This window comes from Zophobas morio, unplaced genomic scaffold, assembly GCF_036711695.1.
Source record: "Zophobas morio isolate AGI-343-1 ecotype UQ-CSIRO unplaced genomic scaffold, CSIRO_AGI_Zmor_V1 ptg000018l, whole genome shotgun sequence".
In the NCBI taxonomy this organism is placed as follows: domain Eukaryota; kingdom Metazoa; phylum Arthropoda; class Insecta; order Coleoptera; family Tenebrionidae; genus Zophobas; species Zophobas morio.
The window spans coordinates 1537365-1671588 of NW_026972123.1; the positions used below are offsets into that span (position 1 = coordinate 1537365).

At 28.3% G+C, this 134224-nt stretch overlaps 3 protein-coding genes and 1 long non-coding RNA gene across 6 annotated transcripts; 1 reads left to right on the plus strand and 3 right to left on the minus strand.

Moving 5' to 3' along the window:
* Positions 1-7544: 7544 nt before the first annotated feature.
* Pak (p21-activated kinase) lies at positions 7545-54153 on the minus strand. Its single transcript, XM_064058547.1, has 10 exons — positions 53959-54153; positions 53597-53861; positions 24439-24607; positions 24213-24382; positions 15967-16259; positions 15691-15868; positions 8849-9050; positions 8683-8798; positions 8409-8627; positions 7545-8352 (listed from the first exon to the last, which is right to left on the minus strand). Exons 2-10 carry the CDS (start codon positions 53858-53860, stop codon positions 8269-8271), a joined length of 1695 nt encoding a protein of 564 aa, XP_063914617.1. The 5' UTR covers position 53861; positions 53959-54153; the 3' UTR covers positions 7545-8268.
* On the minus strand, positions 26183-31635 carry LOC135131032 (uncharacterized). The gene is made up of 2 exons (XR_010280863.1): positions 28626-31635; positions 26183-27600 (listed from the first exon to the last, which is right to left on the minus strand). It is a non-coding gene; the product is annotated as an uncharacterized LOC135131032 (long non-coding RNA).
* Positions 54154-54221: 68 nt separating the features above from the next.
* On the plus strand, positions 54222-64416 carry LOC135131031 (ras-related GTP-binding protein A). The gene is made up of 3 exons (XM_064058548.1): positions 54222-54501; positions 63182-63281; positions 63328-64416. Exons 1-3 carry the CDS (start codon positions 54490-54492, stop codon positions 64137-64139), a joined length of 924 nt encoding a protein of 307 aa, XP_063914618.1. The 5' UTR covers positions 54222-54489; the 3' UTR covers positions 64140-64416.
* Positions 64417-77604: 13188 nt separating this feature from the next.
* On the minus strand, positions 77605-127776 carry LOC135131029 (MYND-type zinc finger-containing chromatin reader ZMYND8). Of its 3 annotated transcripts, XM_064058545.1 has the most exons (12): positions 127622-127775; positions 127143-127552; positions 126811-126968; positions 103653-103825; positions 103497-103581; positions 103260-103440; positions 95531-96235; positions 86661-88492; positions 86334-86611; positions 78289-78490; positions 78182-78238; positions 77605-78125 (listed from the first exon to the last, which is right to left on the minus strand). In XM_064058545.1, the coding sequence occupies exons 2-12, from the start codon at positions 127357-127359 to the stop codon at positions 77877-77879; spliced, it is 4137 nt and encodes a 1378-aa protein (XP_063914615.1). In that variant the 5' UTR covers positions 127360-127552; positions 127622-127775; the 3' UTR covers positions 77605-77876. The 3 variants fall into 3 exon arrangements, with proteins under 3 accessions (XP_063914615.1, XP_063914614.1, XP_063914613.1); XM_064058544.1 differs by having other exon boundaries at positions 95531-96226; positions 126811-127552; positions 127622-127776; XM_064058543.1 differs by having other exon boundaries at positions 126811-127552; positions 127622-127776.
* Between the last annotated feature and the right edge of the window lie 6448 nt (positions 127777-134224).

The following is a 134224-nucleotide window of genomic DNA, read 5'->3' on the forward strand; positions in this document are numbered from 1 at the left end:
CTGGAATTTTCGGATTTTGCAATTTTTCAATTTGGTTTTTTATTTTCTTTATTTTCGGTTTGAGTTTCCCAAGTTTCAATTCGAAACTTTCCAGTTTTTCGATTTTACATTTTTTTATTTTTTCACTTGAATTTTACAATTTTTTGTTTTTTTTTCGATTTGCAATTTTTCGAGTTTTTAGTTTAATTTTTTCAGTTTCTAATTTTTTGCTCTCCATTTGTCGAGTTTTCAATTTTCTTTGTTTCTTCAGTTTTCGCCTTTATAATTTTTTGTTTTTTCAATTTTTCACTTCCTCGATTTTTTATTTGAATTTTTTAAATGTTTTGATTTTTTTCTTTAATTTTACGGTGTGCAACTGTATTTTCCATTTCTTCAGATCAGTTTTTCTGTTTTTCAATGTTCTAATTTTATAATTTTTCTTTTTTCAATGGTCAATTTTTGGGTTTTTGGATTTTCCAATTTTTCACTTTCGCGTTTTTCCTTTTACCAATCTTTTGGATTTGAAATTTTTGTCCGATTTTGAGTTTCTGGTTTTTGGTTTTTCAGTGTTTCAATTTTTCGTTTCTTTCTTTCTTCGATTTTCTGGTTCGTTTGTCAGTCTTTAGATTACCAATTTTTTCGGATTATTCAGTTTTTGGATTTCCTATTTAAATTTTCTATTCCTTTTATTTTCTTAATTTTTTCAATTTTTAACTTTTTCGATTTGCTATGTTTCGATTCGGGTTTTTATTTTCTTAATTTTTTCAATTTCATCATTGTTTTTTAACTGAATTTTTCAATTTTTTTATCTATTTTGTTTCTCAAGTTTTTCGATTTGGAATTTTTCGACTTTTTACTTAAAATTTTTCAGTTTTTCAATTTTCCAACTGGATTTTTTTAATTTTTAGATTTTGTAATTTTTTGTTTTTTCAATTTTTCGCTTGTTTAATTTTTTTATTTTTTCCTTTTCTTGAATTTTACGGTATACAACTCTTCATTTTTCATTTCTTCAGAGTTTCGGTTTTTGGATGTTCTGGATTTATTTTTCTTTTTTCAGTATGAAATCTTTCATTTTTTGGCTTCTACAATTTTTCACTTTCGTGTTTTTCCTTTTTCCCATTTTTTGGATTTATAAATTTTTTCGAATTTGGAGTTGCTCGTTTTTGTTTTTTCAAAGTTTCAATTTTTCGTTTCTTCATTTTTTCGATTTACAACTTCTCGATTTTTTCGTTTTTTAGTTTTTGGATTTCTAATTTTTCTATTTAACTCAATTTTTCAATTAGTTTTATTTTGTTAATTTTTTTAATTTTTCATTTTTACAGTTTTTAGTTTTTCAATTTGTTTCTATTTTCGAATTTTTCAATATTTTAAATTTTATAATTTTTTCATTTTCCAAATTTTTCGAATTTTCATTTTTAAATTTATCAGTTTTTCGATTTGCAATTTCAGGAGTTTTCAATTTTTAATTTTTCATTTTTCCAAATTACAATTTTTTGGTTTTCAATTTTTCGTTTCGGTATTTTATTTTCTTTATTTTATTCAATTGTTCAGTTTTTCATGTTGTGACTAGATCATTTTTCTTTTTTTTTTACTATAAATTTTTTTAGTTTTCCACTTTTCAATTTTAAATTTTCAAATTTCTGGATTTTTCAATTTTTTGTTTCTTCAATATTTTTCATTTTTTCATTTTGGAGTTTTTAAAGTTTTGACGATTCTATAATTTTTTAATGTTTGAATTTTTGTTTTTTTCAGTACCTCGATTTTCAATTTTTTGGATTTTCAATTTTTCTGTTTATTCAATTTTATTTTATTGTAATTTCTTAATTTGTTCTATTTTTAATTTTTTCGATTTGCAATTTTTGGACTCGGTTTTTATTTTCTTTATTTTTTCAAAGTCATCATTTTTAGTTTTTAAGTGAATTTTTCAGTTTTTTATCTTTTTTATTTCTTCAGTTTTTGGATTTGCAATTTTTAGTTTTTTGAAGTTACACTGTTAGTTTTTCAATTTTCCAACGTCCGAATTTGGCAGTTTTTCGATTTCATATTTTTTAATTTTTTACTTGAACTTTTCAATTTTTCATTTTTTTTTGTTTCTTAAGATTTTCGATTTCCTATTTTTCGAGTTTTTAGTTTAAATTTTTCAGTTTTTTAATTTTCCAACTGGATTTTTTTAATTTTTAGGTTGTGCAATTTTTCGATTGGGTTTTTTATTTTCTGGTTTTTTAGTTTTGTGATTTTATATTTTTTGTTTATTCAATTTGTCGCTTCTTCGATGTTTTTAATTTTTTTATTTCTTTTCTTGAATTTTACTCTTGATTTTTCATTTCTTCAGAGCTTCGTTTTTTCGATGTTCTGATTTTATTTTTCCTTTTTCAGTATGAAATCTTTCAATTTTTGAATTTATAATTTTTTTCCATTTTGAAGTTATGTACTCGTTTTTTTTTTTGGCAATGTTTCAGTTTTTCGTGATTCTTCGATTTGCAACTTTTTGATTTTTCCGTTCGTTTTTTCAGTTTTTCGAATTTCCAATTTTTCTAATTTTTCAATTCGTTTTGTTTTCTTAATTTTTTTATTTTTTCTTTTTTTTTTGTTTTTTCAATTAAGATATATGCGAGTTTTCTTTTTAAAATTTTTTAGTTTTTCAATTTTTTCCTATTTTCGAATTTTTCAATTTTTCTAGTTATCATTCTTCAAATATTTGATTTTAAAACTTTCATTTATATTTTTTTGATTTTTCAGTTTTTGCATTTTTAATTTTACAATTTTTTAATCTGTAAATGTTAAGTTTTTTGATTTTACAGTTTTGACGATTCTATAATTTTTTCGGATTTTTCAGTTTTTGGATTTCCAATTTTTCTGTTTATTCAATTTTTCGATTCGTTTTATTTTCTTAATTTGTTCAATTTTTAATTTTTTCGATTTGCAATGTTTGGACTCGGTTTTTATTTTCTCTACTTTTTCAGTCATAATTTTTTTTGGTTTTTAAGTGAATTTTTCAATTTTTAATCTTTTTTATTTCTTCAGTTTTTGGATTTGCAACTTTTTGAGATTTTTGAAGTTACACTGTTAGTTTTTCAATTTTCCAGCGTCCGAATTTTTCAGTTTTTCGATTTGAGTTTTCTTAATTTTTTAGTTTTTCGATTTCATATTTTCTAGTTTTTTACTTGAATTTTTCAATTTTTCATTTTTTTTTGTTTTTTAAGTTTTTCGATTTCCAATTTTTCGAGTTTTTAGTCATTTTCTAATTTTCCAACTGGATTTTTTAAATTTTTAGATTGTGCAATTTTTCGATTCGGTTTTTTATTTTCTGTTTTTTCAGTTTTGCGATGTTATATTTTTTGTTTTTTCAATATTTCGCTTCTTCAATTTTTCTAATTTTTTCATTTTCTTGAATTTTACTCTTGAATTTTCATTTCTTCGGAGTTTCGATTTTTCGACGTTCTGATTTTATTTTTCCTTTTTCAGTATGAAATCTATTTTTTTTTCGATTTTGGAGTTACTCGTTTTTTTTTGGCAATCAATTTTTCTTTCTTCATTTCTTCGAATTACAACTTCTTGATTTTCCAGTTCGATTTTTTAGTTTTTCGATTTCATATTTTTCAATTTTTATTTTTTTTTGTTTCTCAAGTTTTTCGATTTCCAATTTTTCGAGTTTTTAGTTAAAATTTTTCAGTTTTTTAATTTTCCAACTGGATTTTTTTAATTTTTAGATTTTGCAATTTTTTGATTGGGTTTTAATTTTCTGTTTTTTCAGTTTTGCGATTTTATATTTTTTGTTTTTTCAATTTTTCGCTTCTTCAATTTTTCTAATTTTTTCATTTCCTTTTCTTGAATTTTACTCTTGATTTTTCATTTCTTCAGAGTTTCGGTTTTTGGATGTTCTGATTTTATTTTTCCTTTTTCAGTATAAAATCTTTCATTTTTTGGCTTCTACAATTTTTCACTTTCGCGTTTTTCCTTTTTCCCATTTTTTAGAATTATGATTTTTTTCGATTTTGGAGTTGCTCGTTTTTGTTTTTTCAAAGCTTCAATTTTTCGTTTCTTCATTTCTTCGATTTACAACTTCTCGATTTTCCAGTTCGGTTTTTCGGATCTCGGACATTTTTTATTTTTTAGTTTTTGGATTTCTAATTTTTCTATTTAACTCAATTTTTCAATCCGTTTCATTTTGTTAGTTTTTTTAATTCTTCAATTTGTTTCTATTTTCGAATTTTTCAATATTTCAATTTTATAATTTTTTCATTTTCCAAATTTTTCGAATTTTCATTTTTAAATTTATCAGTTTTTCGATTTGCAATTTCAGGAGTTTTTAATTTTTCATTTTTCCAAATTACAATTTTTTGGTTTTCAATTTTTCGTTTCGGTATTTTGTTTTCTTTATTTTTTCAATTGTTCAGTTTTTCATGTTGTGTCTAGATCATTTTCCTTTTTTTTTAGTCACTACAAAATTTGTCAAGCTTTGGACTTTTTAGTTTTCCAATTTTCAATTTTAAATTTCCAAATTTCTCGATTTTTAAATTTTCTATTTCTTCAATATTTTTCATTTTTGAGTTTTTACATTTTTAATTTAACAATTTTTCAATTTTTTGATACAGTTTTTCGATTTTACAGTTTTGACGATTCTATAATTTTTTAATGTTTCAATTTTTCTTTTTCAGTTCTTCGATTTTAAATTTTTTCGGATTTTTCAGTTTTTCTGTTTATTCAATTTTGTTTTATTTTCTTAATTTGTTCTATTTTTAATTTTTTCGATTTTCAATTTTTGGGCTCGGTTTTTATTTTTTTTATTTTTTCAAAGTTATAATTTTTTAGTTTTTAAGTGAATTTTTCAATTTTTTATCTTTTTTATTTCTTCAGTTTTTGGATTTGCAATTTTTAGAGATTTTTGAAGTTTACATTTTTAGTTTTTCAATCTGAGTTTCCCAAGTTTCGATTCTTAATTTTTCATTTTTTTTTGTTTCTCAAGTTTTTCGATTTCCAATTTTTCGAGTTTTTAGTTTAAATTTTTCAGTGTTTTAATTTCCAACTGGATTTTTTTAATTATTAGATTTTGCAATTTTATATTTTTTATTTTTTCAATTTGTCGCTTCTTCAATTTTTCTAATTTTTTCATTTCCTTTTCTTGAATTTTACTCTTGATTTTTCATTTCTTCAGTTTCGATTTTGCGATGTTCTGATTTTATTTTTCCTTTTTCAATATGAATTCTTTCAATTTTTTAATTTATAATTTTTTTCGATTTTGGAGTTACTGGTTTTTTTTTTGCAATGTTTCAGTTTTTCGTTTCTTCATTTCTTCGATTTGCAACTTCTTGATTTTTCCGTTCGTTTTTTCAGTTTTTAGAATTTCCAATTTATCTAAATTTTCAATTCATTTTGTTTTCTTAATGTTTTTAATTTTTTTGTTTTTTCACTTAAGATATGCAACGCTACGAGTTTTCATTTTTAAAATTTTTAGTTTTTTAATTTTTTCCTATTTTCGAATTTTTCAATTTTTCGTTTCTTCAATATTTGATTTGCAATTTTTCTAGCTATCATTCTTCAAATATTGGATTTTAAAACTTTTTCATTTATATTTATTTGATTTTTCAGTTTTTGCATTTTTAATTTTACAATTTTTCAATTTTTTGATCTGTAAATGTTAAGTTTTTTGATTTTACAGTTTTGACGATTTAATAATTTTTCTTTTTTTCAGTTCTTCGATTTTCAATTTTTTCAGATTTTTTAGTTTTTGGATTTACAATTTTTCCGGATTTTTCAGTTTTTGTATTTCCAATTTTTCTGTTTATTCAATTTTTCGATTCGTTTTATTTTCTTAATTTGTTCTATTTTTAATTTTTTCGATTTGCAATTTTTGGACTCTGTTTTTATTTTCTTTATTTTTTCAGTCATCATTTTTTGGTTTTTAAGTGAATTTTTCAGTTTTTTATCTTTTTTATTTTTTGGATTTGCGATTTTTGAGATTTTTGAAGATTATATTTTTAGATTTGCAATTTTCCAACGTCAGAATTTTTCAGTTTTTTGAGTTGAGTTTTCGTAATTTTTCAATTTCATATTTTTTAATTTTTTACTTGAATTTTTCAATTTTTCATTTTTTTTTCTCAAGCTATTCGATTTCCAATTTTTCGAGTTTTTAGTTTAAATTTTTCAGTTTTTTAATTTTCCAACTGGATTTTTTTATATATGTAGATTTTGCAATTTTATCTTTTTTATTTTTTCAATTTGTCGCTTCTTCAATTTTTCTAATTTCTTTTCTTGAATTTACTCTTGTTTTTCATTTCTTTGGAGTTCCGATTTTTTGATGTTCTGATTTTATTTTTCCTTTTTCAGTATGAAATCTATTTTTTTTCGATTTTGTAGTTACTCGTTTCCAGTTCGATTTTTTAGTTTTTAGAATTTCCAATTTTTTCTAATCTTTCAATTCGTTGTTTTCTTAATTTTCTAAATTTTTCAATTTTTAGGTTTTGTCATTTTCCATTTCAGTTTCCCAAATTTTTAATTTTTCAATATTTCGATTTTATAATTTTTTCTATTAAAAATTGTTCGATTTACATCTTTCGTTTCGTTTGTTTTTTGGGTTTTTTCAATTTACAATTTTTGGTTATTTTTTCGGTTTTTCAACTTTTACATTTTTTAACTTTAGATTTTAAAGTTTCTCAATTTTTCGATTCGGATTTTTATTTTCTTGTATTTTTTCCACTGTAAAATGTTTCAATTTTTGGAGTTTTCAATTTTTCGTTTCTTTAAAATTTGGTTTGCAATTTTAAAACTTTTTCATTTATTATGTATTTGATTTTCCAGTTTTTGCATTTTTAATTTTACAATTTTTTGACTTTCCACTTTTTCGTTTGTTGTAAAAATTGTAAAATCCAAAAATTAAAAATGAAAAAGTATAAGACGAAAATTTTGAAAAATCTAAAAAGTGGAAATCAAGAACTTTGAAAAATTGAAGAACTGAAAAAATGAAAAATCGATTGATTTAAAAATTGAGAAATTTTAAAATCGAAAAAGTGCAAAATTGAAAAATCCAAAAACCCCAAATTGAATAAACGAAAAATTGTGATATAAAATCGAGAAAATCCCAAATTTTGGTTAAAATGGAGTGAGTCTTCTTGATTTAATCAATACAGTAAACATCCTCATTCATTAATTTTTTTGAGTCACCTGTATCAGTAATACTGAAAATAGCGTCATAATATTTTGGAGATGATTTATTAGGCTGACGTCATCAATTTTTTGGGAGGGGATAAACGAATAAAAAACGTATAAACATCTTCAACGACGGCCCAGAGGTTCTGCATCAACTTGGCGTCACTGAATTTCCTGCCTGACAAGAAGGACGGAGGGGATAGCTAAGGACTGACCTGACTTAAGTAATAACCGGACCATTAATATAAATCGAGTGACGTTATTAACAAATTGGAGCCAAGTGGAGCGATTTTTTACCACATTGTTTTTTTTCTTGTTTGCTTGTTTTGTGTGTTGTGCATATCAGTAATCTTTCGAGGCTTTACATTTTGTGAATAAATTTTTTAAAAAATGACGAGTTTTATTCAAGTGAAAAGTGGTAATTATAAAATGATTTATTAATTACCATACACATCTTTCATTGGCAACAATATGCCTTCCAATATACCTTGGCAATCACAATATGAATTTTTCTTTCATAAATACTAGTGCAAAAATACTATAACTAGTTAAATCATCCAGACTAACACGCATTCTTCATCTATAGACCTTCGACAGGCGTTTTACAATATAGTTTCTTTTCCTAATATTTCTTTACAAGTTTTCTCTTAACAAAATATATAACTAAACATAACGAACGTATTAGCTAGATAGAAATAATAAATAAATTTCGAATCAGTAATAGTAAATATAATAAAAAAATGCTACCCCGACGTTAATACAAATCTGGTCGTAAAAACTTTATATAAAAAATCGATAAAATAGGGACTACCGTAGCTACGTAAATCCACTTCAGTCAACCAAGCACTTAAAGCATAAAAAAAGCAACAGAACGAAATCAGCCGCAGCGTTATTGTAGTGAAATTAGGCACACGTCTCCTGTCACTTATACAAACATCAGACCTCTATTAAATGCTTACGTCCCTAATAAAATACGACCCATATAACTAGAACTGCAAGCAAAATCATAAAATATACGATTATATTACATTATTGTTAAAAAAATCGAATGCATTTCTAGTAACATGGGATATAGTCTGTCACGTATATATAATACAAAATAAAAGTCAAAGAACCAACAGGACAATAGCCTGGAGCCTATCGCTAGTGTTGCTTAGCTGCCTCCTTCGCCGCCAGGATGAGCGGCGTCAAGCTAGCCAACGGTCGCGCCAGCTTCAGGAAAGGGTGCTAGAAAAAATCTCGTTACAATGCGGTGCGAAAAAGACGCCCTTCGAGCCGCTCACTTTGAGTAAGTCCCGCGCTGACGACCGTTTGTCGACTTCCACGGCCAGACACTGGTCCAGAAAATCTTGGAAGGCGGGCGATAACTTTTCTTTGTCTTTAATGTCGGGCTTGCCGTTGGTCGCGATGAGATACAGCGCCCTCAAGGGATTCTCGTTCAGGTAAGGCGGCTCGCCCTCGATCATCTCTATGGCCATTATACCCAAGGACCAAACGTCGACCTGCAGACATTTTTGTTTTTTTTTAGAAAACTAGTTGAATGATAGAATTAATTACCTTGGGTCCGTACTGTTTTCGCGTGACGACCTCAGGCGCCATCCAGTACGGGGTTCCGACCATCGTGGTTCGCTTCGATTGTTCGGGACTTATTTGAGCACAAAAACCGAAATCAGCTGTGGACAGAAAAGTTGTGTGATTGTTTTAAATGGGATCGAGGGCGTACTCAGTTTTACGGAGCCGTCGAGTCCGAGTAGAATGTTGTCGGATTTGATGTCCCTGTGGATGACTTGGTTTGAGTGGAGGAAGTCGAGGGCTTGGAGGACTTCTCGACACACAGCCGCTATTTGCCCTTCGTCCATGCACGTTTCTGTTACTACGTCAGTCAGTGAACCGCCTGGTAAATATTCCATCACAACCCAGAGTTCCTGGAAGAACGTACAGTGAGAAGAGAAAAATCTTTTGGGTTATACATTGGTACACAACCAATTATTAAATTAAATTTTATACTCCTCACAGATTTAAAGTACTTAAATACATACTCTTTTGGGTTATACATTGGTATACAACCAATTATTAAATTAATTTTTATACTCCTCACAGATTTAAAGTACTTAAATCCTTCGAAATAAATACATTGCATACATTAAACGTGAAGTGAGATCGTGTTTGTACACTTACTGATAAGAATGTGTACAGGAAGCTGTGATAAAAAAAAACAAGCGCATTCTATATCCTTACTTTCCCTCAATGTTATCGCTTTGTTTAAAATTTCTAGAATTTCTGAGTAATTTCTTTTATATTTTCGTATAAAATTTAAAATTTTCAAATACAATTTTGATTTAATGAAAAAAATAAAGGATCATGTTTTACGAAAATTAATATAATTTTTGCAAACCCAAAACACAATCTTGAACTATTTAGACAGAAATTATCCGTTCCGTAGCCTCTGATGCATTTTAATTTAAACATTTTACGTAGGATTTATTCAGCAAATTTTTGGCGAAACGTCATCAAAATTTCGGTCGGGATGGATTGACGAAATTTATCAAGTTTGCAGGCAAATGATGGACAATTTTCCATTTCAGTGTTGGGATTTTTCAATTTTTGGATTTTTTCATTTTTTAATTTCTCAATTTTCCCATGTTTCGGTTTCACGATTTTTCAATTTTTTGAGATCTCAATTAATTGATTTTTCGACTTTTCGATTTTTCTGTTTTTGATTCTTCAATTTTTCATTTTCCGATATCCCCATTTTTCAATTTTTCGGTACTTTTCTTTCATTTTTCAAATTTCTATTTTTTGATTTACGGAGATTTGCATGTTTTGATTTTTTGGTTCTTCAATTTCTCGATTTTCCAGTTTTTCAATTTTTTACTTCTCGACTTTTCGCCTTTTCGATTTACTAATGTTCGATTTTCCAATATTTCATTTTAATTTAAAAATTTTTCAATTTTTCAGTTTTTTATTTTTCAATTTTTGCGATAATTAAAATTTTAGATTTTCGATTTCTCGAGTTTTAAACTTTCTGATTTCCCGATTTTTCAGTTCTTCGATAATTCTACTTTTCTATTTTTAAATTATTTTTAATTTCAGATCTTTCAATTTTTTAATTTTTTGATTTTTCAATTTTCTATTTTTATTTATTTTTTTTCAATTCAGCTCCTCGATTTTGGCACAGTTTTTCGATTTTTGCGATATTTTAAACGGAGTTTTGATTTTTCGAGTTTTAAATTTTATATTTTGAATTTTTCAATTTTTTCATGATTCTATTCCTTGATTTTTCAGTTCTTCGATATTCTTACTTTTCGATTTTTTAATTTTTACATTTGTCGATGTTTCTAACTTGGCATTTTTCAATATTTCAATGTTTCCATCTTTCGATTTCTCAATTTTTTAGATATTTTTAAATATTAGATTTTTTTTAATTTTACGATTTCTCGATTTTCGATTTTTCAATTTTTCGAATTTTACATTTGAATTTTCAGGTTTTTGATGTTTTTTTTTTTTCGATTTCTCAATTTTCCATTTCCCGATTTATGGAGATTTCCATGTTTCGATTTTTTGATTGTTAAATTTTCCGATTTTTCAGTTTTTCAATTCGTCGATTTTTTGGTTTTTCAATTCTTTGATTTTTCGATTTTTCAATTTTGTATTTGTCGATATCGAGGTTTCCATGTTTAGATTTTTTTTTATTCAATTGCTCGATTTTTTAGTTTTCGAATTTTTAATCTTGGATTTTTCAGTTCTTTGATGTTTCTTTTTCGATTTCTCAATTTTCCATTTCCCGATTTATGGAGATTTCCATGTTTCGATTTTTTGATTGTTAAATTTTCCGATTTTTCAGTTTTTCAATTTGTCAATTTTTTTTTTAATTAAATTTTTCAACTTGAAAATTCTTCTCTACTTTTTAATTCCTCGATCTTTTGATGTTCCGACTTTTTTGTTTTTAATTTTTTTTGACTTTTCGTTTTCGCAATTTTTCGTCATTTTAGTTTTGGACTTTTTCAAATTCTCAGTTTTTTATTTTTCAATTTTTGCGATACATATCTTAAATTTTGGAATTTCTCATTTTTTCGATTCTCAATGTTGGATAATTTTTTAAATTTTAGATTTTCCGATGCCTCGATTTTTCAGTTCTTCGATATTTCTACTTTTCGATTTTTAAATTTTTACGTCTTTCGATGTTTCAATCTTGGCATTTTTCAATATTTCTAATTTTCAATGTTTCCATTTTTCGATATCTCGATTTTTAATTTTTTTCTTAATTTTTGATTTTCCAATTTTTCGTTTTTTTTTAATTTCAATTTCTCGATTTTTCAATTTTCTATTTCTTCATTTATTGAGATTCCCATGTTTCGATTTTTTTTACATTCAAATTTTTAGATTTTTAACTTCTCGATTAGGGCCTAACTCGATTTACCAATTTTTCTACTTCTCGATTTTCCAATTTCTGGTTTTTATTTTTCAATTTTTGCGATATCTGAAATTTTGGATTTTCAATTTTGTGATGTTTCTATTGCTCGATTCTTCAATTTTTCAATGTTAGATATTTTAATTTTTCAATGTTTTAAATTATAAATTTTCTTATTCCTCGATTTTTCAGTTCTTCGATATTTCTACTTTTCGATTTTTTAATTTTTACATTTTACCATGTTTCAATCTTGGCATTTTTCAATGTTTCCATTTTTCGAGATCTCTATTTTTTTTTCAATTTTTCGATTTTTGATTTATTAATTTTCTATTTCTCGATTTATCGACATTCGCCTGTTTCGATTTTTTTTTAATTCAAATTTTTCAGTTTTTAACTTCTCGATTTTGGTCCAATTCGATTTTTCAATTTCTCGATTTTTTGATTGTTCAATTTCTCGATTTTTCAGTTTTTCAATTTATCGATTTTTTTTTAATTTAAATTTTTCAATTTCTCAACTTTCTAATTTCGCCGTTTTTAATTTTTTGACCTTCAGCCTTTTCGAGTCCCAATTTTTGGTCATTTTAGTTTTGGATTTTTTCAATTTTTGAGTTTTTTAATTTTTTGATTTTTCAATTTTTGCGATATTTGAAATTTTGGATTTTCGATTTCTCGGTTTTTCGAGTTTTCAATGTTTCTATTCCTCGATTCTTCAATGTTAGATATTTTAGTTTTTCAATTTTTAGAATTATAAATTTTCCGATTCCTCCATTTTTTTTTAATTTTTGATTTTCCAATTTTTTAAATTTCGATTTTTCTATTTTTCGATTTTTTAATTTTTACATTTTTCGATATATCGATCTTTTGTTTTTTTTTATTTTTGATTTTTCAATTTTTCGTTTTTTTGAAAATTCTATTTCTAGATTTTTCAATTTTTTGATATTTTCTGTTTGATTTTTCAATTTTTAACTTCTCAATTTTAGCCCAATTCAATTCCACAATTTTTCGGTTTTCGATTTTTCAATTTTTCGAATTTTAAAATTTTGGATTTTTCAGTTTTTGGATGTTTCAATTTCTCGTTCTTTCGATTTTTCGACTTCTCGGTTTTAGATATTTTGGGGTTTTGTTTTTTTTTAATTGTTCAATTTCTCGATTTTTCAGTTTTTATTTAAATTTTTCAAATTTTTTCGAATTTGGCATAATTCGATTTTTCAGTTTTCGACTTCTCGACTTTTTAGTTTTTTGACTTTTCGTCTTTTCAATCCCTAATTTTTTGTTTTCTATTGTTCAATTTTTGCGATATTTTAAATTTTGGAGTTTCGATTTCTCTCTTTTTAGAGTTTTAAATTTTTTAATTTTTCGGCAATGTTTGATATTTTAATTTTTCATTTTTTTTTTTAATTTTAAATATTCCAATTCCTCTATTTTTCAGTTCTTCGATATTTCTACTTTTCGATTTTTTAATTTTTACATTTTTCGATTTCAATCTTGGCATTTTTCAATGCTCCATTTGTCGATTCAACGATTTTTGCTTTTTTTTTTAATTTTAAATTTATCAGTTTTTCCTTTTTTTGATATTTCGATTTTCAAAATTTTCGATTTCTCGATCTTTCGATACCTAGGTTTTTGATTTTTCGATTTTTCAATTTTCTATTTCTCGATTTACCGAGACTTCCATGTTTCGATTTTTTGATTATTCAATTTCTCCATTTTTCAATTTTTAACTTCTCCAGCTTTTGATGTTTCGATTTCGCAACTTTTCGTCATTTTAGTTTTGGAATTTTTCAATTTCTCGCTTTTTCGAGTTTTAAATTTTTCAATTTTTCCATGTTTCTATTCTTCGATTCTTCAATTTTTTATTCTTCAATGTTCGATTTTTTAATTTTTATATTTTTCGATATATCGATCTTTTGTTTTTTTTATTTTTGGTTTTTCAATTTTTCGTTTTTTTTTTGAAAATTCGATTTCTAGATTTTTCAATTTTTTGATATTTTCTCTGTTTGATTTTTCAATTTGTCGATTTATTAATTTTCTATTTCTCGATTTATCGAGACTTCCATGTTTCGATTATTTTTTAGTTCAAATTTTTCAATTTTTGACTTCGATTATGGGCTAATTCGATTTCGAAGTTTTTCGTCATTTTAGTTTTGGGATTTTTGAATTTTTCAGTTTTTATTTTTCAATTTGCGATATTTGAGCTTTTGGATTTTTCGATTTTTTGATGTTTCTATTCCTCGATTCTTCAATGTTAGATATATTAGTTTTTCAATTTTTGATTTTTTGATTTTTCGATTTTTTAATTTTCTATTTCTTGATTTACTGAGATTGCCAAGTTCCGATTTTTTTTTCATTCAAATTTTAATTCTCCGTTTATGGCCTAATTCGATTTCGCAATTTTTCGTCATTTTAGTTTTGAAATTTTTCATTTTTCAATTTTTGCGATATTTTAAATTTTGGATTTTCGATTTCTCGGTTTTTCGAGTTTTAAATTTTTCAATTTTTCCGTCTTTCTATTCTTCGATTTTTCAATTTTTTTATTTTTCAATGCTCGATATTTTAATTTTTCGATTTTTAAAATTTTCCGATTCCACGATTTTTCAGTTCTTCGATATCTCGATCTTCGTTTTTTTATTTTTGATTTTTCAATTTTTCGTTTTTTTGAAAATTCGATTTCTAGATTTTTCGATTTATTAATTTTCTATTTCTCGATTTAAATCAAATTTTTCAATTTTTAACTTCTCAATTTTGGCCCCATTCGATTTCTCAATTTTTCAGTTTTTGGATGTTTCGATTTCTCGTTCTCGGTTTTAGATTTTTTAGGTTTTTCGATTTTTTTGATTGTTCAATTTCCCGATTTTTCAGTTTTAATTTGAATTTGGCATAATTCGATTTCTCAGTTTTTCGACTTCTCGACTTTTCAATTTTTTGACTTTTCGCCTTTCAACCCATAATTTTTTGTTTTCAATTGTCCAATTTTTGCGATATTTAAAATTTTGGAGTTTCTATTTCTCGGTTTTTCGAGTTTTAAATTTTTCGATTTTTTTGATGTCTTCACTCCTCGATTCTTCAATTTTTCGATTCTCCAATGTTTGATATTTAAATGTTTTTTTTTTTTATTTTAAATATATCAATTCCTCTATTTTTCAGTTCTTCGAAATTTCTACTTTTCGATTTTTTAATTTTTACATTTTTCGATGTTTCAATCTTGGCAGTTTTCAAATATTTCTATTTTTCAATGCTTCTATTTGTCGATTCAACGATTTTTAGTTTTTTTTTAAGATTTTAAATTTGTCGTTTTTTTAATACCTATTTCGATTTTTCATTTTTTTGATATTTAACTGTTCGATTTTCAAAATTTTAGAATTTTCGTTTCCTCGATGTTTCAGTTCTTCGATTTTTCAATTTTCTATGTCTCGATTTATCGATTTTTTTTTATTACAATTTTTCAATTTTTAACTTCTCGATCTTTTGATGTTTCGATTTCTTGGTTTTTAATTTTTTCACCTTTCGCCTTTTCGAATTTCTAAGTTTCGATTCCCAATTTTTCATTTTAATTTTGGAATTTTTCAGTTTTTTAATTTTTCGATTTTTCAATTTTTGCAATTTTTCGATATCCCGATTTTTATTTATTTTTTAATTCTTGATTTTTCTTTTTTTTACATTTATAAAGTTTTCGATTTTCAAAATTTTAGAATTTTTAAATTTTAGATTTTTCGACTTCTCGGTTTTAGATTTTCAATTTTTCTATTTCTCGATTTATCAAGATTTCGCTGTTGTGATTTCTTTATTGTTCAATTTCTCGGTTTATTCAATTTTTCGATGTTTGGATTTCCCAATTTTTCAATTTTTTAAATTTTAGACTCTCATCAAAAGGTAAAATAATGGCGGATTCATAAACCACACGAATAGAAGCATATCATTTTATGAAATTTAAACAGAATTTAAGTTTCGTTTAACACTGTTTGGACAACGATGGCGTAAATTTAAATTTAGCTGCGTAGAAAATGGAAAACCCAACACTATACACATCCAGCAATTTGTTTTGCAAATATTTTCCCATACGTATTCATGCATCAACCTACACAGTAAAATCAAATATTTGCTATTTTGATATTTACGTAAAAATCCCCCCAAAAAACTAAACCTTATCCACTTACCTCGTTCACAAGATAACTGTCTAGATAATTCACTACGTTCCCGTGCTTATTTTCTCGCATGACTAGAATCTCATTAATAATCAGTTCTTTCTTAGGCTGCTGTGATAAGTTCATTTGTTTGATGGCGACTTCGACACCTGTTGACGTCTCCATCGCCGTGTACACCGTCCCCGACGCACTGCACGCAACAACCAAATGAATAAAAAATAAAAATAAATAAATAAATAAATAAATAAATAAATAAAAATCATCCTGAGGCCGCCCCTGGCCACTCACCCCTGTCCGATTTTGTCTATCTTCGTGTACTTCCGCACCGGGTCCCCGACCGACACGATGCTCCTCAGCTTCTCCAGTATCTCCTCGTCGCTCATCTTTTTCTTCCGCTTCTCCGACGCCGCCCTCGACATCTCGGGGGCCGCTTGGTTCTTGTTCCTGTCGAGGATGGGCGCCGGCGGCGTCGAATTGGCATTGGCGGCATGCGTCGGTGTTGTATGGGCCGGACTTAGGCTGTGAGTAGGCGTCCCGACGCTGTTGTTCGTTATTTGCACGTCTTCTATCGGTTTCGTGTACTGGCGGGAATCAAGCAAGAGTTAGTGGGGGCGGAAGCCGGTAGGAAGAACGGTGGGAGGAGGGTGGGGAATTCGGGGGGTTTAATCCCGCAGTCCTCCCACTGCGCTCAAAATTGGGAAGACCAAGTTTATGAACTTTTTGTTAAAAAAAAATTAAAAACAAAACAAGTTTTTTTTAATGGTAAAAGTTAACAGGCTAAGTTTGGAGCAGGATCTATATAAAAAAATGATCGAAGAACTTTCCTCGCTCCTTTGAAAAATTATTTATTTCCTTTATTTTTTGAATTTATTGATTGGTCGACTTCTAATTTTTTTATTTTCCGTTTTTTTCAATATTAGCTTTGCAATTTTTCTAGTTTTCGTTTTAAATAGGAGTATGTAATAATAATTATAATCATTTTAAAACTATTTCACTTTTGTAATTTTTACAATGTTAGAATTTTTACACTTTGCAATTATTGGATTTTAAAACTTTTCTGTTTATTTATATTCAACTTTTTTCAATTTTTCGATTTTTCAGTGTTCCTATTTCATATACATGACAATTTTTCAATTCCAATTTCTTAAATTTTTTGTTTGATTCTTCAATTTTATGACCTGCAATTCATCGAGTTTTCATTGTTAGATTTCTCAGTTTTTCGATTTTCCACCTTTTTAGACGTTTCAGTTTTTAGATTTTGGAATTTTCGATTTCCAATTTTTCCATTTTTCAATTACAGAGTTTAAAACTTTTTAATTTATTCTACTTTTCAATTTTTTGTGTCAGATTTTTATTTTTTTTATTTTTACAATCTTTCGATTTTTCAGTGTTTCTATTATATATATTTTTTTTCAACTCTAATTTCCTCGATTTTTTGTTTCCTCCATTTTTCGATTTGCAACTTTTCAATGCTTCATTTTTTTTGTTTATTCAAGTTTATGACCTGCAATTAATCAAGTTTTCATTGTTAAATTTTTCAGTTTTTGAATTATACAATTTTCGGTTTTCAAGCTTCAATTTTTTGATTTGCAATTTTTCGAGCTTTTATTTTAAATTTGTAATAGGAGTAATAGTTTTTAAAATATTTCACATTTGAATTTTTCGTTTCTCGTTTATTAAATTTCCGTTTTTCAGTTTTTCGTTTCTTTAGTTTTTCCATGTACAACTTTTCTAGTTTTCGATGTTACAATGTTTCAAATTTTCAATTATTAATTTTTCAATTTCTCGATTTTTATTTTTTTAATTTTACGGTTTTTAAAATTGTTCCATTTATTCGACTTTTCAGTTTCTCGTTTCAGCTTTATATTTTTACAATCTTTCGACTTTTCAATGTCTTTATTTTATTTTTTCAATTAAAATTTCCTCAATTTTTTGTTTCTTCAATTTTATGACCTCCAACTGTTTGAGTTTTTATTTTAAAATGTTTCAGTTTTTGGATTTTGCAATTTTTCTAGTTTTCATTTTAAATATGCAATAATAATTATAATAAATTTTAAACTATTTCAAATTTGCAATTTTTCATAAATTTCTCGTTTTTTAAATTTTTGTTTTTCACTTTTTTGTTTCTTTCATGTTTCCATATGCAGCTTTTTTAGTTTTCCATGTTTCAATTTCGCGATTTTTCATTTTTTAATTTCCATTTTCCGATTATTAATTTTAAAACCTTTTCATTTATTCGACTTTTCAATTTTTCGATTTTTAATTTTTAGTTTCAGCTGTTTATTTTTACAACATTTCGATTTTTCAATGTTCCAATTTTATATCATTTTTTTCAGTTTCAATTTCCTCAATTTTTTTTTTCGGTTTGCAACTTTTCAATTTTTCATTTTTAAATTTTTCAGTCTTTCGATTTTTCGCTTTTTGGATATTTCAGTTTTTAGATTTTGATTTTTTTACTTGCAATTTTCTTAGCTTTCATTTTAAATATGTAATAATAATTATGATATTTTAAAAAATATTTCACATTTGCAATTTTTTATTTATCGTTTTTTAATATTCGTTTTTCGCAGTTTTCTAGTTTTCGATGTTTTAGTTTTTTAGATTTTCAATTAATAGATTTTAAAAGTTTTCCATTTCTTCGGTTTTTCAATTTTTCGTTTCACCTTTTTATTTTATTTTTTTAATTTTTACAACCTTTCTATTTTTCAATGTTTCTGTTTTGTTTTTTTTTCAATTCCAATTTTTTCAATTTTTCTTTTTCTTTTGTTTCTTCAATTTGATGACCTTCATTTCTTCGAGTATTCATTTTTAAAATTTTCAGTTTTTCGATTTTCCGCCTTTTGAGGTTTCACTTTTTAGATTTTGCAATTTTTCGGTTTTCAATTTTTCAACTTTTATTTTTTTTAGTTGCAAGTTTTCTAGTTTTCATTTTAAATATGTATGTAATAATAATTATAATATTTTTTAAAATATTTCACATTTGCAATTTTTCATTTCTCGATTTTTAAACTTTCGTTTCTTTTATTTTTCTATGTACAGGTTTTTTTATTCTAAATTTTGCATGTTTCGATTTCTCGATTTTTCAGTTCTTCGATATTTCTATTTTTCGCTTTTTTGATATTTTAATTGCTCGATTTTTAAAATTTTGGAATTTTGGATTTCTCGATTTTTACGTTGGATTTTTCAATTTTTCCAATTTTTAAATTTTATATTTTTCAGGTTTTTGATATTTCGATTTCTCGAGCTTTCGATTTTTCAGCTTTTTGGTTTTAGATTGTCCGCTTTTTCAATTTTTTGATTTTAAAAATTTTTCAGTTTTGATTTTTAGATTGTTCAATTTCTCGATTTTTCAATTTTTTTGTTTTAATTTTTCAATTTTTAACGTTTTGACTTTCGATTTCCAAATTTTACGTCATTTTCCGATTTTAAACTTTAGATTTCTCGATTTTTAACATTTACGATTTTTAAATGTTCGGTCTTTCAGTTTTTTGATATTCTAATCTTTCAATTTCCTATTTCTAGATTTATCGAGATTTCCATGTTTCGATTTTTTTTAATTTAAAATTTTTACTTCTCGATTTTGGCCTAATTCGTTTTCTCAATTTTTCCATTTCTTCATTTTATAAATTTAAAATTTTTCATTTTTTTTGTTTCTTCAATTTATGACATGCAACTTCGAGCGTTAATTTTTAAAATGTTTCAGTTTTTTAATTTTCCAACTTCTGAATGTTTCAATTTTTCATTTTTTTCGGTTTTCCGATGTTCTGATTCTATATTTTTTGATTTTTTCTTTTTTTTTTCAAAGTGAAATTTATCAATTTTAGATTTTTCAATTTTTCGTTTCCTCAACTTTTGATTTGCAATTTCTCCACTTTTCAGTTATTGGATTTTGGAATTTTTCCATTTATTAGACTTCATTTTTTTTAATTTTTTGATTTGCAACTTTTCGTTCCGGTTTTATTTTCTTTATTTTTTGAATTTTTCGATTTTTCATTGTTCCACTTTTATAATTTTTCTTTTCTTTTTCAATGTGAAATTTTTCAATTTTTCGATTTTTAATTTTTCGTTTCAGATTTTTTTTTTGTATGTCTACAATGTTATGATTTTTCAACGTTCCTAGTTTTTTTTTTCAATTCCGATTTCCTCAATTTTTTGTTTCGTCAATTTTTATTTTTTTTGTTTCTTCAATTTTATGACCTCCAACTCTGAGTTTTAATTTTTTAATTTTTCAGTTTTTCGATTTTCCACTTATTGAATGTTTCAGTTTTTAGATTTTGCAATTTTTCGGTTTTTTAATCGTTAATCTTTTGATTTGCAATTTTTCATTTCTCGTTTTTTAAACTTTTGTTTTTTAGTTTTTCGTTTCTTTCATTTTTCCATGTGCAGTTTTTTTAGTCTTCGATGTTTCAATTTTTCAAATTTTCAATTATTAGATTTTAAGTTTTCCATTTATTCGAATTTTCAATTTTTTATTTTTCCTATTTCATAGTTTGTTTTTTCAATTTCACAAATTTTTATTTTTTTATTTTTTTTTTGTTTCTGCAATTTATGACAATCAATTTTGCATTTTTTTCATTTTTCGGTTTTTCGATGTTCTGATTCTATATATATATATATTTTTTCAAAGTGAAATTTATCAATTTTAGATTTTTCAATTTTTCGTTTCAACTTTTGATTTGCAATTTTTCTAGTTTTCATTTTAAATATGTAATAATAATTATAGTTAAAAAAAATCCCTTTTTCTGTTTTATGATTTTAGAATTTTCCACTTTTCAGTTATCGGATTTTAGAACTTTTCTTTTTCGATTTTTCAATTTTTCGTCATTTCAGTTTTGGAATTTTGTAAATTCTCAATTTTTCAGTTTTTTTTTTCAATTTTTCGATTCATCAATGTTGGATTTCTCGATTTTTCAGTTCTTCGATATTTCTATTTTTCAGTTTTTTAATTATTATATTTTTCGATTTTTCAATTTTTCGCTTTTTTGATATTTTAATTGCTCGATTTTTAAAATTTTAGAATTTTGGATTTCTCGATTTTTCCGTTCTTAGATTTTTCAATTTTTCCAATTTTTTTTATTTTATATTTTTTAGGTTTTTGATATTTCGATTTCTCGGTTTTAGATTGTCCGGTTTTTCAATTTTTTTAATTTTAAAATTTTTCAATATTTTGATTTTTAGATTGTTCAATTTCTCGATTTTTCGATATTTTTTTTGAAATTTTTCAATTTTTAACTTTTTAACTTTCGATTTCCCAATTTTATATCATTTGATTTTTTCAATTTTCCGATTTTAAATTTTAGATTTCTCGATTTTTTACATTTACGATTTTTAAATGTTCGTTCTTTCAGTTTTATGATATTCTAATCTTTCAATTTTTAAATTTAAGAATTTCGATTTTTCAATTTCCTGTTTCTAGATTTACCGAGATTTCCATGTTTCGATTTTTTTTAATTTAAAATTTTTACTTCTCGATTTTGGCCTAATTCGTTTTCTCAATTTTTCCATTTCTTCATTTTATAAATTTAAAATTTTTCTTTTTTTTTGTTTCTTCAATTTATGACATGCAACTTCGAGCCTTAATTTTTAAAATGTTTCAGTTTTTCAATTTTCCAACATCTGAATGTTTCAATTTTTCAATTTTTTCGGTTTTTCGATGTTCTGATTCTATATTTTTTCTTTTTTTTTTCAAAGTGAAATTTATCAATTTTAGATTTTTCAATTTTTCGTTTCTTCAACTTTTGATTTGCAATTTCTCCACTTTCCAGTTATTGGATTTTAGAATTTTTCCATTTATTAGACTTCATTTTTTTAAATTTTTTGATTTGTAACTTTTCGTTCCGGTTTGTATTTTCTTTATTTTTTGAATTTTTCGATTTTTCATTGTTCCACTTTTATAATTTTTCTTTTCTTTTTCAATGTGAAATTCTTCAATTTTTAATTTTTCGTTTCAGATTTTTTTTTGTATTTTTACAATGTTGTGATTTTTCAACGTTCCTACTTTATTTTTTTTTTCAATTCCGATTTCCTCAATTTTTTTTTCGTCAATTTTAATTTTTTTGTTTCTTCAATTTTATGACCTCCAACTTCGAGTTTTAATTTTTTAATTTTTCAGTTTTTCGATTTTCCTCTTATTGAATGTTTCAGTTTTTAGATTTTGCAATTTTTCATTTCTCGTTTTTTAAACTTTTGTTTTTTAGTGTTTCGTATCTTTCATTTTTCCATGTGCAGTTCTTTTAGTCTTCGATGTTTCAACTTTTAATTTTTCCTATTTCATAGTTTGTTTTTTCAATATCACAAATTTAATTTTTTTTATTTTTTTGTTGTTTCTGCAATTTATGACAATCAATTTTGCATTTTTTTCATTTTTCGGTTTTTCTATGTTCTGATTCTATATATTTTTTTTTTCAAATTGAAATTTATCAATTTTAGATTTTTCAATTTTTCGTTTCAACTTTTGATTTGCAATTTTTCTAGTTTTCATTTTAAATTTGTAATAATAATTATAGTTAAAAAAATTCCCTTTTTCTGTTATGATTTTAGAATTTTCCACTTTTAAGTTATCGGATTTTAGAACTTTTCTTTTTCAATTTTTCGTCATTTCAGTTTTGGAATTTTGTAAATTCTCAATTTTTCAGTTTTTTATTTTTCAATTTTTTAAATTTTCGATGTTCCGATTTCTCGATTTTTCAGTTCTTCGATATTTCTATTTTTCGGTTTTTTTAATTATTATATTTCTCGATTTTTCAATTTTTCGCTTTTTTGATATTTTAATTGCTCGATTTTTAAAATTTTAGAATTTTGGATTTCTCAATTTTTCCGTTCTTGGATTTTTCAATTTTTCCAATTTTTATTTTATGTTTTTCGGGTTTTTGATATTTCGATTTCTCGGTTTTAGATTGTTCAATTTCTCGATTTTTCGATTTTTTTTTTAATTTTTCAATTTTTAACTTTTTGGCTTTCGATTTCCCAATTTTATATCATTTGATTTTTCAATTTTCCGATTTTAAATTTTAGATTTCTCGATTTATTACATTTAAGATCTTTAAATGTTCGGTCTTTCAGTTTTTTTAATTCTAATTTTTTAATTTTTAAATTTAACAATTTCGATTTTTCAATTTCCTATTTCTAGATTTACCGAGATTTCCATGTTTCGATTTTTTTTAATTTAAAATTTTTAACTTCTCGATTTTGGCCTAATTCAATTTTCCACTTCATTTTATAGATTTTAAATGTTTCATTTTTTTTTTCCTTCAATTTATGACAGGCAATTTCGAGCCTTAATTTTTAAAAGGTTTCAGTTTTTCAATTTTACAACTTCTGAATGTTTCAATTTTTCATTTTTTTCAAAGTGAAATCGATCAATTTTTCGTTTCTTCAACTTTTGATTTGCAATTTTTCTAGTTTTCATTTTAAATATGTAATAATAATCATAGTTTTTAAAATATTGCCCTTTTTCTCTTCTACGATTTCAAAATTTTCCACTTTTCAATTATTAGAGTTTAGAACTTTTCCATTTATTAGACTTCAATTTTTCATTTCTTCAAATTTTCCATTTGCAATTTCATGAGTTTTGAATTTTTCACTTCTTTAATTTTTCGATTTTCAACTGTTCTTTCGGGTTTTTATTTTCTTTATTTTTTGAATTTTTCGATTTTTCATTGTTCTGCTTTTATAGTTTTTCTTTTCTTTTTCAATGTGAAAATTTTAATTTTTTCAATTTTACGATTTTATAATTTTTCAATTTTTTCAATTCTTACGGAATTTTAAAACTTTTTCATTCATTAGATTTTTCGGTCTTCCAATTTTTCAATTCATCAACTTTTTTCGATTTTCCAATGTTTCAATTTTTCCCGATATTTTAGTAACCGATTTTTCAATTTTTCGATCTTCCAACTTTTCTAATCAAAAAATGGAAAAATTGCCAAACTGGAAAACTGAAACATCAAAATTAAACAAACGAAAAGATTGAAAAATCGAAAGAAACAATAACATAAAGGAAATGAAAGAACAAAAAATTGTAATATAAAATCGAGAAAATGAAAATTAAAAATAAAAATCAAGAACTTGAAACGAAAAATTGAAAAGTTTGAAAGTCGAGAAATTGAAAAAATGGAAAAAATTAAAGTTGAAAAAACGAAAAATTATGAAATGGAAATATTGAGAAATTAAAGAAAACGAAAAATTGTAATATGTTAGCTTACGCTCAGGAAGTGAAAAAGTTGAGGCTACTTTTTTGTTTTTAATTTTTTTTTTCAATATTTGCAAAGTGGTGCTTGCTCTAAGATTAAAGGTGCCACCTTTTGAGTAAAATTCATTAACTTGGGGTTGCCAACTTGACGGACCCTTCAAAATCAAACAGATTATAGCAATCTTACTATATTACTATGTTTAACCACGCCCCCAAAATCGACCAATCACGGCCGAGTACACCCAACAAGTTAAGTTACAAATGTGGCTTGGACGATCACGCCCTCGCTCCATCTATTCGGTGAACGCCCAACCCACTAAAACAAAAACCCAAAACCTGTACTCACGATGCTCTTGGTGCGTTCGGGACGACTGGCGATAGGCGGGGGCGGCGCTTCGTCTTCGATTTCGGAACTGGCGGCGTGCGCTGGGCTGTGGTACGACTGCGGCCCGCCCTCGGCCTCCGTCGGCGTCGTGCTGCTCGGACTCGAACTGGAAACGCGACTCAGCGACGAACCTTCAACACCCCCAAGTTCAAACCCACCACACCCATCAAACACACCAACCACCAACCTGAATGGGTCGCCGTCGTCGTCTTCGTCATGTACTTCGTATTCGGCGGCTCCTTGGTCGTGTTGTCGTACCAGTTCAGCACGTCAAGGACAGCCTGGGGGTTGTTCTTCTGCTCCTGCTTGCTGATGTTGGAGCTCATCAGCAGACGCGACCACGCCTCCGGCATTCCCTATCGACAAAAGAAGACACTTCAGAGTTTGCATGTTGTCGAAACGGTGGAGAGTTCTAATGGAAAACGCTTGCGTTTTCCGAAAAATAAATTAACGAGACGGAGCCGAGGAAAAAGAGTAAACGAGAGGAGAAAATCGTGCGGTATGTACACGTGTTCGATTACACGGAGATGCCGGAATTGAAAGATGTGCAGCGTACATTCATGTGTGAAATCTAATAGGTACACAGATTTTGTGGACACGGGGTGCGGAAATTTCGACGGGATGAGATTGAGAGATTGGTTTAGAGGACGATATGACGACCAACCGAAATTTATTACTTACGAAGACACAAAATGATATTTTCTAAATTATGGCCAACTCTAAACCAGAATGTTTTCGATTGCACGCCAAAAAAAAATCTATAAGTGTAATTTTTTTAATTATTTATTTCGAGGTTATCCTCTATGTTCGAGTTCGTCTGATTTCAATTTATTTGAGTGGCACCGGTTGCACAAATAACAGGAAAAATATGTGTATAACAATCAATGATTCAATGTGCTTAGAAATACGCTCAAATAAACCCGAGTGAGATAAAATCGTGCCAATCACTTTAAAACGTAAGTGAGAATTTTTTACTTTTTACGTCCTGAGGAAGTATTGTAATCTAGTCCATCATGTTTTCTCGACGTTTCGTGACCCCTAGAGTACGAAAAAATAGGTCCTCGTTTTCGTCTGTTCATGTCTCTGTCTATCTGTCCTCGCTCCGGATTTTTAGTAGTTAGGAATATCATGTAGATAAATTTTACAAGAAAATGTTATTTAAATTTTATAAAATAACGTATTCTTCCATTTCTGGTTTATGAATCAGATTTTTGGGGAAAAAATCAAAATTGTAAAAATCTAGTGCCTCGAATTGATGATGTCATAGCACAATTTTGTCGAATAAATGTTAAAAACTAACATGGTCCTGAACTTGTGGTTCGAATTTTCAGCTTTCCGATTTCTCGATTTTCCAACTTTGGATTTATAGTTTTTTTTTGATTTTTCATTTTTTCGATGTTTTAAATTTTACTTTTTTCAATTTTTCTATTTTTTAATATTTTAGTATTTGGGATTTTTCAGTTTTTTTTATTATTCAATTTTTCAATTTCTCTATTCTCCAAATTTTCGATTTCTCAATTTCGATTAATTGATTTTCTCATTTCTCGATTTCTTGACCTTTCGATGTGTCGACTTTTCAGTTCTTCGATTTTTAAAATTTTTCAATTTTTGGATATTTTAATTTTTCGATTTTTTTTGGGTGTTCGATTTTAATTTTTCGGGTTTTGACTATTCAGTTTTTCAGTTTTTCAATATTTCGGCATTTGAATTTTTCAAACTTTAAGTTTTATATATTTTAGTTTTTGCTTTTCTCATTTCTCTATTTCTTGGCTTTTCAATGTTTTGACTTTTCAGTTTTTCGATTCTTCAATTTTTCGATTTCCACATTTATTTTTTCAAATTTTCGACTTTTCGATTCCTCGTCTTTTAGATTTCACGATTTTTTGATTTCTCGTCTTTTCAAGTTTTTTATTTCTCAATTTTTCAAAATTTCAATTTCTGTATTTTTCAATTATTGGATATTTTAATTTTTCGATTTTTTTTTTTGGATTGTTCGATTTTAATTTTTCGGGTTTTGAATTATCGGTTTTTCAATTTTTCGATATTTTGATTTTGCAATTTTTTAACTTCAGAGTTGCGATTTGTCGATTTTTTTCAAATTTTTAAGTTTTAGATTTTTCAGTTTTTGTTTTTCTCATTTCTCGATTTTCACGTTTATTTTTTCAAATTTTCGACCCTTCGATTCCTCGTCTTTTAGATTTAATTCTATGATGTTTTAATTTTTCAATTTATAAAGTTTTTGTTTTCGATTTTTCAGTTCTTCGATTTTTCAATTTTTGGAATTTTCAGTTTTCGATTTTTAAAATTTACATTTTTCGATTTCTCATTTTTCAAGTTTTCGATTTCTTAATTTTTCAAGTTTTCTATTCCTCAATTCTTCAAAATTGCAATTTCTAGATTCTTCAATTTTTGGATATGTTAGTTTTTCTTTTTTTTTGGGTTGTTCGATTTTAATTTTTCGGGTTTTGACTTTTCAATTTTTTTAATTTTAGATTTTTACGTTTTTCTTTTTTTTTTTGATTTACAATTTTCCAATATTTTAATTTTTCAGTTTTTAAATTTTACATTTTTCGACTTCCCAATGTTTCCATATTTTAGTTTTTTGGGATATTTCATTTTTTTTTTATTCAATTTTTCAATTTCTCTTATACTCAATTCTCAATTTCTCTATTCTCCAAATTTTCGTATTGTCGATTTTTTTTTATTTTTGATTTCTCAATTTTACGATATTTCTGTTATGCGATATTTCAATTTTTCGATGCACTGATTTTTTGATTTTTTTATTTCTCGATTTCTTGGACTTTTAATGTTTCAACTTTTCAGTTTTTCAATACTTCAATTTTTCGATTTCCACGTTTATTTTTTCAGATTTTCGACTTTTTGATTTCACAATTTTTCAATTTATCCGTTCTTAAATCTTTTCGAATTTTTGATTTCTCGACTTTTCAAGTTTTTTGTTTTCTCAATTTTTCAAGTTTTCGATTTCCCAATTTTTCAAAATTTCAATTTGTTATGTAATTTCTAGTTTTTTCAATTTTTGGATATTTTAATTTTTCAAATTTTTCAATTTGTGTTTTTTCATGTTTTTTATTTTTCAATTTTTTGATTTTTAATATTCTACATTTTTCGATTTTTTGATGTTTCGATTGCTTGACATCTCGGCTATTCGATTTTTACAATTCTGCGAATTTTGGAAACTTTTGAATTCATGGTTTTTTCAATTTTTGGATATTTTAATTTTTCTATTTTTTGGGTTGTTCGATTCTAATTTTTCAGATTTTGACTTTTGGGTGTTTTTTCGATATTTTAATTTTCAATTTCTTAAATTTTGGATTGTTCGATTTCTCGGCTTTACATTTTTTTTTTTTTTGATTTTTTGATCTTTTCTATTTCTCAATTTTTCAAAATTCCAAATTATGGATTTTTCAATTTTTGGATATTTTAATTTTTCGATTTTTTTGAGTTCGATTTTGAATTCTCGGGTTTTGCCTTTCCGGTTTTCTAATTTTTTCGATATTTTAATTTTTCAGTTTTTGACATTTTGATTTCATGATCTTTAGACTTCTTGGTTTTAGATTTTTCGGTTTTTCTCTGTTCTCCAAATATTCGATTTGTCGATTTTTTTTATTTTTGATTTCTCAATTTTACGATATTTCAGTTATGCGATATTTCAATTTTTCGATTAAACGATTTTTTGATTTTCTCATTTCTCAATTTCTTGGACTTCAATTTTTCGATTTTCACGTTTATTTTTTCAAATTTTCGACTTTTTGATTTCACAATTTTTCAATTTATAAAATTTTCGATTTTTCAATCCCTTCATTCTTCAATTTTTCTAAATTTCAATTTATCGGTTTTTAAATTTTAGATTTTTCAGTTTTTTGTTTTTTCAATTTTTCGATTTTTTAAATTTTACACTTTTCGATTTCTCAATTTTTCAAAATTTCAATTTGTAATGTAATTTCTGTTTTTTTTCAATTTTTGGATATTTTAATTTTTCAATTTTCTAAATTTTAGACTTTTCGGATTTTTAATGTTTGATTTCTCGACCTTTAGACTTCTCGGTTTTAGATTTTTTGGTTTTTCTTTTTTCGATATTTTAATTTTTCAAATTTTTAAATTTGTGATTTTTCAGTTTTTTTATTTTTACCATTTTGCGACTTTTCTATTTTTCAACTTTTCGACTTCTCAATTTTTTAACATTCCAATTTTAGGAACTTTCGAATTTACGGTTTTTTCAATTTTTTGATATTGAAATATCGATTTTTTGGGTTCGATTATAATTTTTCGGATTTTGACTTTTGGGTTTTTGAATTTTTCGATTTTTCATTTTCTCAATGTTGCGATTTCTCGATTTCGACTTCTCGGTTTTACATTTTTCTTTTTTTTTTTTAGATTTTGGCCGATTCGATTTTTCAATTTTTCGATTTTTTTTTTAAATTTAAGATTTTTTTGATATTTAAATGTTTGATTTTTTGATTACTCGATTTTTCAGTTTTAGATTTCTTGATTTCGATTACTGTTTTTTTCTCTTGATTTTTAAAATTTTATATTTTTCGATTATTCAAATTTTAATTTTTTTTTTCAAGTTTCGTTTTCTCAATTTTTCAAGTTTTCGATTTCAATACAGTTTCTGTTTTTTTAAATTTTTGGATATTTTAATTTTTCGATTTTTTGGGTTGTTCGATTTTAATTAATCAATTTTTAAAATTTTTAGTTTTTCAATGTAGCGATTTCTCGATTTTCCAATTTTTCGATTTTCTGAGTGTTCAATTTCTTGATTTACCGATTTTTTATTCTAAATTTTGATGTTTTCGATTTTGGTCGATTCGATTTTTCAATTTTTAATTTTTTTTTAATTTAAGATTTCGACGTCCCGGTTTTACATTTTTCTTTTTTTCAATTTTAAAATTATTGATTTTTTGATTTTTCAGTCTTTCGGTTCTTCAATTTTTCGTTTTTTTTTAATTCAAGATTTTTCGATTTCTCGATTTCGAATTTTCGGTTTTTCTTTTCTTGATTTTTAAAATTTTTTGTTTTATTTTTCGATTTTGAATTTCGATTCAATTTGTCAATTTTTCGTCTTTGCAGTTTTGGAAAATTTTCAATTTTCAGATTTTTAATTTTTCAATTGTTCGATTTCTTGATTTTTCGATTCTTGAATTTTTCTAATTTTTAATTTTTTGATTTTTTTAATTTTACATTTTCAATTTGTTTGGGTTGTTCGATTTTAATTTTTCGAGTTTTGACTTTTCCGTTTTCAATTTTTCGATATTTTAATTTTAGAGTTTCGATTTGTCAATTTTTCAAATTTTTAAATTGTAGATTTTTAAAGTTTTTGTTGTTTCAATTTCTCGATCTTAAGAGTTCCCGGTTTTTCATTTTTCGGTTTTTCTTTTTTCAATTTCTCCAATTTCTTTAATTTTGATTTCTCAATTTTACGATATTTCAGTTATGCGATATCTCAATTTTTCGATTAATTAATTTTTTGATTTTCTCATTTCTCGATTTCTTTACCTTTCAATGTTTCGACTTTTCAGGTTTTTTATTTTTCAAATTTTCGAATTTTTTCTCTTCCTCGACTTTTAAATTTCTCGACTTTTTAGATTTTTCAGTTCTTCGATTCTTCAATTTTTCAGTTTTTAAATTTTAGATTTTTCAGTTTTTTGTTTTTTCAATTGTTCGAACTTTTCAAATTTCAGTTTTTAATGTAATGTGATTTCTGGTTCTTTCGATTTTTGGATATTTTAATTTTTCGATTTTTTGAGTTGTTCGATTTTAATTTTTCGGATTTTGATTGTTGAGTTTTGAATTTTTCGATACTTTAATTTTTCAGTTTTTTAAATTTTAGATTTTTCAGTTTTTTAATGTTTGATTTATCGATCTTTAGACTTCTCGTTTTTTTTTAAATTTTTTGATATTTTAATTTTTCAATTTTTCGAATTTTTAAATTTGTGATTTTTCAGTCATTATTTTTCTATTTTTCGATTTTTTAAATTTCACATATTTCGATTTTTTGATGTTTAGATTTCTTGACATCTCTCTTATTCGATTTATACAATTTTGCGACTTTTCTATTTGTCAACTTTTCGATTTCTCAATTTTTCAACATTTCAATTTTGGAAACTTTTCAATTTTTCGATTTTTTGGGTTGCTTAATTTTAATTTTTCAAATTCTGACTTTTGGGTGTTTCAATTTTTCGATTTTTCAATTTTTTACTGTTGCGATTTCTCAATTTCGACTTCTCGCTTTTACATTTTTCTTTTTTTGATTTTTCAGTTTTTCGGTTTTCCAATTTTTCGTTTTATTGATTGTTTAATTCCCTGATTTATCGATTTTTTATTTAAAATTTTTCAATTTTGATATTCGATTTTTTTTAATTTAAAATTTTCGATTACTCGATTTTTCAGTTTTTTAATGTTGCGATCTCTCTATTTTGACTTCTAGGTTTTACATTATTATTTTTTTGATTTATAAAGTTATGGATTTTTTATTTTTCAGTTTTCCAAGTTTTCGATTTTTTTGATTGTTCAATTTCTTGATTTATCGTCTTTTTTATTTTATATTTTTCAGTTTTGAACTTTTCGATTTGGGCCGATTCGATTTTTCATTTTCGAGGTTTTTCGATCGAATTTTTCGATGTTTTGATGTTTCCATTTCTTATTTTTCAATTTTTCGAATTTATAAAATTTACATTTTTCTCGACTTTTTAAATTTGTAATTTTTGAGCTTTTTTATATTTAAATTTTTCGATTTTTTAACATTTCAATTTTGGGAATTTTTCAATTTTTGGATAGTTTAATTTTTCGAAAAGCAATTTTTCCCGTTGGGTATCTGGAGTACCCGGTGAATTAGGTCGTTTCCAACGTTTTTCCACATTTAAATTTTGGTTACCTTTTCAATTTCTGGATCTTTTGATTTTTGGATATTTCAATTTTTCGATTTTTTCACTTTTCGGACTTCAATTTTTTGATTTTAAAAATTTTTTGTTTTCTTTATTTCCCGGTTCATTGATATTCGGATGTTTCAATTTCGAACATGAACTGAAACTTGGCAAATGTAATCAGAATAAGACAACTGCTACTAACGCCAAAAATATTTTGGTTTAGAGTTGACTCTTTAAGTTGTTTACATAACCTTCTCAAAAAATCTTTTTTTGTTCCTATTAGTGTGAAACTTATTGTTATACCATATATTCACTAGAATTTTCACTAGATATTCAAAACAGGTAGTAGCTACTATTAATTTAACATTAATATATTATGTAGCACTCGAGACGGCTACGTAAACTCAGATGACACTTCTACTAGCACTAATTAGTATTAGTATTACTATTTCATAACATCTCAATTTCAGTTGAAAATATGCCCTCCAACTCCAATGAAACTTCCAACCGGATATCACGAAACTACGACACAACCCATTACCAGACAAACCTCCGATGAGATCCGAATTAATTTACAACAAATTTATGGACTGGAAACTGGGAACTAATGCCAACCCTTCTCCACAAATGTGCTCCCAGTGAATTCTGGGTTTGTGGCGAAAAAATTTAAACCCTTTCCTCTCATGGGGACGTACTCGATCTTGCGAAGCTCATTAAATATTAAACATAATGTACGCGTTGCCAAGTTTTACAAGTGAAGTTATATACGTGAAGCAAGAAATCAGCACACATTAATATGTATTATGAAGATAAGTAAATAAATGTAAAAAGTCTGCCATCGTTAACAATAAACAAAATAAATGGTTGTATTTATTAGTGGCTGTTTTCATGATATCGGCGCAGTTAGGTAAATCGGCTGAGTTGGGTAATTCGGCGCAGTTTGGCACCGTCCTCTTACAATACACTATCAGTGAGAAAAAAAAAAAAACGGAATCTTTTACAGACTTCATTAAACAGTTGAACGTAATTACTTTTTTATTTTATCAAATTTCATAGGTCAATGATCAACAAATAATCCGCTGAACTTCTCAGTTCAGATGCCACGTTAAACTGTGTTCATTGTCGTGTTTTGTATTCAAAGGAAACTTATTTTGTATAAAAAAAAAAAACTTCTAAAAAGATCCTAATTATCTGTTGCAGTTTGCTGAAGAAAACACTTTTTTTGGTCTAGAGAATTTAAAAAATCGAGGCCGATTCATAAACGGTAAGTATAAGAGTACGTAGTACGTCTGCCGAAGAGATAATAGACAGATAGATGGAAACGGCAGACCTATTTTTTCATGCTCTAAAGTCATGAAACACAGAAAACACAAAAGCAACGTTCGCCGAATGGATACTATTACAGTACTTTCCAACTTACGCTCGGAAAGTAAAAAATCAAAAGAAAATAAACGTTTTATTTTGTTGTACTCATTTTAGTCCAGTCAGTGTGCACTTTATTTTTATTTAGGGGTTGTCAATATCCACAGATTTTTATAATTCGATAAGAAATGCATAATAATTTAGGAAGAAACTTTACTTCGACTGCTGAAGAAGAAAGACCAACACATACAAAAAAAAAAAGTTCTAAAATGATTCCCAGATTCCTTTAAAATCTTTCAAGAGCAAAAGACCAAAGTCTCTTTCAAAAACAAAAACACTAGCAGTTCCCAAGATTTAAATTGGGTTTACTTCGCAAAATGTTCACATGACGTCATCAATTTGTTGGTGGGGATGCAAGTAGCAATTAAAACAATACATAGACGTGTAATATTTTGTACACCTAGAGAGGATTTAGCCGGCAAAATTTTGAGATAACGTCATCGAGTTTTTGTTTTGAGATAACGTCATCGAGTTTTTGAAGGGGATAAACAAAATTATGTATTAAGATTTCTGAACATCGGTTTGTTGTTTCTAAGTTAATTGTCAAACCTTGTTTGACTGAAAGTCGAAAAACTCAGAAATCAGAAAATCCAAGTCGAAAGACGCAGAAATCGAAATATCGAAAAATCCAAAAATAGAAAAAACGTGTTCTTTGGCTTTATTGGCTTCAATCTAACGATTTTTCAATTCTAAATAAACAGTTTTTGAATTTTTTTTAATTTTGAATTTTTCAATTTTTAATTTTTCGATTTATGAATTTATCGTTTTTTCGAGTTCTCAATCTTTTAATGTTTCAATTTTTCAATTTTTGCGACCTTTTAAATTTTTCAATTTTTCGGTGTTGTGATTTTTCATTTTCACAATTTTTCGAGATTTAATTTTTTCAATTTTAGATTTTTCGATTTTTCAGTTCTTCAATATCTGTAACTTTCAATTTTTTGCATTTTTAAATTTCTGATTTTTCAGTTTTTTCCGAATCTCGATTTTTTAATTTTTTGTTTTTTCTTTAAATTTCAGCTGTTGAGTTTTTCAATTATTCATTATTTTTTTCGATTGTTGTGTTTCTTCAATTTTTCTTTTTTTCAGATTCTCTATTTTTAATTTTTCGATTTTTCATCTTTTGAATTTTCCAATTTTTCAATACCCATTTAGATATTTTAATTTTTCATTCCTTTAATTTCTCAATTTTTCACATTTTGAATTTTTTATTTATTATTCTTTCGATTTTTAACATTCTCGATTTTCAATTTGTTGTTACTCATGTTTCCAATTTGTCAATTTTTCGATTTCTCAATTTTTCATTTCTTCCTTTCGATGTTTAGATTTCCTGATTAATTGAAGTTTTGATTTTCTCATTTCTGGATGTTTCGATTTCTCAGTTTTTTTCCGTTCTAGGATTTTTCAATTTTTTATTTTTTCGATTTCTTGATCTTTCAATTTTTCGACTTCTCGGTTTTAGATTTTTCGGTTTTTCAATTTTTCAATTTTACTATTTCTCGGTTTATTGAGATTTCGATGTTTCGATTTCTTGATACTTCAATTTTTTAATTTTTGTGATCTTTTTTAAATTTTCCATTCCATTTTTTTAGTTCGATGATATTTTTATTTTTCAATTTTTCGAATTTTTAAATCTTACATTTTTCAGTTTTTTGTTTCGATTTTTCAATTTTTCAGTTCTTCGATTTTTCAATTTTTCTATTTCTCGATTTATTGAGATTTCGATGTTCCGAATTTATGATTGTTCAATTTTCCGATTTTTAAATCTTTGGATTTTTCAAGTTTTCGATCGTTTGATGTTTCGATTTTTTAATTTTTGAGATCTTTTAAATTTTGGATTTTTCGTTTTTTAAATTTTTCGAGAATGAAATTTTTAATTTTTTTAAATTTTAGGTTTTTCGATTTTTCACTTCCTCCATATTTCTAGTTTTCAATTTTTCGAATTTTTCAACTTTAGATTTTTCAGTTTTTGATGTTTCGATTTCTTGATTTTTCGACTTCTCAAGTTTTAGGTTCTTCGATTTTTCAATTTTGAATTTTTCAATTTTTAACTTTTCGATTTATGAATTTGTCGTTTTTTTCGAATTCTCGATCTTTTAATGTTTCGATGTCTCGGTATTGTGATTTTTCGTTTTTACAATTTTTCGAGATTTAATTTTTCATTTTTAGATTTTTCGATTTTTCAGTTCTTCCATATCTCTAACTTTCAATTTTTTGCATTTTTAAATTTCTGACTTCAGTTTTTCCGAATTTCAATTTTTTAATTTTTTGTTTTTTCTTTAAATTTTAGCCGTTGAATTTTTCAATTTTTCATTATTTTTTTCCATTATTGTGTTGTGTTTCTTAAATTTTTCTTTCTTTCAATATTTAGATATTTTAATTTTTCATTTCTTCAATTTTTCGATTTTTCATGTTTTGAATCTTTCATTTCGTTTTTTTCCGATTTTTCAGATTTTCGATTTTCAATTTTTTGTTTATCTTTCCAATTTGTCAATTTTTCATTTCTTCTTTTCAATGTCTCAATTTTCCATTTTTCAGTTCCTCAATTTTTCAAATGTTGACGTTTCTAAACTTTTGATTTTTTCATTTCTGGATTTTTCAACTTTTTAACGTTTCGATTTTTCAGTTTTTCCATTTTTCGATATTTCACTTTTAGGATTTACCAATTTTTCAATTTTTTATTTTTTCGATTTTTAAATTTTTAATTCAATTTTTCGATTTCATGATTTCAATTTTTCGAATTTTTAAATTTCAGATTTTTCAGTTATTTTTCTTGATCTTTCGGTTTGTCGACTTCTCGGTTTTAGAATTTTCGGTTTTTCAATTTTTCAGTTCTTCGATTTATTGAGATTTCGATGTTTCAATTTTAGGATTATTCAATTTCCTGATTTTTCAATTTTTGGATTTTTTTTCTAATTTTGAATTGAACTATTTTTCGAGCTCTCGATCTTTTGATGTTTCAATTTTTGAATTTTTCGATGCTTCGACTTTCCGATTTTTCAACTTTTGCGACCTTTTAAATTTTAAAATTTTCGATTTTTGAATTCTCAATTTTCCGATGTTGCGATTTTAGGTTTTTTTTCAATTTTGCCAGATTTAAATTTTTCAATTTTTTTAATTTTTCGATTTTTCGATTTAGCAGTTCTTCGATATTTCTATTTTTCAATTTTCCACATTTAAGTTTTTTGAGGATCTCGATTTTCTAGTTTTTTATTATTCATCTTTCCAATTTGTCATTTTTTCCATTTTTCAGTTCCTCGTATTTTTCAAAATTTGACGTTTCTAAATTTTCAATTTTCCGATTTCTCAATTTCCGTTTTTGATTTTCTCATTTCTCGATTTCTCGACTTTTTAATGTTTCGATTTTTCAATTCTTGGATTTTTCGACTCGGGATTTTTCAAATTTTCTTGCGTTATTGAATTTTTCGATTTTTCAACTACCTCGGTGTTATTAGATTATTCGGTTTTTTAATTTTTTAAGTTTTTCGATTTTTCGATTTTATGAGTGATTGTTCAATTTCCCGATTTTTCAATTTTTGGATTTTTTTTAATTTAGAATTTTTTAATTTTAAACTCTTCGATCTTTGAATTTATCAATTTTTTTCGATGCTGCAATTTTTTTTTTCAATTATTCGAGATCTAAATTTTTCAATTTTAGATTTCTCGTTTTTTCTCTTTCGATATTTGTTTCAATTTTTCGCATTTTAATAAATTTCTGACTTTTCAGTTTTTTTCAGAATATCGATTTTTAAAATTCTTGTTTTTTCTTAAAATTTCAGCTGTTGAATTTTTCAATTTTTCATTATTTCTTTGGAATAGTTATTGTGTTGTGTTTAATATTTTAATTTTTCATTTCTTCTTTTATCGATTTTTCAGATTTTCGAATTTCCCGATTAAGTGATTTTTTTATTTTCTCATTTCTCGACTTTTTATTGTTTCCAATATTTCAATTATTATTTTTTCGATTTTAAAATTTTTAATTTTTCAATTTTTTTGATTCCTTAATGTTTCGATTTCTCGATTGTTTAATTTTTCGAATTTTTCAATTTTAGATTTTTCAGTTTTTTCTTGATCACTCGATTTGTCGACTTCTCGGTTTTAAAATTTTCAATTCTTGGATTTTATTATTGTTCCATTTTCCGATTTTTCAATTTTTCGATTTTTTTTTATTTTGAATTTTTCAATTTTGAACTTTTCCATTTATGAATTTTTCTATTTTTCGAATTCTCGATCTTTTGATGTTTCGATTTCTCGGCACTTCAATTTTGAATTTTTCGATGTTTCTACTTTCCGATTTTTGGACTTTTGGGACCTTTTAAAGTTTCAATTTTGGATTTTTCGATTTTGCAATTTTAGATTTTTGAATTTTTTAAGTTTTCGATTTAGCAGTTCTTGAGACTTCTATTTTTCAATTTTCCGCATTTTTAAATTTTTTATTTTTCAGTTTTTTGAGGATCTCGACTTTCTAGTTTTTTTTATTATTTTTCCAATTTGTCAATTTTTCGATTTTTCAATTTTTGATTTCTTCTTTTCAATGTTTCAATTTTCCATTTCTCACTTCTTCAATTTTTCAAATTTTGACGTTTCTAAATTTTCAATTTTCCGATTTCTCAATTTCCCGACTAAAGGGTTTTTTGATTTTCTCATTTCTCGACTTTTTATTGTTTCGATATTTCAGTTTTAAGATTTTTCAATATTTTAATTTTTATTTTTTCGATTTCAAAAATTTTAATTTTTTAATTTTTCGATTCCTTAATGTTTCGATTTCTCGATTGTTTAATTTTTCGAATTTTCAGTTTTTTCTTGATCACTCGTTTGTCGACTTCTCGGTTTTTAATTTTTCAATTCTTGGATTTTTTTAATTTTGAATTTTTCAATTTTGAACTTTACGATTTATGAATTTTTCTATTTTTCGAGTTTTCGATCTTTTGATGTTTCGATTTCTCGACGCTTCAATATTGAATTTTTCGATGTTTCTACTTTCCGATTTTTTTACTTTTGGGACCTTTTAAATTTCAAATTTAGGATTTTTCGATTTTTCGATTTTAGACTTTTGAATTTTTCAATTTTTCGAGTTTTAAATTTTCCAATTTTTTTCAATTTTCGATTTTTCGATTTAGCAGTTCTTCGATACTTCTATTTTTCAATTTTCCGCATTTTTAAATTTTTTATTTTTCAGTTTTTTGAGGATTTCGATTTTCTAGTTTTTTTTTTGTTATTCATCTTTCCAATTTGTCAATTTTTCGATTTTTCAATTTTTCATTGTATCAATCTTCCATTTTTCAGTTCTTCAACTTTTCAAAATTTGACGTTTCTAAATTTTCAATTTTCCGATTTCTCAATTTCCCGATTAAGTGTTTTTTTTTATTTTCTCATTTCTCGACTTTTTAATGTTTTGATTTTTCAATTTTTCTTCCGTTATTGAATTTTTAGATTTTGAAATTTTTAATTTTTCCATTTTTCGATTTTTCAATTTTTAGTTCTTCGATTTACGAATTTTTGAATTTTTCAATTTTTAACTCTTCGATTTACGAATTTTTGAATTTTTCGATTTTTAAATTGATCAATTTTTTTCGATGTTGCGATTTTTCTTTTTTTCAATTATTGGAGATTAAAATTTTTCGATTTTTCTGTTCCTCCATATTTCTGTTTCAATTTTTAGCATTTTAAATTTTTGATTTTTCAGTTTCTTTAGAATCTCGGTTTTTAAAATTTTTGTTTTTTCTTCAAATTTCAGCTGTTGGAATTTTCAATATCTCATTATTTCTTTGGAATATTGTGGTGCGTTTTTCAATTTTTCTTTTTCAGATTCTCAATTTTCAATTTTTCAATATTTAGATATTTTAATTTTTGATTTCTCGATTTTTCATCTTTTGAGTTTTTCATTTCTTCTTTTTTCCATTTTTCAGATTCTCGATTTTAAATTATTTGTTATTTATCCTTCCAATTTGTCAATTTTTCGATTTTTCAATTTTCCATTTTTCAGTTCTTCAAGATTTCAAATTTTGGCGTTCCTAAACTTTCAATTTTCAGATTTCTCAATTTCACGATTTAGTAATTTTTTTGATTTTCTCATTTCTCGACTTTATAATGTTTCAATTGTCCAGTTTTTCAATTTTTCAGTTCATCGAATTTTTAATTTTTCTGTTTCTGGTTTATTGAGATTTCGATGTTTCGAAGGGATTTTTTTTTTATTTTTGAAAATTTTTTAACTTTTCGATTTATCATTTTTCGAGTTCTCGATCTTTTGATGTTTGAACTTCCCGATTTCTCAATTTCGGAATTTTCGATTTTGAAATTTTAGATTTTTGAATTTATCAATTTTTCGATGTTGCGATTTTTAATTTTTCAATATTTAAATATTTTCATCTTTCATTTCACCAATTTTTCATTTCTTTTTTTAAATGTTTCAATTTTCCATTTTTTCAGTTCTTCAATATTTCAAATTTTGACGTTCCTAAATTTTCAATTTTCAGATTTTTTAAATTTTCGATTTATGATTTTTCTAGTTCTCGATCTTTTGATGTTTCGACTTCCCGATTTCACAATTTTGGAATTTTCGATTTTGAAATTTTAGATTTTTGAATTTATCAATTTTTCGCTGTTGCGATTTTTAAGTTTTCAGTATTTAAATATTTTCATCTTTCATTTCATCAATTTTTCATTTCTTTTTTTAAATGTTTCAATTTTCCATTTTTTCACTTCTTCAATATTTGAAATTTTGACGTTTCTAAATTTTCAATTTTCAGATTTTTTAACTTTTCGATTTATGTTTTTTCTAGTTCTCGATCTTTTGATGTTTCGACTTCCCGATTACTCAATTTTGGAATTTTCGATTTTGAAATTTTAGATTTTTGAATTTATCAATTTTTCGATGTTGCAATTTTTAAGTTTTCAATAATGAAATATTTTCATCATTCATTACATCAATTTTTCATTTCTTTTTTTAAATGTTTCAATTTTCCATTTTTTCAGTTCTTCAATATTTCAAATTTTGACGTTCCTAAATTTTCAATTTTCAGATTTTTTAACTTTTCGATTTATGATTTTTCTAGTTCTCGATCTTTTGATATTTCGACTTCCCGATTTCACAATTTTGGAATTTTCGATTTTGAAATTTTAGATTTTTTAATTTATCAATTTTTCGATGTTGCGATTTTTAATTTTTCAATATTTAAATATTTTCATCTTTCATTTCTTTATTTAAATGTTTCAATTTTCCATTTTTCAGTTCTTCAATATTTCAAATTTTGACGTTCATAAATTTTCAATTTTCAGATTTTTTAATGTTTCAATTTTCCATTTTTCAGTTTTCCGATTTTTCAATTTTATTTTTCAGCAAAATTTTGAAATAACGTCGTCGAGTTTTTAGAAAGAATAAACAAAATTATTTCTGTTAAAATTTCTAAACACTGAGTGTTGTAGTTTCTAAGTTAAATTGTCAACCTTATTTACAATTTTGATTTTGTTTTTCCAAAAATATAGACGTCGAAGGCCAGAAATAATAGCTGATTAATAAAAATAAACTACAAGTACAGATTTACTTTGCTAAATATTAAAATGACGTCATCAAATTGTGGTGGGGACGATCAAGCAATTTTTGGTAGGTGTCATCACCTACAATTTCACTAGAAGAGACAACAGAAAGATAGAAACGGGAGACCTACTTTTTCATACTCTACAAGTGATGAAACGTCTTAAATAAATCAAAGAACCACCAGGACACCGAAAACAACTCTGAAAACACGCAATCGCCCCAGAACAAGTGTGTAAACACCAGATAAAAACAGAAAACATTTTTAGCCGAACATTTCTCAGAATTTTCTTTTATAACTATACATAAACAAAACAAATTTTCACGAATTCTGTATCTACGTCAAACGAAACAAGTCACTACTGAGAAAAACTAGTAATCAGTCCAGAACCAACTATGTCGTACGTTTCTAAGGCAAAAAAAGCGCCTATAGAAAGGGTGGAACTACTATGTACAACAGAACTATAGTGGAAATCTGTGTTTCTCACAAAACTAATCTATTGATAAAAGTGGGACACATTCAGAAAAGTGGAATGACAAACTTAACGTTGAGTGCGTAAAACGTGAACACAAAAAATTACGATGATAACATATAAATCCACAAAATCAGTTTAGTTCTTGGACAAACATTTTATCTTGATGGTCTAAGCAACAAACTGAACTTTTGTCGTTTTTTGTTTTCCAGCAGGAAAATCGTTACGCAACGAATGTTCGTGAATGGACAAAAAATGTAAACAAAACAAACCAAAGAAAAAATCGTGATGGATGTGAACAATAACACCCAGATGGTTGTAACGTCGTAACTAATTATAACAATGTTTAAGGAAAAAAAGCCCTGATAACACTGATACATCATGTGGAAAACCCAAACATAATCCATTATAGATGCGGTGTGGGGTTGTAGAACATGCAACGGAACTAATACAAGGGTGTCGGTACCGCATGACGTAATTCATTTGTTTTGGTGGTACCACGTGGCTACCACAGCAACATCCAGGTGGGGAGAGAACACACCAATCAATTCTTATCTCTTGATATTTTCAATTTTTCTATTTTTCACCCTTTGATTTTTTTTTTTAAGTTCGTTTCATCATTTGTTGTATTTTTGTTCCAATTTTTCAAATTTTGACGTTTCGAAATCCTCAATTTTCCGAGTTCTCAATTTCCCGATTAATTGAACTTTTGATTTTCTCATTTCTCGATATTTTATTGATATGATTTTTAGATTTTTTCCCGTTTTTCAATTTTTCTAAATTTCAGTTCTAGAATTTTTCAATATCTCAATTTTTTATTTTATCGATTTTTGGATTTTAATTTTTCAAGTTTTGCGACCTTTTAAATTTTAAATTTTGGATTTTTCGATTTTCGATGTTGCATTTTTCGTTTTTTCAATTTTTCGGGCTTTGAATTTTAAAAGTTTCAAAATTTCAGATTGTGACGTTTCGAAATTTTCAATTTTCCAATTTCTCAAGTTCCCGATAATTTAACTTTTGATTTTCCCATTTCTCATTTTTCAATATTTCAATTTTTTACTTTTTTGATTTTTAGTTTTTCAATTTTTCGACTTTTAGTTTAGATTTTTCGGTTTTTCAATTTTTCTTTTTCCCGATTTAATGAGATTTCGATGTTTCGACTTTATGATTATTCAATATACCGATTTTTAAATTTTTGGATTTTTTTCCAATCTTGAATTTTTCAATTTTTACCTTTTCGATTTATAAATCTGTCGATTTTTCGAGTTCTCGATCTTTTACTGTTTCGATTTCTCGATGTTTCAATTTTTCAATTTCTGCGGCCTTTTACATTTTGGATTTTTCGATTTTGAAATTTTAGGTTTTTGAATTTTCAATTTTCCGATGTGCGATTTTTAATTTTTTCACTACTTCTAGATTTAATTTTTTCAATTTTCGATATTTCAGTTCTTCCATATGAATTTTTCAATTTTTCATTTTTTTTTTAATTGTTGTGTTGTGTTTCTTCAATTTTTTTTTTCAGATTCTCGATTTTTAATTTTTCGATTTACATCTTTTGAATTATTCAATTTTTCAATATTTAAATATTTTAATTTTTCATCTCTTCTTTTTTCGATTTTCCAGATTTTCAATTTTCAATTTCTTGTTATTTATCTTTCCAATTTCTCAATTTCCCGATTTAGTGATTTTTTATTTTCTCATTTCTCGACTTTTTATTGTTTCGCTATTTCAGTTTTAAGATTTTCCAATATTTCAATTTTTATTTTTTCGATTTTAAAATTTTTAATTTTCAAATTTTCGATTCCTTAATGTTTCGATTTCTCGATTGTTTAATTTTTCGAATTTTTCAATTTTAGATTTTTCAGTTTTTTCTTGATCACTCGATTTGTCGACTTCTCGGTTTTTCAATTTTTCAATTCTTAGATTTTATGATTGTTCAATTTCCCGATTTTTCAATTTTTGGATTTTTTTAATTTTGAATTTTTCAATTTTGAACTTTTCCATTTATGAATTTTTCCATTTTTCGAGCTCTCGATCTTTTGATGTTTCGATTTCTCGACGCTTCAATTTTGAATTTTTCGATGTTTCTACATTCCGATTTTTGAACATTTGGGACCTTTTAAATTTTAAATTTTGGATTTTTCGATTTTGAAATTTTAGATTTTTGAATTTTTCAATTTTTTGATGCTGCGATTTTTCGTTCTTTCAATTTTTCGAGATTTAAATTTTTCAATTTTTTAATTTTCGATTTAGCAGTTCTTCGATACTTCTATTTTTCAATTTTCCGCATTTTTAAATTTTTTATTTTTCAGTTTTTTGAGGATCTCGATTTTCTAGTTGTTTTGTTATTCATCTTTCCAACTTGTCAATTTTTCGAATTTTCATTTCTTCTTTTTAATGTATCAATCTTCCATTTTTCAGTTCTTCTATTTTTCAAAATTTGACGTTTCTAAATTTTCAATTTTCCGATTTCTCAATTTCCCGATTAAGTGATTTTTTTATTTCTCGACTTTTTAATGTTTCGATTTTTCAATTTTTCTTCCGTTATTGAATTTTTTGATTTTGAAATTTTTAATTTTTCAAATTTTCGATTTTTCTACTACCTCGGTTTTAGATTATTCGGTTTTTCAATTACCCGATTTCTCAATTTTATGGATTTTTTTTAATTCATAATTTTTCAATTTTTATTATTATTCTTTTTTTCAATTATTGGAAATTAAAATTTTTCGATTTTTCTGTTCTTCCATATTTTTGTTTCCATTTTTCGCATTTTAATAAATTTCTGATTTATCAGTTTTTTCAGAATCTCGGTTTTTAATTTTTTTTTTCTTCAAATTTCAGCTGTTGGATTTTAAAATTTTTCATTATTTCTTTGGAATATTGTGTTGTTTTTCAATTTTTCTTTTTCAGATTCTCAATTTTCAATTTTTCAATATTTAGATATTTTAATTTTTCATTTCTTCAATTTTTCGATTTTTCATCTTTTGAGTTTTTCATTGTACCTTTTTTCTATTTTTCAGATTCTCGATTTTAAATTATTTGTTATTTATCCTTCCAATTTGTCAATTTTTAGATTTTTCAATTTTCCATTTTTCAGTTCTTCAATACATATTTAAAATTTGGACTTTCAATTTTCAGATTTCTCAATTTCACGATTTAATAATTTTTTTGATTTTCTCATTTCTCGACTTTATAATGTTTCAATTTTCCAATTTTTCAGTTCTTCGAATTTTTAATTTTTCTCTTTCTGGTTTATTGAGACTTCGATGTTTCGACTGGATTTTTTTTAATTTTGAAATTTTTTTAACTTTTCGATTAATGATTTTTCGAGTTCTCGATCTTTTGATGTTTCGACTTCCCGATTTCTCAATTTCGGAATTTTCGATTTTGGAATTTTAGATTTTTGAATTTATCAATTTTTCGATGTTGCGATTTTTAAGTTTTCAATATTTAAATATTTTCATCTTTCATTTCATCAATTTTTCATTTTTTTTTTAAATGTTTCAATTTTCCATTTTTTCAGTTCTTCAATATTTCAAATTTTCAATTTTCAAATTTCTCAATTTCACGATTTAGTAATTTTTTTGATTTTCTCATTTCTCGACTTTATAATGTTTCAATTGTCCAGTTTTTCAATTTTTCAGTTCATCGAATTTTTAATTTTTCTGTTTCTGGTTTATTGAGATTTCGATGTTTCGAAGGGATTTTTTTTTTATTTTTGAAAATTTTTTAACTTTTCGATTTATCATTTTTCGAGTTCTCGATCTTTTGATGTTTGGACTTCCCGATTTCTCAATTTCGGAATTTTCGATTTTGAAATTTTAAATTTTTGAATTTATCAATTTTTCGATGTTGCGATTTTTAATTTTTCAATATTTAAATATTTTCATCTTTCATTTCATCAATTTTTCATTTCTTTATTTAAATGTTTCAATTTTCCATTTTTCAGTTCTTCAATATTTCAAATTTTGACGTTCCTAAATTTTCAATTTTCAGATTTTTTAACTTTTCGATTTATGATTTTTCTAGTTCTCGATCTTTTGATGTTTCGACTTCCCGATTACTCAATTTTGGAATTTTCGATTTTGAAATTTTAGATTTTTGAATTTATCAATTTTTCGATGTTGTGATTTTTAAGATTTCAATATTGAAATATTTTCATCTTTCATTTCATCAATTTTTCATTTCTTTTTTAAAATGTTTCAATTTTCCGTTTTTTCAGTTCTTGAATATTTGAAATTTTGACGTTCCTAAATTTTCAATTTTCAGATTTTTTAACTTTTCGATTTATGATTTTTCTAGTTCTCGATCTTTTGATGTTTCGACTTCCCGATTTCACAATTTTGGAATTTTCGATTTTGGAATTTTACATTTTTGAATTTATCAATTTTTCGCTCTTACGATTTTTAAGTTTTCAATTTTGAAATATTTTCATCTTTCATTTCACCAATTTTTCATTTCTTTTTTTAAATGTTTCAATTTTCCATTTTTTCAGTTCTTCAATATTTCAAATTTTGACGTTCGTAAATTTTCAATTTTCAGATTTTTTAAATTTTCGATTTATGATTTTTCTAGTTCTCGATCTTTTGATGTTTCGACTTCCCGATTTCTCAATTTCGGAATTTTCGATTTTGGAATTTTAGATTTTTGAATTTATCAATTTTTCGCTGTTGCGATTTTTAAGTTTTCAATATTTAAATATTTTCATCTTTCATTTCATCAATTTTTCATTTCTTTTTTTAAATGTTTCAATTTTCCATTTTTTCACTTCTTCAATATTTGAAATTTTGACGTTTCTAAATTGTCAATTTTCAGATTTTTTAACTTTTCGATTTATGATTTTTCTAGTTCTCGATCTTTTGATGTTTCGACTTCCCGATTACTCAATTTTGGAATTTTCGATTTTTGAATTTATCAATTTTTCGCTGTTGCGATTTTTAAGTTTTCAATATTTAAATATTTTCATCTTTCATTTCATCAATTTTTCATTTCTTTTTTAAATGTTTCAATTTTCCATTTTTCAGATCTTCAATATTTCAAATTTGGACGTTCCTAAATTTTCTGTTTCCGGAAATTTTCAGTTTCACGATTAGTGATTTTTTTGATTTTTTCATTTCTCGACTTTATGTTTCAATTGTTCAGTTTTTCAATTCTTGGATTTTTCGATTTGGGATTTTTCAATACATATTTCAATTTTGTACTTTTTCGATTTTTAAATTTTTGAATTTTCAATTTTTCAATATTTAAATATTTTCAGATTCTTGATTTTCAGTTTTTTACTATTCATCTTTTTAATTTATCAATATTTCATTTCTTTTTTTCAATGTTTCAGTTTTCCGATTTTTCAATTTTATTTTTCAGCAAAATTTTCAAATAACGTCGTTGAATTTTTGGAAAGAATAAACAAAATTATTTCTTTTAAAATTTCTAAAGAGCGAGTGTTGTAGTTTCTAAGTTAAATTGTCAAACTTGTTTTACAATTTTGATTTTGTTTTTCCAAAAATAAAGACGTCGAAGGCCAAAAATAACGGCTGATTAATAAAAATAAACTACGAGTTTAGATTTACTTTGCGAAATGTTAAAATGACGTCATCAAATTGTGGTGGGGACGATCAGGTAATTTTTGGTAGGTGTCATCACCTACAATTTCACAACAAGAGACAACAGACAGATAGAAACGGAAGACCTACTTTTTCATAATCCACAAGTAATGAAGCGTCTTAAATAAATAAAAGAACCACCAGAACACCGAAAACAACTCTGAAAACACGCAATCGCCTCAGAACAAGTGTGTAAACACCAGATAAAAACAGAAAACATTTTTAGCCGAACATTTCTCAGAATTTTCTTTTATAACTATACATAAACAAAACAAATTTTCACGAATTCTGTATCTACGTCAAACGAAACAAGTCACTACTGAGAAAAACTAGTAATCAGTCCAGAACTAACTATGTCGTACGTTTCTAAGGCAAAAAAAGCGCCTATAGAAAGGGTGGAACTACCATGTACAACAGAACTATAGTGGAAATCTGTGTTTCTCACAAAACTAATCTATTGATAAAAGTGGGACACATTCAGAAAAGTGGAATGACAAACTTAACGTTGAGTGCGTAAAACGTGAACACAAAAAATTACGATGATAACATATACTTAAATCCACAAAATCAGTTTAGTTCTTGGACAAACATTTTATCTTGATGGTCTAAGCAACAAACTGAACTTTTGTCGTTTTTTGTTTTCCAGCAGGAAAATCGTTACGCAACGAATGTTCGTGAATGGACAAAAAACGTAAACAAAACAAACCAAAGAAAAAATCGTGATGGATGTGAACAATAACACCCAGATGATTGTAACGTCGTAAATAATTATAACAATGTTTAAGAAAAAAAAGCCCTGATAACACTGATACATCATGTGGAAAACCCAAACATAATCCATTATAGATGCGGTGTGGGGTTGTAGAACATGCAACGGAACTAATACAAGAGTGTCGGTACCGCATGACGTAATTCATTTGTTTTGGTGGTACCACGTGGCTACCACAGCAACATCCAGGTGGAGAGAGAACACACCAATCAATTCTTATCTCTTGATATTTTCAATTTTTCTATTTTTCACCCTTTGATTTTTTTTTTTTTAAGTTCGTTTCATCATTTGTTGTATTTTTGTTCCAATTTTTCAAATTTTGACGTTTCGAAATCCTCAATTTTCCGAGTTCTCAATTTCCCGATTAATTAAACTTTTGATTTTCTCATTTCTCGATATTTTATTGATATGATTTTTAGATTTTTTCCCGTTTTTCAATTTTTCTATATTTCAGTTCTAGAATTTTTCAATATTTCAATTTTTTATTTTATCGATTTTTGGATTTTAATTTTTCAAGTTTTGCGACCTTTTAAATTTTAAATTTTGGATTTTTCGATTTTCGATGTTGCATTTTTCGTTTTTTCAATTTTTCGGGCTTTGAATTTTAAAAGTTTCAAAATTTCAGATTGTGACGTTTCGAAATTTTCAATTTTCCAATTTCTCAAGTTCCCGATAATTTAACTTTTGATTTTCCCATTTCTCATTTTTCAATATTTCAATTTTTTACTTTTTTGATTTTTAGTTTTTCAATTTTTCGACTTTTAGTTTAGATTTTTCGGTTTTTCAATTTTTCTTTTTCCCGATTTATTGAGATTTCGATGTTTCGACTTTATGATTATTCAATATACCGATTTTTAAATTTTTGGATTTTTTTCCAATCTTGAATTTTTCAATTTTTACCTTTTCGATTTATAAATCTGTCGATTTTTCGAGTTCCCAATCTTTTATTGTTTCGATTTCTCGGTGTTTTAATTTTTCAATTTTTGCGGCCTTTTATATTTTGGATTTTTCGATTTTGAAAGTTTAGGTTTTTGAATTTTCAATTTTCCGATGTTGTGATTTTTGGTTTTTTCAATATTTCTAGATTTAATTTTTTCAATTTCCGATTTTTCAGTTCTTCCATATTTCTACTTTCAAATTTTTGATTTTTCAGTTTTTTCAGAATCCCGATTTTTTTAATTTTTTATTCTTTCTTCAAATTTCAGCCGTTGAATTGTGTTTCTTCAACTTTTCTTTTTTTTTCAGATTCGCGATTTTTAATTTTTCGATTTACATCTTTTGAATATTCAATTTTTCAATATTTAAATATTTTAATTTTTCATTTCTTCTTTTATCGATTTTTCAGATTTTCGAATTTCCCGATTAAGTGATTTTTTTATTTTCACATTTCTCGACTTTTTATTGTTTCCAATATTTCAATTATTATTTTTTCGATTTTAAAATTTTTAATTTTTCAATTTTTTTGATTCCTTAATGTTTCGATTTCTCGATTGTTTAATTTTTCGAATTTTTCAATTTTAGATTTTTCAGTTTTTTCTTGATCACTCGATTTGTCGACTTCTCGGTTTTAAATTTTTCAATTCTTGGATTTTATTATTGTTCCATTTTCCGATTTTTCAATTTTTCGATTTTTTTTTATTTTCAATTTTTCAATTTTGAACTTTTCCATTTATGAATTTTTCTATTTTTCGAATTCTCGATCTTTTGATGTTTCGATTTCTCGGCACTTCAATTTTGAATTTTTCGATGTTTCTACTTTCCGATTTTTGGACTTTTGGGACCTTTTAAAGTTTCAATTTTGGATTTTTCGATTTTGCAATTTTAGATTTTTGAATTTTTTAAGTTTTCGATTTAGCAGTTCTTGAGACTTCTATTTTTCAATTTTCCGCATTTTTAAATTTTTTATTTTTCAGTTTTTTGAGGATCTCGACTTTCTAGTTTTTTTTATTATTTTTCCAATTTGTCAATTTTTCGATTTTTCAATCTTTCATTTCTTCTTTTCAATGTTTCAATTTTCCATTTCTCACTTCTTCAATTTTTCAAATTTTGACGTTTCTAAATTTTCAATTTTCCGATTTCTCAATTTCCCGACTAAAGGGTTTTTTGATTTTCTCATTTCTCGACTTTTTATTGCTTCGATATTTCAGTTTTAAGATTTTTCAATATTTTAATTTTTATTTTTTCGATTTCAAAAATTTTAATTTTTTAATTTTTCGATTCCTTAATGTTTCGATTTCTCGATTGTTTAATTTTTCGAATTTTCAGTTTTTCCTTGATCACTCGTTTGTCGACTTCTCGGTTTTTAATTTTTCAATTCTTGGATTTTTTTAATTTTGAATTTTTCAATTTTGAACTTTACGATTTATGAATTTTTCTATTTTTCGAGTTTTCGATCTTTTGATGTTTCGATTTCTCGACGCTTCAAAATTGAATTTTTCGATGTTTCTACTTTCCGATTTTTTTACTTTTGGGACCTTTTAAATTTTAAATTTAGGATTTTTCGATTTTTCGATTTTAGACTTTTGAATTTTTCAATTTTTCGAGTTTTAAATTTTTCAATTTTTTCAATTTTCGATTTTTCGATTTAGCAGTTCTTCGATACTTCTATTTTTCAATTTTCCGCATTTTTAAATTTTTTATTTATCAGTTTTTTGAGGATCTCGATTTTCTAGTTTTTTTTTTGTTATTCATCTTTCCAATTTGTCAATTTTTCGATTTTTCAATTTTTCATTGTATCAATCTTCCATTTTTCAGTTCTTCTACTTTTCAAAATTTGACGTTTCTAAATTTTCAATTTTCCGATTTCTCAATTTCCCGATTAAGCGTTTTTTTTTATTTTCTCATTTCTCGACTTTTTAATGTTTTGATTTTTCAATTTTTCAATTTTTAGTTCTTCTATTTTTCAATTTTTCGATTTTATGATTGTTCAATTACCCGATTTCTCAATTTTTGGATTTTTTTTTAATTTATAATTTTTCAATTTTTAACTCTTCGATTTACGAATTTTTGAATTTTTCGATGTTTCATTTTTGAAATTTTAGATTTTTAAATTTATCAATTTTTTTCGATGTTGCGATTTTTCTTTTTTTCAATTATTGGAGATTAAAATTTTTCGATTTTTCTGTTCCTCCATATTTCTGTTTCAATTTTTAGCATTTTAAATTTTTGATTTTTCAGTTTCTTTAGAATCTCGGTTTTTAAAATTTTTGTTTTTTCTTCAAATTTCAGCTGTTGGAATTTTCAATATCTCATTATTTCTTTGGAATATTGTGGTGCGTTTTTCAATTTTTCTTTTTCAGATTCTCAATTTTCAATTTTTCAATATTTAGATATTTTAATTTTTGATTTCTCGATTTTTCATCTTTTGAGTTTTTCATTTCTTCTTTTTTCCATTTTTCAGATTCTCGATTTTAAATTATTTGTTATTTATCCTTCCAATTTGTCAATTTTTCGATTTTTCAATTTTCCATTTTTCAGTTCTTCAAGATTTCAAATTTTGGCGTTCCTAAATTTTCAATTTTCAGATTTCTCAATTTCACGATTTAGTAATTTTTCTGATTTGCTCATTTCTCGACTTTATAATGTTTCAATTTTCCAGTTTTTCAATTTTTCAGTTCTTCGAATTTTTAATTTTTCTGATTCTGGTTTATTGAGATTTCGATGTTTCGATTGGATTTTTTTTTAATTTTGAAAATTTTTAACTTTTCGATTTATGATTCTTCGAGTTCTCGATCTTTTGATGTTTCGACTTCCCGATTTCTCAATTTCGGAATTTTCGATTTTTGAATTTATCAATTTTTCGCTGTTGCGATTTTTAAGTTTTCAATATTTAAATATTTTCATCTTTCATTTCATCAATTTTTCATTTCTTTTTTTAAATGTTTCAATTTTCCATTTTTTCACTTCTTCAATATTTGAAATTTTGACGTTTCTAAATTTTCAATTTTCAGATTTTTTAACTTTTCGATTTATGATTTTTCTAGTTCTCGATCTTTTGATGTTTCGACTTCCCGATTACTCAATTTTGGAATTTTCGATTTTGAAATTTTAGATTTTTGAATTTATCAATTTTTCGATGTTGTGATTTTTAAGATTTCAATATTGAAATATTTTCATCTTTCATTTCATCAATTTTTCATTTCTTTTTTAAAATGTTTCAATTTTCCGTTTTTTCAGTTCTTGAATATTTGAAATTTTGACGTTCCTAAATTTTCAATTTTCAGATTTTTTAACTTTTCGATTTATGATTTTTCTAGTTCTCGATCTTTTGATGTTTCGACTTCCCGATTTCACAATTTTGGAATTTTCGATTTTGGAATTTTACATTTTTGAATTTATCAATTTTTCGCTCTTGCGATTTTTAAGTTTTCAATTTTGAAATATTTTCATCTTTCATTTCACCAATTTTTCATTTCTTTTTTTAAATGTTTCAATTTTCCATTTTTTCACTTCTTCAATATTTGAAATTTTGACGTTTCTAAATTTTCAATTTTCAGATTTTTTAACTTTTCGATTTATGATGTTTCTTGTTCTCGATTTTTTGGTGTTTCGACTTCCCGATGTTTCAATTTTGGAATTTTCGATTTTGAAATTTTCGATTTTTGAATTTATCAATTTTTCGCTGTTGCGATTTTTAAGTTTTCAATATTTAAATATTTTCATCTTTCATTTCATCAATTTTTCATTTCTTTTTTAAATGTTTCAATTTTCCATTTTTCAGTTCTTCAATATTTCAAATTTTGACGTTCCTAAATTTTTCAATTTTCAGATTTCTCAATTTCACGATTAAGTGATTTTTTTGAATTTCTCATTTCTCGATTTTTTTTCAATTTTTCAGTTTTTCAATTCTTGAATGTTTCGATTTGGGATTTTTCACATATTTCAATTTTTTACTTTTTCGATTTTGAAATTTTTGAATTTTCAATTTTTCCATTTCTTGATCTTTCGATTTTTCGACTATCATGTTTCGACTTCCCGATCTCTCAATTTTAGAATTTTCGATTTTGAAATTTTTCGATGTTGAGATTTTTAATTTTTCAATATTTAAATATTTTCATTGTTCGATTTTTCAGATTCTTGATTTTCAGTTTTTTACTATTCATCTTTTTAATTTGTCAATTTTTCATTTCTTTTTTTCAATGTTTCAGTTTTCCGATTTTTCAATTTTATTTTTCAGCAAAATTTTGAAATAACGTCGAGTTTTTAGAAAGAATAAACAAAATTATTTCTGTTAAAATTTCTAAACAGTGGGTGTTTTAGTTTCTAAGTTAAATTGTCAAACCTTATTTTACAATTCTGATTGTTTAATCAAAAATATAGACGTCGAAGTCAAAAAATAACGGCGGATTAATAAAAATAAACTACAAGTACAGATTTACTTTGCTAAATATTAAAATGACGTCATCAAATTGTGGTGGGGACGATCAAGCAATTTTTGGTAGGTGTCATCACCTACAATTTCACTACAAGAGACAACAGACAGATAGAAACGGAAGACCTACTTTTTCATAATCCACAAGTAATGAAACGTCTTAAATAAACAAAAGAACCACCAGAACACCGAAAACAACTCTGAAAACACGCAATCGCCCCAGAACAAGTGTGTAAACACCAGATAAAAACAGAAAACATTTTTAGCCGAACATTACTCAGAATTTTCTCTTTGCAATATCTTGACCTGCCGACATTTGATTTCGACAAACTATATATAAAAAAAAAACAAAACAAGTCACTACTGAGAAAAACTATTAATCAGTCCAGAACTAACTATGTCGTACGTTTCTAAGGCAAAAAAAGCGCCTATAGAAAGGGTGGAACTACTATGTACAACAGAACTATAGTGGAAATCTGTGTTTCTCACAAAACTAATCTATTGATAAAAATGGGGCACATTCAGAAAAGTGGAATGACAAACTTAACGTTAAGTGCGTAAAACGTGAACACAAAAAATTACGATAATAACATATAAATCCACGAAATCAGTTGTTCTTGGACAAACATTTTATCTTGATGGTCTAAGCAACAAACTGAACTTTTGTCGTTTTTTGTTTTCCAGCAGGAAAATCGTTACGCAACGAATGTTCGTGAATGGACAAAAAACGTAAACAAAACAAACCAAACCAAAGAAAAAATAATGATGGATGTGAACAATACCACCCAGATGGTTGTAACGTCGTAACTAATTATAACAATGTTTAAGGAAAAAAAAAGCCCTGATAACACTGATACATCATGTGGAAAACCCAAACATAATCCATTATAGATGCGGTGTGGGGTTGTAGAACATGCAACGGAACTAATACAAGGGTGTCGGTACCGCATGACGTAATTCATTTGTTTTGGTGGTACCACGTGGCTACCACAGCAACATCCAGGTGGGGAGAGAACACACCAATCAATTCTCCAGGCTAAGCAACCCGAAATACAAATATTTACAGACCAAAGATAACCGGCGAAGGTGGAAAAAGGCATGCACGGGACTCGTCAATAGGACCGTAGTCGTAAGAAAAAAACAAAACAACCACTCTACCTAGATGCAACTAAACAAAAACATTGTAGGCTACTTACTTTGAGTGGCAGCTTGCAACAGAACGCTCAGGTTAATAAAACTCAACGGAAAACAAGCCCCTACCCTTACTGAAAGCAGAGCACACTCAGACTCACCGTGAACTCCCCGGACACCGGGTCGAAGCCTACGTGAACCGTGTGCTCGAAGTTCGTGGGGTAGGAGATGTTGGGCTTGTCGGCGGCGTAGGTCGACAGCTTGCTGGCCTTCTTCGACTTGAGGTTCTTCTTCTTGCGGTCGGCGTCCTCGGGCTCCTTGGGCAGGGGCCGGTCCATCGCCAGCGAGTTGGACAGGATGTCGGTGCCCCGGTTGGAGGTGAGGCGCACGGGGGGCGCCGGGGGCTTCTCGTCGTCCGAAGACATCCTGCAAACGACAGCGCGTGAGCCGAGGACGGGGAAAACTATGGGCGGGCCGGTATGCGTCAGCCCTCGGACCTTCGCAAACACGGCACCGAACGCACCTTAGTATGACAGGCACTGGTTGATTCTAGGTGATGAACACGCCCGCGGCTAACACACAACGGTTTCTAACGAACAAATAAGTACATTTAGTGCGAGATATGTACAAAATCCATATCTAATCGCCGATTACTTTATGATGACCACCATCTTGCCGTCACCGGGCTGGCGCAAGCACGGACGGCCCACTCACTCCCACACTGGCTGTAGCAGCGGGATAAAGAGAGACGGGAGATGGCGCGTAGGTTGGCACCGATTCGCGGATCTGGTGACTTGAGTGACACAACTGTCAACGGCTAGGGACTTTTGTCGACAGAAAGCGGACCAGGATGGGCTTTGGGTTAAATTACGTGTAAATACACCCATTTGTGGGGGAAATCAAACACATTATTAAACACGTGTGGGTATTTTTTCTTAAAGTTTGTTACTAGGAGTACGAAGATTGTGACAAAGGCAACCGTTGACGGAATGATGTATCGCGTCCTGTCATTAGTGTGATTTTCTTGGCCGAGTTTCCACCCCACAACACAAAAATGAAGAAAAAGGTACGTTGCAACCCTTAAATTATGGTCCCGTAACCACCATTTCTGTTGCAGAGCGCAGTTACATAAACTGCACAGGTTTTTTTACTTTTTTTATCAGTGATATTTTTGTGACGATTTTTCTATCATAGACAAAGATTTCATTACAAATAATAACTATTAATAAACAGATAAGTAACTGCTTAGATGGTGTTCGAAGCTACTTTGATGCTTTACACACTACGAACACATACTTATTGGATTTTACAGAAATGCTCAATTTTCTTGTTACAAAGGTCACTATTTTTAGACAAATCAACAGTAATTTTGGCCCAAGGAATGGCAACTTGGTGACTTTTCAAAATTTTATTTGACCTTTAGCTTACAACAAGTCCTTTCATCTGTGTGATTGTCTTTCCAGTTCATGTGTGTTCTAGATTTCACTCCACGCACATTCCAATTCCGTGTGCCCTTTATTCATCAAAAATTTAGAAAAAAACTTGAAGGAACTCAGTTTGAAAGTCTTTTATGCTTCAGCACCAAGTTTCCAAAGCCTTCTTGAAACTCCGAGGTTTAAAAATGCCACTGAAATGAAATGACACGTCTGCCAACGTAAATGAAATGCCCCTATATTTATGTCAAAATTTTTTAAAATGGAATTACGAAATTAAAGCGCCCTAGAAATATATGCTTAACTTAATCTGATATGTTCTTGAGAAAACAAACATTCTCAAATTTCCTGGGAGTCTGTAATGAATGTCGTCTTCCAAAATCGACAATTTCCGTTAACATACAACGTTGACCTATAAATTTTTGTTATAGTGTGATTTCAGTTTAGTGAATTGAATGTGGGTTTGACGTTTCTAGCAGTCTTATCAGAGTTTAATTGTGATAGTTTGGACTTTAACAGTCCAATTTTCTTAGGAACATTTCTTTTTTATTTCAAAATATTGGGTATTTACTTGACAGAAATTCATATTCATAAATAGAAACGTCAAATCTGACAGCTCACGAAGCCACAACTACGTCTTAATTTAACCACATGACGTGCTGTCGTTCCCAATTAATGGTGAATTGAAAATTCCAGCACGTACCCGGCTTCCGCCCATTTTTCAATCCCACGAATCCAGGTTCCCAGGAGCCATTGTGGATTAAAAAAGTCGCTCGACCTCGCGCCATTTTATCACTAAACCACAATTACACTGGGCGATATTTAAAAACAACAAACAAAATTATTTTCACCGAAAAGTGCACATTTGTTTGTAATTAGGTTGGTATCAGTGTTAAAATTTACCTTAGGAAGTGCAAAATCGACTGCTCCGAGATTTTGCAAAGGTTTAATCGCCCCTGTGGAAAATTGATCTGTTCATGTCCTCCAAAAACTTGATGACGTCATTTCAAATTTTTATTTACCGGGAAATATTTGTTGTGCTTATTGTGAATGAAATAATTGACACTTCCAAAAATTGTAAAAATGTAAAATCGAAACATTGGAAAATCGGGTGGTTTTAAAAATGTAAAATTTTAAAATAATTAAACTGAAAAATCAAAACAAAATTGTGAAATTACAAAATTCAAAAATCCAAAGATTCCAAAACCGACATGTAGAAAAATCGAGAAATTGGGAAACAAAAAAATCAAAAAATTTTGAGTCGAAAAAATCCTTCAACTGAAATAGTGAACTTGAACTGAAAAATTGAAAATCGAAATTTTGAAGAATTAAAAAATTGATTCGTTAAAAACCGGACAATTGAGAAATCGAAAAATTATGAAAATATAAACTCAAAAATCCAAAAATTGTAAAACTGCAAAATTGTAAAACTTGATACATATTTGTAAAACCGCAAAAATTAGGTATTAAACTGTAAATGTGAAAAATCGAAAAATCAGATAAATGAAAAACCGAAAAATTACTAAATTTAAAAATCGAATTAGGTATTGAAAAATTAAAAATTAAAAAATTGGAAAATCCAATCAATGAAATTCGGATAATTGAAAAATCAAAAATTGAATCCTTGAAAAAACGAAGAATTATAAGACTGAAAATTGAGAAATTGATTAATTAAAAACCGAATAATTGACAGATTTAAAAATTGTAAAAATGTGATTTCGAAAAATTGGAAAATCGGATAGCTTTAAAAACAAAAAATTTTAAATTAATTAAACTGAAGAATAAAAAACTTAAAAAATGAAATTGAAATATCAAACAATTAAAAAATTGTAGAAACTCAGGGATTCCAAACCCGAAAAATTTAGAAACTCAAAAAAAGTAAAAATTTTGAGATCGAAAAAATTCTACAACACTGAAATATTGAACAACTGAAAAATGATAAATTGAAAACTGAAAAGTTGATTATTAAAAACCGGATCATTGAGAAATAAAAAAATATTAAAAAATAAAACTGAAAAATTAAAAAATTGCAAAGTCGAAAAATTATTGAACTAAAAAATTGCGTAAGTATAAAAGTGAAAAATTAAAAACTTGAAAAATTGTACATTGAAATTTTGAAAATTTGAAAAATAAAAAAATATTAAAAACAAAGAATTATAAAATTAAAAAATTGATTCATTAAAATCGCGACGATTGAAAAAATCTAAAAATTGTAAAAATATAAACCCAAATATCCAAAAAATGTACAACTACAAAATTGTGAAATAGGATATTTGTAAAACTGAACAAATTTTTAAACTTAAATGCGAATAATTGAAAAATAAAAAACTGAATAATTGAAAAAACGAAAATCTTAAAAACGAAGAATTATAAAATTGAAAATTGAGAATGAATAAAAAAAAACGAACAATTCTCACATAAAAAACTGTAAAAATGTAAAATCGAAGAATTGTAAAATCGGTTAACTTTATAATCGAAAAATGTTAAAATAATTAAACTGAAGAATTAGAAATTTTAAACAATTAAAAATAAAAAAATTGAAAAATTGTAAAATTACAAAATCGGAAACTTGGATAATTCTAAATTCGAACACTTATTGAACTGTAAAATGAAAAATTGATTCATTAAAAACCGGACAATTGAGAAATCGAAATAAGTATTATAACAATATAAACTCAAAAATCTAAAAATTGTATTGTATTTGTAAAACTGAAAAAATTATTAAACTGTAAATGTAAATGATTGAAAAATCAGATAATTGTAAAACCAACAAATGAAAATCCAATCAATGAAATTCGGATAATTAAAAACTCCAAAATTGAATCATTGGAAAAATTAAAAATGTTAAAAACGAAGAATTATGAAATTGGAAATTGAAAAATTGCTCAAGTAAAAACCGAATAACAGAGAAAATCGGAAAATTGTAAAAATGTAAAATCGAAAATTTGAAAAATCATACCTTTAAAAACGAAAAATTTTAAAATTGAAAACTTAGACAACTCTAAATTCGAAAATTTATTAAATTGTAAAATGAAAAGTTGAAAAATCCTTAAAAATCGAACAATTAAAAAATGAAAAATTGAAAAACCCAGGGTTTCCAATATTGATAAGTTGAAAAATGGAGAAATTTGGAAACTAAAAATCTAAAAATTTTTAACTCGAAAAAATTCTACAACTGAAATATTGAACTGAAAAATCATTATTGAGAAATAAAAAAATATAAAAACAAAGCTGAAAAACTAAAAAATTGCAAAATCGAAAAATTATTAAACTGAAAAATTGCATAAGTAAAAATTGAAAATCAAATAATTTTAAAATCGAAAAATTGCAAAACTATAAAATTACATAAAAAATCAAAATCTTGAAAAATTGAAAATTGAAATTTTGAGAAATTAAGAAATAAAACATTAAAAACGAAGCATTATAAAATTGAAAAATTGATTCATTAAAAACTGGATGATTGAAAAAATCGGAAAATTGTAAAAATATAAACTCAAATATCCAAAAATTGTAAAACTACAAAATTGTAAAATAGCATATTTGTATAACCGAAAAAATTATTAAACAACTGTAAATGTGAAAAATTGAAAAATTAAATATCAAAAATTAGAAAATCGAATCAAAGAGTTTCGGATAATTGAAAAATCAAAAATTGAATAATTGAAAAAACGAAAAATGTTGAAAACGAAGAATTCTAAAGTTGAAAATTGAGAATAAATTTAAAAAACCGAATAATTGACATTCAAAAACTGTAAAAATGTAAAATCCACGAACTGTAAAATCGGTTAACTTTAAGAACGAAAAATGTTAAAATAATTAAACCAAAGAATCAAAAACTTAAAAAATTTGAATTGAAATTGTAAACAATTAAAAATAAAGAAATTGAAACATTGTAAAATTACAAAATTCGAAACTTGGATAATACTAAATTCTAAAATTTATTAAACTGTAAAATGAAAAATTGAAGAACGAAATTTTGAAAAAAAAATAATAACGAAGAATTATAAAATTGTAAAATTGATTCATTAAAAACCGGACAATTGAGAAATTGAAAAATTATAAAAATATAAACTCAAAAATCCAAAAATTGTAGAACTGGATATTTGTAAAATCGAAAAAATTATTATATTGTAAATGTAAAAAAATTGAAAAATCAAATAATTGTAAAACCAAAAAATTACGAAATAAAATCGGATAATTGAAAAATCAAAAATGAATCATTGAAAAAATTAAAAATGTTAAAAACGAAGAATTATAAAATTGAAAATTGAGAAATTGATTAAGGCAAAAACCGAATAATTGACATTTCCAAAAATTGTAAAAAAATGTAAAATTCGAAAATCAGGTACCTTTAAAAACGAAAAATTTTAAAATAATTAAATCGAAGAATCAAAAACTTAAAAAATTTAAATTGAAATTTTAAACAATTAAAAATCAAAAAATTGAAAAATTGTAAAATTACTAAATTGAAAACTGTGAATTCGAAAATTTCTGAAACTCTAAAATGAAAAATTGAAAAACCCAAGGATTCCAAAACCGACAAGTTGAAAAATCGAGAAATTTGAAAACTAAAAAATATAAGAATTGTGAGATCGAAAAAATTTTACTAAAACTGAAAATTCCATAAATATATATAAAATTGAAAATCAAATAATTTTAGAATCGAAAAATTACAAAATTTAAATATCGAAATATAGAAAAATTAAAATCAAAAAATGGAAAATCGAATCAATGAATTTCGGATAATTGAAAAATCAAAAATTGAATAATTGAAAAAATGAAAATCTTAAAAACGAAGAAATATAAAATTGAAAATTGAGAATTAATTAAAAAACCGAATAATTGGCATATTCAAAAACTGTAAAAATGTAAAATCGGTTAACTTTAAGAACGAAAAATGTTAAAATAATTAAACTGAAGAATCAAAAACTTAAAAAATTCGAATTGAAATTGTAAACAATTTAAAATAAAAAAATTGAAAGATTGTAAAATTACAAAATTGGAAACTTGGATAATTCTAAATTCGAAAATGTATTAAACTGTAAAATGCAAAATTGAAAAACGAAATTTTGAAAAAATAAAAAATTTAAAATCGAAGAATTATAAGATGAAAATTGAAAAATTGATTCATTAAAAACCGGACAATTGAGAAATCGAAAAATTATAAAAATATAAACTCAAAAATCCAAAAATTGTAAAACTGGATATGTATTTGTAAAACCGAAAAAATTATTAAACTGTAAATGAAAAAAATTAAAAAATCAGATAATTGTAAAACCAAAAAATTACGAAATTTAAAAATCGAATTATTGAAAAATAAAAAAATTGGAAAATCCAATCAATGAAATTCGAATAATTGAAAAATCAAAAATGAATCATTGAAAAAAGTAAAAATGTTAAAAACGAAGAATTATAAAATTGAAAACTGAGAAATTGATTAAGTAAAAACCGAATAATTGACATTTCCAAAAATTATAAAAATGTAAAATTAGAAAATTAGGTACCTTTAAAAACGAAAAATTTTAAAATAACTAAATCGAAGAATCAAAAACTTAAAAAATTTAAATTGAATTTTAAACAATTCAAAATAAAAAAATTGTAAAATTACAAAATTGAAAACTTGGATAGTTGTAAATTCGAAAACTTATTAACTTGTAAAATGAAAAATTGAAAACCCAAGGGTTCCAAAACCGACTAGTTGAAAAATCGAGAAATTTGGAAACTAAAAAAATCTAAAAATTTTGAGATCGAAAAATTCTGCAACTGAAATATTGAACAAGTGAAAAATGAAAAATTAATTCATTAAAAACCGGAAAAAATCGGAAAATTGTAAAAATACAAAATCAAAAATCCAAAAATTGTAAAACTAGAATATTGTAAAAGTGGATATTTGTAAAAACGAAAAAATTATTAAACTGTAAATCGGAAAAACTGAAAAATCATATAATTGTTAAATTGAAAAATTATGAAATTTAAAAATCAAAGAATTGAAAAATTAACAAAAACAATTTGGAAAATGAAATCAATGAATTTCATATAATTGAAAAATCAAAAATTGAATAATTGAAAAAACGAAAAATGTTAAAAACGAAGAATTATAAAATTGAAAATTGGGAAATGCATTAATTAAAAACCGAATAATCGACACATTTAAAAATTGTTAAAAAATGTAAAACCGAAAAATTGGTAAATCTGATTCCTTTAAAAACGAAAAATGTAACATAATTAAACTGTAGAATAAAAAACTGAAAAAATTAAATTCAAATTTTAAATAATAAAAAGAAAAAAATTGTAAAATGACAAAATTTTAAACTTGGATAATTGTAAATTCGAAAATTTATTAAGCTGTAAAATGAAAAATTGAAAAATTGAAAATTGATTTTTAAAAACCGGATCATTGAGAAATCAAAAAATATGAAAATATAAAACTGAAATTTTGAAAAATTGAAAAATTAAAAATATTAAAAACGAAAAAATATAAAATTGAAAATCAAAAAATTGATACATTAAAAATCAGACGATTGAAAAAATCGGAAAATTGTTAAAATATAAACTCAAATATCCAAAAATTGTAAAACTGCAAATGTGAAAAATTGAAAAATCAGATACATAATTGTAAAATCGAAAAATTACGAAATTTAAATATCGAGATATTGAAATATTAAAAATCAAAAATTGGAAAATTGGTTATTAAAAACCGGATCATTAAGAAATCAAAAAATGTAAAAATATAAAACTGAAAAATTAAAAAATCGGAAATTGGAAAAATGTTTAAACTGTAAAGCAGAAAAATCGCAAAAGTATAAAATTGAAAATCGAAATGTAGAAAAATTAAAATATATTAAATTTTAAAAACGAAAAAACCAGGCAATTAATTTGTAAAAATACGTCCTCAAAAATCTAAAAACTATAAAACTACAAAATTGTAAAATCCGATATTTCCAAAATCAAAAAAATTATTAAACGGAAAATGTGAAAAAATTAAGAATCAGTTCATTGTAAAACCGAAAAATTACGAAATTTAAACATCGCAATATTGAAAAATTAAAAATAAAAAAATTCAAAAATCGAATCAATGAAATTCTGATAGTTGAAAAATCAAAAATTGAATCGTTGAAAAAACGAAAAATATTAAAAACCTAAAAAAAATTCTACAACTGAAATATTGAACAACTGAAAATTGAAAAATCGAAAAACTGAAAAATCAAAAGTTAAAAATTGATCAAAAACCGGATCATTGAGAAATCGAGAAAATGTAAAAATATAAAACTGAAAAATTAAAAAATTGCAAAATCGAAAAATTATTAAAATACAAACTCAAAAATCCACAAATTGTGAAACTACATCGTAAAATTGGATATTTGTAAATCCGAAAGATTATTAAACTGGAAATCCGAAAAATTGAAAAATCAGATAATTGTAAATTAGAAAAATTACGAAATTTAAAAATCGAAATGTTAAAAAATTGAAAAATCGAATCAGTAAAATCCCCATAACTGAAAAATCAAAAATTGAACAATTGAAAAAAGAAAAATTTAAGAAACGAAGAATTATAAAATTGAGAAATTGAATTTGAAATTTTGAACAATTAATTGAAATCAAAACATTGAAAAATTGGTTTTATTTACAGTCCCTAAATTATATTTAAATATTTATATAAATACATAAAATTCTTGCACTTGTGGTGTATGAACCGTGTTGAGTTATAACCCTAGACATCCAAATTTTTGAAAAAAAAGTCAAAATTACATAACAAGAATTTGCAATTTGACTTTGAAACTGTAAAACCGAATGTTCTGAAATCTTGCAAACCGTCATTAAAAAAAAATCGCAAAATCAAATCTTACAATTTTTCGAAAGATCTGAATTTATTTACCATCAACATTTTTTTTAGATCACAGTAATTTTCGGTTTTTTTATTTTTCGATGTTTGGGTTTCATAATAATTTTTAAATTTCTCGACTTCCAAATTTTCTCATTTTTCGATTTCTCGTTTCCTCAGTTTTTCTAGTCCGAATTTTTCGTTTATACAATTTTTCAAATTTTCAATATCTTTTTTGGATTTCTATAAGTTTCTCAATTTTTATTAATTTTTCCATTTTTTTTTTACGTTTCAATTTTTCAAGTTCTTGATTTCCAATTTTTACATATTGGTTTTCATTTTGTACGTTTTTTTTTTTTTTTTTCATTTTTGATTTTTCAAGTTTACAATTTTGCAATTTTTCTGATTCGAAAATTTGAAAAATCGAAAAAGTAAAACATCGAAAAAATTAAAAATTAAAAAATCGAAAAAATCACTAAACCTCGTTCCAGGTCCTCCTCATGGGCAAAAGCGGCTCCGGCAAGACCAGCATGCGGTCCATAATCTTCGCCAACTACATCGCCCGCGACACCCGCAGACTGGGGGCCACAAGTAAGACCCCCCCTTGACCCAACCACCACTAAAAACCCCCTTTCAGTCGACGTGGAGCACTCCCACGTCCGCTTCCTCGGCAACCTAGTCCTCAACCTGTGGGACTGCGGAGGCCAGGAAGCCTTCATGGAGAACTACTTCGCCTCCCAACGCGACAACATCTTCCGCAACGTGGAAGTCCTCATCTACGTCTTCGACGTGGAAAGCCGCGAACTGGAAAAAGACATGCACTACTACCAGTCCTGTCTGGAAGCCATCCTCCAGAACTCGCCTGAAGCCAAAGTCTTTTGTCTGATCCACAAAATGGACCTGGTGACCGAGGACCAACGAGAGATTATTTTCAAAGAGCGCGAAGCCGATTTGAAGAGGCTGTCGCTGCCGTTGGAATGCACGTGTTTTAGGACTTCCATTTGGGACGAAACGTTGTACCGGGCTTGGTCGAGTATAGTCTATATGTTAATTCCAAACGTGAAAGAGCTTGAGAATAGTCTACAACAATTTGCGAATATCGTGGACGCCGACGAAGTCCTTTTGTTCGAAAGAGCGACTTTCCTGGTGATTTCGCACTGCCAGAGGAGGCATCACCGAGACGTACATAGGTTCGAAAAAGTGTCGAACATCATAAAGCAGTTTAAATTGTCGTGTTCGAAGTTGGCTGCGCAGTTCCAGAGCATGGAAGTGCGGAATTCGGCCTTCGCGGCCTACATAGATATGTTCACTAGTAATACGTACGTGATGGTGTGTATGTCCGACCCGCAGATCCCGTCGGAGGTCACCCTTATTAATATTAGGAACGCGCGGAAGCACTTCGAGAAGCTAGAGAAGGTGTCGAGTTCGGCTCCCATTGGTCACCGTTGAGAGGGTGGGGGGAGGAAGTTGTGCCAAATGCCGATGCGATAAGTACAATTAAGGTTAAAGCAGCATATCCAGATTTGCAAATGCAATATTTTGTAGATATTATCTATATTAATTTTTTATTTATTATTATACACTGTATGTTTATAGATAGGTACTTACGGAGGTGCTACGAATAATGATTAAGTGAAAATGGATGCGCGATCTTCTGGCTCACTCGTCACTAGCTTAAATATGAGGGGTTTAATAAAATGTGCGACTTTACGTCAATCTAAATATACGTCTGGTTTTATTTAGAGTCCCTAAATAATGCTTAAGTGAGATATTCCTGCATTTGTGGTGTAGGAATCCTTGTTGATTCAACAAATTTTTGGAAAAAATAAAAATTGGAAAATATTTTGCAATTTAACTTTGAAACTACAAAATTAAATCTAATTTTTGGAAAAGTTTTTTGATATCACAATTTTTGTTTTTTTATTTTTCAATGTTTCGATGAAACCGTTTTTGCAACTTTAATTTTTCAATTTCTCGACTTCCAAATTTTGCAATTTTTTGATGTTACAATTTTTCAGAATTTAAATTTTTCCAATTCTTGATTTCTATTTTTCATTTTCCTGATTTGTTAATTTTCATTTTTTCGATTTTATATCACATTTTTTCGCTTTTTCATTTCCTTTATTTTTCAATGTTTCTTTGGATTAATTTTTTTTTTATTTAATTTTACAATATTTCGTTTTTTCAATTTCTAAGGTTCTGAATTTTTAGTCTTTCGATTTTTCAATTTCTCGACTTCCAAATTTTGCAATTTTCTGATCTTACAATTTTTCAGAATTTCAATTTCCAATTCTTGATTTGTTAATTTTCATTTTTTCGATTTTATATCACATTTTTTCGCTTTTTCATTTCCTTTATTTTTCAATGTTTCTTTGGATTAATTTTTTTTTTATTTAATTTTTCAAATTTCTTTGATTTTGCAATTTCTTCAACTGTCAATATTTTGTTTTTTCAATATTCCACTTTTTCAATTTCTAAGGTTCTGAATATTTAGTCTTTCGATTTTTCAATTTCCCGACTTCCGAATTTTGCAATTTTTTGATGTTACAATTTTTCAGAATTTCAATTTTTCCAGTTCTTGATTTCTATTCAGCGTTTGGTCGAGAGCTCGTAAAGTGTGGACGCGTTGCAAGTTACTCGATTAAAAATGAAATGCAAAAAGTGTAAAGCCAGTTTAATAAGTGGTGTAAAATGCAATGTTTGTTTGTCTTATTATCACACAAGTTGTGGAAAGTTGCTCAGTAAAGGGAAGTTCAATTCTGAAGATGTTATATTGTGCTGTAATCGACCCTGTTCTCCGTTTACCGAAGACACTACTCCTGAGCCAAATGATATTGATTTATCAAACATCACTGAACCAGTTGATGCGACCATGTTTAAGTATGTCATGCAGCAGAAAGATGTGATCATTGAAGAACTACGGTCTAAAATCGATCTCCTACAAGAAAAAATTTGCCTTCTAGAACAACTGGAAAAAGAACGGCAAAAACTCTCCCAGTCCTCTATCACACCAGTCGCTGCTAAGCAAGATAAGCAAAAGGTAAACAAGGAAAATGGTGGAAGTTCTGTCAAAGTTTCTGTCAAAGGTTTAAGAAGTCCTGCGATGTCATCAAAAAGTCCTGCGATGTCATCTAAAAGTCCTGCAATGTCATCAAAAAGTCCTGTGATGTCATCACCCAACATAAAATCTATACAGCCCACAATGAAAGTACAGCCAAAGGCTCTTCCAAAACGCCATAATGATGAATGGAATCTAGTTGAGAAGAAAAAACGTAAAGCTGTAGTTGGTTGTTTCGCTGCTGCAGGTTGCAGTTTGAAAGCTATACCAAAACTAATGGATCTGCATGTTTATAGGTTACACCCTGATACCAAAAAGGAAGACGTACTAACGTTTGTTAAATCTCATTTTCCCGAAGCAAAATGCGAGGAACTGGAAGCTAAACACAAAGGCGAATATTCATCTTTCAAGCTGTCTGTATATGCTGACAATTTCGGAAAAGCCCTGGATCCCAACATCTGGCCTGTAGGAGCATGTGTTCGCAAGTTTTTTCATTTTAAAAAAATTAACGAGTAAAGCGGTAGTTAGTGATAGCTATTTTTCAATTTTCCATTTAAATGTACAATCGATTAGGAACAAAGTTGATGAAGTAGAGGTAGTTTTACATAACATTGAAGAATCTTATGATGTTTTATGTTTTACAGAACATTGGTTAACAAACTATGAGTTGGATTTATTAAAATTGGGTAGTTTTAAGATAGCCTCTGCCTATACCAGGAAAGATAATGGTTATGGCGGTGTTGTGATACTAGTAAACGATAAAATTAAATACCAAGTTATTGATGTTTCAAAGTTTTGTAATGTAATTGACATTGAGCTTGCAGCCATTAAAGTTAATAAACCCAAACTAATCATAATAACTGTATACAGAGCACCAAAAGGCAATCTGGAAGTTTTATACTCTAATTTGACTAATTTATTTAATTTTATCAATATAATCGATTCAGATGTTATTATTAATGGAGACTTTAACATACATTTTGACCGCAAAACCAAACAGACTCTAGAGTTCCTTAACTTTTTAAAATCTTATAATTTGAGACCTCTAATCTTTGAGAACACGCGAGCAAATTCGTGTATTGATAATATACTTACAAATATCGCACATGATTGTAGGCACCAGGTCATGGAGACTCATTTATCTGACCATCGTGCTGCTACTGTAGAAATTCTATATAATCGTCATAAGTCAAAAGACTGCTCGAAAGTTGTATCATATCAACCTTTTACGGAAGTAGGATTCTTTAATTTTTTTAATATTATTAGTGATTGCAATTTTGATTTTATCAATGATGCTGGACTTGATACAAATACCAAATTTAACTTATTCACCAAATTAATTTCTGATAAAGTAAACATGGCCTTTCCTATAAAAGTAAAAAGAATAAAAAATGTTAAAAAGGATGATATTTACTGGTATGATGAGAAATTACATAAAATGAAACAAAATGTAGACCTGCTACACGAATTACACAATCAAAATCCTAATGACCCAACTTTTGTGACCTATTTTCAAAAATATAGAGAATTGTTTAGAACCGAAGTTAAGAAAAGAAAAAAAACCTTTAATGACAACCTAATTAAAAATTCTACTAATGTAGCAAAGGACAGCTGGAAATTAATCAATAGCAAACGATTGGCTAGTAGCAATAATTATTCAGAAAAACTGACTGCGGAGGACTTCTCTACATTTTTTGGTGATATCCCACATAATTTGGAGAATAATTTAAAATTATCAAATACGGATCCAATTCAGCTAATGCACAAAAATTTGACTCCGGTGAACTCTGTTTTCAATTTCAGAGAGATAACATTTAATGAAGTAAGAGATACAATTGATTCCATCAAAAAAAAGAAAAGTAAGGACTACTACAACATAAGTATCACCATTGTTAGGAATATTAAGAATCTCATTCTAGTTCCACTCACAAGATTGATCAATCGGTGTATTAATGAAAATCTTTTCCCATCCTGTCTCAAGGTGACCAAAGTAATCCCTATCCACAAAAAGGGCAACGTAGATGATGTTGATAAATATAGACCAATCTCTATAACGCCTATTTTTGGGAAAATTTTAGAAAAGATTATGCTTAAACAACTTGAGGAATACGTTACTAAACAAAACATATTGAACCAACGCCAATTTGGTTTCCAACATGGCAAAAGTACAACCATGGCTATTAATAGGCTTGTTGATGAGGTCATTACCTGTTTCGAAACAAAACAATTCTTAGGATGCACATTTTGTGATCTATCAAAAGCTTTCGATAGTATTAATCACAACATTCTAATAAACAAGCTTGAGTTGTACGGATTGTCAAATGGAGCCTTACAGCTTATTTTTAGTTTTCTCCACAATCGCCAGCAGGTTGTTCTGTTTAATAATGTATACTCCGAAATGACAATAGTTAACATAGGAGTGCCACAAGGCTCGATTTTAGGTCCGTTGCTCTTTTTGTTATACATTAACGACTTGGCTAAACATCTAGACAATAAAATCATACTTTTTGCGGATGACACTACTTGCTATAGTGTGGATTCAGACATCCCGTCTCTCTTGGACAGGATGGAACAAGATATTAATGCTGCTAGTGAATGGTTTACTTCAAACAGATTAACGCTTAATGTACTGAAAACTCAAAAAATGGTGTTTTCCCTTCGTTACATTTCTGAGATTGACAATCCGAGGTGTGTCAAATTTCTTGGTGTGACACTGGACCCGAAATTATGCTGGGATAATCACGTCATTGATATCTGTAAAAAATTGTCCAAATCAACTTTTCTTATTAGGAATTTGCAATATGAGGTTAGTGAGCAGATCCTTATGATGATATACTACTCTTTATTTCAAAGTATTTTTAGCTATGCCATTATAACCTGGGGCCACAGCAGTCATTTAAAAACCGTTTTTAAATTGCAGCGCCGAGTAGTTCGAATTATTGGAGGTCTATCTTACAGAGCTTGTGTTAAAAATTATTTTAAAGAAAAAAGTATTCTCACCGTGCCCTGTCTTTATATTTTATATGCTTTATTATATGTGAAGTCTAATCTCACCACTTATAATAATCTCACAAATATGTCATTAATCACGAGATCTACCCATAGCATTTACACCGAATTCTATCGTGTAGGTAGAAGTAGAAATGCCATCAATTATTATGGGCCCAAATTATTCAATAAATTACCGAAACGTATTGCTAACTTACCTTTTTCGCAATTTAGCCGTACTATAAGAAATTTTTTATTAAAAAACGCATTTTACTCTCTCGATGAATTTTTAAATTGTAGCGATGTCCTGTGTAGTTTTTACCATTCGATTTGAATTATCTTGTAAATTGTATAATTTTAAACTCTTTATATTGTAATTTCATCTGACTTGACTTATGTACCCTAACGGTCATTAATAAATACTTACTTACTTACTTACTTACTTACTTACTTACTTACTTACTATTTTTCATTTTCCCGATGTGTTAATTTTCATTTTCTCGACTTTATATCACATTTTTTTCGCTTTTTCATTTCCTTTATCCTTTATTTTTCAATATTTCTTTGGATTAAAATTTTTTTTATTTCATTTTTCAAATTTCTTTGATTTTGCAATTTCTTCAACTGTCAATATTTTGATTTTACAATATTTTGTTTTTTCAATATTCCAATTTTTCAATTTCTAAGGTTCTGAATATTTAGTCTTTCGATTTTTCAATTTCCCGACTTCCAAATTTTGCAATTTTTTGATGTTACAATTTTTCACAACTTCAATTTCCAATTCTTGATTTTTATTTTTCATTTTCTCGATTTTATATCACATTTTTTCGCTTTTTCATTTCCTTTATTTTTCAATGTTTCTTTGGATTAATTTTTTTTTTTATTTAATTTTTCAAATTTCTTTGATTTTGCAATTTCTTCAACTGTCAATATTTTGTTTTTTCAATATTCCACTTTTTCAATTTCTAAGGTTCTGAATATTTAGTCTTTCGATTTTTCAATTTCCCGATTTCCGAATTTTGCAGTTTTTTGATGTTACAATTTTTCAGAATTTCAATTTTTCCAATTCTTGATTTCTATTTTTCATTTTCCCGATTTGTTAATTTTCATTTTCTCGATTTTATATCACATTTTGTCGCTTTTTCATTTTCTTTATTTTTCAATGTTTCTTTGGATTAATTTTTTTTTTATTTAATTTTTCAAATTTCTTTGATTTTGCAATTTCTTCAATTGTCAATATTTTGATTTTACAATATTTCGTTTTTTCAATTTTCCACTTTTTCAATTTCTAAGGTTCTGAATATTTAGTCTTTCGATTTTTCAATTTCCCGACTTCCAAATTTTGCAATTCTTTGATGTTACAATTTTTCAGAATTTCAATTTTTCCAATTCTTGATTTTTATTTTTCATTTTCCCGATTTGTTAATTTTCATTTTCTCGATTTTATATCACATTTTTTCGCTTTTTCATTTCCTTTATTTTTCAATGTTTCTTTGGATAAATTTTTTTTTTTTATTTAATTTTTCAAATTTCTTTGATTTTGCAATTTCTTGAACTGTCAATATTTTGATTTTACAATATTTTGTTTTTTCAATATTCCAATTTTTCAATTTCTAAGGTTCTGAATATTTAGTCTTTCGATTTTTCAATTTCCCGACTTCCAAATTTTGCAATTTTTTGATGTTACAATTTTTCAGAACTTCAATTTCCAATTCTTGATTTTTATTTTTCATTTTCTCGATTTTATATCACATTTTTTCGCTTTTTCATTTCCTTTATTTTTCAATGTTTCTTTGGATTAATTTTTTTTTTTATTTAATTTTTCAAATTTCTTTGATTTTGCAATTTCTTCAACTGTCAATATTTTGTTTTTTCAATATTCCACTTTTTCAATTTCTAAGGTTCTGAATATTTAGTCTTTCGATTTTTCAATTTCCCGACTTCCGAATTTTGCAATTTTTTGATGTTACAATTTTTCAGAATTTCAATTTTTCCAGTTCTTGATTTCTATTTTTCATTTTCCCGATGTGTTAATTTTCATTTTCTCGACTTTATATCACATTTTTTCGCTTTTTCATTTCCTTTATCCTTTATTTTTCAATATTTCTTTGGATTAAAATTTTTTTTATTTCATTTTTCAAATTTCTTTGATTTTGCAATTTCTTCAACTGTCAATATTTTGATTTTACAATATTTTGTTTTTTCAATATTCCAATTTTTCAATTTCTAAGGTTCTGAATATTTAGTCTTTCGATTTTTCAATTTCCCGACTTCCAAATTTTGCAATTTTTTGATGTTACAATTTTTCAGAACTTCAATTTCCAATTCTTGATTTTTATTTTTCATTTTCTCAATTTTATATCACATTTTTTCGCTTTTTCATTTCCTTTATTTTTCAATGTTTCTTTGGATTAATTTTTTTTTTATTTAATTTTTCAAATTTCTTTGATTTTGCAATTTCTTCAACTGTCAATATTTTGTTTTTTCAATATTCCACTTTTTCAATTTCTAAGGTTCTGAATATTTAGTCTTTCGATTTTTCAATTTCCCGATTTCCGAATTTTGCAGTTTTTTGATGTTACAATTTTTCAGAATTTCAATTTTTCCAATTCTTGATTTCTATTTTTCATTTTCCCGATTTGTTAATTTTCATTTTCTCGACTTTATATCACATTTTTTCGCTTTTTCATTTCCTTTATCCTTTATTTTTCAATATTTCTTTGGATTAAAATTTTTTTTATTTCATTTTTCAAATTTCTTTGATTTTGCAATTTCTTCAACTGTCAATATTTTGATTTTACAATATTTTGTTTTTTCAATATTCCAATTTTTCAATTCCTAAGGTTCTGAATATTTAGTCTTTCGATTTTTCAATTTCCCGTCTTCCAAATTTTGCAATTTTTTGATGTTACAATTTTTCAGAACTTCAATTTCCAATTCTTGATTTTTATTTTTCATTTTCTCGATTTTATATCACATTTTTTCGCTTTTTCATTTCCTTTATTTTTCAATGTTTCTTTGGATTAATTTTTTTTTTATTTAATTTTTCAAATTTCTTTGATTTTGCAATTTCTTCAACTGTCAATATTTTGTTTTTTCAATATTCCACTTTTTCAATTTCTAAGGTTCTGAATATTTAGTCTTTCGATTTTTCAATTTCCCGATTTCCGAATTTTGCAGTTTTTTGATGTTACAATTTTTCAGAATTTCAATTTTTCCAATTCTTGATTTCTATTTTTCATTTTCCCGATTTGTTAATTTTCATTTTCTCGATTTTATATCACATTTTTTCGCTTTTTCATTTCCTTTAGTTTTCTGTGTTTCTTTGGATTAATTTTTTTTTTATTTAATTTTTCAAATTTCTTTGATTTTGCAATTTCTTCAACTGTCAATATTTTGATTTTACAATATTTCGTGTTTTCAATTTTCCACTTTTTCAATTTCTAAGGTTCTGAATATTTAATCTTTCGATTTTTCAATTTCCCGACTTCCGAATTTTGCAATTTTTTGATGTTACAATTTTTCAGGATTTCAATTTTTCCAATTCTTGATTTCTATTTTTCATTTTCCCGATTTGTTAACTTGAAGAATTGCATATCATAACACTGAAAAAACGAAAAATTGCAAATCCAAAAATTGAAAAATTTCACATTGAAAAAAAAGTATAAAATCAACATTGGAAACCCGAAAAATTGAAAATATAAAGAAAATAAAAAATCGAAACGAAAAATTGAAGGCATGAAAACCGAAAAATCGAAAAACTGAAAAATTAAGTACAAGGGAAATTGCAAAATCTACAAACTGAAGTATCCAAAAGTTGGAAAATCGTAAAATTGATGGACACAAATAAAATGGAAAAACTGAAAAATTGCAAACCGAAAAACTGAAGAAACGAAAAATGGAACAAAATTGAAATTAAAAAAAATAATAAAAAACCCAAACAAAAAAAAGCAAATTGAAAAATCATAAAATTGAAAATGTAAAATATTTTAAAAAATATTGCATATTTAAAATGAAAACTATAAAAACTGTAAATCAAAAATTGAAGACTGAAAAACTGCCAAATCCAAAAATTGAAACATTTCACATTGAAAAAAGAAAAATGATAAAATCGGAAAAACATTGGAAAACCGAAAAATTGAAGATATAAAGAAAATAAAAAATCGAAACGGAAAATTGGAGGCATGAAAACTGAGAAATTGAAAAACTGAAGAATTAAAAATTGAAAACTCTTGAAATTGAAATATCCAAATTTGGAAAATCGAAAAACTGAAAATTTTTAAAAATGAAAATTTGAGAAGTGGAAAATTGAAAAATTCCAAATGGAAAAATTGAAGAAACGAAAAATGGAACAAATTGAAATCGAAAAAAAATTTAAATCGGAACATTAAAAAATCGAAAAATTGTAAAAATAAAGCAAGTAAAAATCTCAAACCAAAAAATGCAAGTCGAAAATTTGATGGATTGGAAATGAAAGGATCTAAAAATTAAAATGTCGAATAATTGAAAAATTTTAAAAGGCAATACACTTGAAAAATGGAAAAACTAAAAATCATAAAATAGAAAATGTGAAATATTTAAAAAATATATTATTACATATTTAAAAATAAATCTATAAAAATTGGAAAATCTTGAAATTGGAAAATCAAAAAATGGAAGACCAAAAAATTACAAAATCCAAAAACTGAAAAATTTCACACTAACAAAAACAGAACATTGAAAAACCAAAAAAAAAATTGTAAAAATAAAGAAAGTAAAAAACCGAAAAAGATGTGAAAGAAAAATTTTAAAATGAAATCTCTAATGATCAAAAATTTTTTAAATGGAAGAATTGTAAAAATAAAGAAAATAAAAAGCTTGACGAAAAATCGCTAACCGAAAATTCTAAGAAGTGAAAAACTGAATACATAATTGAAAAATTGAAAAATTAAAAATGAAAAAATTGAAAGTCGAATAAATGAAAGTTTTAAATAATATAATTGAAAAAACAAAAAATGGAAACCTAGAAAAATCGTAAATAAAGAAAATAAAAACCAAAACAAATAAAAAGCAAATAACAAATTTGAAGAATTGAAAACTGAAGAATCGAAAAACTGAAACGTCAAATAAATGAAAAAGTTTTAACAGCCAATACAATTGAAAAATGGAAACACTCTAAAATAATAGAACTGAAAATGTGAAATATTTAAAAAAATATTATTGCAAATTTAAAAACAAAAACTATAAAAATTACAAGTCGAAAATTAAAAAATCATGAAACCGGAAAATTGAAGAACAAAAAATTACAAATTCAAAGAAATGAAAAAAATAAAGAAAATAAAAAATCAAAAAACTGAAGAGCAACAAATTACAAAATCCATTGAAAAACCGAAAAACTGTAAAAATAAAGAAAATAAAAGACTGAAACCAAAAATTGCAAATTCGACAACTGAAAACACAAAAAAATGGAAACCTTAAAAAATCGAAACAGTAAAAATAAAGAAAATAAAAATCGAAGCGAAGAAAGCAAATTGAAAATAGAAGAACCGAAAAACTTGAAAAGACGAATAAATGAAGAGATTTGAAAAACCATTAACTGAAAAACGGAAAAGAACTGAAAAAAATTAAAATATGGAACCATTGAAAAATCGTAAAAATAAAGAAAAAAAAAACCGAAACGAAGAAGTAAATTGAAAATTTGAAACATTGAAAATTGAAGAATCGAAAAATTAAAAAATGGAAACATTCTAAAATAATAGAACTGAAAATGTGAAGTATTTAGAAAAATATTTTTATCGCATATTTAAAATAAAAACTATAAAAATTGAAAATCAAAAACTGAAAAATCCAAAAATTGAAGACCAAAAAATTACAAAATCCTAAAACAGAAATTATACATTGAAAAATAAAAACATAACACTGCAGGAAAAAAAAATTGAATAAACGCAAATCGAAAAAAATTTAAAATTGAAAAAACAAAAAATTAAAAAAAGGAAATTTTTAAAAATCGAAACTGGTAAAAATAAAGAAAATAAAAACCGAAACGAAAAAAGCAAATTAAAAATTGAAGAATCGAAAAAATTGAAAAGTCGAATAAATGAAAAAGTTTCAAAAACCATTAACTGAAAAACGGAAATATTCTAAAATTATAAAATTGAAAATGTTAAACACTTAAAAAAATATTATTATTGCATATTTAAAATCAAAACTTGAAAAATCATGAAACTGAAAAATCGAAAAATTGAAGACCAAAAAAATACAAAATCCATTGAAAAACCGAAAAACTGTAAAAATGAAAAAAATAAAAGGCCGAAACCAAAAATTGCAAATCCGACAACTGAAAACATAAAAAAATGAAAAATCGAAAAACTGAAAAATTTTAAAATGAAAACTCGAAGAATTGTATACCATAAAATAGAAGATACAAAAAAATCGAAAACTCGTTAATCGAAAAATTGAAGAAACGAAGACCTGAAAAAAATTAAAATTGAAAAAACAAAAAAATTAAAAAATGGCAACACTGAAAAATCGAAACATTGTAAAAATTAACAAAATGAAAAACCGACACAAACAAAAGCAAATCGAAAATTTCAAGAACTGAAAATTGAAAAGTCGTATAAATGAAAAAGTTTCAAAAACCAATAACTCAAAAACGGAAAAATTCTAAAATCATAAAATTGAAATTGTGAAATATCTAAAAAAGTATCATTATTGCATATTTTAAATCAAAACTGTTAAAATTGCAAATCAAAAATTGAAAAATCACAAAACTGAAAAATTGAAAAAATGAAGACCAAAAAATTACAAAATCCAAAAACTGAAAAATTTTACCTTTAAAAATAAAAACAGAACATTGCAACTAAAAAAATGAAAAAATAAAGAAAATAAAAACCGAAACGAAAAATTGCAAATCCAACAACTGAAAACATGAAAAATTGAAAAATTTTACAATGAAAACTCGAAGAATTGCATATCATAAAACCGAAGAAGTGAAAAAAATTAAAATTGAAAAAACAAAAAATGTAAAAATCGTAACAATAAAGAAAATAAAAAACCGAAACAGAAAAAAGCAATGATCGAAAGCTTGAAGAATCGGAAAACTGAAAAGTCGAATAAATGAAAAAGTTTCAAAAACCAATACTTCATTGAAAAACGGAAAAATTTTAAATTGTAAAATTGAAACTGTGAAATATTTTAAAAAATATTGCATATATTTAAAATCAATACTATTAAAATTGCAAATCAAAAAGCTGAAAAATTTCACAATGAAGAATAAAAACAGAACGTTGAAAAACCGAAAAAATGAAAAACTAACATGAAAACTGGAGGAATTGCGTATGATAAAATCGAAAAAACAAAAAATTAAAAAGTGGAAACACTGAAAAATCAAAAGTTCTTAAAAATAAAGCAAGTAAAAATCCGATACGAAAAAAGCAAATAGAAAATTTGAACAAGTGAAAATTGAAAAATCTAAAAATTCTAAAATCATAACATTAAAAATATGCAATACATATTTAAAATCAAAACTATAAAAATTGCAAATCAAAAATTACAAAATCCAAAACCTGAAAAATTTTACAATGAAAAATAAAAAACCGAAATGAAAAATTGAAAAATCGAAAAACTGAAAAATTTTAAAATGAAAACTGGAAGAATTGCATATCACAAAATTGAAGAAATAAAAAAAAATTAACAAATTGGAAAATCGCAATTAGAAAAATTGAAGAAACGGAGAACTGAAAAAAATTAAAATTGTAAAAATAAAGAAAATAAAAACCGGAGCGAAAAAAAGCACGTTGAAAATTTGAAGAATTGAAAAATTGAAAAGGCGAATAAATGAAAAGTTTGGAAAACCAATAATTGAAAAACGGAAAAATTCTAAAACCATAAAATTGAAAATGTGACATTTAAAAAACATTATTATTGCATATTTAAAAACAAAACTATTAAAATTGCAAATCGTGAAACTCAAAAATCGAAAAATTGAAGACCAAAAAATTACAAAATCCAAAAACTGAAAAATTTCAAATTGGAAAATAAAAACAGAACATTGAAAAACCGAAAAAATGAAAAAATAAAGAAAATAAAACCGAAACGAAAAATTGCAAATCCAACAACTGATAAAATTGGAGAAACAAAAAAATTGAAAAATGGGAACATTGGAAAATCGAAAAATCAAAGAAAATAAAAAACCGAAACCAAAACAAATCAAAATTTTAAAATTGAAAAATTCGAAGGTTGGAACAAAAAAAATGAAAAATTGATCTAAGCTTTGATGAAAAAAATTCAAGAAATGTTCGGACCACAGTTTACTTATGAAATTCCGATGCGACGTTGCCACGTTATTCCAATTTTTTGACAACGGAAGGGTTCACAAAAAAAGAAACGCAATAGGATAATTTTCAAAATCTGTCTTACAATATTTTGTGGAAAGATAAATAAAGGTCCTGTTTTGTTGTGGTATCAACTAAATCAAACTTTACTATACAGAGTGTGTATAAAAGAAAACTACAATGAATTACAGTACCTTACTCTATTTTTGTGCTCTATTTGAAAAAATGTAACACAGATTTTAAAAATAACTGTAGCATATTTTTTATAAACCCTTCCATTGCAAACAAAATTCAAGAAAATTGGAGTAACGTGGCAACGTTGCATCCTAATTTTATTGGTCCTTGACTTTTTTCTATTTCTATTTTCTATTAATTGATGAGATATCGAGGAATACGTGCTTAATGACTCACCCTGTATGTATTATGACTGAACGACTGACTAACTAAATATCCGCCACTATCTTAGAGAAGTACTAAGTCTTCCATCCCCTATTTTACCTCTTTAGGGGTAGTTTTATTCACTTCCACTTCACTCGTAAAACCGCGAGTCTACGCCTTTCAAAATATAAAGCTGTTTTTATTCAACTTCACATACATACACTATAGTAAATAAAAAAGAAACTATAATAACGTGTTATAAAAAGAGTTAACATACCACTAAAAATATGCTTTTTACACCATACGTTCTATAACTCCTACAGAACAAATCCTTTAATATCAGATCTTAAAAAACACGACAACTCTGAACATAACGCAATTTGATATAATTATCTGGCAGTCTTAGTAGAAAACTTGTTGTAAAGCCGAAAATATACACCACACCAGTGTCTAGTGTTCACTGTCCGCCGAACTCGCAGTACTTTTCGCCACCGTGTTCACTTTTTGATTAACACTCGTCAGTTGCGTGTTCGTCTGGCCAGACGGCGCTGTCACTGTCACTATGTTACCACACTTAATCTTTTCTATCACTGACGTACTGGCTAGGATTTTGCCGTTGACGGCGATGGGGCCGCTGCCCAACAGTTCGAAATTCCCGGGGGTGGACTCCACCAGGGTAATGTGGCTGCCGGTCGTGGGCTAGAAAAAATAACGCTAGATCACGTGGGAAGTGTACCGAGTGTTTCGAGACTAACCTTGAACGGGGCGGTCGTCCTCTTCAGGTACACCTTTTGCGGCTTGGCGAAGAGGGTCTGCAAAGGGAATTTTTAGTGTGTTGGGGGGCGGTTTTTGGTGGTTTTACCCCGAATTTTGGTGCTGCGGTTGGTGTGAGGACGAGCTGCTGGCCTGCGGGTCGGACCGGCGAACTCGTCGACTGGTTCTGGCCAGACGTTTGCGTGCATTTACTCATGTGTTTGGGCCAGTGTTTCTGTTGGCACGGGTAGTCGCAGTAGCTGGTGTTCCAGCAGCAGTAGAACTGGGCTTCTTTTGAGCAATTCGCACACCTGGAATGTCAAATTTTAATGTTTAAAATTAATATTTTTGCTTGGTTCGGCGAATACGCATCAGACGTCACAGCTGAAATTATCATACTATACACAGTGTTTCTTTTATTTGATACAACCCTTGTAATTTTTTTATTCTTAAAACTAAACCTGTAGTTCTTTGAGCAAATTTGTATAATTTTAAAAGATCTATGTGACAGCAACCTCACGTTTTTATTATCTTCTGCATTATACCGGGTGTCCTAGTTTCCTGTTCCATATTAAAATCTCTTTTATTTATTGAAGACAAAAGTTTGAAATTTATAAGGGTTCATTACACAAAAATCTGTAAAATAAATATACTACTACTATGTCGCCACTGTTTTCTTGGAAATGACATCAACTTTCGAGCAACGTATGTTTTCTAAGTGCGTTAAGTATAACTTTTTTTTTTATTTAAAAATTTTAACTATTAAAGCTGCAGTTCTTGAAATTCCCTTACAGACTAAAAAATAATAATAATAAAAATTTAATGACAATGGTTTTGAAAATTTGGTAGACAGATTTTTCGAAAATCAAAAATTGACTAGAGATCTTGAAAATTTTCACAATCTCTTTTAATAATTTCCAAAAACAGAAGTTTACAAACTGAAGTAAAAATTTTAAACAACTCAAGAATGTTTTTCTTTCTTTTCAATATAAAGGATTTTTGTGTGTCATACCGGGTGTCCTATTTTCCTGTTCCACTTTAATACCTCTTTTATTAACTTTTATTAATTGAAGTCAGAAGCTTAAAGTTTAGAACGGTTCATTACACAAAAATCTGTAGTACTAGCACTATGTCGCCAATGATTTTTTTTTTCGGAAATGACATCAACTTTTTCTTTGCAAATAGAGTAATGTATGTTTTTTACGTGTGTTAAATATAACATTTTTGTATTTCAAAGTTCTAACTATTTAAGCTGCAGTTTTTGACATTCACTCAAATTAAATTTTTTTAATTTACATAAAAATAAACTGTGCCTTTACGAATACTCAAAATGTCTAGATTTTGAGATCTTTCAGAAGTTTAGTACTGATTTTTTTTTTTTATTTATTTAAAAATTTTAACTATGGAAGCTAGTTTTTGAAGTTGTTTCAGAAACTAAAAAAGCGAAAATTTTAATAAAAATATATGTTGATAAAATTACAATACATATTTTGAAAACGTGGTAGACCTATTGGATTTTCTGAAAACCGAAAATTACCTATAAATTTTGAAAATTTTTACGATTTCTTTGAATAATTTTCAAAATCAGAAATTCACAAGATGAAACAAAAAATCCAAGAACTTTTTCCCATCTTTTTAATATACATTATATCGGGTGTACCCAATTTCCTAATCGATAACATATTTTTTTTTGTTTTCAGAAATGACATCCATTTTTTATTTTCAAATTGAATAATTTATGTTTTTAGGTATACTAAATATTTTTTTATTAAAAAGGCGAGAAAATTTACATAAAAAAAAAATGTGTCTGCGAAAACACAAAATACGACTTCATTCAAAAATTTTTTAAGATTTTTTTTAATTTAAAAATTTTAACCAATAAAGCTACAATTCTAGAAATTCACTTACGAGACTAAATAAACTCAAAACTTTAATAACAAAGCATATCATTAAAATTACAAAATTTTGAAAAGGTGGTAGATAATAGATTTTTAGAAATATTCAATTCAAATATTGCTGAATAAATGCAAAATATGATAAAGCTATACTTGTAATTTATCACTGCATTAATATTTTTTAGATTTGCTTATACAGGGCGACTCAGTATATTAATGAAAGAGTCAATTTATTTTATTGATTAAATCAGGAACGGCTCACTCCGTTTTCCCGAAAATTTGGGAGTACAATACTGTTATCATTAGTATTACACTGCACCTATCCAAAGTGATATATATGTCTTTGAAAAAATGTTCTGTCGAAATAACTTTCGACCAATTTTTTTATTTAAAAATTTAAACTAAAACTAACTCTTGAAAGTCGCTTAGAGATTTAAATAATAATAATATCAATGTGTACATATAATTAAAATGATAAAATTTTGGAAAGCTGGTAGGTAGTCATTTTTCGAAAATCAAAAATTACCTAAAAATTTTACAAATTCTCTGGCAATCTTTTTTAATAATTTTAAAACGGGAAATTCCAAGTTGAAATGAAAATTGTAAGCATATTTTGAAAACAAACACAAAAAACCAAGTCGATTTTATCCCTTACTTTTAAGGCACAGGAGTTTTCTGCATTATACCGGGTGTTCGAGTCACCTGTTCCCTTTTCTCTTTTATTAATTAAAAAGATTAAAAAAGTGATAATTTTAATAAAAATGCACATTGTTAAAATTACAATACATATTTTGAAAACGTGGTAGACCTATTAGATTTTCCGAAAATTGAAAATTACCTATAAATTTTGAAAATTTTAACGATTTCCTTTGATAATTATCAAAATCAAAAATTTACAAACTGAAATGAAAACATTAAAATTTTAAACATATTTTTAAAACAAACACACAAAATCAAGAACTTTTTTTTTCATATTATTCGCATTATACCGAGTGTCTGAGTTTCCTGTTCCACTTTAATATTTCTTTTATTGACTGAAAAGACGAAAATTTAAAATTTAGAACGTTTCATTACACAAAAATCTGTAACATAAAAATACTACTAGCACTAAATGGCCATATATTTTTTTTCTGAAATAACATCCACTTTTTATTTTCAAATAGAATAACTTATATTTTTTAAATGTTTTAAATATATTTTTTTTATTGAAATGTTGAGAAAATTTAGATGAAAATAAACTGTGTTTACGAATACACAAAATACGACTTTAAGCTAAAAAAAATTAAGATTATTTTTTTTTAATTTAAAAATTTTAAACAATAAAGCTACAGTTTTTGATTTAAGAGACTTATAAAAGAAGTCAAAACTTTAATAACAAATCATATCATTAAAATTACAAAATTTTGAAAAGCTGATAGATATTTTAGATTATTAGAAAATCAAAAACTACCTGAAAATTTTGAAAATTCTCACAATATTTTTATTAATTTTTAAAACCAGAGAAATTCACAAGATGAAATTAAATATATTTCTAAAACAAACACACAAAGAATCAAGATGAACATTTTTTTCTTATGGTTTGTATACAGGAATTTTCTGTATTATACTGAGTGTTGCCGTTTCGTGTTCCATTTAATATTTCTTTTTTGAAAAGAGACAAGTTTGAAATTTAGGACGCTTTTTCAATAGAATAACTTGTTTTTTTTTAAGTGCGTTAAATAAACATTTATTTTCATATTTTTACTTAAAAATTCTAATTATATACAAAATTTTGAAAAGCTGGTAGTCATTCTTTATTTTCGAAAATCAAAAACAACCTACAAATTTTGAAATTTCTTTGGCAATCTTTTTTAACAATTATTAAAAACAGGAAAATTTACAAAATGTAATATTTTTAAAATAAATACGAAAAATTAAGATGGTTTTATTCCTTATTTTTAATGTACAGGAATTTTCTGCATTATACCGGGTGTCCCAGTTACCTGTTCCATTTTAATAACTATTTTATTAATTAAAAAGATACACGTTTGTAATTAAACGTCTCATTACACAAAAAATAAAGATAAAAGTATTATTAGTATGTGTACCAAGTGGTCATTGGTTTTCTTGGACATGACATCCACTTTTTCTTTTCAAATAGAGTAACTTGTTTTCTTTTAAGTGCGTAAATAAACTTTTTTTACTTTCATATTTTTATTTAAAAATTGTAACTATTGAAGCCACGTTCTTGAAATTCACTTAGAAATTAAAAATTTTGAATTCAAGAAAATTTACATAGAAGTAAACTGTGCCTTTGCGAATAGTAAAAACGTCTAGATTTTAACTTTTTTTCAACTATTTAAGATTGCTTTTTTTATTAAAAAATTTAAACTCCTAAAACTAATTATTGAAATTCACTTAGAGTTTAAAAAAATAATAACATCAATCTATACAAATAAAATGATAAAATTGTGAAAATCTAGTAGTCATTCTTGATTTTTCAAAAATCAAAAACTACCTAGAAATTTTGCAAATTCTCTGGAAATCTTTTTTAATAATTTTCAAATCAGGAAAAATTACAAGTTGAAATGAAAATTGTAAGCATATTTTGAAAACAAACACAAAAAATCAAGACGATCTTATCCCTTATTTTAAAGGTACAGGAATTTTCTGCATTATACCGGGTGTCCCAGTTACCTGTTCCATTTTAATAACTCTTTTATTAATTGAAACGACAAAAGTTTGAATTCATTACACAAAAATCTATAAGATAAAAATACTACTCGCACTAAGTAGCCATTCGTTTTTTAGGAAATGACATCCACTTTTTCTTTTCAAATAGAATAAACAACTTTTTTTGTTTAAAAAAATCATCTATTATAGACACAGTTCTCGAAATTCACTTGAATTTAAAAATTTTGAAGTCGCGAAAATTTACACAAAAATAAACGGCCTTTGCGAATACTCAACATGTCTAGATTTAAAGATTTTTCAAAATCTTAATATTGATTTTTTTTTTAATTCAAATATTTTAACTACTAAAGCAGCGGTTCTTCAATTTACTTAGAGATTAAAAAACATATATATAAAATTTTGAAAAGCTACTAGATATTTCGGATTTTGTGAAAATCAAAAACCACCTTGAAATTTTGAAAATTCTGACAACTCATTTAATAATTTTCGAAAATAGAAAAACCACCCAAAAATCAAGACGAACTTTTTTTTCTTATTTTTAATACACAGGATTTTTTTGCAGTATACCGAGTGACCCAGTTTTCTGTTCCACGTTAATATCTCCCTTATTAATTGAAAAGACATAAGTTTGAAATTTAGAACGCTTCATTATACAAAAATCAATAAGATAAAAATACTACTAGCACTAAGTGGCCATTGATTTTTTCGGAAATGACATCCACTTTTTTTTTTATTTAAAAATTTTAACACAAAAAAAAGCTTTAGCGAATACTCAAAATACAGATGTAGATTTTAACATGCTTCAATTCCTTAAGATTCCTTTTTTATTATTATGTATTTTTTTTATTTAAAAATTATACCTACTAAAGCTACAGTTCTTGAAATTCCCTTACATACTAAAAAATATAATAATACATACTAATAAAAATTTAATAACATTAAAATGATAAGATTCTGAAAAGCTGATCGACCGATTTGTCAAAAATCAAAAACTACCTAGAAATTTTGAAAATTTCAATGATATTTTTTAATAATTTTCAAAAACAGATTTATAAAATGAAATGGAAATTTTAAACATATTTTAAAACAAACATCAAAAGACAAAAGTTTGAAATTTAGAAAGCTTCATGATACAAAAATCTACAAGATAAAAATACTTCTAGCACTAACTGACCACTGTTTATTTCGGAAATGACATCTATTTTTTTCTTTTCACATAAAATAATTTCCGTTTTTTAAGTGCGTTACGTGTCTCAGTTTTCTGTTCCACTTTAAGATTTTTTTATTAATTGCAACAAAAAGTTTGAAATTTAAATCGCTTCAATACACAAAAACACGATTAGCACAAAGTAGACATGATTTTTTTCGGAGATGACATCCACTTTTTTTTTCAAATTGAATAATTTATAATAATTTTTAATTATTAGTGGGTTAAATATAACATTTTTTTATTTAAGGATTTTAACTACATATATATGTTGTGTAAAAATCCCACGTACTTGTGTTGAAGTGCAAATTTTTCAGAAATTGTGTCAGTGTATAATATAAAATAATAATAATCAGCTTTAAACTTTTGTTTCGAATCACATATTGATTCGTTACCTTCTTATTTCTTTATTTTTCTTAGTCGAATTTCTTTTTCCTTTTCCTTTTAAATTTTAAAATGATCTTCAACGTCAGGAGTACATTCCAAAATTATTGAATAATACGTTGACTTTTTTTATTATAATATCTCTTGTTCTTTGTGCCAAAAGATTCTTGAAAGAAAACTATACATACTAGAAAAAAAACATAGACAGATTAAACCCCACCCACCCGCCCCGATTTCAGTTGTGATGAATTTTTCATTCGGAATCAAACCGAGGGGTGGAGTACAATTGCCAAATATATATTCTTTATAAAATTTTACCCTCTTGAAAACATATTGCACAGGGTATTTTTTACACAGAAATGACGATTTTGCAACTAAGCTCCGCCCCTCGGCTCACAATGAATAAAAAATTCATCACAATTGAGAGAGGGTGGGTGGGCGGGGCTTATATTTTGTCCATTTTTTTCTTAATATACAAAATTTTCTTTTCCCAACAAGAAACTGAAAACATGTTTAACTATCGTGTTCTTTAAAGAAAACTATATGTTTTGAGTAGAAAAGAAAGCCAAAGATTAAAGTTACAATTATTGAAATTCACTCACACATTTTTCCATATTTTTAATATACAGGAATTTTCTGCATTATACCGGGTGTCCGAGTTTCCAGTTCGATTTTAAGATCTCTTTTATTAAATGACAGAAGTTTGAAATTTAGGACACTTCATTACACAAAAATCTATAAAACAAAAATTCTACTAGTACAAAGTGGCCATTGGTTTTTTCGGAGATGACATCCACTTTTTTCAAAAAATCGAGACGAACATTTCTCTACCTTATTTTTAACATACAGGAATTTTCTGTGTTATGCCGGGTGTCCCAGCTTCTTGTTCCACTGTAATATTTCTTATTCGAAATTTAGAACGCTTCATTACACAAAAATCTGTAAGTACTACTAAGAGTAAGTGGTCATTGGTTTTCTAGGAAATGACATCCGCTTTTTCTTTTCAAAAAGAATATTTTTTTAAGTGCGTTAAACATTCCATTTTTTTTTTATTTAATTTCACTCAGAAATTAAAATGTTTGAACTCAAAAAAAAGTGTATATAAAAATACACGGTGCCTTTGCCAATACTTAAAATGTCTCGATTTTAAATTTTTTCAAAATCTTAAGATTGATTTATTTTTTTTAATTTAAAAATTTTAATTACTACAAGTGTAGTTCAAAATTTACTTAGCGACTAATCAAGTAAAATTACAAAATTTTGAAAAGCTGATAGACATTCTAGATTTTTTGAAAATCAAAAACTACACACAGAAAATTCGAAAATTTTCAGAATCTCCTTTAATTATTTTGAAAAACAGAAATTTACAAAATGAAATGAAATTTTTAAACATATTTTTAAAACAAACACAAAAAAAGGCTTTTTCTGCATTATACCGGGTGTCCCAGTTTCCCGTTCCACTTTAAGATCTCTTTTATTAAATGACAGTTTGAAATTTAGAACAATTCATTATACAAATATCTATAAAACAAAAATTCTACTAGTACAAAGTGGCCACTGGTTCATTCGGAAATGACATCCACTTTTTCTTTTCGAATACAACAACTTATGTTTTTTTAAGTGCATTAAATATGACTTTTTTTTATCTAAAAATTTTAATCATCAGTTAGTTTTTGAAATTTATTTAAGAATAAAAAAAAATGCTTGTGTGGTACAGAAAAATAGCACTTTTGTGAAATGTTACGTCACTAAAAAGAAAAAAAAAAGCTTTTTCTACGTCAAAAATAGTATTTTTCAAAAAAAATGAAATACTTCAGTGGAATAACGAAATTGGAATGCTGTGAATGAAAATTTTTGAAGCATTTCATCAAATAAATTAAATTAATTGTTATATATTGATTAAATAAGAAAAGAAGATGTTTTATTATTATTTTCTATGGTGCGAAGTGTGTTTGCTTCGATTCCTAGTAACCTAATCTCAAACCCCCCACTTACCACTGTTTCGATTTCGCCTCCTCCACCTTCTTCATCATTTCCATCTCACAATTCGCCTTCGTTTCATTAATAATCCTCTCCCTCTCCTCCACCACACTCTTCTGTGTATCCTTCAAAACAATCGAAACGTTCCTCCTAATCTCCGCCAACTCTATACTATGCTTATGATTTAACTCCTCAATCTCGTACTTTAAGCCACTTATCGTCGCCTCCGGATTATTACTCTTCCCCAAATCACTAATAGTCTCCACCAACAAACTCCGAAAGTAATCACCAAGCTAAAAAAAACAAATGACGCTCTCCCCACAAAAAAAAAATCCAACTCACTTTTTGAGCCATCGAGTTAATCCTCGACGCAACAGGACCAGCCGTGCTCGGCACCCCCGCCTCCACCACGCTGTTCAAGATCCCCACCGGCTTCGGCTTCAGCTTCGGCGGCGGCTGACACAGAATATCGCCCACGCCTTTGGCCACGTTCTCGGGCAGAATCTCCTTCAGAGAGCCCAACTCCGACTCGAAAGAACTCGTCTGACTGTCCACGTCGATCACGGGCGGCTGCGTCGTCCCACTGGTCAACAGATTGTTCAACAAAATCCCCCCACTCCCGCTCGCCGCTCTCTCCTCGTCCTCGTTCTGGGGGATGTAGTTCTGCGAGCCCTCCAGCACCTTCTTCGCCGCCGCCACGGCGGCGGCGTTCTGGTCTTGCACACGCGGCAACATCGTCAGCACCGGAGGACTGCTCAAATCGCGGTTCATCGGCTTGGTGTAGTGGAGCTTGGGTAAAATCATCACGTTGGCAGAGGGCTGCAGCGTTGCCGCGTTGACTATGGTCAGCTCGTCGTCCATCGTCGTCTTCGGGATGATCTTCCGAGCGACGATCGTCTTTTTGCCGTAGTTGGGGGTGGGGAAGGACTTTCGGGCCTTGTGTTTCGGGGTTTGCATCTTCGACAGCGACTTGATGTAGATCTCTTTGACTTCGGCTGATTTCGTAACGTCTTTCGACGCCTCTTCGGCAGGCTTCGGCGTCGTCTCCTCCTTCCTGCTTTTCTTCTCTTCGGTTTTCGACCTCGTGCGGATTTCGTGCGCTTTCGGCTTACTCGGGACTTTCTGTTTCTCGGATATGTTCAAGGCCGACAAGTACTGACGCTTCGCTTCCATGTACTGGACGTCGTCGTCGTCGTCGGACTCCACTTCGCTCTTGATTTTCACCGGGGGTTCCTTCGTCGCGCTGTTTTCGGCTTCGGGTTTCTTCGTTTTGTTGCGCATTTCTTTGCCGTCTTTCATCACGCGGATTTCTTTCAACACGATGAGTTGGTCGGGTTTGCTCGGGGAACTCTCGGACAGGTTTTTTTTCTGCAGGATGTTTTCGATGGGTACGAGTTTCACCATCTTGTTCGGGGGGAAGAGAGAGTCGTCGTCGGTCTCTTTCTTTTTGCTCGTGTCGTCTCGGCTGTCTTCGTGTTTGCGCTTTTTGCTCTCCTTCTCTTTCGGTTTTTCTTTGTCTTTTTCGCCGTCTTTGACAGACTGCGCTTCAACGTTCATGATCGTTTCGCATAGTTCTAGGACCGGCGCTTGCGCGTCGTCGCTCTTCTCCTCTTCCTCTATCACAGTAGGTTCGACAAGTTCCTTCTCCTTCCCTTTGTCTTCTTCGTCTTCTTTCTCAGTCACTTTCGTCTCGATGTCGCTCTTAACTTCCCCCTCATCCTTCTTACTTTCGTCGTTTTCCTTCTTGTCGTCTTCGTTCACTTCGGTGTCACCTTTCTCTTCACTCTTTTCTTCCACGCTCTCTTTTTCTTCGCTTTTTTCGCGCTCAGCGTCTGCCACCACCTCTTCGACTTTCTTTTCCGGTTCGCCGTCGACCTCTTCTTTTCCTTCCTCCGGTTCTTCGTCGTTCATATCTTCCAGTTTTTTTATGAGCTGATCGCTGATTCGTAGTTTGGGTGGTGATGAGATTTTCGATTTTTCTTCCTCGTGTTGAGTACAAAGTTTTTCGGGGGTTTCGTTGAGTTTGATGTGGTTGTCCACTGATAATCGGGGCGCGTCGGGTTTGGTCGGGTCTCGTCGTGCCATTTTTATAGAGTTCTCGGGTATGCTGTCCGAAGAGTATCGTTTTCTGATGAGTATGGCTTTTATGGGTTTTTGGACCAACCTGGGTTTATCTGGAAATGATTTAGTTTCAACATGGATTTCGTTAAAGTAGATCTATAAATATATACAAAGTGTTGTAACACGAAGTCTAAAAATAACCCTACTGTGATTTTTTTCTGTAAACTCTTCCATTACCAAAAAATTTCAAGAAAATTGGGAAAACGTGGCAACGTCGCTTCCTAATTTAATAAATAAACTGTGATTGTAAAGCCTAAGAGGGCGTCAAAATAAAAATATATAGAGATATGTAGTGTGTTTTATTAAAAAAACCTAAGTTGTGTGTTACGCCTTAAAAACAAAACACTTTGTAAAGTTGAAAATCATGTTAAAATATACTTCTCAAATCACCGTACAACTTTCGTGTTTGACTTTTTTCTATTTAATAATTAATGCTATATCGAGGAACGCGTGCTCACCCTGTATATACGAATTTTTGTTCAATGCAAAACTGTAGCTTGTCTAAGTACCAATAAAGTTATTATTATTATTATTGAAGTAATTTAAGAAAATTTCGGAGAACCTTTGTGTTGTTTTTAAAGTAGTTTGGAAGAATCTTGGGGTCCCTTGCGTCTGACTTTTGAAGTGGTCTGAAAGAATCTCGGGGACCCCTTTGGGTCTTGTTTTTGAAGTAAGAATCGCTGGAAACTCTTGTAGTTTGTTTTTGAAGTAGTTTGAAACAATTTCGGGATCCCTTGTCTTGTTTTAGGAATAATTTTAAAGAATCCCGGAAGCCCCGTCTAGTTTTTTAAGTGGTTTAAAAGAATCTCTCATTTATGTCTGGTTTTTCAAGTAGCTTGAAATAATTTCGGGGATATTTGTGTTTGTTTTTGAACTATCTAGTTTGAAAGAATTTGAGATCCTTTGTCTTGTTTTTGAAGTAAATTGTGAAATTTTTCAATATTTGGATTTCTGAATTTTTCAATTTGCAATTTTTCGGTTTTTCAACGTTTCGATTCTTTTTTTTCTCATATTTTTCTAATTTTCATTTCGAACGCGTAATAATAATAATAATCACAGTTTTTAAAATAACTAACTTACGATTTCAGACTTTCAATTTTTCAACTTTTTGATTCTTCAATTTCTCATTTCTTCAAATTTACATTTTGCAATTTTTCGCTCCGGTTTTTTATTTTCTTTATTTTTACAATTTTTCAACGGCCCAATTTTCTATCCTTTTTTAATATCAATTTTCCGTTTCTTCAATTATTCAATTTGCAATTTTTCATTTTTAAAGTTTTCAGTTCTTCGATTTTCCAACTTTTGGAGTTAAATTAGATTTTGCAATTTCAGGAGTTTTCAATTTCTAATTTTGTATTTCTTCAATTTGCAATTTTTTGTTTGTTTTTTGTAATTTTTAAAACATTTCACTTTTCCAATTTTAAGATTTTAAAAATTTCGTTTATTCGATTTTTAATTTTTCTATTCTTAATTTCAAAATTTCTTGACATTTAAATTTTCAATTTTTTGATTTTCCAATGTTACAGTTTTTCGACTTTACAATTTTGACAATTGTATAATTTTTCGATTTTACAATTTTTGGGTTTTAAGTTTTTCAATTGAATTCTTCTTTCTTTCTTTTCAATTTTTTGGTTTTATAAATTTCTCGATTTTTAGTTTTTCAATGTTTCAGTTTTTCGTTTCTTGGAGTAATTTTAAAGAATCCCGGGGGCCCCCTCTGTTTTTTAAGTAGTTTAAAAGAATCTCGGGGAATATTTGAAGATTTGAACTACCTAGTTTGAAGGAATCTTGGAGATTCTTGAAGTAATTTGAAAGATCCCTCGACTTGTTTTTGAAGTAGTTTGAAAGAATTTCGAGGACTCCCTGTGGGTCTTGTTTTTGAAGTAGTTTGATAGAATCTTGGAGATTCTTTGCCTTGTTTTTTGAACAAATCGTAAAAATTTTCAATTTATAATTTTTGGGTTTTTCAACTTTTAGATTTTCTTTTTCTCAATTTTTTTAGTTTTCATTTCAAAAGCGCAATAATAATAACAATAGTTTTTAAAACATCGAACTTATGATTTCAGACTTTCAATTTTTCAATCATCGGAATTTAAACTTTTTCATTTATTCGACTTTCCAATTTTTCTATTTTAAATTTTTCAATTTTTTGATTCTTCAATTTTTCATTTCTTCAAATTTTCATTTTCCAATTTTCGCTCCGGTTTTTTGTTTTCTTTATTTTTACAATTTTTCAACGTTTCTATTTTCTATTCTTTTTTTTATATCAATTTTCTCAATTTTCCGTTTCTTCAATTATTCGATTTGCAATTTTTCATTTTTAAAGTTTTCAGTTTTCCGATTTTCCATCCTTCGGAGTTTTCAATTTTACATTTCTTCGATTTGCAATTTTTTGTTTCTGTTTTTTATAATTTTTAAAACTATTCACTTTTCCAATTTTAGGACTTTGGAATTTTTCCATTTTTCAATTACTGGATTTTATAAATTTCGTTTATTCGATTTTTACTTTTTCTATTCTTAATCTCAAAATTTCTTGACATTTATAAATTTTCAATTTTTTGATCTTCCAATGTAACAGTTTTTCGACTTTACAATTTTGACAACTGTATAATTTTTCGATTTTACAATTTTTGGGTTTTTAAATTTTTTCAATTGGATTCGCCTTTCTTTCTTTTCAATTTTTTGGTTTTATAAATTTCTCGATTTTCAGTTTTTCGTTTCTTGGAGTAATTTTAAAGAATCCCGCCCCCCCCCCCTCTGGTTTTTTAAGTACTTCAAAAGAATCAAAGAATCTCGGGAACCCTCCGTGGTTTTTGTTTTTAAAGTAATTTGAAAGTATCACGGCGCCCCCTTGTGTCTGCTTTTTGAAGTTGTTTGAAAGAATCTCGGGGATTCTTTGTGCCTGGTTTTTGAAGTAGTTTGAAAGAATCTCAGGGACCCCCTTTGTCTGTTTTTTAAGTACTTTAAAAGAATCTCAAGGACTTCCCGTGGGTCTTGTTTTTGAAGTAATTTGAAAGAATCTCAGGGATTCTTTGCATCTGGGTTTTGAAGTAGTTTGAAAGAATCTAGGGGACCCCCTTTGTCTGTTTTTTGAAGTAGTTTAAAATAATCTCGAGGACCCCCTGTGGGTCTTGTTTTTAAAGTAACTAGAAAGAATCTCTAGAAACTCTTGTAGTTTATCTTTGAAGTAGCTTGAAAGAGTCTCTGGGATCCCTTGTCTTGTTTTTGAAGTAATTTGAAAGAATCTCAGGGATTCCTTGCTTGTTTTTGAAGTAATTTGAAAGGATCTCGGGGCCCCTTGTGTCTGGTTTTTGAAGTGCTTAGAAATAATCTCTAGGACCCCCAGTTTTTGAAGTAGTTTGAAAGAAGCTCGAGGACCACCTGTAGGTCTTGTTTTTGAAGTAGTTTAAAAGAATTTCAAGAAACTCCTGTGTTTTGTTTTTGAAGTAGTTTGAAAGAATCTTGGGGACCTTCAGTGAGTTTTGAGGTCATTTGAAAAAATCTCTGGAAAATCTTGTTGTTTGTTTTTTAAGTAGTTCGAAAGAATCTAGGGGAACCCCTTTGTCAGTTTTTTGAAGTATGTAGTTTAAAATAATCTCGAGGACCCACTGTAGGTTTTTGTACGCTGCTCTAGTTGTGCAATAAACTTATTCTTATTCTTATTTTTAGGTCTTGTTTTTAAAGTAACTTGAAATAATCTCTAGAAATTCCTGCAGTTTATCTTTGAAGCAGTTTGAAAGAATCTCTGGGATCCCTTATCTTGTTTTTGAAGTAATTGAAAGAATCTCAGGAATCCTTTGTATCTGGGTTTTGAAGTAGTTTGAAAGAATCTTGGGGACCCCCTGTGCGTTTTGTTTTTGAGCTAATTTGAAACAATCTCTCGAAAATCTTGATGTTGGTTTTTGAAGTAGTTTGAAAGAATCTCAAGGACCCCCTTTGTCTGGTTTTTTAAGTAGTTTAAAAGAATCTCAAGAACTTCCCGTGGGTCTTGTTTTTGAAGTAATTTGAAAGAATCTCAGGGATCCTTTGTATCTGGGTTTTGAAGTAGTTTGAAAGAATCTAGGGAACCCCTTTGTCTGTTTTTTGAAGTACATAGTTTAAAATAATCTCGGGGATCCCCTGTGGGTCTTGTTTTTAAAGTAACTTGAAAAATTCTCTAGAAACTCTTGTAGTTTATCTTTGAAGCAACTTGAAAGAATCTCTGAAATCCCTTGTCTTATTTTTGAAGTAATTGGAAAGAATCTCTGGGATCCTTTGCTTGTTCTTGAAGTAATTTGAAAATATCTCGGGGCCCCTTGTGTCTGGTTTTTGAAGTAGTTTGAATGAATCTCAGGGTCCCTTGTGTTATGTTTTTGAAGTAGTTTGAAAGGATCTTGGGGATCTCTTGTGTCTGCTTTTTTAAATAGTTTAAAAGAATCTCAAGGACTTCCCGTGGGTCTTGTTTTTGAAGTAATTTGAAAGAATCTCAAGAATCCTTTGTATCTGGGTTTTGATGTAGTTTGAAAGAATCTCTGGAAAATCTTGTTGTTAGTTTTTGAAGTAGTTTGAAAGAATCTAGGGACCCCCTTTGTCTGTTATTTGAAGTAGTTTAAAATAATCTCGAGGACCCACTGTGGGTCTTGTTTATAAAGTAACTTGAAAAACTCTGTACAAACTCTTGTAGTTTGGAGCCCTTGCTTGTTCAATTAATTTGAAAGGATCTCAGGGCCCCTTGTGTCTGGTTTTTGAAGTGGTTAGAAATAATCTCTAGGACCCCCAGTTTTTGAAGTAGTTTGAAGGAATCTCTGGAATCCCTTGGATTATGTTTGAACTAGTTTGAAAGAATCTTTGGAACCTCCTGTAGTTTGTTTTTGTTTACTCGAGGATCCTTTGTCTTGTTTTTTAAGCAATTTAAAAGAATCTCGGGGACCATTTCTGTCTGGTATTTGAAGTTGTTTGAAGGAATCTCGGGGTCCCCTTGCGTTTGTTTTTTAATTAGTTTGAAAGAATCTCTGGAATCTCTTGTCCTGTTTTTAAAGTACATAATTTGAAAGAATCTCGGGGTTCTCTTATCCTGTTTTTGAAGTAATTTTGAAAGAATCTCGGAGATCTTTTGCCATGTTTATTAAGTAATTTGAAAGAATCTCCGAATCCCTTGTGCCTGGTTTTTGAAGTACTTTGAAAGAATCTCTGGGATTCCTTTGTTGTTTTTGCCTCTTATTTTTGAAGTAGTTTGAAAGAATCTCTGGGATTCCTTTGTTGTTTTTGCCTCTTATTTTTGAAGTAGTTTGAAATAATCTCTGGGATTCCTTTGTTGTGTTTGTCTCTTGTTTTTGAAGTAGTTTGAAAGAATCTCTGGGATTCCTTTGCTGTTTTGCCTCTTGTTTTTTAAGTAGTTTGAAAGAATCTCTGAGATTCCTTGTCTTGTTTTTGAAGTAGTTTAAAAGAATCTCGGGGACCCCCGGTGGGTCTTGTTTCTGAAGTTGTTTTGCAGGAATCTCTGGGATTCCTTTGTTGTGTTTGCCTCTTGTTTTTGAAGTAGTTTGAAAGAATCTCTGGGATTCCTTTGTTGTATTTGCCTCTTGTTTTTGAAGTAGTTTGAAAGAATCTCTGTTATTCCTTGTCTTGTTTTTGTAGTTGTTTAAAAGAATCTCGGGGACTCCCGGTGGGTCTTGTTTCTGAAATTGTTTTGCAAGAATCTCTGGGATTCCTTTGTTGTTTTTGCCTCTTGTTTTTGAAGTAGTTTGAAAGAATCTCTGGGATTCCTTTGTTGTTTTTGCCTCTTGTTTCTGAAGTAGTTTAGCAAGAATCTTTGGGACTCCTTTGTTGTTTTTGCCTCTTGTTTTTGAAGTAGTTTGAAAAAATCTCTGGGATTCCTTTGTTGTTTTTGCCTCTTGTTTTTTATGTAATTAGAAAGAATCTCTGGGATCCCTTGTGTCTGATTTTTTAAGTAGTTTAAAAGAATTTCTGGGACCCCCCGTGGGTCTTGTTTCTGAAGTTCATATTATATTTATTATCTCTTGTCTTGTTTTTTATGTAATATGACAGAATCGCTGCGATCCCTTGTGCCCTGTTTTTGAAGTAGTTTGAAAGAATCTCTGGGATCCCTGTTCTTGTTTTTGAAGTAGTTTAAAAGAATCTCGGGGACCCCCCGTGGGTCTTGTTTCTGAAGTAGTTTGAAAGAATCTCTGCGATCCCTTGTCTTGTTTTTGAAGTAGTTTAAAAGAATCTCGGGGACCCCCTGTGGGTCTTGTTTCTGAAGTAGTTTGAAAGAATCTCTGGGATCGCTTGTTTTGGTTTTTGAAGTAGTTTGAAAGAATCTCGGGGATCCCTTGTCTTGTTTTTGAAGTAGGTTAAAAGAATCTCGGGGATCCCTTGTTTTGTTTTTGAAGTAGTTTAAAAGAATCTCTGGGATCTCTTGTCTTATTTTTGAAGTAGTTTTAAAAAATCTCGAGGACCCCCTGTGGGTCTTGTTTCTGAAGTAGTTTGAAAGAATTTCGGGGATCCCTTGCCCTGTTTTTTATGTAATATGAAAGAATCTCTGCGATCCCTTATGCTTGGTTTTTGAAGTAGTTTGAAAGAATCTCGAGGATCCCTTCTCTGGTTTTTGAAGTATTTTAAAAGAATCTCGGGGACTCCTTGTGGGTGCTGTTTCTGAAGTAGTTTGGAAGAATCTCGAGGAGTCCCCGTGGATAGTTTTGAAATAGTTTGCAAGAATTGTTTGTTTTAATTTTGGAGTAATTGAAAGAATCTCAGGGACCCCTTGTCTTGTTTTTGAAGTAATTTGATTATGCCTTGTTTGTGAAGTAAAGTAGGATAAAGTCAGGTAGAGGTAAAATAATTTGAGAATAGCACACCCATAATAGCCATATACAAACGACGATAAGGCCATACTAGTTCACTTTCAAAAATAAGAGGTCGTCTGGGATTCATTCACAAATGTCAGTTGTTTACAGTTTTTAGTTATCGACTTTAAACGTGCTATTCTCAAACTATTTCACCTCTAGTATCTATATATTGATGGTAGAGTACAGCTGTCTCTAACATCCTCAAGTCTTAAAAGAAAATTTTCAATCAAAAAAACCCTACTATCCCCTACACTCTCTACATACCTGCAGGACTATCGCGATAATCGATCCTCGTCATCCCCTCCTTGTGCTTATCCCCATTCGACTTCTCCTCCCCCTTCCTCTTCCCCCTATCGTCCTCATCCTCGCCGTCCTCCTCCTCCTCATCGCTACTCTCTTCACTGCTCTCCCCCTCCGACTCGTCCCCGCTCTTCCCCTTATCGCTCCTCGCCTCCTTCATCTTCCACACAATCTCCTTCCCGTCGTTCCTGTAATTCGGCAAGAACACCTGCAGCTGCCTCAGCTGGCTGTCCGCCTCCAGCAGCGTCTTGAACGGCGCGAAGTTCACCCTCCCGTAGATCTCCCTCAGGTTGTCGACGTACAGCTCCAGCTCCTTGACGCACTCGATGATGTCGTTGCGCTTCTGCTTGCCGGAGTTGGGGTCCTTGACCGAGTACAGGTAGCAGTCTTTCACGCTGACCCAGGCCTTGTCGTGGGCGCCGAAGAAGCGCACGTCGGCCATCCCCGACGAGTTTATGGACATCACCTTGGCCGGCCAGTAGGGGAAGCCTTTGAGTTTGGCCCAGACGAGGAGGTGGGGCTTGGGGCAGACCTCGACGAACCAGGTGTGTTTCTTGGTGTTGGCGTTGAGGTAGCACGAGGGGCAGTTCTCGACCTCGGCCATTTCTTGTTTGCAGATTTTTACGATGGTTTTGGCGGCGGTGGTGAGCTTGGACTGATCTGGAAAGGCTGGAATTTAGATTATATGTGTGGTCTTACAACGAGTTTGGATGCACTAAAATAGAACTTAAGACTAGGTTATTACACTATATGTAGATAAAGAAGATACTTATTTTAAGATGTATACTTATAAACCGGGTGTCTCAAGTTAAGTCGTACTGTTACTCTATAAAGAAAACGACATTGAAAACATGTCATTTCCGGCGAAAGTGGAAGTACTTGTATTGTATAATTACTCTCTTATCCTGATAGTACTTTTGAAGTAATTTTGACTCAATTAATCAGAGTTTAAAAATTAATTACAACTACCTGGACGCCACAACAAAAAACAAGTAAACGATGCCAGTTGGATCAATTTATTAATGATTTAGAACATAACCACATACAAAAAAATTGGTTAAAGGTTATTTCGACAGAACTTCCCTCGCCTATGAAGTACAGCCCAACAAATTTTTGCAATATAAAAATTGTTTGCAATTTTTTTCATATTATAATATTATAATTTTTACACAATAAAAACCAAAGGCGTAAATAACACATTCTCGTAGCTTTTTTACTTGAATTTTTCAGTTCTTCAACTTTTCAATTTTTTGAGTTTTCGAATTTAAAATTTTCAGTTTTTGAATTTTCCCACTTTTGATTTTTTATTTTCTTTATTTTTTCAATTTTAATTTTTTCAGATTTTCGTTTCTTCGATTTGCGATTTTTCTATTCTTCATTTTTTTGGTTCTTCGATTTTTCGATTTTGCAATTTTTGGATTTAAAACTCCTGGGTTTTCAATTTTTCATTTCTTTAAATTTTCGATTTACGATTTATCGTTTTGTTTTTTCGGTTTCAATTTTTTCAAATTTTTGTAAACTTTTTGATTTTTAAATTTTCATTTTCTCAATCTTAGAGTTTTCAATTTTTCCTTTTCATTTTAAGTATTTAATAAGAATAATAATTTTTAAAATATTTCACTTTTTCAATTTTACGATTTTAGAATTTTTTCATTTTTCAGTTATTGGAATTTAAAAGTTTGTCATTTATTCGACTTTTCAATTTTTATTAATTCTTCAATTTTTCGATTCTTCTTCAATATTTCATTTCTTCAAATTTTCGATTTGCAATTTACCGTATTCAGTTTTTTGTTTTCTTTATTTTTACAATTTCAATTTCTTCGATTTTTCGTTTCTCAATTTTCTTTTTCTTGTTTTTCAATACGTTAATTTCCCAATTTTTGGATTTTTCCATTTTGATGATTTTTCAATTTTTCGATTTCATTTTAAATATGTAATGTATAATCATTTTTAAAATATTTACATTTGTCAATTTTACTTGTGAATTTTTTCGTTTCGGTTTTTTATTTCCTTATTTTAACAAATTTTCGATTTTTTAATATTCCGATTTTATAATTTCTTTTGATTTGCAGCTTTTCGTTTCGTTTTTGTATTTTCTTCATTTTTTCGGTTGGCCAATATTCTGATTTTATCATTTTTGTTTTCAATGTGAAATTTTTCAATTTTTGAATTTTTAAATTTTTCAATTTGCAATTTTTCGATTTTCAATTTTTGATTTTTGAACTTTTTAAATACGTAATAATAATAACAACAATTTTTAAAATATTTGACTTACGATTTCAGACTTTCCTTTTCTCAATCATTGGACTTTAAAACTTTTTCCTTTTTCATTGATTCGACTTTCAATTTTTCCATTTTTAATTTTTCAATTTTTCATTTCCTCAAATTTTCGTTGCGGCTTTTTATTTTATTTATTTTTACTATTTTTCAATGTTCCAATTTAATTTTTTTTTTCAATTTTCCGTTTTGTGAATTATTTTATTTGCAATTTTTCATTTTTAAAGTTTTCAATTTTTCGATTTTCCAACTTATGAATACTTACGATTTGCAATTTTTTGTCTCTGTTTTTATCATTTTTAAGATTTTTCACTTTTCCAATTTTACGATTTTAGAATTTTTCCACTTTTCAATTATTGTATTTTAAAACTGTTATTTATTCGATTTTTAATTTTTCAACTTCCAGATACTTAACTTTTGTATTTTTTGATCATCCTCTCTTTCTGGGTTTTCAAATTTTTCGATTGAATTCGGCTTTTCTTCTTTCCTATTTTTCGATTTTTAAATTTCTCGATTTTTATTTTTCAATGTTTCACTTTTTCGTTTCTTCACTTCTTCGATAAACAATTTTTCGATTTTTAATTTTTCGTTTCGATATTTTTTTTTACAATTCTTCGATTTTGCAATGTTCTGATGTGAAATTTTTCAATTTTTGAATTTTTCAACTTTTAGATTTTTTTATTTTTCGTTTCTTCAATTTTTGAGTTTCAGTTTTTTATTTTCTTAATTTTTTCAATTTTAATTTTTTCAGATTTTCGTTTCTTCAATTTTTCTATTTGCGATTTTTCTATTCTTCATTTTTTTGTTTCTTCGATTTTTAGATTTTGCAATTTTTGGATTTAAAACTCCTGGGTTTTCAATTTTTCATTTCTTTAAATTTTCGATTTACGATTTATCGTTTTGTTTTTTCGGTTTCAATTTTTTCAAATTTTTGTAAACATTTTGATTTTTAAATTTTCATTTTCTCAATGTTAGAGTTTTCAATTTTTCCTTTTCATTTTAAGTATGTAATAAGAATAATAATTTTTAAAATATTTCACTTTTTCAATTTTACGATTTTAGAATTTTTTCATTTTTCAATTATTGGAATTTAAAATTTTGTCATTTATTCGACTTTTCAATTTTTATTAATTCTTCAATTTTTCGATTCTTCAATATTTCATTTCTTCAAATTTTCCATTTGCAATTTATCGTATTCAGTCTTTTTGCTTTCTTTATTTTTACAATTTCAATTTCTTCAATTTTTCGTTTCTCAATTTTCTTTTTCTTGTTTTTCAATATGTTAATTTCCTAATTTTTGGATTTTTCAATGTTCTGATTGAAATTTTAGATTTTTCAATTCCTTGATTTTTCAATTTTTCGATTTCGTTTTAAATATGTAAAAAATAATCTTTTTTAAAATATTCAATTTTGTCAATTTTACTTGTGATTTTTTTTTTAATTGAGTTTTAAAACTTTTTCATTTGAAATTTTTCGTTTCGATTTTTTATTTCCTTATTTCTACAAATGTTCGATTTTATAATTATTTTTTCAATATAACTTTCTCAATTTTTCGATTTGCAGTTTTTCAATTTTTCATATTTTTTTGTTTCAATTATTGTATTTTAAAACTGTTATTTATTCGATTTCAAATTTCTCAATTTCCCGATACTTAACTTTTGAATTTTTTAATCTTCCTTTCTTTTTGGCTTTTCAAATTTTTCGATTGAATTCGTCTTTTCTTCTTTCCAATTTTTCGTTTTGATATTTTTTCTTTTTTTACAATTCTTCGATTTTTCAATTTTCTGATTTTATAATGTTTATCTTCAATGTGAAATTTTTCAATTTTTGATTTTTCAACTTTCAGATTTTTTTATTTTTCGTTTCTTCAATTTTTGAGTTTCAGTTTTTCCAGTTTTCATTTTAAATACGTAATAATAACAATAATAATTTTTAAAATATTTGACTTAGATTTCAGACTTTCCCCTTTGCAATCACTGGACGTGAAATTTTTTTCATTTATTCGACTTTCCAATTTTTCGATTTTTAATTTTTCAATTTTTTGAATCTCCAATTTTTTATTTCTTAAAATTTTCGTTTTGCAATTTTTCGTCGAGGTTTCTTATTTTCTTTATTTTTACGATTTTTCTATGTTCCAATTTTTTTTTTTCTCAATTTCAATTTTTTCAATTTTCCGTTTCTTCAATTATTCGGTTTACAGTTTTTCATTTCTTACAAGTTTTCAGTTTTTAACTTATGGAATTTCAATTTTTACAACTTCAGTTTCGTTTCTGCTTGTTATAATTTTTTACTTTTCACTTTTCCGATTTTAGAATTTTTTCATATTTCAATTATTGGATTTTAAAATTTTATTTATTCGATTTTTAATTTTTCTATTTTTAATTTCTCAATTTCCCGATATTTAACTTTTGAATTTTTTGATCTTTCAATGTTATCGTTTTTCGACTTCACAGTTTTGACAATTGTATAATTTTTCGATTTTACAATTTTTGGGTTTTCCAATTTTTCAGTTTTTAAATTTCTGGATTTCTAGTTTTTCAATGTTTCAATTTTTCATTTCGGTTTTTTATTTTCTTTATTTTTCAAAAATTTTCTATTTTCAATGTTCCGATTTTATAAAATCTTGTTTTTTCAATATTATTTTTCCAATTTTTCAATTCTTGAAATTTTCGCTTTGCAATTTTTCGTTTCGGTTTTTGTTTCCTTCATTTTTTGGGTTTTCAATGTTTCGATTTGCAACTTTTTGTTTCGTATTTTATTTTCTTCAAGTTTTCAATTTTTCGATTTGTCAATGTTCCGATTTTATAATTTTCATTTATGTGAAATTTTTAAATTTTTAATTTGCAATTTTTCGGTTTTCAATTTTTCCATTTTTCAAGTTTGAAATTTTTAAATTTGTTTTTTTCATTTAAAATTTTTCTTTTTCTCGATTTTTCGTTTCTTGAATTTTTAAGTTGCAATCTTCCTAGTTTTCATTTTAAGTACGTAATAGTAATCACAATAATTTTTAACATATTTGACTTACGATTTCAGACTTTCCTTTTTTCAATCATTGGACTTTAAAACTTTTTCATTGATTCGACTTTCGATTTTTCCATTTTTAACTTTTCAATTTTTCATTTCCTCAATTTTTCGTTGCGGCTTTTTATTTTCTTTATTTTTACTGTTTTTCAATGTTCCAATTAAGTTTTTTTTTTCAATTTTCCGTTTTGTGAATTATTTGATTTACAATTTTTCGTTTTGAAAGTTTTCAATTTTTATAATTTGCAATTTTAGGACTTTTCAATTTTTCATTTCTTCAATTTTTCGATTTGCAATTTTTTGTCTCTGTTTTTATATTTTTTTTTTCCATTTTTCCAATTTTACGATTTTAGAATTTTTCCACTTTTGAATTATTGTATTTTAAAACTTTTATTTTTAATTTCTCAATTTCCCGATATTTAACTTTTGAATTTTTTGATATTTTCAAATTTTTCAATTGAATTAGTATTTTCTTCTTTCCAATTTTCCGATTTTTAAATTTCTCGATTTTTATTTTTCAATATTTCAGTTTTTCGTTTCTTCAGTTCTTCGATAAACACTTTCGATTTTTAATTTTTCGTTTCGATATTTTTTCCTTTTTACAATTCTTCGATTTTTCAATGTTCTAATATTTTTTTTATTTTCAATGTGAAAATATTTGATTACAGACTTTCCCTTTTTCAATCATTGAACTGTTTCATTTATTCGACTTTCTAATTTTTGGATTTTTAATTTTTCAATTTTTGATTGTTTAATTTTTCATTTCTTCTAATTTTCGTTTTGCAATTTTTCGTTGCGGTTTTTTTTTTCTTTACTTTTACGATTTTTCAATGTTCCATTTTTATAATTTTTTTTTCAATTCAAAGTTTCTCAATTTTCCGTTTCGTCAATTTACAATTTTTCATTTTTAAAGTTTTCAGTTTTTCGATTTCCCAATTTATGGAGTTTCAATTTCTAGGGTTTTCACTTTTTTGATTTGCATTTTCGGGAGTTTTCAATTTTTCTAATTGCAATTTTTGTTTCCGTTTTTTATCATTTTTAATACCTTTCACTTTTCCAATTTTACGATTTTAGAATTTTTCCATTTTTCAATTATTGGAATTGAAACTTTTATTTATTCGATTTTAAATTTTCCTACTTATAATTTTTCAATTACTGGATATTTAACTTTTGAATTTTTTTATCTTTCAATGTTACAGTTTTTGGGTGTTTAAATTTTTCGATTGGATTCGTCTTTCCTTCTTTTCAGTTTTTCGATTTTCCACTTTTTTGATTTGTAATTTTTCGTTTCGATATTTTTTCTTTTTTTACAATTCTTCGATTTTTCAATATTCTGATTTTATAATTTTCGTATTCAATGTGAAATTTTTCAATTTTTGGATACGTTTAAATACAAAATAATATTAATAATATTTTTTAAAATCTTTTCACCTATAATTTCAATCACTGGAATTTAAAACTTTTTCATTAATTCGACTTGCCAATTTTTCGATTTTTAATTTTAATTTTCCACTTCTTCAAATTTTCGTTCTGCAATTTTTCATTGTGGTTTTTATTCCAATTTTCAATTTTTTTTTTAAATATCAATTTTCTCAATTTTCGGTTTCTTCAATTATTCGATTTGCAATTTTTCATTTTTAAAGTTCCCAGTTTTTCAATTTTCTATCTATAGAGTTTTCACTTTTCCAATTCTACTAATTTTTCTATTTTCTAATTACTGGATTTTAAAACTTTAATTTATTCGATTTTTGATTTCCCAATTTCTCGATTTTTTTCTTTCAATGTTACAGTTTTTCGACTTTACAATTTTCGGGTTTTCCAATGGTTCGATTTGATTCGTTTTTTCTTATTTCCAGTTTTCGATTTTTAAATTTCTGGATTTTTAGTTTTTCAATGGTTCAATTTTTCCTTTCTTCAGTTCTTTGATTTACAGTTTTTCGATTTTCCACTTTTGCAATTCTACAATTTTTCGTTTTCTTCAGTTCTACGATTTTTCAATTTTTTCCGATTTTTTAGTTTTTCAATTTTTCGACTTTTCGAATCAAAAAACGGAAAAATTGTAAAATTTCAAAAACAATAATGAAAACGAAAAAGTATATAATGAAAAGTTTCAAAAATCTAAAAATTGGAAATCGAGACTTGAAAAATTGAAGAAACGAAAAATTAAAAAATCGAAAAAAACATTGAAAAAATGAAGAAAATGAAAAATTGTGACAAAATGGAGAAAATGAAAATTAATTTGCTTGAGTAAATAACCAAATACATTTTCCACAGAGAAATTATCTACGCGATATACTAAATAATGCTCAGCAACGAAATTAAAACTTTCCCAAACCCGCCTGTGCACTGACCCAACTGGCACGCCCCCATCAATAAATCCAAAATCGATACTAACAGGAGTTAAAAATGATACTGTTATGCAGAATCCACTTCGCGTCCGCCTCGAACGCCTGCGTGCTCCCGTACGCATTATCCTTGATATTTTTCTCCAACATCGTCAACGTCATCGGCTGAACTATATAACTCCTGTACTCGGGAAACTGCTTCTCGTCGACGGGATGAATAAACGGCTCCGACTGCAAACACAACGCCACCATTAACCCAGAAAATCGCTCTCAACCCTCACGCATACCCCGTTACACTGGATCATCCTCTTCACGGCGAACTTGAGCAAACTGCACAGGTGCTCCAGAGACATCCCCCGCATCGCTTTCGACCTGAAACCCAGATTCCGTTCCAGAAAACGAATTCAAGTCATTGAAAAATATATATGTATATACGGACATACCGCGTTTGCGTGTTCTCGGCCTTGAGGATCGAGACGCACTCGGGGCACGGCCAGTGCTCGGCGTCCATGATGGTCTGCTTGAGGCAGCGCACGTGGTAGGCCCGGGGGCAGGTCTCGCAGGCCACCTGGACCGAGTCGTGGTGGCAGCGCCAGCAGAAGATGTCCTTGTTCGGCTGCAACGACAGGAAAATAAAATAGGTGTCCACATACACTAACTGACACATTTTAAATATTTAAAACTGATTATAGTATTCTATAATTGTATTCCTTATTTTTAGTAAGCGCCATTTAAATTTTATAAAATAACGTACCCCTACACTTGTGGTTTATGAATTTGCCTTGATGTCTATTTTTTATTAATGATCAAGGAAACATTGTTTTATTGTTTAACATAAAACTGCCTTACTATAGATAGGGGTGCCTGGGACCATCTGGAAATCGGGACTCCGAGATTCTTTCAAAGAAGTCACAGAGATTCTTCCAAATAACTTCAAAAATCAAATAATTTTTTAGACAAAATATCGCAAAACTGTAAAATTGAAAAATCAAAAACTTGAAAAACTGACATCGAAATTTTGAAAAATTAAAAAATAGAAGAATTTTAAAAACGAAGAATTATAAAATTCAAAATTTAAAAATTCATTCATTAAAAACCGAACAATTGAGAAAATCGCAAAAATTGTAAAAATATAAACTCAAAAATCCAAAAATTGTAAAACCACAAACTTATAAAATTGGATATTTGTAAAAACGAAAAAAATCATTAAACTGTAAATCTGTAAATTTAAAAATTGAATTATTAAAAAATTAAAAATTGGAAAATCGAATCGATGAAATTCTGATATTTGAAAAATCGAAAATTGAATAATGGAAAAAACGAAAAAATTAAGAAACAAAGAATTATAAAATTTAAAATTGAAAAATTGTTTAATTAAAATTTGCAAAAATCGAAAAATACATTTAAAAACGAAAAATTCCAGAAAAAATAAACTGAAAACCCAAAAACTTTAAAAACTGAGTTTGAAATTTTGAACAATTGAAAATCAAAACATTGAAAAATTGTAAAATTACAAAATTGAAAAATTATTAAATTAAAAAATCTTATAATTGAAAAATTAAACATCAAACATTGGTTTTATTTAGAGTCCCTAAATTATAAGTATTTGAAAAAGAAATTTCTGCACTTGTGGTGTATGAATCCGTGTTGACTTTTCTCCCTAGACATCGAAATTTTTGGAAAAAAAATCAAAATTGTATAATTATTTAACTTTGAAATGGCCTAACCGAATGCTCTGAAATCTTACAAACGCTAAAAAAAATAACATTCGCAAAGTCAAATCTTATAGTTTTTCGAAAAATCTGAATTTATTTACCTTCAACCAAATTTTTCATGTCAATATTCAATGTTTCGTTTCATAATTTTTTGTTTTTCAATTTTTCGATTTGCAATTTTTCGATATTACAATTTTTCATTTTTCGATCTTTCGGTTTCTCGTTTCCTCAATTTTTCAACTCCTTGATTTTTATTTTACATTTTCTGAATTTTTTTATTCTCATTTTCTCGATTTTGTATCCGATATTTTTTCAATGTTTCTTTCGATATTTATTATAATTTTTCGGTTATACGATTTTTCAAATTTTGAATCTCTGATTTTTCAGTCGCTCGATTTTCCAATTTCGCATTTTTTAGTTTTCCAGTTGTCCGATTTTCCAATTTCTTTAAATTTTCAATATTTCGATATTGCAAACTTTTTCATTTTTGAATTTGGTTTCCAATTTTTAGGTTTTTGTTTTCATTTTATACGTTATCGTTTTTTCATTTTTGATTTTTCGGTTTTACAATTTTACAATTACTTCAGAAACAAGACCCACAGGGAGATTTCAAACTACTTGAATAACAAGGAAGGAATCCCCGAGATTTGTTCAAATTACTTCAAAAACCGCACACAAGGTGACCCCGAGATTCTTTCCAACTACTTCAAAAACAAGACAAGGATTCCTCGAGATTCTTTCAAATTACTTCAAAAATAAAACACGACGGGTCTCGGAGATTCTTTCAAATTACTTCAAAAACAAAATAAGGGATCCCCAGATTCTTTTAAACTACTTCAAAAATAAAAACATGGGGTCCCCGAGATTCTTTCAAACTACTTCAGAAACAAAACAGGAAGAGTCCCCGAGATTCTTTCAATTTACTTCAAAAACAAGGCAAAGGATCTTCAAGATTCTTTCAAACTACTTCAAAAACAAACCACGAGGAGTCACAGACATTCTTTCAAATAACTTCAATAATCAAATAATTATTTAATCAAAATATCGCAAAACTGTAAAATTGAAAAATCAAAAACTTGAAAAACGATATCGAAATTTTGAAAATTTAAAAAATACAAGAATTTTAAAAACAAAGAATTATAAAATTGAAAATTTAAAAATTCATTCATTAAAAACCGGACAATTGGGAAAATCGGAAAATTGTAAAAATATAAACTCAAAAATCCAAAAATTGTAAAACTACAAACATAAAATTGGATATTTGTAAAAACGAAAAAAATCATTAAACTGTAAATCTGTAAATTTAAAAATTGAATTATTAAAAAATTAAAAATTGGAAAATCGAATCGATGAAATTCGGATATTTGAAAAATCGAAAATTGAATAATGGAAAAAACGAAAAAATTAAGAAACGAAGAATTATCAAATTGAAAATTGAGGACTTTTTTAATTAAAATTTGCAAAAATCGAAAAATACATTTAAAAACGAAAAATCTAGAAAAAATAAACTGAAAACCCAAAAACTTGAAAAACTGAATTTGAAATTTTGAACAACCGAAAATCAAAACATTGAAAAATTGTAAAATTACAAAATTGAAAAATTATTAAATTAAAAAATCTTACAATTGAAAAATGAAAAATCAAAACATTGGTTTTATTTAGAGTCCCTAAATTATGTGTATTTGAAAAAGAAAATCCTGCACTTGTGGTGCATGAATCCGTGTTGACTTTTCACCCTAGACATCCAAATTTTTGGAAAAAAAAATCAAAATTGTATAATTATTTAACTTTGAAATTGCCAAACCGAATGCTCTGAAATCTTAAAAACGTTAAAAAAAAATAATATTCGCAAAGTCAAATCTTATAATTTTTCGAAAAATCTGAATTTATTTACCTTCAACCAAATTTTTCACGCCAATATTCAATGTTTCGTTTCATAATTTTTTGTTTCTCAATTTTTCGATTTGCAGTTTTTCGATATTACAATTTCTCATTTTTCGATCTTTCGGTTTCTCGTTTCCTCAATTTTTCAACTCCTTGATTTTTATTTTACATTTTCTGAATTTTTTTATTCTCATTTTGTCGATTTTATATCCGATATTTTTTCAATGTTTCTTTCGATATTTATTATATTTTTTCGGTTATACGATTTTTCAAATTTTTAATCTCTGATTTTTCAGTCGCTCGATTTTCCAATTTCGCATTTTTTAGATTTCCAGTTGTCCGATTTTCCAATTTCTTTAAATTTTCAATATTTCGATATTACAAACTTTTTCATTTTTGAATTTGATTTCCAATTTTTAGGTTTTAGTTTTCATTTTATACGTTTTCGTTCTTTCAGTTTTGATTTTTCGGTTTTACAATTTTACAATTACTTCAGAAACAAGACCCACAGGGAGATTTCAAACTACTTGAATAACAAGCAAGGAATCCCCGAGATTTGTTCAAATTACTTCAAAAACAAGACACGGAATCCCTGAGATTCTTTCAGATTACTTTAAACAATATAGAGTGTCCGAAATTTTTTCAAATTACTTCAAAAACCGCACACAAGGTGACGCCGAGATTCTTTCCAACTACTTCAAAAACAAGACAAGGATTCCTCGAGATTCTTTCAAGCTACTTCAAAAATAAAACACGAGGGGTCTTGGAGATTCTTTCAAATTACTTCAAAAACAAAATAAGGGATCCCCAGATTCTTTTAAACTACTTCAAAAATAAAAACATGGGGTCCCCGAGATTCTTTCAAACTACTTCAAAAACAAACCACGAGGAGTCACAGACATTCTTTCAAATAACTTCAAAAATCAAATAATTTTTTAATCAAAATATCGCAAAACTGTAAAATTGAAAAATCAAAAACTTGAAAAACTGCCATCGAAATTTTGAAAAATTAAAAAATAGAAGAATTTTAAAAACGAAGAATTATAAAATTGAAAATTTAAAAATTCATTCATTAAAAATCGGACAAATGGGAAAATCGGAAAATTGTAAAAATATAACCTCAAAAATCCAAAAATTGTAAAACTACAAACTTATAAAATTGGATATTTGTAAAAACGAAAAAAATTATTAAACTGTAAATCTGTAAATTTAAAAATTGAAATATTGACAAATTAAAAATTGGAAAATCGAATTGATGAAATTCGGATATTTGAAAAATCGAAAATTGAATAATGGAAAAAACGAAAAAATTAAGAAACGAAGAATTATAAAATTGAAAATTGAGAAACTGTTTAATTAAAATTTGCAAAAATCGAAAAATACATTTAAAAACGAAAAATTCCAGAAAAAATAAACTGAAAACCCAAAAACTTGAAAAACTGAATTTGAAATTTTGAACAATTGAAAATCTAAACATTGAAAAATTGTAAAATTACAAAATTGAAAAATTATTAAATTAAAAAATCTTACAATTGAAAATGAAAAATCAAAACACTGGTTTTATTTAGAGTCCCTAAATTATGTGTATTTGAAAAAGAAAATCCTGCACTTGTGGTGCATGAATCCGTGTTGACTTTTCACCCTAGACATCCAAATTTTTGGAAAAAAAAATCAAAATTGTATAATTATTTAACTTTGAAATTGCCAAACCGAATGCTCTGAAATCTTACAAACGTTAAAAAAATAACATTCGCAAAGTCAAATCTTATAATTTTCGAAAAATCTGAATTTATTTACCCAAACCAAATTTTTCATGTCAATATTCAAAGTTTCCTTTCATAATTTTTTGTTTTTCAATTTTTCAATTGGCAGTTTTTCGATATTACAATTTTTCATTCTTCGATCTTTCGGTTTCTCGTTTCCTCAATTTTTCAACTCCTTGATTTTAATTTTTAATTTTCCTAATTTTTTTATTCTCATTTTCTCGATTTTGTATCCGATATTTTTTCAATGTTTCTTTCGATATTTATTATAATTTTTCGGTTATACGATTTTTCAAATTTTTAATCTCTGATTTTTCAGTCGCTCGATTTTCCAATTTCGCATTTTTTAGATTTCCAGTTGTCCGATTTTCCAATTTCTTTAAATTTTCAATATTTCGATATTGCAAACTTCTTCATTTTTGAATTTGGTTTCCAATTTTTAGGTTTTAGTTTTCATTTTATACGTTATCGTTTTTTCATTTTTGATTTTTCGGTTTTACAATTTTGCAATTACTTCAGAAACAAGACACACAAATTACTCTAATACTGAGCCCTGACGTATACCGTGTGTGATGGGGAGAGGCTTATAGACCCTATTATACCAACAAAAAAAAAAAAAAAAGGAATCGCAAAGTAAACTTTAATAATTTCAGAAAATCTTGTCTTACCGAAGAAGTATTTTATGAAAACAAAATAGTCAACACAACAAACGTAAGTAAGGCAAAATGTAGAGTAATCGGAGAATTTAAAAAATCCGCAAAACCAAGTATAATCTAATAACTTTTTTCTTGGTTTCGAGATGCAAGACCAACTTGATTTTTTTTTAAATGACACTACCATATAATTTATACATTTTTGAATAGAAGGGGTGGGTGGGCGGGGCTACTATTTGATAAGATAGGACTGATTTTGGCAGATGACATATCCTCTAACAAAAGAGAGGGTGGGTGGGCGGGGCTAGTATTTGATAAGATAAGACTGATTTTGGCTACTTTTCACATTTTTTTATAAATTGCGATATCCAGAAGTCATTTTCAGCTTCGTTTACACGGAAATTCCTACCGTGTTTCCAAAATCGCTAATTCAAATATAGCAATTTTTAGAGTTCCGTCAAAATCGGTCGGTATAAATTTTTTTTAGATAAAAAAGGATTTTTTTTTTTTTCACAATAAAGTAATTATTTTAAGAATCTACTTTGCGCTTATTATATATTCACAAAAATGTTTAAAATTTATTTGAGACAATAGACAAGTTAGAACAGGTCAGATCACGTTAGGTCAAGTCAGCTCAGGTGCATGAAATAAGAAATAAATTTTGTAGGAAATAGTATAACAAAAAAGGTTACAATTAGCGCTTTCTTTTTTATTTTTTTCACATTCTAGACTCTATTATTAGTTTCCACTCCGACTCAACAGAAGAACATAATTAGCCCCGCCCACCCACCCTGGCTCCTTTTCAGTGATTAATTTTATCCGATCCGAATGAAATGAATGATCTTATATTTAACAGAAATAAAATTAGTCGTTAGAATAAGAAGAGGGTTGGGTGGGGCTAGTACTTGCCAACATAGCAAGAAAAAATTCGCATAGAATGGATAAAATCTGTTAAAACTGGCCCCGAAATTGCGCATTGCTTCTCCTCCAGTGAATTCCAATGAAAATAAATAATCGGAACTGATTTATTTACCATTCGAAGCTCATCAAAATTTTCTGTGGCTCTAACAACACAAACAATTACGTTATAAAGGAACGTTACATTGTATACACTAAAATTTAATGTGTTTGTCAACACCAGAAGTTGATGACGTCATCTTTATTTTTTATTCTTATTATTATTATAATTATTTTTAAATAGACCTTCGACAGTATTAGGAATCAGTTGGTGCTTCGTGGAACTAAAGCTTTCAAAACACAGCGAACGCTTTAAGTGAGTTAATATAAGCTTGACCTGACACAAATCGAACAATCTATATTGCTTGAATTGAATAATAGTAATTCCAAACAATAGACAAAGTCGTGTTAATATTTTAGGGGGCATTATTTTAACAGTGTTACAGCTTCACGGTCTTTCGTCTTAACTGATTAAAAAGTTATAAAATTAGATTCTGCGATGTTTGTTTTGTGATAGTGGTAACCTTTATAAAGTAAAAACTGGCGGCATAAAACACCCCCGCATCCCCTGCGCCGTGGGGGCGCAAATTCCAAAGGGATTTATTATGGATTTTTTTAATTTGTAACAAACTAAGATTCGCTGATAAATGAGTAGAAGGTACCGCTCACTTTTGAAAGTACTGAACGATTCTGTTTTTTTCTTATTTCTTCTTTAGCTTTTCTGGTATAGATTTTCAGACGGTAAACTATCATTCTTGCAGTAAATTTTGTTTTGCTGTTGCAGTATGTTATATTTTGTCGATTTTTTCTTAATACATATATCAAATTTTCTTCTCCCAAAAAGAAACTGAAAACATAGTTAAGTATCCTGTTGTTGAAAGAAAAACCCATATATTAAAAAAAAAAAAACAAAGATTAATCTCAGTTGTGATGAATTAGAATTTCATATGTTAAATTCTTGTAGAGAAATGAGGATTTTGCAACTAAATTCCGCCCTTCAGCTCACGATGAATAAAACATTCATCACAATTGAGAAGGGGTGGGTGGGCGGGGCTTATATTTTGTCGCTTTTTTCTTAATGTACGAAGTCTTCTTTTCCCAAAAAGAAACTGAAAACATGGTTAAGTATCCTGTTGTTCAAAGAAAACTCTATATTAATGCGAATTATTTGCGAATGTTATTTTTTAATGAACGTTTTGAATTTTATAATTCGTCGTTTCTTAAATTTTTCGTTTTTTCCATTATTCAATTTTCCAATTTTTAATTTTTCAATATTTCAATTTTTAAATTTACAGATTTACAGTTTAATAATTTTTTTCGTTTTTACAAATATCCAATTTTATAATTTTGTAGTTTTACAATTTTTGGATTTTTGAGTTTATATTTTTACTATTTTCCGACTTTCTCAATTGTCCGGTTTTTAATGAATGAATTTTTAAATGTTCAATTTTATAATTCTTCGTTTTTAAAATTCGATATCAATTTTTCAAGTTTTTGATTTTTCAATTTTACAATTTTGCGATATTTAGATGTAATATGAAAGAATCTCGGGCACCTCTTGTGTTTTCTTTTTGAAGTAATTCGAAGATCTCGAGGACCTCTTGTGTCTGGTTTTTGAAGCATGCAGTTTGAAAGAATCTCGGGGACCCCATCTTTTTATTTTTGAAGTTGTTTAAAAGAATCTGGGGATCCCTTATCTTGTTTTTGAAGTAATTTGAAAGAATCTCCGGGACCCCTCGTGTTTTGTTTTTGAAGTAGTTTGAAAGAATCTCGGAGAATCCTGGTCTTGTTTTTGAAGTAATTTCAAAGAATCTCTGGGACCGTTCGATTTTGTTTTTGAAGTACATAGTTTGAAAGAACCTCGGGGAATCCTTGTATTGTTTTCGAAGTAGTTTGAAAGAATCTCGGGGAATCCTTGCTTGTTTTTCAAGTAGTTTGAAAGAATCTCGGGGGCTATCTGTGGGTCTTGTTTCTGAAGTAATTGCAAAATTGTAAAACTGAAAAATCAAAGATGAGAAAACGAAAACGTACAAAATGAAAACTAAAACCTAAAAATTAGAAACCAAATTCAAAAATGAAAAAGTTTGTAATATCGAAATATTGAAAATTTAAAGAAATTGGAAAATCGGACAATTGGAAATCTAAAAAATGCGAAATTGGAAAATCGGGCGACTGAAAAATCAGAGATTAAAAATTTGAAAAATCGTATAACCGAAAAATTATAATATATCGAAAGAAACATTGAAAAAATATCGGATATAAAATCGAGAAAATGAGAATAAAAAAATTGGGAAAGTGAAAAATAAAAATCAAGGGGTTGAAAAATTGAGGAAACGAGAAACCGAAAGATCGAAGAATGAAAAATTGTAATGTCGAAAAACTGCAAATTGAAAAATTAAAAAACAAAAAATTATGAAAGGAAACATTGAATATTGACATGAAAAATTTGGTTGAAGGTAAACAAATTCAGATTTTTCGAAAAATTATACGATTTGACTTTGCGACTGTTATTTTTTTTTATGAACGTTTGTAAGATTTCAGAGCATTCGGGTTTACAATTTCAAAGTTAAATAATTATACAATTTCGATTATTTTCCAAAAATTTGGATGTTTAAGGTGAAAAGTCAACACGGATTCATACACCACAAGTGCAGGAATTTCTTTTTCAAATACACATAATTTAGGGACTCTAAATAAAACCAATGTTTTGATTTTTCATTTTTCAATTGTAAGATTTTTTAATTTAATAATTTTTCAATTTTGTAATTTTACAATTTTCAATGTTTTGATTTTCAATTGTTCAAAATTTCAAATTCAGTTTTTCAAGTTTTTGGCTTTTCAGTTTAATTTTTCTGGAATTTTTCGTTTTTAGATGTATTTTTCGATTTTTACAAATTTTAATTAAACTAGTTCTCAATTTTCAATTTGATAATTCTTCGTTTCTTAATTTTTTCGTTTTTTCGATTATTCAATTTTCGATTTTTCAAATATCCGAATTTCATCGATGATTTTCCAATTTTTAATTGTCCAATATTTCAATTTTTAAATTTACAAATTTACAGTTTAATAATTTTTTTCGTTTCAACAAATATCCAATTTTATAATTTTGTAGTTTTACAATTTTTGGATTTTTGGCTTTATATTTTTACAATTTTCCGATTTTTAATGAATGAATTTTTTAATTTTCAATTTTATAATTCTTCGTTTTTATTTTTTAATTTTTCAAAATTTCGATTTCAATTTTTCAAGTTTTTGATTTTTCAATTTTACAGTTTTGCGATATTTTGATTAAAAAATTATTTGATTTTTGAAGTTATTTGGAAGAATCTCTATAACTCCTGTTTTGTTTTTGAAGTAGCTGAAAGAATCTCCACGAATCTCAGAGGCCGTTTTCTATTTTGTATTTGAAGTAATTTGAAAGAAACTCTGGGACCCTTCGTGTTTTGTTTTTGAAGTAGTTTGAAAGAATCTCGGGGATCTCTTGCGATGTTTTTTAAGTAATTTGTGAAAGAATCTCGGAATCCCTTGTGCCTTGTTTTTGAAGTACATAATTTGAAAGAATCCTTCCTCGTGTTTTGTTTTTGAAGGAGTTTGAAGTAATTTGAAATTTCTCGATTTTTAGTTTTTGCAGTGTTTCAGTTTTTCGTTTCTTGGAGTAATTTTAAAGAATCCCGGGCCCCCCCTCTGATTTTTAAGTACTTCAAAATAATCGAAGAATCTCGGGAACCCCCAGTGGTTTTTGTTTTTAAAGTAATTTGAAAGAATCTCAGGGGTCCCTTGTGTTGTTATGTTTTTGAAGTAGTTTGAAATGATCTTGGGGATCTCTTGTGCCTGGTTTTTGAAGTAGTTTAAAAGAATCTCAAGGACTTCCCGTGGGTCTTGTTTTTGAAGTAATTTGAAAGAATCTCAGGCATCTTTTGTATCTGGGTCTTGAAGTAGTTTGAAAGAATCTCTGGAAAATCTTGTTGTTAGTTTTTGAAGTAGTTTGAAATAATCTAGGGATCCCCTTTGTCTGTTTTTTGAAGTAGTTTAAAATAATCTCGAGGACCCCCTGTGGGTCTTGTTTTTAAAGTAACTTGAAAAATTCTCTAGAAACTCTTGTAGTTTATCTTTGAAGCAGCTTGAAAGAATCTCTGGAATCCCTTTTCTTGTTTTTGAAGTAATTTGAAAGAATCTCAGGGATTCCTTGCTTGTTCTTGAAGCAATTTGAAAGGATCTCAGGGCCCCTTGTGTCTGGTTTTTGAAGTGGTTAGAAATATTCTCTAGGACCCCCAGTTTTTTAAGTAGTTTGAAAGAACTCTGGGATCCCTTCTCTTGTTTCTGAAGTAATTTGAAAGAATCTCCAGAACCTCCTGTAGTTTCTTTTTGAAGTAGTTTGAAAGAAGCTCGAGGACCACCTGTGGGTCTTGTTTTTGAGGTAATTTGAAACAATCTCTAAAAACTCCTGCAGTTTGTTTTTGAAGTAGTGTAAAAGAATCTCAAGAAACTCTTGTGTTTTGTTTTTGAAGTAGTTTGAAAGGATCTCAGGAATCCTTTGAATCTGGGTTTTGCAGTAGTTTGAAAGAATCTTGGGGACCTCCTGTAGTTTGTTTTTGTTTTGTCGGGGATCCTTTGTCTTGTTTTTTAAGTAATTTAAAAGAATCTTGGGAACCATTTGTGTCTGGTATTTGAAGTTGTTTGAAGGAATCTCGGGGTCCCCTTTCCTTTGTTTTTTCAAGTAGTGTGAAAGAATCTCGGGATTCTCTTGTCCTGTTTTTGAAGTAATTTTGAAAGAATCTCGGGGATTTCTTGCCATGTTTTTTAAGTAATTTGAAAGAATCTCGAAACTCCTTGTGCCTGGTTTTTGAAGTAGTTTGAAAGAATCTCTAGGATCCCTTGTCTTGTTTTTGAAGTAGTTTAAAAGAATCTCAGGGACCTCCGGTGGGTCTTGTTTCTGAATTTGTTTTGCAAGAATCTCTGGGATCCCTTATCTTGCTTTTCAAGTAATTTGAAAGAATCTCGGGGATCCCTTGTCTTGTTTTTTTAATATAATTTGAAAGAATCTCGGGGACTCATCCTGTTTTGTTTTTGAAGAAGTTTGAAAGAGTCTCGGGGAATCCTTGTCTTGTGTTTGAAGTAATTTGAAAGAATCTCTGAGTCCCGATTTCCAGATGGTCCCAGGCACCCCTGTCCATAGTATGATAGTTTTATGTTAAACAACAAAACAATTTTTCCTTGAACATTAATAAAAAATGCGAAAATGTGGATACGTAGGGTAAAACATTCAGGCAAATTCATAAACCACAAGTATAGGTGTACGTTATTCTATAAAATTCAAGTGGCGTTTGCTACGAAAAATATGTCAGGGGACATGTTTTTATTTTTGAAGGAGCTTGAAAGAAATCTCGGTAAATTCTTATCTTGTTTCTAAAGTAATTTGAAAGAATCTCAGGGACCCCTCGTGTTTCGTATTTGAAGTGGCTTGAAATAATCTCACGGATTCCTTGTCTTGTTTTTGAAGTACATAATTTGGAAGAATCTCAGGGATTCCTTGTGTTTTGTTCTTGTGTTTTGTTTTTGAAGTAGTTTGAAAGAAATCTCGGTAAATTCTTCTCTTGTGTTTAAAGTAATTTGAAAGAATCTCAGGGATTCCTTGTCTTATTTTTGAAGTAATTTGAAAGAATCTCGGGGACTCCTCGTGTTTTATTTTTGAAGTAATTTGAAATAATCTCGGAGCCCCGATTTCCAAATGGTCCCAGGCACCCCTTTCTATAGTAAGATAGTTTTATATTAAACAATAAAACAATTTTTCCTTCATTAGTAATAAAAAATAGACAAGGCACAATTTAGATTTTTTATGCGAAAATGTGGATATGTAGGGTAAAACATCAAGGCAAATTCATAAACCACAAGTGTGGGAGTACGTTATTTTATAAAATTTAATGACACTTACTAAAAAAATGTCAGGGGACATGTTTTTAGTTTTCTATTTGAAGTAGTTTCAAAGATTCTCCAGGATCCCTTGTCTTATTTTTGAAGTAATTTGAACGAATCTCGGAGATCCCTCGTGTTTTGTTTTTGAAGTATTTTGAAAGAATCTCGGGGAATCCTTGTCTTGTTTTAGAAGTGATTTAAAATAATCTCGGGAACCCCTCGTGTTTTGTATTTGAAGTAGCTCGAAAAAATCTCGAGGATCCCTTTTCTTGTTTCTGAAGTAATTTGAAAGAATTTCGGGGACCCCTCGTGTTTTGTATTTGAAGTAGTTTGAAAGAATCTCGAGGATTCTTTGTCTTTTTTTGAAGTACATAATTTGATAGAATCTCAGGGATTCCTCGTCTTTTGTTTTTGAAGTAGTTTGAAAGAGTATCGGGGAACCCTCGTTTTGTTTTTGAAGTGATTTAAAATAATCTCGGAGTCCCGATTTCCAAATGGTCCCAGGCACCCCTATCTATAGTAAGGTAGTTTTATGTTAAACAATAAAAGAATTTTTCCTTCATCATTAATAAAAAATAGACAAGACACAATTTAGATTTTTTATGCGAAAATGTGGATACGTAGGGTAAAACATCAAGGCAAATTCATAAACCACAAATGTGGGAATACGTTATTTTATAAAATTTAATGACCCTTACTAAAAAAATGTTAGGGGACATGTTTTTATTTTTGAAGTAGTTTGAAAGGATCTCAGGAATCCCTTGAAGTATATAATTTGAAAGAATCTCGGGTCCCCCCCCCGTGTTTTCTATTTGAAGTAGTTTCAAAGATTCTCCAGGATCCCTTGTCTTGTTTTTGAAGTAATTTGAACGAATCTCGGAGATCCCTCGTGTTTTGTTTTTGAAGTAATTTGAGATAATCTCGGAGTCCCGATTTCCAAATGGTCCCAGGCACCCCTATCTATAGTAGGTAGTTTTATGTTAAACAATAAAACAATTTTTCCTTCAACAGTAATAAAAAATAGACAAGACACAATTTAGATTTTTTATGCGAAAATGTGGATACGTAGGGTAAAACATCAAGGCAAATTCATAACCCACAAATGTGGGGGTACGTTATTTTATAAAATTTAATGACCCTTACTAAAAAAATGTTAGGGGACATGTTTTTATTTTTGAAGTAGTTTGAAAGGATCTCAGGAATCCCTTGAAGTATATAATTTGAAAGAATCTCGGGTACCTCCCCGTGTTTTCTATTTGAAGTAGTTTCAAAGATTCTCCAGGATCCCTTGTCTTGTTTTTGAAGTAATTTGAACGAATCTCGGAGATCCCTCGTGTTTTGTTTTTGAAGTAATTTGAGATAATCTCGGAGTCCCGATTTCCAAATGGTCCCAGGCACCCCTATCTATAGTAAGGTAGTTTTATGTTAAACAATAAAACAATTTTTCCTTCATCATTAATAAAAGATAGACAAGGCACAATTTAGATTTTTTATGCGAAAATGTGGATACGTAGGGTAAAACATCAAGGCAAATTCATAACCCACAAATGTGGGGGTACGTTATTTTATAAAATTTAATGACCCTTACTAAAAAAATGTTAGGGGACATGTTTTTATTTTTGAAGTAGTTTGAAAGGATCTCAGGAATACCTTGAAATATATAATTTGAAAGAATCTCGGGTCCCCCCCCGTGTTTTCTATTTGAAGTAGTTTCAAAGATTCTCCAGGACCCCTTGTCTTGTTTTTGAAGTAATTTGAACGAATCTCGGAGATCCCTCGTGTTTTGTTTTTGAAGTAATTTGAGATAATCTCGGAGTCCCGATTTCCAAATGGTCCCAGGCACCCCTATCTATAGTAAGGTAGTTTTGTGTTAAACAATAAAAGAATTTTTCCTTCATCATTAATAAAAAATAGACAAGACACGATTTAGATTTTTTATGCGAAAATGTGGATACGTATGGTAAAACATCAAGGCAAATTCATAAACCACAAATGTGGGAATACGTTATTTTATAAAATTTAATGACCCTTACTAAAAAAATGTTAGGGGACATGTTTTTATTTTTGAAGTAGTTTGAAAGGATCTCAGGAATCCCTTGAAGTATATAATTTGAAAGAATCTCGGGTCCCCCCCCCGTGTTTTCGATTTGAAGTAGTTTCAAAGATTCTCCAGGATCCCTTGTCTTGTTTTTGAAGTAATTTGAACGAATCTCGGAGATCCCTCGTGTTTTGTTTTTGAAGTAATTTGAGATAATCTCGGAGTCCCGATTTCCAAATGGTCCCAGGCACCCCTATCTATAGTAAGGCAGTTTTATGTTAAACAATAAAAGAATTTTTCCTTCATCATTAATAAAAAATAGACAAGACACAATTTAGATTTTTTATGCGAAAATGTGGATACGTAGGGTAAAACATCAAGGCAAATTCATAACCCACAAATGTGGGGGTACGTTATTTTATAAAATTTAATGACCCTTACTAAAAAAATGTTAGGGGACATGTTTTTATTTTTGAAGTAATTTGAAAGGATCTCAGGAATACCTTGAAATATATAATTTGAAAGAATCTCGGGTCCCCCCCCGTGTTTTCTATTTGAAGTAGTTTCAAAGATTCTCCAGGATCCCTTGTCTTGTTTTTGAAGTAATTTGAACGAATCTCGGAGATCCCTCGTGTTTTGTTTTTAAAGTAATTTGAGATAATCTCGGAGTCCCGATTTCCAAATGGTCCCAGGCACCCCTATCTATAGTAAGGTAGTTTTATGTTAAACAATAAAACAATTTTTCCTTCAACAGTAATAAAAAATAGACAAGACACAATTTAGATTTTTTATGCGAAAATGTGGATACGTATGGTAAAACATCAAGGCAAATTCATAAACCACAAATGTGGGAATACGTTATTTTATAAAATTTAATGACCCTTACTAAAAAAATGTTAGGGGACATGTTTTTATTTTTGAAGTAGTTTGAAAGGATCTCAGGAATACCTTGAAATATATAATTTGAAAGAATCTCGGGTACCCCCCCGTGTTTTCTATTTGAAGTAGTTTCAAAGATTCTCCAGGATCCCTTGTCTTGTTTTTGAAGTAATTTGAACGAATCTCGGAGATCCCTCGTGTTTTGTTTTTGAAGTAATTTGAGATAATCTCGGAGTCCCGATTTCCAAATGGTCCCAGGCACCCCTATCTATAGTAAGGCAGTTTTATGTTAAACAATAAAAGAATTTTTCCTTCATCATTAATAAAAAATAGACAAGACACAATTTAGATTTTTTATGCGAAAATGTGGATACGTAGGGTAAAACATCAAGGCAAATTCATAACCCACAAATGTGGGGATACGTTATTTTATAAAATTTAAATGGCGCTTACTTAAAAAAATATCAGAGGACATGTTTTTACTTTTGAAGTAGTTTGAAAAGATCTCGGGGATCCCTTGAAGTATATAATTTGAAAGAATCTCGGGTACCCCCCCGTGTTTTCTATTTGAAGTAGTTTCAAAGATTCTCCAGGATCCCTTGTCTTGTTTTTGAAGTAATTTGAACGAATCTCGGAGATCCCTCGTGTTTTGTTTTTGAAGTAATTTGAGATAATCTCGGAGTCCCGATTTCCAAATGGTCCCAGGCACCCCTACCTATAGTAAGGTAGTTTTATGTTAAACAATAAAACAATTTTTCCTTCAACAGTAATAAAAAATAGACAAGACACAATTTAGATTTTTTATGCGAAAATGTGGATACGTAGGGTAAAACATCAAGGCAAATTCATAACCCACAAATGTGGGGGTACGTTATTTTATAAAATTTAATGACCCTTACTAAAAAAATGTTAGGGGACATGTTTTTATTTTTGAAGTAGTTTGAAAGGATCTCAGGAATACCTTGAAATATATAATTTGAAAGAATCTCGGGTCCCCCCCCGTGTTTTCTATTTGAAGTAGTTTCAAAGATTCTCCAGGATCCCTTGTCTTGTTTTTGAAGTAATTTGAACGAATCTCGGAGATCCCTCGTGTTTTGTTTTTGAAGTAATTTGAGATAATCTCGGAGTCCCGATTTCCAAATGGTCCCAGGCACCCCTATCTATAGTAAGGCAGTTTTATGTTAAACAATAAAAGAATTTTTCCTTCATCATTAATAAAAAATAGACAAGACACAATTTAGATTTTTTATGCGAAAATGTGGATACGTAGGGTAAAACATCAAGGCAAATTCATAACCCACAAATGTGGGGGTACGTTATTTTATAAAATTTAATGACCCTTACTAAAAAAATGTTAGGGGACATGTTTTTATTTTTGAAGTAATTTGAAAGGATCTCAGGAATACCTTGAAATATATAATTTGAAAGAATCTCGGGTCCCCCCCCCCGTGTTTTCTATTTGAAGTAGTTTCAAAGATTCTCCAGGATCCCTTGTCTTGTTTTTGAAGTAATTTGAACGAATCTCGGAGATCCCTCGTGTTTTGTTTTTGAAGTAATTTGAGATAATCTCGGAGTCCCGATTTCCAAATGGTCCCAGGCACCCCTATCTATAGTAAGGCAGTTTTATGTTAAACAATAAAAGAATTTTTCCTTCATCATTAATAAAAAATAGACAAGACACAATTTAGATTTTTTATGCGAAAATGTGGATACGTAGGGTAAAACATCAAGGCAAATTCATAACCCACAAATGTGGGGGTACGTTATTTTATAAAATTTAATGACCCTTACTAAAAAAATGTTAGGGGACATGTTTTTATTTTTGAAGTAATTTGAAAGGATCTCAGGAATACCTTGAAATATATAATTTGAAAGAATCTCGGGTCCCCCCCCGTGTTTTCTATTTGAAGTAGTTTCAAAGATTCTCCAGGATCCCTTGTCTTGTTTTTGAAGTAATTTGAACGAATCTCGGAGATCCCTCGTGTTTTGTTTTTAAAGTAATTTGAGATAATCTCGGAGTCCCGATTTCCAAATGGTCCCAGGCACCCCTATCTATAGTAAGGTAGTTTTATGTTAAACAATAAAACAATTTTTCCTTCAACAGTAATAAAAAATAGACAAGACACAATTTAGATTTTTTATGCGAAAATGTGGATACGTATGGTAAAACATCAAGGCAAATTCATAAACCACAAATGTGGGAATACGTTATTTTATAAAATTTAATGACCCTTACTAAAAAAATGTTAGGGGACATGTTTTTATTTTTGAAGTAGTTTGAAAGGATCTCAGGAATACCTTGAAATATATAATTTGAAAGAATCTCGGGTACCCCCCCGTGTTTTCTATTTGAAGTAGTTTCAAAGATTCTCCAGGATCCCTTGTCTTGTTTTTGAAGTAATTTGAACGAATCTCGGAGATCCCTCGTGTTTTGTTTTTGAAGTAATTTGAGATAATCTCGGAGTCCCGATTTCCAAATGGTCCCAGGCACCCCTATCTATAGTAAGGCAGTTTTATGTTAAACAATAAAAGAATTTTTCCTTCATCATTAATAAAAAATAGACAAGACACAATTTAGATTTTTTATGCGAAAATGTGGATACGTAGGGTAAAACATCAAGGCAAATTCATAACCCACAAATGTGGGGATACGTTATTTTATAAAATTTAAATGGCGCTTACTTAAAAAAATATCAGAGGACATGTTTTTACTTTTGAAGTAGTTTGAAAAGATCTCGGGGATCCCTTGAAGTATATAATTTGAAAGAATCTCGGGTACCCCCCCGTGTTTTCTATTTGAAGTAGTTTCAAAGATTCTCCAGGATCCCTTGTCTTGTTTTTGAAGTAATTTGAACGAATCTCGGAGATCCCTCGTGTTTTGTTTTTGAAGTAATTTGAGATAATCTCGGAGTCCCGATTTCCAAATGGTCCCAGGCACCCCTATCTATAGTAAGGCAGTTTTATGTTAAACAATAAAAGAATTTTTCCTTCATCATTAATAAAAAATAGACAAGACACAATTTAGATTTTTTATGCGAAAATGTGGATACGTAGGGTAAAACATCAAGGCAAATTCATAACCCACAAATGTGGGGGTACGTTATTTTATAAAATTTAATGACCCTTACTAAAAAAATGTTAGGGGACATGTTTTTATTTTTGAAGTAATTTGAAAGGATCTCAGGAATACCTTGAAATATATAATTTGAAAGAATCTCGGGTCCCCCCCCCCGTGTTTTCTATTTGAAGTAGTTTCAAAGATTCTCCAGGATCCCTTGTCTTGTTTTTGAAGTAATTTGAACGAATCTCGGAGATCCCTCGTGTTTTGTTTTTGAAGTAATTTGAGATAATCTCGGAGTCCCGATTTCCAAATGGTCCCAGGCACCCCTATCTATAGTAAGGCAGTTTTATGTTAAACAATAAAAGAATTTTTCCTTCATCATTAATAAAAAATAGACAAGACACAATTTAGATTTTTTATGCGAAAATGTGGATACGTAGGGTAAAACATCAAGGCAAATTCATAACCCACAAATGTGGGGGTACGTTATTTTATAAAATTTAATGACCCTTACTAAAAAAATGTTAGGGGACATGTTTTTATTTTTGAAGTAATTTGAAAGGATCTCAGGAATACCTTGAAATATATAATTTGAAAGAATCTCGGGTCCCCCCCCGTGTTTTCTATTTGAAGTAGTTTCAAAGATTCTCCAGGATCCCTTGTCTTGTTTTTGAAGTAATTTGAACGAATCTCGGAGATCCCTCGTGTTTTGTTTTTAAAGTAATTTGAGATAATCTCGGAGTCCCGATTTCCAAATGGTCCCAGGCACCCCTATCTATAGTAAGGTAGTTTTATGTTAAACAATAAAACAATTTTTCCTTCAACAGTAATAAAAAATAGACAAGACACAATTTAGATTTTTTATGCGAAAATGTGGATACGTATGGTAAAACATCAAGGCAAATTCATAAACCACAAATGTGGGAATACGTTATTTTATAAAATTTAATGACCCTTACTAAAAAAATGTTAGGGGACATGTTTTTATTTTTGAAGTAGTTTGAAAGGATCTCAGGAATACCTTGAAATATATAATTTGAAAGAATCTCGGGTACCCCCCCGTGTTTTCTATTTGAAGTAGTTTCAAAGATTCTCCAGGATCCCTTGTCTTGTTTTTGAAGTAATTTGAACGAATCTCGGAGATCCCTCGTGTTTTGTTTTTGAAGTAATTTGAGATAATCTCGGAGTCCCGATTTCCAAATGGTCCCAGGCACCCCTATCTATAGTAAGGCAGTTTTATGTTAAACAATAAAAGAATTTTTCCTTCATCATTAATAAAAAATAGACAAGACACAATTTAGATTTTTTATGCGAAAATGTGGATACGTAGGGTAAAACATCAAGGCAAATTCATAACCCACAAATGTGGGGATACGTTATTTTATAAAATTTAAATGGCGCTTACTTAAAAAAATATCAGAGGACATGTTTTTACTTTTGAAGTAGTTTGAAAAGATCTCGGGGATCCCTTGAAGTATATAATTTGAAAGAATCTCGGGTACCCCCCCGTGTTTTCTATTTGAAGTAGTTTCAAAGATTCTCCAGGATCCCTTGTCTTGTTTTTGAAGTAATTTGAACGAATCTCGGAGATCCCTCGTGTTTTGTTTTTGAAGTAATTTGAGATAATCTCGGAGTCCCGATTTCCAAATGGTCCCAGGCACCCCTACCTATAGTAAGGTAGTTTTATGTTAAACAATAAAACAATTTTTCCTTCAACAGTAATAAAAAATAGACAAGACACAATTTAGATTTTTTATGCGAAAATGTGGATACGTAGGGTAAAACATCAAGGCAAATTCATAACCCACAAATGTGGGGGTACGTTATTTTATAAAATTTAATGACCCTTACTAAAAAAATGTTAGGGGACATGTTTTTATTTTTGAAGTAGTTTGAAAGGATCTCAGGAATACCTTGAAATATATAATTTGAAAGAATCTCGGGTCCCCCCCCGTGTTTTCTATTTGAAGTAGTTTCAAAGATTCTCCAGGATCCCTTGTCTTGTTTTTGAAGTAATTTGAACGAATCTCGGAGATCCCTCGTGTTTTGTTTTTGAAGTAATTTGAGATAATCTCGGAGTCCCGATTTCCAAATGGTCCCAGGCACCCCTATCTATAGTAAGGCAGTTTTATGTTAAACAATAAAAGAATTTTTCCTTCATCATTAATAAAAAATAGACAAGACACAATTTAGATTTTTTATGCGAAAATGTGGATACGTAGGGTAAAACATCAAGGCAAATTCATAACCCACAAATGTGGGGGTACGTTATTTTATAAAATTTAATGACCCTTACTAAAAAAATGTTAGGGGACATGTTTTTATTTTTGAAGTAATTTGAAAGGATCTCAGGAATACCTTGAAATATATAATTTGAAAGAATCTCGGGTCCCCCCCCCCGTGTTTTCTATTTGAAGTAGTTTCAAAGATTCTCCAGGATCCCTTGTCTTGTTTTTGAAGTAATTTGAACGAATCTCGGAGATCCCTCGTGTTTTGTTTTTGAAGTAATTTGAGATAATCTCGGAGTCCCGATTTCCAAATGGTCCCAGGCACCCCTATCTATAGTAAGGCAGTTTTATGTTAAACAATAAAAGAATTTTTCCTTCATCATTAATAAAAAATAGACAAGACACAATTTAGATTTTTTATGCGAAAATGTGGATACGTAGGGTAAAACATCAAGGCAAATTCATAACCCACAAATGTGGGGGTACGTTATTTTATAAAATTTAATGACCCTTACTAAAAAAATGTTAGGGGACATGTTTTTATTTTTGAAGTAGTTTGAAAGGATCTCAGGAATCCCTTGAAGTATATAATTTGAAAGAATCTCGGGTACCTCCCCGTGTTTTCTATTTGAAGTAGTTTCAAAGATTCTCCAGGATCCCTTGTCTTGTTTTTGAAGTAATTTGAACGAATCTCGGAGATCCCTCGTGTTTTGTTTTTAAAGTAATTTGAGATAATCTCGGAGTCCCGATTTCCAAATGGTCCCAGGCACCCCTATCTATAGTAAGGTAGTTTTATGTTAAACAATAAAACAATTTTTCCTTCATCATTAATAAAAAATAGACAAGACACAATTTAGATTTTTTATGCGAAAATGTGGATACGTAGGATAAAACATCAAGGCAAATTCATAAACCACAAATGTGGGGATACGTTATTTTATAAAATTTAAATGGCGCTTACTTAAAAAAATATCAGAGGACATGTTTTTACTTTTGAAGTAGTTTGAAAAGATCTCGGGGATCCCTTGAAGTATATAATTTGAAAGAATCTCGGGTACCTCCCCGTGTTTTCTATTTGAAGTAGTTTCAAAGATTCTCCAGGATCCCTTGTCTTGTTTTTGAAGTAATTTGAACGAATCTCGGAGATCCCTCGTGTTTTGTTTTTGAAGTAATTTGAAATAATCTCGGAGTCCCGATTTCCAAATGGTCCCAGGCACCCCTATCTATAGTAAGGTAGTTTTATGTTAAACAATAAAAGAATTTTTCCTTCATCATTAATAAAAAATAGACAAGACACAATTTAGATTTTTTATGCGAAAATGTGGATACGTAGGATAAAACATCAAGGCAAATTCATAAACCACAAGTGTGAGAGTACGTTATTGTATAAAATTTAAATGCCCCTTACTAAAAAAAATGCCAGGGGACATGTTTTTATTTTTGAAATAGTTTGAAAGGATCTCAGGGATCCCTCGTCTTGTTTTTGAAGTACATAATTTGAAAGAATCTCTGGGACCCCTCATGTTTTGTTTTTGAAGTAATTTGAAAGAATCTCTTGGACTTCTCGTGTTTTGTTTTTGAAGTAGTTTGCAAGAACTCCGGGGAATCCTCGTCTTGTTTTGGAAATAGTTTGAAAGAATGTCGGAGTCCCGATTTCCAGATGGTCCCAGGCACCCCTATCTATAGTAAGGTAATTTTATGTTAAACAATAAAACAATTTTTCTTTAATCATTAACAAAATAGACAAGATGCAATTTAGATTTTTGTGCGAAAACGTGGATACGTAGGTTAAAACTTCAAGGCAAATTCATAAACCACAAGTGTAGGGGTACGTTATTTTATAAAATTTAAATGGCGCTTACTAAAAAAAATGTCACAGGACGTCATAAAATTGTTGGTGGTGACGATTAGCCTAATTTTGGTTAGCATTTCGTAAGAAATTGATTGTTAACAAGTTTCATCTGTAAGATATCAAGGAATAAATTTCACAACAGGTTGTTAATTCATTAGAGAATCATAACGAAAAAATCTACGTTTTACGAGAATTTTAATTCAATGCAATGTTCGTGGTAGCTGTTTTAGCGATAAAGATAGAAAACTGAACCTGAATAATTCCCTGACACGACAAACACGATTGTCGCTGACCTTACGAAAGAACGGTGTCTAAGGCAAGTTCTAACGATTAAACCAACTATACAGGGCGTTCTGCTTGTCGCCTGATACAAAAGCATGAGGTAGTTACATAAACGCTGTATAAACGTAACGAAACCCTTGGCAAACTAAAACCCACTGTATACAAGTGCCAAGTCAGAATTCCAATACATCCAGTTCTTACGTAAACCGTTCACACGCCGAAAATTGGGCGAAATTCGCCCCCGACAGGTCCCGATGACATTCGCTCGAAGACTTTAAGGTTAGGATCGAGCGACCCTGGTAACAACAATTACCGTCGCTTCTATGGGCGGTCTATCACGTGCAAAGGCCGTCTAACGAGTCGCTTTGTCGCTTACCTTCCTGGGCATGATAAAATCGCCGCTGAGCCCCTGCACACCCCTCTTCGTCTCATCGACGGTGGCGCCCTCTGCCATCTCCAAGCCAGAGCTCAACTTTCGCTTTTTCGGCTTTTTCTCGTCCATTTTCACGTCGAAATTTTCCAGCTCGCTCTCGGCTGTAACAGGAAAAGCGGTCATTTTCGGCCGTTTCGGCGTGCCCTTGCCCTTGTCCAGCGCTTTGCGCCTCTGGCTCGAGATATTCGTGTCTAGTTTGGCCTCTTTGCTCAGGGCCAAAATGGACTTGAGCTCTCTGCTCGTTTTGGGTGTGTTACTGTCATCATTCGACTCACTTGCTTGCGCCGGTTCACCTTTCCCTTCGTCCAGGCTCGACGTCTCCGCCTTGTCGGTGCTGTCCTGCGAGGTGTCGCACTCCGGGTACTCGAACTCGGCCGGCTTGTCCGCCTCGAAGGCCTCGCAGCCGTTGCTCTCGATGGGGGCCTCGACGTCCTCGGCCTGCGGGGGCTCCTCGGCCGCCGCCGGCGCCGCCTCCGCTTCCGGTTCAGACATTGTTTGGAGTGTAGTGATCTAACAAGTGCACAGTTGGTATTGTTTGGTTACCAGCGACATGGAGCGACCACCACGCGCATTACTTATTTATGAGGTGGTTCATGGGTTTTTATGGATGCTTGCGTTGTTTTCGATGCTTTTTTCGCCGTTGAGCCGGTTCGGGTCGCGCACTTTTTCGTTATATTTACATAACCTAAAAGAGAGCGGTGGCGGTTAGTTGAGGGTTTTCGGGTGGATGGGGGCGAGGGGTGGCCGTGCTTACCGTTTTCGATGGGTTTTTAGCGGCTGCCCATTGGAATGGGGTAATGGGAGCACGACGGAGCAAAACACATCACAAAACACTACCACTTGCTTCGAAATGGGCGCTAGGGGGTGCTGGAATCGACGCTACTGTCAATGTGAGTGGCGTCTAGGTAGGGGAGATGGTGGAAAACTGGGCTCAAACTCAATTACACTAACGATTTTGTTGGCTTGGAAATCTGGCTATGGTTGTGTGGTCAAGCGGAAGAAGAACCAAGAATAAAACAACTGAGGGGATGAAAATGGAAAGGAAAAACGCTAATAATAATAGAGCGAGGTCTTATTATACTTGTTTCATAAATGGATAAGTGCTAGAACTTCTTACTCAGCTAACAGCAACGATCAGTTTTATGGTGACAACTTTAACAAACAACTTATTGTTATCAAATCGTGTTAACAATTTAATTTGTTAAATGTCACCATATTTTCACACCTGCCACTTTCCGTTTCGATCTGTGTATGTCCATATTTGTTGACGATATTACAAGACAATCTTCGAAATTAGTCAAACTATTACTTTTAAACTTAACTCTAAGGTTTAACCAAATACCTCCTCCAAAAAACTAATGACGTCATCCAAAGATTGTATTGTTTTGACGCATATTAGCATATATATCTGTTGTATATGTTTTTTATTAAATATATTATTATTATTATTATTATTATTATTATTAATGTTAAAAGAATCACACTAAAAACTTATAACAATTGTAAATTCTTAAATTCGTTGTAAATTTATTGTCTGATTTATCTATAGACAACGAAAAAAAAACGACAAAAAAAGGAAAACAAAAATAAGGTGAAACAAGATCAAAATATTGAGATAAAAAAGGGGGAAAAAAGGTGTCAAAAAAGGACACAAAAAATTGTCAAAAAAGCAACAAAAAAGAGGCGACAAAATACAGGATCAAAATAAAAATGGGACAAAAATTGACGAAAAAATGCCAAGTACATAAAAAATGCAACAAAAATAGGTGTCAAAAAGGCGGTATAAGAAGACGAAGAAAAAGTGAGAACAAGGGAAAATGAAACAAAGTCGCTAAAAAAAAAGTGACAAAAAAAACGAAAAAAAAAACAACACAACGATCAAATAAAAAGCATAAAGAAAAAATGAAGAAAGCTAAAAAGCAAGGGCTACAAAAGGAGGACAAAAAAGGCCACAAAATAGATCAAAAAAGAGGACAAAAAAGAAGGCGAAAAAAGGCAAAAATAAGGAAAAATGCGACAAAAATTAGAGAAAAAAAGATAGCGAAAGCATGCAAATTATAAGAAAGGGATAAAAGACGAAGGCCAAAAAAAAGCGACAAAAAAGATCCAAAAAAAGAAAACAAAAAATGCAAGGATAAATGGAAGTAAAAATAAGGCAAAAATAGAACTAAAATAAGGAAGTTACAAAAAAAATTAGCAAAAAACACAAAAACGAGGAAAAAACAGACGACAAGAAAAGGTACCAAAATATGGTGATAAAAAAAGGACAGAAAAAAAAAGGAAGCAAATATATTATTTTTTTTTTAAAGACGACTAAAACAAGGCGAATAGTTACATGAGGGTAAAAAAGGAATGAAAAGAAAGCTTCGAAATATGCGATCAAAATAAAAAGGCGTACAAAAAAGTGGGAAAAAACGACAAAAAGGGTGTTATTAAGAAAAGTGTGAATAAAAGTGAAAACAAAGGAAAATTAAAAAAACGCACCACCAAAAAATGACAAAAAATAAAAAGGCGTAAAAAGAGAAGAAAAAGGTTCTTAAACGGCAACAAAAAGCAACATTAAAAACGTGGCAACAAAAGAGGAAGACAAAAAGAGGCGAAAACAAGGTAAAAAGAAACCAAAAAAAAAACGTGCCAAAAAAAAAAACGCAATAAAAATTGACAAAAAAAAAGTAAAATAAAAAGTGGCCACAAAGAGAAAGTAATAAGCGATAGAAGAGGGTGCAGAAAAGTTGAGAACAAGGGAAAGTGAAAATAAAATTATCTACAAAAAAAATCGAGAAAAAAACAACAAAACAAACGGTGAACATCAAAAAACGTAAAGAAAAGACGAAAAAAGGCTACAAAAACGAGTGCTAAAAAGGAGGACAAAGGGAACAAAAAAAAGATGAAATCAAGGGAAAGGAACCAAAAAAGGCGACAAAATAGATCAAAAAACAGGATAAAAAAAGAACGCAAGAAAAGGCGAAAATAAGGAAAAAAGAGGTGTCAAAAAGGTGGTATAAAAAACAAAGAAAAACTGAGGATAAGGGAAAATGGAACAAAAAAATCAAGACAATAAGAAATGGACAAAAAAAAGAGGAAAACACGGAAATAAAAAATACGAAGAACAAATATATATTCAAAACGAGGCGATAAAAATAGGAGGACAAGAAAACGTACTAAAAAATGGTGAATAAAAAGAAACAAAAGAGGAAATTAAAAAAAGGCGAAAAAAGGGGGAAAAAGAAAAACAAAAACAAGACGAATACTTGACGATAAAAAGAGGATGAAGAAACGTCTCCAAAAAAAGGGCGCCAAAAATTGACCAAAAGAGCGACAAAAAGAGGCGACAAAAGACAAAATACACGACCAAAATAAAAAGTGACCAAAAATAGAAACGGGCGAAGAAAAGACGAGAACAACGGAAAATGAAACAAAAAGTCGCTAGAAAAAAAAAACGTGACAAAAAAAATGAGGAAAAAAACACACCAACGATCAAAATAAAAAACGTAAAGAAAAGATGACAGAAGACTAAAAAACAAGTGGACAAAAGGAACAAAAAAAGATGAAAACAAAGAAAAGGAACCAAAAAAGGCAATAAAACGGATCAAAAAGAAGGCAAGAAAAAGCGAAAATAAGGAAAAAAAATACCGAAAAAATGCGACAATAAACTAGAGAAAGAAAAGATGGCAAAAACATGTAAATTATAAAAAAAGGAATAAAAGACAAGACGAAGGCCAAAAGAAAAAACGACAAAAAAGATCCAAAAAAAGAACATAAAAAATGCGAGGAAAAATGGAACTTAAAAATAGGGCAAAAATAAAACTAAAATAACGCAGTTACAAAAACAATTAGCAAAAAACACAAAAACTAGGTAAAAATAGACGACAAGAAAAGGTACCAGAAAATGGTGATGAAAAAATGAGGAAAAAGAAACCAAAAAAACGCGGGATTTTTTTTGGAAAAAGACGACTAAAACAAGACGAATACATGAGGGTAAAAAAAGGAATGAAAAGAAAGCTTCAAAAAAAAAGGCACAAAAGAATTTACAAAAAGAGCGACAAAATATGCTATCAAATTTAAAAAATTGGTTAAAAAATGGGAAAAAGTGATAAAAAGGGTGTTATTAAGAAAAGGACGAATAAAGGTGAAAACAAAGGAAAATAAAAAAAAAACGCACGACCAAAAAGTGACAAAAAAAGTCAAAAAAACTCTACAGAAAAAAACCTAAAACATGGAGATAGAAGGGGGAAAAATACTACAAAAAAAGACAACAAAAAATTGTACAAAAAAATACTAAATTTTATTTTAAAACAAGAAGAAAAAAGTTCCAAAAAAAGCAACAAAAACCAGTATTAAAAACGTGGCAACAAAAGAGGAAGACAAAAATAGGCGAAAACAAGGTAAAAAGAAACAAAAAAAAACATGTGCCAAGAAAAGGCAATAAAAATTGACAAAAAAAAGAGGTAAAATAAAAAGTGGCCAAAAAGAGAAAGTAATAAGCGATAGAAGAGGGTGCAGAAAAGGCGAGAACAAGGGAAATTGAAAAAACAAATTTCTACAAAAAAAAGGGTGACAAAAAAAATCGAGAAAAAAACAACAAAACAAACGGTTAAAATCAAAAAACGTAAAGAAAAGACGGAAAAAGGTTACAAAAACAAGTGCTAAAAAGGAGGACAAAGGGAACAAAAAAATATGAAAACAAGGGAAAGGAACCAAAAAAGGCAACAAAATAGATCAAAAAAGAGGATAAAAAAAAGAACCCAAGAAAAGGCGAAAATAAAGAAAAAACTAGAGAAAGAAAAGATGGCAAAAGCACGCAAATTATAAAAAAAAGGGACAAAAGACAAGACGAAGACCAAAAAAAGCGACAAAAAAAGATCCAAAAAAAGAAAACAAAAAATGCAAGGAAAAATTGAACTAAAAATAAGGCAAAAATAGAAATAAAATAAGGCAGCTACAAAAAAAAAATAGCAAAAAAACACAAAAACGAGGAAAAAACAGACGACAAGAAAAGGTACCAAAAAATGGTGATGAAAAAATGGGGAAAAAGAAACCAAAAAAACGCGAGAATATTTTTTTTTTTTTAAGACGACTAAAACAAAGCGGACACATGAGGGTAAAAAATTGGTCTAAAGAGTTTCGACAGTACTTCCCTCGCTGTCGGAAACGTGACGACTGCATGCCTATTATGTTTTTTTTTTCGCAGTGGATTTCAAAGAATTCGGTTTTGTTGTTTCTGAGTAAATCAGTAAAATAAATTTACGCATTCATTAATTTTTTTGAGTCACCCTGTATATGCAAATCCAAAAAATATGAATGGAGTGATAGATCACAAGTACAGACTCATCATATTTTGTACATTTTAGATATGATTTATTCGGCAAACTTTCGAGCTGACGTCATCAATTTTTTGGAGGGGATAAGCAAATGTATTTTGACTAAACATTTATTATGCTCTTTATAACCTTAAAACATCTGCAAGATTTCAAAGCATTCGGTTTTGCAGTTCATGATTAAATCGAAAAAATAAATTTACGCATTCATTAATTTTTTTGAGTCACCCTGTATATGCAAATCCAAAAAATATGAATGGAGTGATAAATTACAAGTACAGACTCATCATATTTTGTACAGTTTAGATAAGATTTATTCGGCAAACTTTCGAGCTGACGTCATGAAGTGTTTGGAGGGGATAAGCAAATATATTTTGACTAAACATTTATTATGCTCTTTATGACCTTAAAACATCTGCAAGATTTCAGAGCATTCGGTTTTGTAGTTCCTGATTAAATCAATAAAATATATTTACGCATTCATTAATTTTTTTGAGTCACCCTGTATATGCAAATCCAAAAAATATGAATGGAGTGATAGATCACAAGTACAGACTCATCATATTTTGTACATTTTAGATATGATTTATTCCACAAACTTTTGAGCTGACGTCATCAAGTTTTTGGAGGGGGTAAGCAAATATTTTTTGACTAAAGATTTATGATGCTCTTTATAGCCTTAAAACATCTGCAACATTTCAAAGCATTCTGGTTAGCAGATTAAAAATTAAATTTCAAAATGTTGTTTTATAATTTTGATTTTTTTTCCAAAAATCTGGACGTTTCGGGTGAAAAGTCGATTCGGAGTTGTAAACTACATGTGTAGGACTATGTTATTTTATACAATTGAAAACCCATTTACTATGTACAATTTTGAAGTGACGTCATCGCATTAGTGGTGGGGATGATTAGACAAATTTTGGTTAGCGTTTTACCATCTACATGATATTCTTAATATAAGTACAAAATTTCACAACAATCGGTCGAGTACTTTCGGAGATTATCTGTCTAATAAAAATCCGGGACAACAGACGGACAGACGGACGGACAGACGGACAGACGGACGGACAGACGGACAGACGGACAGACGGACGGACAGACGGACAGACGGACAGACGGACGGAAAGACGGACAGACGGACAGACGGACAGACAGACGGAAATGGGAGACCTATTTCTTCGTCTTCTAGGGGTCATGAAAGATCGAGAAAACGTAAAAGTAGAGAGTCGGCCGACGGACTCGATTACAATACTTCCTTTGCTTACGCTCGGGAAGTAAAAAGGAATGAAACGAAAGCTTAAAAAAAAAATGCACAAAAAACTAAAACATGGAGATTGAAAAGGGGAAAAATACTACAAAAAAGAAAAAAATAGACATAAAAACCGCTCAAAATAAAAAGCCATAAAAAGAGAAAAACGTTCCAAAAAAGGCAACAAAAACCAGTATTAAAAACGTGGCAATAAAAGAGGGAGACAAAAAGAGGCGAAAACAAGGTAAAAAGAAACCAAAAAAAAAGTGTGACAAAAAATAATAAGCGATAGAAGAGGCCGTAGAAAAGCGAGAACAAGCAAAAATGAAAAAAAAAGTATCTACAAAACAAGGATGACAAAAATCGAAAAAAAAACAACAAAACAAACAGTCAAAATAAAAAAGCATAAAGAAAAGACGAAAATAAAAAAAATGTGACAAAAAAGATCCAAAAAAGAACGGAAGGAATGCGAGGAAAAATGGAAGTAAAAATAAGGCAAAAATAGAACTAAAATAAGGCACTCACAAAAAAAATGACAAAAAAAAACAGAAAAATGCTACAAAAAGGTACCAAAAAATGCTGAAAAAAACGCGACAATAATTTTTTTTTAGAAAAAGACGACAAAAACAAGGCGAATACATGAGGATAAAAAAAGGAATGAAAAGAAACCTTTAAAAAAGGGCACAAAAGAATTTACAAAAAGAGCGACAAAATATGCGATCACAATAAAAAGGGTTTAAAAAGATGAGAAAAAGTGACAAAAAGGGTGTTTTGAAGAGATAGATGAATA

Bases quoted from the DNA above. Each gene is read 5' to 3' on its own strand.
- LOC135131031 (XM_064058548.1), top strand. The intron at 63,282-63,327 runs GTAAGACCCCCC...ACCCCCTTTCAG, and splicing joins CCGCAGACTGGGGGCCACAA to TCGACGTGGAGCACTCCCAC.
- LOC135131029 (XM_064058543.1), bottom strand. From the start codon at position 127,359: ATGTCTGAACCGGAAGCGGAGGCGGCGCCGGCGGCGGCCGAGGAGCCC. The intron at 88,493-95,530 runs GTATGTAGAGAG...AATCATTTCCAG, and splicing joins TTATCGCGATAGTCCTGCAG to ATAAACCCAGGTTGGTCCAA. The intron at 86,612-86,660 runs GTGAGTTGGATT...TGTTTTTTTTAG, and splicing joins TTAACTCGATGGCTCAAAAA to CTTGGTGATTACTTTCGGAG.
- Pak (XM_064058547.1), bottom strand. From the start codon at position 53,860: ATGTCTTCGGACGACGAGAAGCCCCCGGCGCCCCCCGTGCGCCTCACC. The intron at 24,608-53,596 runs GTGAGTCTGAGT...TTTTGTCGATAG, and splicing joins CGGTGTCCGGGGAGTTCACG to GGAATGCCGGAGGCGTGGTC. The intron at 9,051-15,690 runs GTAAGTGGATAA...ACGTTCTTCCAG, and splicing joins ACAGTTATCTTGTGAACGAG to GAACTCTGGGTTGTGATGGA.